Source organism: Mugil cephalus, chromosome 2, assembly GCF_022458985.1.
Source record: "Mugil cephalus isolate CIBA_MC_2020 chromosome 2, CIBA_Mcephalus_1.1, whole genome shotgun sequence".
Classification (NCBI taxonomy): domain Eukaryota; kingdom Metazoa; phylum Chordata; class Actinopteri; order Mugiliformes; family Mugilidae; genus Mugil; species Mugil cephalus.
The window spans coordinates 6,230,704-6,343,545 of NC_061771.1; the positions used below are offsets into that span (position 1 = coordinate 6,230,704).

Here is a 112,842-nt window from a genome sequence, read left to right on the forward strand (position 1 = left end):
ATGCAGGTACATATATAACACACCCACACTTTGAAGAACAGATGCTTTCTTTTCTCCCACTCCTTCTAATCTTTCATGATTTTCTCACTCACCCACACCTCCATCACACTAATTCACCACTAACTCCTCCGTACACACCCACTGGCTCGAATGCATCACTCGGGTGAGGACAAGTAATTGCAGCACACGGAGACAATTTCTCTTGAAACACTTGACAGCTGTTCTGATCTGATGACAGCCTTGCGGTGTGAGCCTAGGCCATCAAGCCGGATTTTATCTGAGGTTCTTGGTATTGATTGATGATTTGAATAGTTCCGATCAGGGGGAACTCATACGGATCCACACCTACTACAGACCACACGCCCCGCCTTTCAACACACACTCAAAATTCTGCATCTGTGCCCTGTTTAGCACTTAGTCTGTCAGAGAGCGAGTTATGACCAGACACATATTCCTCAGAGTGGTAATGTAATGTGTGTGTCCAAGGGGGAAGTTTATAACGTCAGGGTTGGCAGAGGCATCAGTCTTATTGGGTGATAGAAATATTGACTCAGCTAAAGATTTCAGATGATGTTCGTTCTAACAAAAACGCTGTCTCAAAAGGACGAAGGGCCCACACAGAATTGGGACATGTGATCACAATAACAAATCTCATCACAATCAGGAGTACTTGTAGACATGTGCATTGGTGTTACAGTTTGGTACAAGCTATTTCCTGGAGGCACACAGATGAGACATAACTTTATGACCACTTTCCTAATATTGTGCAGGTCTTCCCTGTGCCTTCAAAACAACTTTGACTCAGTAGTGAATGGACATGGGTCTTCTGATGGTGTCCTGTGGTCTCTGCCAACACAGTGTTGTTAGTGGGGGCCTTTGGGATCATCCCACAGATACCTGATCAGTTTGAGATCTAGTGGATTTGGAGGCCAGGTCAACACCTTGTGCTGTATTTCATGTTTTTTTTTTAGTTGTTCCTAAGGAGTGTTATTGCTATGGGGTGGGGGTGTCTGCTCTGGTCTAGTTGGGTGCTACATACAGTAACATCAACATGAATGCCAGCTATAACAGTTTCCCAACAGAACATTGACTTGTCACAAGAAGTTTAATGTTAATTAGTGTCAGGAGTTTTAATGTTGTGGCCGATCGGTCTTCACTACAAAGCAGTGTCCTAATAAAATCATAATTACATTGAATTCATATTCAGTTTGAAACAGTAACTGAGTTCTGAAATGTGCTTTGTTTTTAACCATGAGATGCTACTGCCTAATTGTTGAATGACCCAGTTGCCTTCAACTGGCTGCTCAATATTACCAGGTGATTGATGTTGTCAGAACTGCTCATCTGACCAGTTTGTGAAAAGCTTTCATTCTGCTGTGAAAAGAAGTCTGTTATTTCACAACACCTCTTCACACAATGCATTAATTAAAACATTACATTCAGCAAAAAGGAAAGTTAAAAAGATAAAGACTGAAATAGATCCTCGCTGTGTGTAGTACTCAGTCATCAGGGCTGTGTTTGTGAAGATGCTCAAAATAAACATTGACTCATTTCTTAATGGAATTTTGATAAACAATCCTCTGAGGTCCATTGTATCTACTACTGAGCACATGAGACAAAATGAAAGCTGATGCTGAGGGGACTCTTTCAAGCCGACACCTGGTGGTCACTGGCTGTGACGGAGGAAATTCTTCATACTCTATAAGTTCATAAATAATCAAGCGGGCACCAGGGGTGCATGAATTTCTTGCTTATTTGATGAATTATTGTGATGGAAATTAAAGTCATCGGAAGGTAACTGTGGAAAGAGGCTCAGTGTTTGAGGGAAAGAAGAGGAAAGTTTGCAGTGAAGCTTCGATAATCAAGCTCGGTCCCCTCGTGATCTGTTCCCCTCCAGTGAACCTCCTGCTGCTCTGTGTCCTTATCTCTTCCATTTCCCCACACTGTCAAAATCAGTCTTCTATTACTATGTCACTATGTCACTACTCTCATCCAATTAACCATTTGTCCGCCCTCTCCCAGCCAGTCATTGTCTCGACCCTATGCTTTTATCATTCTGTCACTCCATCTGCAGGTTGTGTCCCTCCATGGATGAGGAGGAGAGTTGCGGTCTTCATGAGAGGTCTCCTTCAGCCACCTGACAACTTCCTCTTCTCCATCACCAGCATCTAGACTTTGCAGGTCCTCTCCTCATCTACCTTCAACACTTTGACTTTAACCTATCTTGCTTTTGTTCATTGTTACCTGGTAGCTTCCATACGTCTTCTCCCTGTCCTCTCTTTCCCCGCAGTACATTAATCACTGGAGATCCCACAACCGCGGACATCCTCTTCATAAAAGCCATCATATATTGTTTCGACCATGCTGCAATCCCTGCTATTTTCCTGGACCTACTGCCATCACTCCTGACCTCTATTAACAGAATGGTCCTCCACATGGAGGTGAGGGGGCTCAACCATCCCACGTGCAAATGTTCACATTCATCCATTTCATTGTTTAAAAGAACTGCTGAAAGTCTGTTTTTCATTCACTTTTCATTCAGTGGTGTATCTACTGTCAACCAACAGAGCTATGGGGTCAGCCTCTGACAGTGTTATGTCACCTAACAAAATAAATTCAAGACTTTGAACACTATTGTCTCTCCTACCATTCCACAAGTGTGTGCCTAGTCAAATACTGATTGAATGATCTTCTTAAATGCTTTGTGAATAAAGTCAACGTTATCAGAGCAAGTAATCCCCCCTCATCAAACCATCATGTATTTAGTGTGCCCTGCACAATCCTGAGCCTCTTTTACCCCCTGTCCTTAGAGGGCATGGCTAAAATGTTGGTCCAAATTAAGCCTTCATCTGGCCCCTAGACGTTCTCTTTGTTTTGAAATGTACTTCTGCTCTGCTTTTGATACAACTCATCGTTTTATAGACTAAACCCCTGGGGGGGTATTTCTGGGTCTGCCTTGCCCTGATTGGTACTCATGTTATGTGACTGACTGGAGGTTTTCAGAATCTGCGGGTCAGTTCATGTCGGACACACTGACTCGGTGTCCCACAGAACCATGTGGAGTCCCACAAGGTTCTTCTCTAGATCCTGTGTTGTTTCCCTATATACTCTCATTAAATATGCTACTTCTTGGATAACTCAGGTGCTTGGCTCAGCCCACTGTACCAAAAATGGTCAAAAAGGTGCAGTTTAAATTGAGCTGAAACAGACGAGTGGCGCCTGTGACGTCACCCATTAGTCACCCAAAGCGACTCTGCTTAGTTATGTATAACGTTTAGCTTTGAATTCGTTTCAGCTGATTATCGTTATCAAAATTATAGTGCCTTGTAAAGTGAAATTAACTGTTTGTTGTACATGACTGTTTATTTGCTGCTGTAAATATGTAACATTGTGGTTTTGGGCATCGCTGTGTTGGTTTAATTTTTATTTATTTATTTAATTCATTACTATGTGTTCCATTATTTAGAATCCCTTAAACATTGGACACTGGTGTTATTGTTAAAGGTGTGGTATCTCACACAGAGGTCTTTCTGTATTTATTTCATCCTACTCAATTTAAAGTTGAGACTGCAACTGAATCCGGCATCGTTATGTTTAAAAAGTGTTACTGCCAGAATACTTAGGGTCAGGAAAGTATGTTCCCAGACTAGTTGCATGTGCCGAAATGCACAAAATAAAAACTTTTCTCAACTCTGTGTCACTGTCTCGGTAGTTTCACAGTGACCTTTGAGTTAATTTAAATTCCTTGTTTTTCCATTCAAATTCAGCTCAAAGCCCACAAAACTTCTTTTCTCTCAGTACAGATTCAGATTAACCATAGCTTTAGTTGTTCTTTAGAAGAACATATTAGTCAGTGAGGTGGTGAACTACTCTATCATCCTGACATATAGTCCTTTATCAGTGGTCTTTATAGGCAAACGGACCGCTCAGTGAAATCAGATCAACCAGAAAATAAACAGAGCTGAGTGAATGAAGATCAAGGTATTATTTATTTCACAGTTGAATTCAAAGCCGTGCTAGCTGTGCTCCGCTGTGTTCGGAGAATAGTCAGGGACAGCCTACTGTCAGGTGCAGGTTGAGTGCACAGGCTTTGCTGGAAACCGCTGTACAACAAATGTGTGTAAGACCCTGTAAATCTTACAGGGCTGCAGACTTGCAAAGGTTATAACTCAGTGTGGGTTTGTCAACTCCAACAACCCCATTCACATTATTATGAATGATCTGGATTGCTGTTAATGGGAAAATATTGATTTGTGGAGCAAGGTGGCAAACCACATCCCCTCCAGTTCCCACAGAATACATACAGTAGATTTTCTTATCCTGTGAAAAGTACCTTGGTACCTAAATTGTATTGATTCCAGTACTGATGTAGTTACTGACACGGCTAATTGATTCTGGTCCCGTGTTCATTTTACTTTACACTAACAGCAGGGATTAGTTAGCTTCAAAACACAGAGCAGCACTTTACTCCCACTCTCATGACACACAATAGTTAAAACCTTGATTTCCCTCGTCATCATTCAGTGCCACTCCTTGACAAGAAACATAACGTACAAATTTCTCTTCTAGTAGCAAGGTCCATTATTGTAAGATCCACTTAGCATATGTTGTTGTCTGAAAAGGCACACAAATTAAAACATTAAGAGATGTGACCAGAAGCTAAATAATTAGTAATAATAAAGCATTTTAATTTATTTTTTTAAAACACTTTCAAAAGTAATAAAGAGGAGAGCAGAGTAATTTTCAGGTACTTGTTAACTTCAGAATACCAATGCAGTTAAAACTTAGCCCTGACCTGAAGGCAGAGGAAACTTTATAGTGAAGTACTTGGTTTAGTTGTTTCATTTGCGTGTACTTCATATTAATCTTTTACATAAAAAAATAAATACATTTACTGCCATATGTGTTATGACCCTAACGCTGCATTTTATCTTATTCTGGCTGGGAATATATACCTATACCTAAGTGCAGTATCTGTGCATATTGTGCAAGTCATGTCACAACACAATATGAAAGTGTGGATTATTCCAAAAATGAATGTAATAAAACCATTTTTTTTTCCTGGGTTAAAAATGACTGCTGTCTTTGTTTCATCCACAGAGAAGGAAGTTAAGAAGAAGTTAATGTATCACACAAGCTGGACCCTGAATCTCCCACTATCACTGTCAAGCTTGAATGAATCACCCCTCTCCACTCGATGTATATCGTGTAGTCATGTTTATATGCGTACACTGCATGCATAAAATGCTTTATCCTGGTCCATGTATGATAAGCTCTCATTTCCTCTTCTTTTCTGTCCCACCAACATTTTTTCTTGTGTTGTTTTATGAGCTGGGTTCTGTTAAATGGGAGAATCGTCCTTGTCACCTTGGGGGCTTAGAGCCTCTGGATTCTACACAGAATCTTGAAACAGTTCTGATTATTGTGGAAATAAAACAAAAACAAACTCAAAAAACCCTTATCACTGTAGAGGCAGGAGGTGACGTATCACAGCTGTGCAAAAATAGCACCTCTGATTAAATGAGAAAGGTGCATGCAGAGGCATGTAATTGTAGAGGTTGAGAGGTCACAGCCACTAATGTGATGGATAGTATTAATAAAGGAATAGGCAGCAGTGTTCATATAGGCAAAGGAACGCTCGCTGCCATTCATCACTGTGGTTGCACAGCACCACTATAGTGCACAGTTCAAGCTAGGAGGCCGTAATTCTACCAAATACGTACTGATTTGAAGTCTGTAGGCTAGCATGAAGCGGGGGAAAATGGTTAAACTACCCTTGCTCTGGTGAATCACATCCTGCATTATGGTCCTGTGTGAGGCAGACAGAGCAGACACACAAAGACCGCCCCGTTTGTTTAATGGCCTGGGTTTCACATAGCCTTATAACAACTATGAGAAAATGTGCCATGGCTTCAACAGAGTGATTTATTCCAAAATGAAGTCTGCCATACTGTAATGATAACGCACAAAAACAAACACACTTTTTTGAATTAGTATTTTAATTCCAAAATCATTGGTTAATGATCTACAAAATGCAAATTCGCAAACTCACAACTGTCCCTCCGGCTCCATTGTGTATGTATGTGCAAGGTACAGTACCATGTCTCACCCATGAACAGATGCAGGCAAATAGTTATGATCTCAGGGCTTATTAGGATGCATGGAAACAAACACTTCACACGTTATGAGACCGCCCCCTGCTGGACAGACACCATAAGGCAACATAAAGGTCTCCCTTAACAGAGCAGGCACAGCACAGAGAAGGCCTAATTTCACTGAGTCAGTCTCATCGTAACACAATAACTGTCAATGGAGCCACAAATCACGCTTAACCGGCACATCTATGAAATCTAAACATGTGAAAACGATTTTAGGACATGTTTTAACACACAGCACGTGTTCCTCTGCAGCAGGTTAGTCCCTACGAGTATTATTTTACTTTATAAAGTGCCTTTTAAAACAGAGCAGCATCCTGAGTCATAAAGTCTGACATGCATTCAGCTAGATTAAGCAGTAACATTAACAGTGGAAATGCTACACATGTACTGTGCAGAGATTCTGTAGGAAACAAATCGAGAACTTAAGTGGTCTAACAGAATTTCACTAGGAAACCGAAACAGTCCCGGTTTTCACCGGGCTGTTAACATCCTGCGCTTTCAGTTTCACAGTGTCCCCATCTAACTTCCTCTTTGCTTAAAATCACAAGACACACAAACTTGGTCCCCTTCCCTTCTTGGATCGAAGTGAAATGATGTCAGCGGAATAAAATAAAAGGAGCATCAGGTAAAGGATAACACCGTGGGAACCTGTGAGTGGCTGATTTCCAGTTCTAAAATATGAATCGACAAAATCGCAAATAAATAAATCAACACTGAACGCGTTTGGTCAAAACTGGAGGGAATGATTACTGTGTGATTACATAACAGCATCTTCAGTCTTGCTTCAGCAATGACTCTCATTAAATATTGTAACTGAACCAGGATGGCACTGATGAAAAGGTGTTTTCGTTGTTTTCGACTTTATAAGTTGGACTTTCGCTAAACCCTAATCTCTGCCTTGGCCTAATATGACAAGTGTTATAAAGGACTGTAGAAAAAACACGTATGTTAAGATCTTCAACTGTTACTGAATTTAGCTTCAAGCGAGATTAAAACATTAAATCACACAATCTGATTTGGAATTAGTACAAATTAACAAGCAGCCTATCATCAACATGGCAGAAGAGTTCCAGGATTTTACTTAACTCAAAATGAACACTTGATCACACTACATGTCATCCTATCATGAAATGATAAAGGACCTTTCTCTCTTGGTAGGTGTAATAATCCCATAATAGACCCTTTTCATTTAGTCATTTCTGTCTTAGTATTGTAGTGAAAGTCTTTATTGATAGAGGGGAGAAGTTTAGTTCATAAAAACCATTAACTTGTGGATGTGAATTAGAGGTAGAACCAAAGGAGAAAAGAAATCATGCGCCAGACTTTAATAAAATGCACATGATTTCCTTTCTTCCCTTCTTTTCTTGGAAGTGATATGGAGCAGAGTGTTCAGCCATGACAGCGCTGGAAGTATAGAAGGGGTCGGTCTTGGAGCGCGCTCAGGAGATGATGCGAATGCCGAAGTATTTCTTGAGCTGCTCGAGGAAGATGAAGGTGAGAACTGTGTGGGGAATCAAGCGGATTCCTGCAGGAACAAGACCCTGGGAAAAAAATGAAAAATGTAGCGTCTGACTACTATTTGTACTCTATTTAAAACTAACTGAAGTTCACTGTAACTGATTAGACATTTTTTATATTTTTTATACATATATATATATATATATTTTTTTTTTTTATTTCCCACACAAATAAATAAAGTAAATTTATTTAAATAGACATTAACATGAATCCGAAGGGATAACTTAATATTAAATGCAAAATGATAATAATATGATAATATAGGTAATATAGGTTAATATACAGCACATATAGTAGGTAGGGGGTCCCTACTTAACCAAGTTGTTCGGGGTCCCAGCTAATTCATCTTTTTTTTTTTTTTGGTAAAATGAAAAACCTAACAAATGTTCCCACAATGGCCCAAATACAGGCGCGTTTCATTTAAATAACTAACGGGGACTACACTGTGTGTCTTGGGGGACTATTTTCTAGGTGACCTGAGGTGCGTTTGAGGTACGATTTACACTGTTACAGCACCCACTGCGATGCAGGACCGAATGTCCTTTTTTGTTTTGTGCAGCGGCCTTTTCTTCGACCTGTCCTCTGCAGCCAGGGAACAAATCTATCTGGTTCAGACTGAACCAAAGCACCAAAGGCTAACCCTGACACCAAGTCAAATATATTGTTTTTTTACCTTGTAAAATGCCAACGGACCCAGCCTGGCAGTCTCTCGTAAGCAATGTGTCACCCCCTGAAGAGAGACACATGCTGCTTTAAAATGAAATTGAAGACTGAGAGCCAGTGGCAGACAGTAATAAAAGGATTAGACGGGACAATGAAAAGGGATGAGGAGGGATCCACTCACCGTGTACTCTCCTTTGGAGTTCATCAGCCTCGTCTTCAGCACATCCAGCGGTTGACACAGGAATGTAGCGCAGCCTCCCTGCAGACGACCACAAGCTGAGATCAGTGGACGGAGGAGCTTTGTGAACGCCACACCCGCTGAATCAGGTCAGCGGCGCTCGCAAATAAAACCAGGTACTTACAGCGATGAAGCTGGACAGAAAGTGTGTGAGTATGTTGTCTCCCATCAGGCCTGTTCCCAGCACCAGCTGCTTGGCCTGGTCGTAGCACGCCAACTACAGGTCCAAATAAATAGTTGGAGACATTTTAGTGGGAAAAGGAAACACGTAAGAAAACACAAGTCAGCATCCTTCACTGCTTTCTTGCTTTGGACCTCACTTTGGATCCAAAAAAAAAAAAAAAAAAAATCCAAACACTTTAACAAGTATGAAAATATAGTCATTTCTGTTTTTGCCTCCAGCTGCGTGTTGAATGGATGGACCATTATATTAAAAACCCTGAATTTATACTTACATATAAAAACTGCATGACCCATCGGCACATTATCTATACTGAACTGCCGACTTTTGGCAAAGACATTCTCAGATTTTGTCTCATAAAAATCTATTAAGGAGTACTATAAATGACATCAATGTTTGCTTTATTATGCTCATTAATAAAAAGCTGTCATTCACTATCCTTATTACACTTATCAATAAAGAATATTGAGGCACATGAATGTCTTCTTAGACCGTTTTGTTACTCGCGGCCCTCGATAATTTGTCATTTCTAGAGTGCAGTGTTGTCTACACCGTACGTCACTGAGTTACCTTCAGTCAGCCCACATACACAGTGACATCACTGGACTAGCTAGACATAAAGACTTGCACTTTCTTAGCAACGCAGCTCTCAACAAGTGAAATGAAGCAGAACACAATGTTTAAATGGAACCTTTCTAACAAACAGCTTATTCATCTTTAAAATAAATTTGGCAATGGTGAATGCCTGTGCCTGTACACTTAATGTAAAATACGGAAAAAAAAATCTGTATGAATGTGTCTGTCTCTTTGAGGCCTCCAGTTGTTGAGCAAAACTTTTATTTCAGACTGTCAGCCGAGTTAAGTCGACTTACCTGTCCCACGGTGACCATCGCGCCTCTGCTGGAGGCCATGGAGGCTCCTGAAAACAGTCTTCTTACCCCCTCTAGAGACAGGAAAGAGGGTGTGAGGTTAGACAACATGCCTGAGTGAGCTTAACATCAAGTTGTGTAGCAGTTACCTTCTCTGAAGACTCTATACAGCCCATCTATGGCATGTTTATAGCTGGGGAGAAGCACACATTCAATGTTAAATTACTAAGGAATGTAGAACATGTAAACAATATATATATATATATATATTTTTAAATGAAATAAAAAACACTCACTTCCTCCTCTGTTCTGCTGGGAGCTTCATGTCATTCTGCATCCTAGGAGCAAAACCATTTCACATTTTACACATATGACGGAATGAAAGTTTGGCCTTTTCCATGAAATGCTATCATACGGTGTTACCTGACGTTCACCATGTCTGCCGGCGTGCCAACAAACCCACCGGTGAAACCTGTTGGCAGAGAAACCCAGTTGGCACGTGGTGCTGCGTGGCTGACACTGCATGTGTACAAACTGGACGTACGAGAAAGAGAGAGGAAGAATATGTGTGTTCCCACCTCCGAAAGCGCCCAGCAGGACCTTCTGGTAAAAAGGCATGGGGCCACTGCTAGTGCTGCCCATCATGTCTCTCACTGTCTCATAGATGGCAAATCTAGTGAGGGAATATGACATCTGGAGAGGAGAGGGGACAGTTATGAAGCATTTCATTCTCCCTGCGTCCTTTGCAACAAACCAACATGTAACGATATGAATTTCATTAATATATAATACAAATGTCACGATTTGGCTGCTGTTCTCCTGTTACTGATTGTTTGCCTCAAAACATGTTCTACGCTTTCTGGAACAAAACTCGACTGATCGTGACCTGTCCAGCTAAAATAAATCTGTAACGCAAGTAATTCGATCTGCATTTGATCAGAAGACTGCAAACGAGCAGCGCAACGAGGTCCGAGAGCAGACGTGGCAGTGCGCACAGACACACGTACCTGTCTACAAAGGGAGGCAGAGAGGCCGCTGTAGAGAGCCAGCACGCCGTCGCTCTTCACCACATGAAGGGCCATCCCCATCATCCTCTTCTGCACCTCCTGCTGCGTCTGCAGGTGCACCTGGGGAGACGGTCACGTGTTAGGATCTATGTTCATTTCAGAACCACGGGGACAACAGACACAGAGTTAAAGAGCTAAATGTGACACCTCTTGAAAAGCTTTCAGTGGGCCGTATTATTCTGCGATTCCACTCGTCACTCTTTGAAACCTATCTCTTGAGCCGCTGCCAAGACGAACCCGTCGTTCTACTCTTACACACAGATTTCCACACAAAGTCGGTTAAACCTAAACCTTAAGGTAAACAGTGCAGCTCTCAATGATTGCCAGGTTCCAAAGCTTCATCTTTATCTTCACGTGTCAAGGTGACGTGGATGAACCTCCACGGACATTTAGGCTTTCATGTGTGTTCTGCTGAATTTTATTCTCCAGTATTGGCCCATCTCCAAAATTCATTTTGCATAATGCAGTTCTGCAGGTTCCTTATAGAGCCTGAAGAAAGGGAGGGAAGACAGCAATGCCAGATAGCAACCTGGCAGCATGAGCAGCTCAGAGCACACAGTGTGTGTGTGTGTGTGTGCGCATGTGCTGTCCTTGTCTGACGAGGTCAGTAGCTCTACTACATTGTCTGTTCTCATTTCTGTTTAGAACACAATATCTTTCCTGTTACATCATCCTTTTTTTTTTAATTCTTAATAATCCCTCACGGGAAAATTCTGCATCAGGGATTAATTAGTGGGTCCCACAACTCTGGGACACTCTTTGAAACATTTTTCCTGAGTCACTGTCAAGAGGAACCAGCTGTTCTACTCTTACATACAGGTTTCCACACAAAGTCAGTTAAACGGAAAACATAACATTTTGACCCCAGCCCTCAGTGATAACCAAGTTCCAAAGCTTCATCTTTTCTTCACATTTCCAAGTTACCGGCAGTGACTCAGAATCACTTCTCAGAGAAGTGACTCAGAGAAATAACCATAATTTTGTACTCTATGTCAGAACTTTTGATTAAAACTATTCACCTATTTTACTTTTAAAAGAAGAAATGGGCCTGGGAGGTTTCAGCCGTGCCCAGCAGTTTTGTGAGGCCATGTGGTGCTTTGAGCTGAGTGTCATGCTAAAAATTAACGCTAAATTTATTGCTGTCGAGTTGCTGTTGAGTGTTTTTTTGTCATATATATGTATGTACTTCCATAGTATTTCTATGCCATCTTCTTTTGTCAGCTCCAGAACGTCCCGTTTGCCTAGATTTTCCTGCAGCAGCATTCTGACAGTACATACTGTATGTGTCGGTGTCCCACTTTTCATTCATTCCATTCGTTTTCCTTATCGCAAATTCAATATGCGACACACATGGCAAAAAGTTGTTGTAAAAGAATCTAACTTGACAGCAAAAACCCACAGAGTGTGTTGCCGGGATTCCACCAGATTCAGGGATCTCTTCACGCCTGAACGCTCGCAGAACAACCTAACCGTTTCTTTGCAAACCCTGCATCTCACCAATCCCCCAATCACTTTTCAGGTACATCAAGTACAGCGCGTACGTGATAGGAGTGCATCCAAGGAAAGCTGCCAGATCAAGTACTCAAACCTCTGCAGACCAGTTTTCAGGGGTCCTTATCAGGATATTCAACTTGTCTCTGTCACAAGCCACCATTCCATCTAGTATGAAGTCAGCTCCCATCATCCCTGTCCCCAAGCAGCAGTCAGTCTGCAGCCTGATGGGGAGCGACGGTTTCTGTTAAGATGCAAATCTTTTATATATCAGTTGTTTTTTTATTTCATTCTAAAGTGGCAGCAAAGTCTTATTTCAACTCTAAGACGACGTTAGGAATTCCAATATGACGAAACAAACATTTGAGGTTGCTGCGCTCACACCATTCAAATATTACACCCAAATGAGCTTGTGTGCGCGTGAATATTGCTGTTGCAGGTGAGGTCAGACAAATCTTGATTAGCATTATTAGCAACATAATGTTAGTAAGACAACAGAGTGCTGCTTATCATATGTGTGTTTGAGTTAACACAAAAGAGGAAATCAATAAATCATGACTTGGCCCTATTTTCTTTGTGATGTGTGTTGGGTCAGTAACTACTTCCTTGATGAAACAACGCTACCGTCCTTCTAAATTTAAACGCCCTTCCATCGGCTTTTATGTGAATGTGTTAAATATAACAGCGTTTAAAAGTTTTTCACTGTGAGGTAAAGAACAAAGCAAAGAGCGGGACGTACTTTGAGTTCTTTTGTCTTTTTCTTTATGCGTTTGGTTGTTTTAGTTATCTAAAGATAACAGTGACATTCTTCTGTTGATGGGTCACTTTGAGTCATGTAACAAATGAGCTGAACGATAGCCGTTTAAGCTGCGGCGGACTGCAATTCCTTTATTTGAATGTCAGTTTGGTTATTATTGTGATTATTCACAAAACAGGCTTATAAAACAAGGAAATGAGCGCATGGACCTTTGACACAGGCACGTCATGTGAACACGAATGAAAGTCACCATGACGGTGCTACTTTTGCTTCCATCACACATCCTTTTCTATTTCTGCCTAATCCCTCCAGCTGTCCTTAATGGAACTCACCTCTGTTGTTGGCACAACACCTGAATGTTGAAAGCTTTTACAATTCCCTGAAATGCAGCTTCACTGCAGTCTCCCATACCAATAATATTTTTTGCAGGATTCCTTTCAATACAATATACCTCACATGCATCATGGGGCACGTTTGAAGTGTAGGACTTTGACGCTCACACACAGACTGCTCTCTCATACAATTAAGAGATGCAAAGACATCGTCACTGTTAGCGAACGTATCCAGATTAATCCCAATCAATCAGTCCCTGGATGACAAGTACAACACAGTCCTAAGGTTGTGGTCGAGGGACAGAGATCACTACAATGTGGCAAAGGTGAACCTGAGGAGAGGTATCAAAAGCTTCTCAGGAGGACCTGAAGAAAAAGGTGGAGGACAATTTGATACACAGCAACCCACAGAGTGTGTGGTTGGGATTACACCAGATCCGGGGATCTCTACTTTTTGCAATAACGGATGCCTCACTTGCAGAACAACTCATTTCTTTGCCTGCTCCAAGGCAAAAGGCTCCCAATTCATTTTTAAAGTACATCAGGTCAGGCAGGTACCGATGAGAGGGGTTCCAAAGAAGGCAGAGAGGCTTTGAGGAGTACTCAAAGCCTGTGCAAACCAGCTTTCAGGGGTCCTCATCAGGATATTCAACCCGTCTTTGTCACAAGCCACCATTCTAGTCTGAAGTCAGCTACCATCATCCCTGACCCCAAATAGCAGTCGGTCTGTAGCCTCAGTGACTACAGGCCAGTAGCATTACCATCAGTAGTCATGAAGCGTTTTGAAAGACTGATTGCTGACCATGTCACAACCAGTCTGTCTCCTACCTTTGATCCTCATCAGTTTACTTATACAAAGAGCAAACCTGGACTCCACTGAGGACACCAGTCAATATTCAATACCATCATCCCAGACACATTAGTAGTTGTAGCCACCATCGCATGTGCCTGGATCATGGAGATCCTGAAGCTGTCTGCATGGTGTGCTGCACATAACCCGTCCCTCGACACAAACGAATTTAAGGAACTAATCACTTCAGAAGACACAGAGCAGAGCCTGACCCCATCACATCAATGGAGAGTGTTTCCACTTTTTAGTCCATAGGGGTGCATAGCTCAACAGACCTCTGCTGGGGGGGGGCGAACATCTCTGCAGACACAAAGAAGGCCGAGCAGCGACTACACTTTTCGAGAGTGCTCCATAAATACGAGCCAAAGCTCGCGGCGTCTTTCTTTCCTCCCCCAATAAAGAGCGTGCTCTCATATTGCATCTCGTGAGGGCTGCTGGCTGTTGACAACAAGAAGCAACAGAACAAAAGGAAGAACATTTGGCTTCTCTCTGCCAGGTTCAGATAACTTTGTGGCGCAAAAAGTGTGTTGAACTACAGCTTCCTCTAGGACAGGGCTATCCAACTAACGGCCTGTGGGCCAGAACCGGCTGAAACCGGTTATTTTTCTCTTTCACAAAAAGTCAGCAGGTGAATGACTTCGTGAATGTGGCTTTTTTTTATTAAACCTGGAAGCTGATGTTTTCTTTTTTTTTTTATTATTACTTAAACAAAAAGCCAGCCGGTGCCGTTTATAGAATTTCAATAAAATCATTCAAAATATGTGGCGCTTTGTGTCAGTTCAGTCCAAGGGCAATAGTGCAGGGATTGTCCAGCCCACAAACCACAGCCTTCCTACAATATGGGTCACAGCAAGATGTGGTTGCACAGCCCTGCTGAAGGACATGAACTGTTCTCTGCCCTGCCCTCTGGCAGAAGACACACAAGCTTGAAGGTGTGCACAAACATGCATAAAAAAACTGTTTCTAGCCTAAGGATGCTGAAAAAAACAAGACTGTAGTCTATGTGAAATATTTCACTTGCTTAATATGTTTTCACACTATTTTATTCACTATTTTTGTTGATGTCTTTCATTACTTACTCACATCACTGTATGTGGTCTGTCTTTTTTCAATTTTACTGGCTATTTGACACATTTAATCGCTCTTGTAATGTTTTTGCATTCAGTTCTATAAAGGCTTATCGGTCTATCTATCCATCCATCTACAGAGTATCAGGTTTTATGGATGAATGAAGTCTGGCAAACTAACGTCACGCATGTTTAACACCTTGCAGATCACGAGTGTTTCAAAAGACTCACACTTACTGATCCAGATCACATGCATCTAGTGCATGTCGGTTCCTCCTCATGCTGCTCAGCACTAAACTAATGAGTACACTTTGGACTACAATTTAGGCAACCTTGAAGAAGAAAATGATGTGTGAACCACTAAAAATATATATATAAAATAATAAAATATGGACACTGTCCAGACAGAGGCCTCTCTTCTTATCTGGACAGATGAAAACAATTTTAATCATTGTACAGTTGGTAAGCTTTGTTGTTTTCTTCTTTGGTGAGAGCATAATGTGCAGTAATGAGGCCACACTCAAAATAGAAATGCAGAACTGCTAAATACTACCACGCTTTTATGGCTAAAAGCAAGTTAGGGCAGACATAAACTCCACTGGGCACCCTCTCACTGCACCACATAATTACACAGCACATGACTTCCTGTGCACCAGTTAGTGTTATCAGGGTCATGTGCTGCTCTTCAGTGCAACCAAAAGCGAGAAAAGATTTGGCATTTGGAGTAGGTGTGCAAGTTTAATCTTCTGTGGAGCAGCGTGGGGCCGAATCAACAAGAATGAACAAGCAAGATCACAAACTCTCTCACACACACACACACCTGCTTTCAGGCGATGACACGTAGTAACACAGTCTGCGATCTCAAATGACACTGAATCCAACAACAACCACCTATTATTTTCCTCAGATTACGCACACATGTGTTCTGGCCTGACCTGCGCCCTATATTTCCTCCGCTCCATACATTACCGTGAGCACACAGTGAGACACTTAAAACCAAAAGCGGGCTCACGTCGGTGTCTGGGCGCTCCGCGAACAGCTGTGTGCTGGTGTTCAGGCCTGCACTCCTCTGCACAGCCCGGCGGAGGGTTACAGACAGAGCCTCACTCCCTCACCTTCAGCAGATCCAGAGGATGTGTGCAGCAGGCGGCTCCGCAGGACGCGATGCCACCGAAGTACCACCGCGACATCCGTTTCTCCGTCATGGTGTAGGGGTCCTCCCGTCGTCCGATGTCCTTACAGTTGCAGTCGCCGTCTCCTTCTGGTCGAGCCTCTGGTCTGTCGCCCCCACGGCCGTCCTTTTCTTCTTTAGAGCCCTCCTCGGCACGCCGGTCTTGTTGGCTGTCGGCCCTGTGGCCTGCAGGGGTTACAGCTGTCAGTGGCCTGTGGTTGGTCTACGGATCGCGGCTAACCTCGTTAATATTCACACATTCCGATAAGGCACTGCGCCACGGACAGGGGACTTTGGGCTCCAGCAGCATCACGCACGCTCACGCCACTGAGTGCGTGTGTAATTGACCGCGTGTGTGTGTGAGAGAGATGTGTCGTGTCTTTTCTATGAGTGAAGCGCAATAACAAGCGGGAGTGCGGAAAAAAGAGGAGCGCAGCCAATTGCTGCCGTGGATGGCGGAGCTGCCTACCCGCCCTGAGGCACGGGATCCAAAGGTCCACAGCGGGTACAGGAATTCTAAAACAACGCAAAACGCTCACACTCGCATACCCCACTTTCACCGCGACTGGCCGTCACGCGGGGTTAAAGCGATACACGCCGTCTGTGCATGTGCAGGAAGTATAAAGTGTCGGCCTGTCTCTTTAAGAGGGCAGCAGTCGACGGTTCTCTAGTCAACTGAATGACAGTAAGCATGACACAAAAAAAAAAAAAAAATGTCTGCTGGATGTTGCCAGATCTGGTGGTTTCACGTCCGATTGGGCGGTTTTTATAATATATTTTTGGGGTAAAGGAAAAATGAAAAATAAATAAATAGTGTTGGAAAGGTCGGTGAACGAAATTTAGTTTCAAATGCCATCTGAAATACCTTTGTGATCCCCTGACTTCAATCTGTTACTAGAGATTGCTGCCAAACAAAATTTCCGTTGTAACTTCTGTGCTATGACAATTAAAGTTCTTAATCTTACTAATTTTGGTGCTTTTTTCGAATACTTTTTAATTCTGGGTTGATACGAAACCAGCTCTTCCCAACACGCAGGCCTATTAGTGGACAACATGACCCCAACATATGGCTTTCTAGTAGCCAGATGTGTGTAGTCATGTAGATACCAGAGGATTTTTTTCTTTTTTTTTTATGATAGGCTGCACTAATGTGCTGTGTCGAGTGTCTGAGTGGCTAAAATATCATGATATGATCAGTACTTCAGTTATATATTGGCTGGTTTGTGTGCGTTTTGGCAGTTTTTGAAGCGCTTTTGCCCTGAAAACAATCCGCTGTGTCTGGCTGGACAGTCTACTGAAGTCTATGGTTAAAGCTGGGTTTAGACTACTCCTGTAGACCTACCTTCTACATACAGTCACTGTAGTAATCAGGTCCACTGTCATGTCAAAGTAGCTATGGGGCCAGGGATGGATACCTATTTTGGCACATGATTATGCCAGTGTCTGCATCGCAGGCACAAAATGTGTCCCTGATCATGATCGTACATAACTGAACAGGAGTTCCTTGTCCTGATTAATATCAAACATCTGTCAGATCAACTCTGTCTTTATAAGTCTATTTGTTTTTCACAATAGCTAATGAGAAAGAGACGTAAGAGTGTTTGTCCACCAATGGCAAACGTTCTAATCCTCTAGGCTAATGTTAGCGAGCATATTACTGAATGAATGCAGAAAGACAGAATTGACAGAAAGTAAAACTCAGGATCTCACCTCCAACATGACCTCCATTTGTCCCTACAGAAACGATATCTTTCTTTAGCCCAACCATCTTCTCATCTGCACTTGCCTAGCCTTCACCTTTCTTTTAAATTGTCCTCACTGCAGATCAGTCTGAGGTTGCAGCAGGTTTTACTTGTTCTACTAATGTCTCTTCTTCTTTTCTGTCACGATTGTCAGTTGGCAAACCAGGCTGCACGTGTATTATTGCAATCTGTCGGATTAGAGTGTGAATTTAGTATAACTAAACCATCAGCTGAGTGGGGACAGGGAGTACATTTGATTTCATTTACAACTTCGCATTATCAGAAAATTATTGCTGTCGGCTGAATAAATTCTTTTCTGTCTACAAGGTATTGGAACCTTTCTTCTTAATTTAGTCTTTGCACTAAACGAGATTATATTCGTGCGGGTTTAAAGAAAAAAGAAAAATGATTTATTGTCTGTTTGTTGTCCACTGTGACACCTGGTCAGCACGGCCCCACTTTGAAGAGGCAGACAGGAGCTGCAGAAGCAATGAACTGTTGTGTACAGGGTCAGCAGTCAAACGTGTTTCAGCCACCTAAAACAAGGCTCTCCTAAAAAGTCAATATTAGTTAAAGTGTACGCTGTATTTACGGACTAATAAGAAACTGAAGAAAAACAATCATTTTACTTTGCAGGTCTAGTGCTGCCTCTGTTCAATTGTCGTTTATTGTGGGACTTTGGTGTTTGGTGAAAGCTATAAGTGGATTTTTTGTGATTTCTGCCAACTTTCATTACCATGACAGTACCTTCTGCTGTATAGTCACATGATTTTCAAAACCACTTACTACTTAATGGAGTATTTTGGTTTCTTTGATGTGGAATTGCATACGGTGCTTAGTCAGTGTCCCCACGACCCTAGTTAGGATACACGGTAGTAGAAGATGAGATGAGATTAGACTTAATGTATTCACTTACCTACTGTAGACGATGATCTGAAAGAGTTTGGAGAACAGACAGAAGTGCTATCACAGAAGCCAATCAATGAACTCTCCCTTTATCTCCTTATCTGTTGTCTGTTCAGTGGATGTGATAGTTTATCATAAATTTTATTGTATGCAGAATGAACAGGATGCCTTTTAGTGTGACTCATATCTTCTGAAAAGTGTGTATCAGTCCTGTATTTACTAGGGATGGTTATCTTTAAGGTGCTTAAAGATAACTTTTGAAATGGTGCCAAACGGTGACCAACCGGTGCTTAAAGAATGGAAATCATACAAACTTTGTCTAAAAACAATTAACCAATATAAATATAAAATTCATAACCAACATAATTATCATAATAAAAACAGTGACGTGGCATCAGGCTACCAAAGACGCTACATTTCTAAGCTTTAAAAAAGAAAAAAAAGTGCTATGCCTCCTCAGATGTTATGTTGATGTTAGTGTTATCGCTGTTTAACCTTACCTCGGATTTACACCGGATGTGTTGGGCATCTAGGGACTTTTTAATGCTTCAGTGGAGTCCATGCAGGTGAAAATGTGACGTAACGTCACGTGTAGAGTCAGTACAGCAACAGACATTAGGTGGCAGTAATTAAAAATTCAGTGGCACCGTAATGAAATCTGTGTTGCTTTTCGGTCTGTTGGTTTCTGCCGTTTGCGTCAGCACCGGTGCCATTATGATACTGAGTATCGGTACCCGTCCCTAGTATTTACGTGTCTTTGTTTACTCTTGAAATACTGTCTTAATGCAGATATAGGACCAAACAAGATAAACTTGTCTTGTTCCTTTCTGAGAACGAGAAACTTGAGGCGCAGTGCGAAGAGCAGCAGGTCTTTACATGCCATAGCCTTAAAAACAAATCTGTTGTGCAGAGCTGGCAGGGAGGCATGCTGGGAGAGTTCTGTAAATGGAGACGCTGTCAGGCATCTGTTCTTTTACTTGGCCACAACAAAAGTTATCATTTTACACACATCCCAGCTGCAAACAGGCTGCATTGATTTGTCAAAGAGGACACTCATCAGCGCAGTTTGATAGTTAACACACAACCAAAATGAACACAATGAGCTCTTAAGGGGAACACAAATTTCAGCAAAATGAGAAAGAGTCGCATTAAACAGCACGGGGCTGATGAGAACTGCTCAGTGACTCTCTGTCTGATGACAATCACACTGTTTCTAAAATAGACTGAGTTATGTAGCCCTGTTTCATTAAGTGTTTATTATGTCAACTCAGTAGATTTCATATTTAGTCTCTTTAGGCGATTAAATAGTGCAGAAGTTACTTAGTGTTTACTGCCCCCATGTGCTTTAGCTCTGCTGTCACTACTGATGGTTTTAACTCAGACGTTTGGGATCAGATTTCTTTCATTTAAATTGTAGTTTGGAGTTTGTGTGTTTAGCCATTTCTCCCGTCCTGATTTACAACATCCTTACACGCAAAAGCGACTGTCCTTCTCTTGCTGTTGTGTTTTACTCATACCCCTGTACAATTAAGTGTCATTTTGAGGCATCCACTTTTCTAACCTCAAGGAAAAAACATAAAAGCAACCGAAAACACACGTGTGGTGACAAACATGTTTGGTGGAAAAGCTATGCAGCAAACAAAGAGAAAACAGGAACAATTTGACTCTGCTTAATGTTCAACTTGGGACTGTGTGATGAAATGAAGTGAAAGGGAGTCACATTTGTCCAGTGCCAAGGACAAACAGCACCGTAAAATATGAATAGGTGAACTGTCATAATAACTCATGAGTGACAAGTGAGGTTAAAAAAAAAAAAAGGACTGAGATGGTGGCACCTGTCCTGTACATAGGATTACTGCTGCTGTTCTGTGTACACTGAGGTCAATTTCTTCCAGAATCAGCTGGTAGATAATGTTTTATCATTTATATAATTAGAAATTACATTACATTTTTATCTTTATTAGAGACAGGGGGAGAAATAGGTGTCAGAATATGTGTGTCTTGACTGCAAGACAAATCTATTCCTACACACAGTGTTTCCTCATAGGAAGTTTGTATATAATATCTAAAGGACCACCTTTTATAGTGAAAGCAACACATGTTTTTATTGTGCAAGAGCGATTATACTGTACATCATAGAAAACCATTGATAACAAAAGTAAAGGAAAAACTGTCACACTTATGAATAACTCCATAATGACATTATTAGCGAGATGAAACATTATAAAACCTGCTATTATGTACTCCAACCCTGCTCTGCTGCTTCTACTAGTAAAACTGAAAATTTAAATGAGTAATTATTTCACACCTCCAGAGCTCAATACAATACATCACAGAGGCACAGCAAGATACAAAGTTGAATGAATAGTTAAGAATAAAAGCATTAATGACAAAAAAAAAGGGTACAAAAAGCACACAAACAACCAACGCTCCACCTGCCCACGCATGTTTTCAGTGACAACACACAGCGTACACAGATATACGATGTACACTGGCCTTCTGTACACAAACCACCCACACACACACACACAAACACAAGCAGAGGCAGAGTGGAATCTGAGGAATGTAAGTCACATGCATTAGTAAACATCTAAACATCTGAAATCCTCCCACAGCTCATTTCAACTCCTACTCTGACAAACAGCCCTTAAATGAATGGGATTTTAGTGGAAATCTGCAATATAAATTCAAAACACAAACTTGGCTTTCCCATGACATGAAACACACTTCGCCGAGTGACTATCTTCTACAGATTGTGACCGTGCAGTTTCCAAAAGCTTGTCGTGACAAGTTTGTGACCTCTCTGGTCACAGCTCACATGTCCGATACAGTCATCTCATACGAAAGATTTTTCTTGCTGCTTCACCTCTCCTGCAGCTGCCACTGTTTGTGAGCTATCCTTCGCTGGCCTTCCAATAACGGGCAGCGGTCTTGCTCCCGGGGCAGAGGAGCCGATGTGCAACAGAACCCCCCCCACAAGGAGCAGCACGCTGGCTCCCCAGCCCAGGTACAGCGCAGGCCCCAGCTCTCTCTTTAAGGGCGCTGCAATATTTGGATCATAGAAGTCCCTAATAATTGCGTAGGCGGTCCAACAGATGGGTAACAAGTAGGCAAGGCCAGCTATGGCGAAGAGCACCCCCGCTAACCTAGACAGCCGAGCTTTGGAAGTCTGGCTGCCTCCATCCATGCAGTGGGTACACTTGGCCCCCGTCACCCCGAGTGTGAGCGCCAGCAGGCAGAGAAGCAGGGAGAGAACCGTGAGGCACCGCGCCGCTTGCGCAGACGTGGGTAGGGCCAGGGTGGAGTCATAGGTCTTGCACTGGATCTGGCCTGTTGTCTGAGACAAACAGTTCATCCACAGTCCCTCCCACACCATCTGGGCGATCACCAGCTCTCCGCCCACGAAGGCCGACACGCGCCATAGAGGAGCTGCGCACACCAGAGCCCCAAACACCCAGCCCAACACCGCCAACACCAAGCCCATCACCTGAAGACCTGTTGATGCCATGAAGAACTTCAAGGACACACTAAAAAAAAAAAATGGCAGAAATCAGTCCCGTTTTTGTTCTTCTCCTTCTCACTCAGAAGATTGCTGAGAGTCCCGTCATTAGGTACGCTGTCCAGTGATTGTGGGTTGTTGAGATGGGTCCTCTCCTTAGAATCCCTCCTCTTTACTGTAAAGCAATTAGAAGCATGTTTAAATGAACGCACACATCAAATAAGAATAGATATGTCTCTGAAGTTTGACGATCATTCAGGTCATGGTATCCAAATGAAAAAGGCTGAAAGAAGAACAACTGGACTCAGATAGCTTCTTAAAGACATTTCACCGCTCTTCCAAGTAGCTCCAGATGGCAGATTATAACTCTGATGGACTGTAAAAATGGATATTTATTTGGTTTAGACACTTTCTTGCGCTCTATATTTCCAGCAAATCTGTTGTACTTACTTTTCAGTCAGATGTCCACAGATGTCTTGATCCCCCGTGTGTTTCTAGGTGGTGCTGTATGGCCATATGATGTGAGTAGCTGGTGTCTTACGTCTATTATGACTGGCCAGCTTGTCTCGCTAGATCTCATACACAGAGGTGTAGGAGGGCAGCAGTGTAATACTGCATACTAAACACTCTCTCTCACACACACACACAGAGCTAGTTATGCAAAAATGAGATGACAGCACGCGGACACTAGGACACTTTGTTGGATGCTACCATGTTGTCATCTCTCAGAGTTGAAGTGGGCAGAATGAGGCATGATGAAGCCAGGGAGGGGTTGTTGGACAGGGTTTAGAGTTTGATGCATATAGGACGTGTTCTTATAATAAATCTGTGTAAATGATATTATTTCGTTTGGTTTTGACTAGGTTAGACTTAGGTTTTGTAAATACCTATTTAGGCATGTGCAGGGTAAAATCGAAGTACTTCCGTAGTCAGCCATTAGATGGTGGTAGAGACACTAAAGACAATTCCAGATTTGATTTGCCATGGCTGCTTAGAGCATAAGTGAGTTTATTATTTGCATGTTTTTATTGCACAGAACAGTGTACTAAGAGGATACAGAGCATTTGGAATCAAAATGCATTGATTTATTTGATTTGAGCATAGCATCCTTCCTCCTCTATTAGAGGAGCTATTAGCTTTATTTATTTATTTTTTATCAGACTCTTTAGGGTGTTTTAACATACTTGACATGTTTTGATGGTACAGGCTCTTCCGTCTTCTTCAGAAGTGTCACTTGATTTTTTTGTGATGCATATCAGTTGGGTTGATAGTAGAGGCTCTGTGTGTAACAAACCTGCGAGCGTTGGGTAAAAGTAACCCTGAATCAACTAACTTTAAAAGACCCAGTCCATTTACGAAATGTCTCATTTTAGCAATAATTATTGGCTACAGATTTTGACGAGCAACTGGAAACAGCAAAGATAACATAAACTTCAAAACAGAACTAAATGTAAATGTAGTATTTAACATCTGTCAGAGGACTATCAGACACTCAGAAATGAGCCAAGTTGTTGCTGAGTGTGTAAACGGGAAAATGTTTGTGACATGGCAAGGTCAATTGTAAATGATCATGGAAACTTTCATTTTCCCGAATTAGGCCGTGTACACAGAGCTAGGGGAGGGCAACAGGTAATGTAAATGAGTTATAATGCCAAATATCCTTTAAAATGTCTATAAAAGCTGGAATTATACTGTCACCTGCCTCAGCACATGACCTTGTCTGTATTTAAGCCATCGCTGTTTTAAGTATCAGCCCATACCAACATGAAAAACTAGTTTGTTTTCTTTCAAATGTTTGTACAAAGGGAGTAGTGATGGGAATTTAGACTCTTTTTAGTGAGCCGGATCATTTGACTCAACTCACCAAGAAGAGCCGGCTCTTTCGGCCCCCAAACGGCTCTCCATTTTTACCACTTATACCTTTTAGAATTCAGCCAAATTTAGCGCTGTTTTGACCTGTGATTTGTATTGGAACACATATATCACTTAAATTTCAAGAAATTACTGTAGCCAATTGCATTTGTAGTTGTAAAATCTCTCTTGTTGTAAAAACGCTTTCTTGTTGGTTGTGCACCTGATGCATGGGGGGTAGTAGCAGCAGCAGCAGCAGCAGCAGCAGTAGCAGTAGCAGGAGCAACAGGTGGAGTGGTGGCAGAAGCAAGCATGCTAGCCTGCCTTTTTTCTTCCAACTGAACTGCTGAATGTACAGTTCTCAAATGTCTGTGTAAGTTATTTGTGGACCCTGCTCGATATGTGAGCTTCTACACTGTGCTTTCATGTTGTCACAACTGTCAAACTGCATCCATATACTACTTATTTTTCTGTTTTCACTCATCTTTGCACCGCACTTCTCTCTCGTCTTCACTCCCTCTCTCCTTCAGCGCGTCTCTACCTGCCCCAACTCCTGTCACCGTCTCAGCGCTGCTAACCCCGCCCCTCCCTAGCTTTGGATCAATCCTCACTGGTTGCACAGCATGCACGTGACACCCGTAGCCAACGCTCGGAGCGCCCAGGTGTACTTTTCCGAAAGCGAAAATAAAAAATAAATAAAATAAAAAAAATAAAAAACTCGCGGCTCGCGGAAGGACGTGAGCCGGCTCCCATCGGTCACTTAAAAGAGCATGCTCTTTGAACCGTCTCACCCACACATCATTGAGATGGAGGGTTTCATTTCGCGGAAACCACTGTAGTGCAACAGGAAAGTCAGTTTTATTGTTTAGTTCCTTGTTTGTTTACTGTACAGCGAATTTCTGGAGTTCAAAAATCTGGAGTTAAACAAAAGGTGTTTTTGGGAGTTCATACTCTACATTTCACCACAGCTTGTGTTTAGGGTAACACTTTGGCGGTGTAACATTTTTGTATTTATTAACTTGGTGTTGAAGAACACTACACCTGAGTTAACAGCTTTGTCATCGCGCTCCGGCTCAGCTGTCTTGACTTGGACTTCACCGTGACCCATAAGCCAGGTTTTACTTCTCAAACCTACTTCTCAAACCTACGTTATATCAGGCTGCACAGGACTTTAAGATGATAATAAGGCTTCGTTATAATAACGCCACATTTGTATGTTTTGTCACACTGATTTTGCGAGGTTAAACTCGCTAACTAGCTTGTTCGGGGAAAACATTAACTTAACTGTCGACGTCGAACATGTGGGACCATGCTTCATATAACCTTCATGTACACTTTTTCTTGCTCTATCAAGTATACTGAACATGCAACGTTGTTGTTGACTCGGCAAGGCGAGGACCGTAAAGGGCCCGAGAGAGGGACCTGTTATTATTATTATTAGCTTTTTACATAGTTGTTGTATTACTGGTTAAATTATTATTTTTTCCTCAGGTGGTCAAGATGTTGTTGAAGGTACAATACGGAAGGACAAAGAAATATGTGAAACTGGAAGAGGTCAGCTTCTCAGATTTTATCACTGCAGGTAGGTGATGTACATATGTGTTGTCTGACGTCATTAACCCTCATACCTGATTTTAAAATTATGTTGTTACCATTAAGGGTCAAAAGTGTCCTCTACCCTAAAATGGTACATGTTAATATTTTTTCTACTTTTTTTTACATAAATATTTTAATCCACTTCAGTACTGATCATAAATACCAAAAGTTTGAACTATTTTTGACTTTTAACCTTTTATATGCCAGTGTTTGTGATGGCATTGGATTTTTTTTTTTTTTTTCGAAAAACAAAAACAAAAAGTGAAATATTTTTTAATAATCTATGTGCAAAGTGGATTTTTTTTTAGGGGCGGGGGTATTATTAGAGCCTTGGACATGTCATTGATTAGTAGCAACATTGATTTTGATGGGTTTTTATTTTTATTTTTTTCACAAAAAATCACTCCCATTCAAACTCATTGTAAATCCATTGAAACTGCTCTTTGGTGCACTTTGGCTTTTTGATTCTCTCTGACTTTCAAGTAACAGGATAAAAGATATAGTTGGAAAACCCTAAGTCACACATGCACATGCATACAAACACACACACTCACACAGACACCCAGGTCAATGCATAGACCACTATGAACCCACTCGACCTGACAACGCCATTCTTTTTGTCATAACTAAATTGGGAGCTGCAAATCACTGTACGGCAACAGTAACATTTTATTTTTAATAAACAACGTTTCAAAGTGTGTGCACAAACATACACATGCATGCACAGCTCAATACAGAGATCACTATGACATGTAACACTGTGACATCATCTCTGTATCATATCACACTTGGAAGTTTCAAACTAAAGGGCAAAAAGTGAGCACGGCCTGGAACCATCCACTCCTCCCTCTTCTACTACAACCAAGACCCACACAGACATCTCCTAAATATTAACGTGCCATTTTTAGGGTGTTTTTGAAGAGGACACTTTTGTCCTTTAATGGTAACAGCGTAACAATTAAGGTTACACAGTGTAAAAATGGAGCATTATGGGATTTGAGTTTGAAATATCAAAATTTGCTAAAAAACACACACCTTTGCCAAATATGATGGCAAAAAGCAGAACCGCCACGTAGTTATCAAAAAAATAAAATTGCAATTTAATAATGTGTTGAATGTTGTGTTCAGTGCAGCAGAAGTTTCTCATATCGGAGGATAAAGCGCTAACAGTCACAGATGAGCAGGGCATAGAGGTGGATGAGGATATCTTCCCAGAACTTGCAACAGAAGCAATGTGTTTTTTCATCTCCACTGATGATGGTAAGGGGATTGACAATTCCTGGGCTTGCACGGATTTGTGATAATGTTTGTCAAACAATCTCAGCAGCTTGCAGATTGATAATCTGGGCAATCAAAAAATTGTATTTTGACTCTCTTCCATCATGTGCATTTCAGTCATCCCACTTGCAGAGTCATCCGAGAACATAGCTGACTGCTCCAACCTGACAGAACTTGGTAGGTGTGGTAGGTAGGCAGGTTTATAGTGGTATATGGGTGTGATTCACATTTGTATGTTGTGTCAGGGGGTTGTATTATTTAATGTATCAACATTTTTGGCTTGATATAAGCTATATGGAATTCACTCTTATTCTTATTTACATGTTTATGTACTGAAATTACAGGTTTAAAGTCTACCTCATGTTAATACCTTCTTGCGTTACAGAAATCTTGTCAGACATTTGTGCATTGCGTTTATACACTTTCTTATTGGTTTGCTGTAACATGTTTACACAGTTTGTGATTTTTTTTGTAGTTTTGTAGTAATATTTAACATATATTTAAGTTTTGACTGTTAACACTATAAAAGAGTTCACATGGAAATTAACTCCGGGTGAGAGTTGTATTTTACCCCACATGGGATTAGTATTTTAACTCCCAGAAGTGTTAAGGTTTAACTCCAGAAAAGAGTTAAAAAATCAACTCCCGAAAAAGTGTTACTTTAACTTTTCCCTGGAGTACGCTCAATGGTCTCACATGTACACTCAAATGTAGTTGATTTAAACTCCCAGAGAATTTATTCCAAAGGCCAGATGATGGTGGGCATCTTTACTTTGTGCTTTTATCTTTATCAACCCCAGAATTTCAAATAACTGTTTTTCCCAACAGACTCATGCCCTCCAGAGGTTGCTGACCTGAGGATTGTCTTGCTGGGAAAGACTGGATCGGGAAAGAGTGCAACAGGAAATACCATCCTGGGCCAGACCGCTTTTGAAGAAGCAATGTCTCTGTCTTCTTTGACAAAGATCTGTAAGAAAGAAACTGCACACTTTGACAACAGAACTGTGAGTGTTATTGACACCCCTGGGATCTATGACACATCCATCAAGGAAGAGGAGCTGAAAAAGGAAATAGAGAAATGTGTAATGCTGTCTGTCCCGGGGCCTCACATATTTCTGCTAGTGATCAGATTGGACGTCCGTTTCACAAAAGAGGAGAAGAATGCTGTAAAGTGGATTCAGGAAAACTTTGGTGAGGAAGCCTCCAAGTACACAGCAGTGCTTTTCACTAGGGGCGACTTGCTGAAGGAAACCTCCATAGAAAACTACATAGAAAACAGTCCTGACATGAAGGAGCTCATCAGTGACTGTAAAGCTGGGTACATTGTGTTTGACAACAACTGCAAGGAAAATCGCACTCAGGTAGCTGATCTGTTTGAGAAGATAGACCAGGCAGTGCAGTCTAATGGGGGCCACTACACTAGCATCATATACAAAGAGGCCCAGAGACGTATGAATAATGACAAATGGTGGCGCATGTGGAGACAAACTGAACTCTGCAAGTAATTATTTGTTTGTGACGGCAGCAGTTGCAGCTGGTCCTGTAGGGGGTGGTGTTGCAGTTGCATCTATGCGCGCTATGGCGGTGTTAACAGGTGCAGGGCTTGCTAAAGCTGCCGGGTGGTGGGCCAGACCCAAAACAAAAGACAGCTAGGCCATGTGAACCCACGATGCTTTCCTGGCCTTATCCTTACATTTACATTTGAAGTTTCTTTTTTGGCCAAATAATTTGTGCCATTGCATCAGTGTATGATCAGCTGTATTAGTGACACAATGCTTTCAATTTGAACCTGTTATTATATAGTTTGAAAATGGTAATATATGTTTTTGTTGTTGAGATAATTATTGTAAGTTTTTTATTTCTATGAAAAAAAAAAAAATGTTATTTGGTGTTACGCTGAGATCTTTTAGTTTACTAAGTAAGAAAAAAATCACACAAAATCTACCAGTGTTCTGTGCTGGCACTGGCAGAACCACCCAGGTCGATTGTCACCCATGTATAGGGGCGGCTTAGCAGTGCTGCTGCACCATGGCAACAGTAAGGCACAGCAGGCCAGATCTCCCCAGGCGAGTGTACAGACTACACACCGTTGTTCACCTTGTCACCAGCAGAACTCCTCTTTTCCCACATTATTGTCGGTGAATTACAAACGAACTGTCTGTCTGTCTGTTTTTCAAGAAGAGGGTGAGAACTTGTTACCTACAACACAAAAGGTTTGGCTATATAAGCTCATCAAGAAAATAATTTTCCCACACATTTTTCACATGACAGATAAATTGCGAGGCAATCTGGTATTAACATGGCCAAGACGTGAATGTATATTGAACAGTTTAATATATCAAATGAATTCTGTAATGCTGTAATGAAACAAAGTCAAAGGATTGTGATTTAAAATGTCTGAATGTTTACAGCGTGTTGGATTAAAATGCTCAAAGAATCCTACTGTTAAATGAAAAAAATTACAGTTCATTTCAGAATTAATAATCAAATAGATGCTAATAATATAGGAGAGCTGCCTTCTTCCAGTTTATTTATGTTTTGGCAGTGCTTCTAAAATATAGCTGTTGCAGCAAAAGGGTCAAATCTTAAACATTAAATCCATAGATGTGGTAAATGGTCTGTACTCAGATTTGATTAAATTCTGTGAGCTACTGTGATGGTTAAATATGACCAATACCTTTGTGCTGCGTCCCTACGACTTAGGCCTGAGTCTAGTCTCAGTCTCAGTTTACTTATTTTAATTTAGATTTTAAAATCAATTACAATAATATGAGACATACAGATTTTCATTTAATGTTAATTGAGATAAATCGTCAATATCATGTTCGGGCGGATGACAACCCACTTTCTGGATATTCCCGCTGTAAGTGACTGCAAGAATTCCACTGTAAACAATCAGAGCAATGATAAACTAACAGACTCTCTAACAGACAGCTGATGGAAAGCCTTTCATGGTCATTCTGTTTTAGATGGCATGCTGACAGTATCATAGCGGCAGACTAGTGAGGTCCTGCTCCGTTTCCGCAGATGTGACCAGCCAGTGGACCATTGTCTCCCGTTTCCTTCAGGGAAGTGAGCACGTAATGCTGCTAATAATAAAGCAGGAGAAACAGCACGTCATTGTTTAAACAGGGAACGGTGCTTCATCAGTGCTGCACAGATGTTTTATTTCATCAATGGTCACATGAGTTCCGAAAAGTTCTAGCATTATTTATTAGGATTCAGAAAGAATATTTGTTATATAACTCAATTCATATGTTGGCTTCAAGCGATAAATGAGTTAAACGAAAGCAAACAACAACAACAACAAAAAAAAAAAACAAGTTTTGTGTTTCATACCGTTTGTTTACTTCACATACTTCTGCATTTAAGAGTCAAACCTGAATCATTTTAGAAACACAATGCAGAAAAGGCCAAAACACATCATTCACTGTTTAGCACTTCGCAGTATGGTGGTGTGTGCAATATTAATACTGTATTCAGTGTCACAACTTACAGATGGATAGACATGTCCTTGTTACTATTGTCCAGCCAGGTTATACTGGTAAATTAGATTTAGCTTTACATTTTAAGCCCTTCCAAATGGAAATGGCAGCTAAGCCGCATAACACTCCCAGGGCGAGTGCAGGAGCTCCTAGAGCCAGAGCCACTGTGGTGTTTGCCCCCACCGCTATAACCATCCCAGCAAACACCAGCACAACAGCAGCAGCCGACGCCACGCGTATATTCTTTTTCCTCAACTTTTTCTCCCTCTCCCTTTCTTTCTCCTGCTTCTCCCTCTCCGCATCCCACATTTTCTTCTCCTCTTGTTTCTTCTCTTCCTCCTCTTGTTTCTTGCGCTCCTCCTCCTCCCTCAGCTTCCTTTGTGCTTTCTCATACATCTCGTTGGTGTAGTGTTTGCCCCCGTTATCCTGTACCATTTCTTTGATCATGGTGACCAGCTCGGTGACCTGCACGCGGTCTTCCGCGTCGTTGTTGTTGAACGCGTGGTACCTGCGTCCAAATGTGATGGAGAGTCTCCGCAGCTCCTTGCACTCCTTCAGGGCATTGTCAGCTTTAGCTTGATCTTTGCACGTAAACAGCATGATAGTGTACATGGAGGCATCGTCTCCGAAGTTGTCCTGGATCCACTTCACCGCGTTTCTCTCCTCCTCTGTGAACCTCACGCCAAGCCTGATCACGAGTAGGAAGGCGTGAGGGCCGGGCACCGACATCTTGACACACTCCTCTATTCTGGTTTTTAGCTCCTCCTCTGAGATGCCCGTATCGAACAGACCTGGAGTGTCGATCACCTGGACCAGGGTCCCGTCCACCTCCCCGCTCTGCGTCTCACAGTGCTTGGTCACAGACACAGGGCTCGGGTCCTCTTTGAAGGCTGCTCTCCCGAGGATGGTGTTCCCTGTTGCGCTCTTCCCTGAACCCGTCTTGCCCACCAGGACAATCCTCAACCCTCCAGACAAGTCCAGAGCTGTGGTAGAGAGCAGACGCAAAATTAACGCTGTCCACAGAGCAAAAGTCAATATTATCTGTTTTTTTTTTTTTTTTTTTGCCAGGTTAGTTATAGTTTAGCCCATGCATAGCTGTTGCTACATCCATGCGTAGTGCCACAATCACAGTCATCTCTGTTTGGCCAAGTAGTTAAGCGTTACATAAAAGATAACAGTTCATCTATAAAAACATACTATACAGCAGGACTAACCAATATTTTATTTCATGTCCCTCAAGGGGTCATACAAACTACAAACCAAAAAAACAAAATTTACAGCCAGCGGCCACGCAGTATGTGTATTTTGCTTGTGAGGAAACAAATCTTCATCAAAAAGGAAAAATGGGAAAGCTATGACTAACTAGGAGGCCAGGTAGCTACAAGCTGCTACAAACCACTGCACAGAGCTGGCCTCTTCTCAGTGGTGCTGTGTAGTTGGTCTACACCGTATTCATTCCAGATGACTTCGATCATGACTTTGGATGCCTTCCGGTTCTCCCCTAGTGCACGCAGTGACTGACTAAGCTAGCCCTCAGAGTGACCTCTCTCACCAGTGTGCCACACCGGCAACACTGATAAGCTGATGACAGAGGCCTGACTAGTCAAGTGCCAACAGTGCCAGACGCATTGTAAAAACTCAAACCAGCCGCAGTCTGACCATCAGCCTGGAGTGTCACAGAAATGAAAAAAGAGACAAAGATGGGACTCATAATTTACTTTGCGTCCTTCCCATAAGACATCAGCCACGACAACCCGCTCATTCATTCACCTCGGATTACGAGTTACAGGCGTCGATTACCATGTTGCGTATGTTTGCTGACTATGTGACTATGCACAAGAGGATCTGCGACAATTCCTACATGGTAAGAGTGTAGTCTGAACGGACATCGCTTCAGCCTGGACCAAGATGATTTTCATTTTGACACAGAAACAAAATTCTAGTCTCTAACGAGCATTTTTATTTTTAGGCAGCACAGTTAGAATAACTTGGTGATAGTGAGGCTAGGGAGCAATATTTACCATAAGAGGGACTTTTTTCTTGTATTGTGCTGACAAGTACACACTACTATACTATACTTTGCTATACTCTACTACCATACCAAATATACATAGCATATAGAACATACTATACACATTTATACTATAGATATAATACTGTATAACATATTCGAAATATATTAATCGTATCAGTGAGTTATATTTATTACAGACAAAATCTATGTTTATAAATCTATAAATCTTGTATTACCACGATGTGTGTCTGGCAAATGAACGTCAGTTATACTAGAGAAGAACAAATGCCAATTAGAGTTTTTTGTTACTGATTTTAAAGCAATAATAACCTGTATATTAGTAATAGAAATAATGGCAGAAACAGAACTTAGCAGTGCACATCCTTGTCAGTAAATGGTGTAAACACATTTATACATCTAAACACTAAGATTTCATGAGAATGAAGTAGCATACCATCAAAGTTATTCAGACCACACCCATCAGACCGAGGTAGAGTTCTCTGCTTCTTTTCTCGGAGCGGAATAGCTGTGACATAAAAATGACACCATGGAGGCACAAAGGGGAAAAGATTAATAGTCACTGACATCATTTTCAAGATCCACAATTTTCCTCTGTTCACTGTCACAGCAATACAATAAGTGTGATGTCCTCCAAAAATCTATGGATCAGTGCTGATTTCTGTTTTGAGATAAAGTCAGATCAATTTTCTTACCTTCAGCCATTTCTTTGGATTCCACTTTTCCAGGTCCCAGGTGACAAAATGTGTTCTTCCAGACCTGAGTTGTGAACTTAGACAAGCTACACATTCACGTTAGTTGTCTGGGAAGCTTCTGGAAGCCCCTAGCCTGTGCACGGGGGGCTTCCTATTTCCTTGTATTGTTTTTAGTTTACTTCTGAAAAATGTGAATCTGCACAGAGGCTGTTTGCTGCTCTCTGACTGTGCTGAACAGGTTTGCATTTAGTTGGTATACTTTGGAAAGTCAACATGAGAACTACATTAAAGCTCCTTAGTTGAAAATATAGGTTATTCTACATATTGTATGTAATGAGGTAAGTTAAGGAGGAAATCAACAAAGCCTCTGGAGTCCATCATCATATCCTTCCATTGTTGAAGTCTCCTCCCTCCAGCTCAGTAGTTTTACATACAAAAAGAAAAATGACCTAACCTATACAGATAATGAGGGCAGTATGAATGAGATTTCTGGTAAATTGTAGATGTAATAACTAGTAAATAAATAAACAAATATATACACCAATCAGCCACAACATTAATTGGGGTAACACACTCTGGGGTAGTGGTTGATGTCGGACCAAATTCCGGGCAAAACTACCGCTGTTTTTGTTGTGGTAAGACGTGTTGAGATGCTCTCTCGTTACTCTTTAAAATATGCACTTAAACTGTCATGTAAAACGATTGAAACAGGCTTTTAAGAATGTGTTGCCGTATTTTATTGTGTTTTATTGTAAAAGAACGGCTGTAGTTTCGGTTTAAAGTGGCGTCTCCCGCGTGTGTATTTTGCGTCCGTCGTAGGAGACTTATTCGAACGAATCATTCGTGAACAAACTGTATCGAATCACTTTATGAAATGATTGAACTGCATTCTCTGACTCGTGACTCTTCGTGAAACTTCGGCCAATGACGCGGCTAGCCAGCAGATAGCGCAGGGGGAGGGTACGTGTGTCTATGTGTGTGATCACTTTTCGGATCACATTCGTTCGCCAAGTGAACCACCAGTACACGAACGGATCAATCGAATCAATTGAACGAATCATTTTAATGAACTGATTCGAGTGATTCAGTACAGTAAAAAGAACGATGGTTCCCATCACTAGTTCCTACCTGGAACTGTGTTTCCTGACTCTGCCCTGTGCTACCTTTGCAGGTGCATTTTGTCTGAAAGATGTTTGAAATGTGACTTTTGAGATGTGTTTGTGGTAATGTCAGCGTGTTCGTTAATTCCTCTGGAAAAACCACCATACGACTTCTCACTGTCAGCTTAAGCTATTTATTCAAAAATGTATTGGGATATAGAAATTCATGCGCATGGACGTTGTCTGTTCAGTTAGTCTTGGCCAGTGTCCCAGAAAAGGATGATTTTCAATAGTTTTACACCATTGTAACAGTTACAACAAAATTAATATGATTGGTTGGCTACAGATGGGGAGGAATCGTGGTTTAGACTTAACTCTCCCATCGTTGGTGGACGGGTCGGTCCCGACCCTTGGCCACTCAAGTCCTCCAATCCCCTGGGACAGCGCCCTAGAAAGAAGAGAAAGTCCTTCCTACCTGTTCCTCCCTGACATAGATCTCACATGCTCTGTACCACGCTCATCCTGTGACTCCCTCCTTTGCAACTTTTATCACTTCAGAACAGCTCCTCATTGTTCTCTATTTTGTCTCTCAGAACCGTTATATGTTTCAACATGTATCAACCCTACGCAAGTAAACTTAAACGGGGTTGATGCTCTTGACCCTTCCATAATCTAGGACCTCATTCTTTATTTGATTATATGAATGTTAATTATGTTAATATTCACGCTTCTAAATACAACCTAGAAAATCTCAACTGATTATGTCTAGACAAATATCAAAAAATAATAATAAACAGTAAAATAACAGTAATAATAATAATAAACAGTAAATATGAGAAAGTGAGTTGGTCAGAGCTGTAATAACATCAGTAGAGCACACATTATTTCAGTTTTTTATTATTGTCTTTGTCTATAGGAAAAGTATGGACAGTTTTTATTTAATAACATGTGAGTTATAGAGATATTAATTTCATGTGATTCTTTTTGAGTATTTTTTCTTAAAATTATTATTTATTCATTCATTTATTTTTATTTTTTGTTTTGACATATATAATGCAGAGCAGAAGAAAAGTAAGAAAAAAATCTATGGCTGCTTTTGTTGTGGAGGCAGACTGTTCCTACCTGCAGCTGTGTTTCCTGACTCTGCCCTGTGCTACCTTTGCAGAATAAATGAACAAACTCCAGTCCATGGTGTTGTCATCCTTGAGCCTATAAGCATCCATTTCACAACTGCTACAAATGCATAGCACCCAAAGGACCCCACCAACATCATTCTATTACCGGACACCACAGAACACCCTCAGAATGTCCATTCTCTGATGTTTTGGACATACACTATTATCAGTGTCATAATGTAATGCCTGATCAGTGTAACTGAATGAATTTAGTTTTAAATGTCAGGAGAAGAACGCTGAGCATTTAGATTTTATTGAAATATAGTTTTATTCTTTCACACATTTACATTTAGAACTTGGCAGCAGGGTGGTGGATAACCCATCGTGCATTGCCACTCTAGGGGTGCCACCATTAATGGCTGCTGTTAATGAGACACATTTCGAAGTTTCATTTTAGTATATACAGTCAGTGATTGGAGCGGTGCGTCAGTCCATCTTGTTCAGGGGGAGGCAGTGTCCACTGTGTTAGTCTATGGAGGCAGATGTCTATCAACGGTTAAAATCATCACAACTAACTGAATTTTCAACCAATTTTCAAGCTGGTTGGTTTATCCTAAATGTCAGACATATTTATGACACAATATAGATTGTAGACAATGTGCATCCCATTGTCCCCATGACATAATAATCAAAATAAAACAGATACAGTTAAAGGAAGAGTATGTGTGAAATAACATGATGTAATAATAATAATAATAATAATAATGATACCAACGTTCAGTTCTGCTTATGTAGCTACAGTTCAGACACATAAGTTAACTGCAAGATAATAATTGTCACAGTTAGAATGAAATATACACTTTCTTATTTTTTAAATTCAATACGTTTTTTTTGAAACACTTAAAAATTGAAAGTGTAGGCCTATTGTAAAAAATTTTGTGTTGTTATGTGCTGTATTCTGTATTGCTGCTGATTTTGATACTCTGCTGTTTTTGTTATGATAATTATGTTGTGAATTGTTTTTTATTTTGGTTCATTTATTTCTTAGTCTTAGTTGTATTTATATTATTGAACTTAATATTCCTTAAAAATACAAAGTTTGTATGTTTTTCATTCTTTAAGTACTAGCTCGGGTACCTTTTATGCAATGGCAAAAGTACCTTTTTGTAAAAACTTCAGTTTACTACAGTCTGGGCCTTATTTTTGTAGTTAGGGCACTACTATTAACAGCTTTGGAATAGTTTGGGTGGCACGGTAATTCAACATATCATTACTACACCCAGGGAATTTTCAAATACCGTTTTTGCTGCTGTTTAAGATAAACATACATCTTTCACAGATACATACATCTGACTAAAGCATGCATGTATGACACTGGACCCACGTCTTTATATTGGATTTGGCTAGTTTTTCATTTTAATATTAACATTTTTTTATGGGAACATCATAATTATTATTACTTTTTCATGGAAGTTTTTTTTTTTTTTTTTTCACAGAAATCCAGGCTGCTCATTAACTGAACTTAAATCATACACAAAATGACCAGTACAAGGCAAAACAACAGGTTACATATCACAGACTGAAAGCAATCAAGTATGGGGGACCAATTCTGAGACAATAAATAAACAAAAACCTACAGATCGTCTTAGACAGACTTTAATGATTCACGAGAGAAATTGCTTTGTCACCATAGCTTTGTTGCACATAAAAATAAACAGTCATAAATCCCCAAGAAAGATAAAATAAAATTAGATTAAAGTAAAGTAAAATAAACAGTGTGATTAAAAAAATTACAGAATTAGTATTATGAAAATATACAAAGTAGTTGGCAAAATAGTGTCCAAGTTGATTTGGATGTTTGGCCACAGCTGTGTGCATCGTGTCGTCATGGTGTTTCTCGTCAATGGTGTTTCCTTATCGTCTGAGGGAGGGATGTTCATTCAAAAGGAGAGTGTCTGTCTGTAGAGTCCTGCACACTTCTTTTGACTGTACCAAATCACTCGAATCAGTTCATTAAAATGATTCGTTCAATTGATTTGTTCACCGAGTCAGTACGCTTCCCTCCCACCACACGCACCCACTCCGTGATAAAAAGAATTCTGTGTGCCCCCACCCTCTACCACTAAAATCGTATTAAAATCAATTAACAATAATAATTAACAATACAACGCAGGCGATGCAAATTATAAACTTAAAACAATGTGTGTTCCCTTTCCCATTTATGTTAAATGATACAATGGTGTAATTTATTCGTTCATCCATCCTGACTACCCATTCTGACAGCCTGCCCGGCTGCTGTTGGGTGTATGGTGTTCCTGCTAAAGTGAGAAAAAAAGCAGCAGAGTAAATGGTAGGAAAACTTTGAGCAAATATGGTACGCAGGCCTACTGAAATGAAACAAAGGGAATTAGAAATGAAGGCCTTCCTCTAATAAAAGCCTGCCTCCAATAATGGACGGGTGCTCTGGATGGCTCAGTGAATAAAGGCTCCAGCCACTATGAAAATAAATAAAGTATTCTTTCACACATTAACATTTAGACTTTGTTGAAATATGTTTTTGTTATTGCATACAATAACATTGCACCATCCAAATACAAGCTATGCAAGGCTTTTACTTGTCTTATTCTATTTCCCATTCGACCATTTCTTCACGGGTCTGAGGAAGAAGTAAACTTGTTTACGACATAATCATAACCTTGAGAGAAACCAGCTCCCACAGCTGCTCCTACAATAGCAGGTGGTCCAAGCATCCATGCTGCAGCCACACCTGCTGCAGCAGCAGAACCAACCTTTGTGAACCATGTCCATCCCAACTTTTTATTCTCCTTGTCAAGTTTCTCCTGGGCTTTCTCGTACATCTCATTAGTGTAGTGCTCTCCTCCATTGAATTCCACCATCTTCTGTATTTTATCTAGGAGCTCTCTGACCTGCTTTCTGTCACCTCTCTGGTTGTTGATGAGTGAATGGTATCGTCCTCCACACTGGTTTATCAGACGTCGTAGATGTTTGCTCTCCTTCACAAAGTCTTCCACAGATTTACCTTTCAGCAGGTCAGCGTGTGTAAACAGGACGATGGTATACATTGCAGCGTCTGACCCAAAATTGTCGTTGATCCACTTGACAGTGTTCTGCTCCTCTCGTGTGAATCTTGACTTCAGGCTGATCACTAACAGGAAAGCATGGGGTCCTGGAACTGACTGTTGAATACACTCCTCCATGTTTACTTTAACTTGTTCTTCAGTTTTATTTGTGTCATATAGCCCCGGAGTGTCGATCACAATAATGTTCCTGTCACCACCACCATCCTCTTCACGGTGGCAGCCTTTAGTCACAGACTCAGGTGACAAGTCTTCTTGAAAGCCATTTGTTTTTCCCAGGATGGTGTTTCCAGATGCACTTTTTCCAGATCCAGTTTTTCCAACCAGAATAAGTCTCAGTTCTTCTGTGGAAAAGTAATGAAACATACGTTTATGATAAACAGTTTCCATTCTCCACCTGAGCACCAGCACAGTGTTTTACAGTCCTCATGAAATCAAGTTTGATTTTGTCCAGTTTTTGTATATATGCACTATACATCACCATACATTTAGCAGCACCTGATCCAACAATGACATAAAGGATGTTTTTACTTTATTTTATTGTGATTATTGTTTCTTATGGTAATTTAGAGATTACAGCTCTTTATTAGAAAACTAATTCAGTATTATGGACCACAGACTAATTTTACATTCAATGGAACAATTTCTGAAGGTTTCCCATCCCTCCACTGTAGACGAATCAGAGCGTAGCGAGTTTTCTGGAACGGTGGTTGACTACATAGGTCCCTGTTTTTACAGGAAGTAGACGAACATGCAAAAGACAATGGGACCTTTTGTAGGAACTTTAAGTTATGTGAGGTAGCAACAAGGAAACAAACTGTAAAACCAAACATGTGTTGTATCCACTGATTTATGAAGGATTATGGCCTCAGATTGACTAATTTTTACTCGTCTCTCTCGACAACCTTCTCCTGCTGATGTTGGTTTGTATTTTTTATCACATACCTTGGTGTTGACTTTGGCAGTGAGCTGTTCTTCCACATAATGAGACCAGTGTAACCATGATGCAGCCTAACATCCAAGCCATTCTCTTTGACAACTCTGTAATTGTTATCTCTATCAAAACATCAAAACAAAATACCTTTTCAAGGGAGACAGCAATTAAAGGTTTTAATTAAGACTGAAGTTATATATCAATTATATATCAATTCAGTTTGTCCAAGACATTCTTCTTTCATTAAACATATAAAGGATTTAAATATGAACATACCTGTGCTCCTAGGACAGCAAACACAACACAGCACAACGCAAAGGATCGTGTTGCTCAACTGTAAAATTCTCTTAAATGGAATACTTTTCGCCTCCCTTGCAAACAATACATCAACCTACTATAGAAAACGCCTACTAAGGAAATGAAAAGACTTGGAAGGCTGCCACTGGAATGAGGTGTGTAGACTTGTTGTTCTGGTTTTGTGATCACATTGCAGGAAACTGCCTTCTTGTTTGTTATTTGAAGACAAGAAAACAACCACCATGTTATGAAATATAAATGAAATGTAGTAGTAGCTCTAGGTTATGTTTGTGGTGAGGGTTGGGGTTAAGCACAGTTATGATGGTTAAAGTTAGTGTAAAGGTCACTGCGTTATATCAATGAATGGGATTTGGGTAAGATAGCTATATGAGCATGTCTGTCTTGTCATATGACTGACATATACAGGTTTGCACAGTTTAACAGTGAAGCATTAAACTGCCACCACAAACAGATAAACCGCTCGGCCACACAACAAGTAAATAACATTGACCATCTTGTTACAATTCAGTGTTCCCACCTAGACCAGACCAGACACCAGCAATGACACTCCTTGATGGCAGCAGCCATCCTTCAACCTGACACACACACACACACACACACACACACACACACACACACACACACACACACACACACACATACACAAAATAACTGTTTAGGAAAAAAACATGAAGAACAGCACAAGGTGTTGACCTTCACTAGATCCCAAACTAATCTAACTAACTAAGGATTGTGTTCCTCAACTGTAAAACTCTCTTAACTGGAATACTTTAGACTGGACTTCACTCATTATGTGGATTGCCACACCCATGACAACACATGGTCACTGCATTATATCAGTGATTGGGATTCGGGTAAGAGAGCCATATAAGCATGTGTGTCTTGTGTCTGGTCATATTGCTAGCACCTGACTGACACCTAATGACACTCCTTGATGGCAGCAGCCATCCCCAGCAGGATGCAGCCTGACACAGACACACACAAAAACACTTGAGGAACAACTTGAAAAACGTGAAGAACAGCACAAGATGTTGACTTTCACTAGATCCCAAACTAATCAAGTATCTGTGGGATGATCTACAGAGGCCCCTCCCCTCAACACATAGGACCCAAAGACCCCCCACCAACATCATTCTGTTTCCAGACACCACAGGACACCCTCAGAAGACCCATGTCCATTTTGTGATGAGTCTCAACTGTTTTGGAGGCACAAGAGAGACCTACACAATATTAGGAAGGTGGTCATGATATTATTCCTGATCGGTGTAAACGAATGAATATAGAAATAAAAGTCAGGAGAAAAACACTGATCATTTAGATTTTATTGAAATATGTTTTTATTCTTTCACACAATAACATTGCACTTAGTTTATTTCTAATTCTAATCTAATTTCTGATCTAGGAAAGAACACATAATTGAGCTAATACCATCTAAATACAAGCTATTCAAAGCTTTTACTTGTCTTGCTGATTTTATTTCTCCTTCCACCATTTCCTCACAGGTCTGACAGAGGAGTCTATGCCTATGACACAATCATAACCTTGAGTGAGAGCCCTGAAGCCTCCCAGCGAGAAGGTTGGGTTCGAGTCCAGCTCGGGCCTTTCTGGATGGAGTTTGCATGTTCTCCCTGCGTCTGCATGGGTTCTCATCGGGTACTCCGGTTTCCTCCCGCCTCCAAAGACATGATTGTTAAAAATTGACCCTAGGTGTGTGTGTGAGTATGATTGGTTGTATGTCTCAGTGTTATGGTTGTATGTCTCAGTGTTAGCCCTGCGATAGGCTGGAGACTTGTCCAAGCTGTACCCCGCGTCTCACCAGATTCCAGCTGGGATAGACTCCTAGTGACCCTAGTGAGGATTAAGCGGTATAGGAGAATGCTGAGCATTTAGATTTTATATAGTTTTATTCTTTCAAACATTCTCTGATGAGTCACAACTGTTTTGGAGGCACAATGAAGACCTACACAATATTAGGAAGGTGGTCATGGTGTTATTCCTGATTGGTGTGTTGAATATTGATGTGCTGAAAAAAGAAGTGATCACCGCTGACAAGTCTTATCTTGCATTTGAAGAGGTTTATTTATAAGAAAGAACAGTGTCAAAAACTCTTGCCGAATCTGAGAGCTTCCAACCAATTGTCAAATCCCCTCTCTCATACAGTCCCCACAGTCACCTTATATATGGTTCTCATCCCCAAGAACCCCCATTCACAAACAAAGAAAACTTATCTCCTTACATCTAATTAGTATTACAAGCTAGCATCCGGTTAAATAACCTCTTGATCTTTAAACTTTGTAAACATTCGCAAACCCCAAAAACAGGAAAAGGGACAGAAGAGAAAAACAAGAAGATAATATACTACAGGTGTAAATGAATGAATATAGAAATAAAAGTCAGTAGAAGGACGCTGATCATTTAGCATTGATTATAATAATATTATAGTATGTTTTTATTCTTTCACACATTAACATTGGACTTAGTTTGTTTCTAATTTCCAGTAACAAGAAATGAACACACGATTAAGCTAATGCCATCTAAATACCTGCTATTCAAAGCTTTTACTTGTCTTGTTCTATTTCTCCTTCCACCATTTCCTCACAGGTCTGATCAACCAGTAAACATGTTTATGACACAATCATAACCTTGAGAGAGACCAGTTACTGCAGCTGCTCCTGCAAGACAGGTGATCCATAATATAGAGCTGAAGCTATACCTGCTACAGTAGCATAACTAACCAGCATACACCTTGATGACTTTTCCTCCTCCTTTCTGATCCTCTCTTCCTGTCTTTTTCTTCTTTGCTCCTCTTCTTTCTCCTTTTTAAGTTTCTCCTGGGCTTTCTTGTACATCTCATTAGTGTAGTGCTCTCCTCCATTGAATTCCACCATTTCCTGTATTTTATCTAGGAGCTCTCTGACCTGCTCTCTGTCACCTCTCTGGTTGTTGATGAGTGAATGGTATCGTCCTCCACACCGTGTTATCAGACTTCGTAGATGTTTGCTCTCCTTCACGTAGTCTTCCACAGATTTACCTTTCAGCAGGTCGGCGTGTGTAAACAGGACCATGGTATACATTGAAGCCTCTGACCCAAAATTGTCCTCGATCCACTTGACAGCGTCTTTCTCCTCTTGTGTGAATCTTGACTTCAGGCTGATCACTAACAGGAAAGCATGGGGTCCTGGAACTGACTGTTGAATGCACTCCTCAATGTTTACTTTAACTTGTTCTTGTGTTTTGCTTGTGTCATATAGCCCCGGAGTGTCGATCACAACAATGTTCCTGTCACCAACTTTATCCTCTTCACGGTGGCAGCCTTTAGTCACAGACTCAGGTGACAAGTCATCTTGAAAGACATTTGTTTTTCCCAGGATGGTGTTTCCAGATGCACTTTTTCCAGATCCAGTTTTTCCAACCAGAATAAGTCTCAGTTCTTCTGTGGAAAAGTAATGAAACATAAGTTTATGGTAAACAGTTTCCATTCTCCACCTGAGCATTTTCACCAAACAGTTTTTAGTATTAAACCACACCAGCATTTTGCCAGTAGTTTTTAACAGTCATGACAACAAGTTTGATTTTGTTCATTTTTTGTATATATGCACTATATATCACCTGTGTATTTTATTGTTATTATTGTTTCTTATGTTAATTTAATTTAGAGCTTGCAGCCCTTTCTTAGAAAACTAATCCAGTATTATGGACCACAGACTAATTTTCCATTCAGTGCAACAAGTTTTACAAACTCATCTCATCTTCTGTACCGCTGGGATAGGGTACCGCTCATTAGGGACGCGGGGGTTGCTGGAGCCTATCCCAGCTTTCACCGAGGGAGAGGCAGGGTACACCTTGGACTGGCCGCCAGCCTATCACAGGGCCAACACAGGTCAATTAGCCTAACAAGCATGTCTACCTGCTGCAGTCACATAACTAACCATCTTATACCATGATATCTTTTGCTCCTCCTTTCTGATCCTCTCTTCCTCTACTTTTTTTCTTTGCTCCTCTTCTTTCTGCCCTCTTCTTTCTCCTTTTCAAGTTTCTCCTGTCTTCTTCCAGTTTTTCCAACCAGAAAAAGTCTCAGTTCTTCTGTGGAAAAGTAATGAAACATAAGTTTATGGTAAACAGTTTCCATTCTCCACCTGAGCATTTTCACCAAACAGTTTTTAGTATTAAACCACACCAGCATTTTGCCAGTAGATTTTTATAGTCTTCATGACATCAAGTTTGATTTTGTCGATTTTTTTGTATATATGCACTATATATCACATATTTAACAGCATCTGATCAGGCAGTAGCACAAAGGATATTTCATTGTTATTATTACTTTAATGTAGAGCTTACAGCCCTTTCTTACAAAACTAATCCAGCATTATGGACCACACCAGAAGATCTTTCAAGGGAGACAGCAAGTAAAGATTTTAATTAAAGCTGAAATTATAAAGAAATGGGTCTCTTAATTCTTTAGTTATACAGTGTGTCCAAGACATTCTTCTTATTTTAAATATATACAAACCTGTGCTCCTTGCGGCAGTCAGACACTCAAAACAGACATTCAGAACACAGAAAGGATCATAACCCTGTACAGACTGTAAAGCTACACATGCTGTAAAACTCTCTTATCTGTCACTGGAAAAACTTTTGTTGCCCTGCAATAATACACCAACCTAAAATAGAAAATGATTACTGAGAAAATAAAAAAATGAGGGAGGCTACCAGGCATTGCGGGCGGCGGGGGGCGGGCATCCTGTGACCATCCCGAGACAATTTAATGTACTACTGAATGTGGAACTCAATCAATTAATGGAATAAAAAACATAAAATAAAAGAGGCACCTGGACTAGACTCCATTTCTAAACATATTATGAACATCATATCAATACACTCTTGATGGATTATTTTAAAATATTCCTTTATTAATGATTTGTTCACATATATGACTGGCTCACCTTACACCAGTAGCTTCCATAACTGCATACATGATAAATTTTGTTAATGATAGGGACCTTAGTGTTTAACTGTGTTTCTTCTGTGTTCATCAGAGACAAGTATACTGAGGACGTTTCAGTCTGACTCCGTCAGCACAGTCTGCCCTCTAGTGTGCACTAGAAAGCATTACAGTATGCAAGAGCTATCTTCTTTCTCTCTTCTACTTTTCTTTTTTCTTTCTTTTTTCTTTCTTTTACTTTGTCTGGTTCTTTATTTATTTATTTATTTATTTATTTATTTATCTGGTTAAGATAAGAGCACAGTGAAAACAAAATCCATTTATGGGCTACATGATTTGTGTATAATGTTCCACATCCTCGTCTTGGTTTTGGATGTGAGCAGAAATAAGATTAACCAATGTAGAACATTGGACTCCAGCCTGAACAAGTGCTTCCTTGGTTTTATATGTTATGTTGACGGGTGGATTTAGCTCTGTGGTGCAACAAAGTAAAACTTTCTAAGAAGGACGATGAGCTGTTTCATTTCAGCATCTTTAAATTTAATTTTCTCGCACTGGACCTTAGACTTAAAGATCAATTACAACAAACGCCCTCTGAACAAAGATTAACCGATGAGAAGGGGGAGCCGTCCACTGGTGGCAGGTGCTTTGCGTGTGTGTTTGCTCTCTCATCGCTCTGCCATTCAATTGCGTGACAAGCTGCTGGCCCTCTTCCGTCCTTATCTCTAGGGCACGATCTTGCCCTAGCTACTGTGAACTGGTGACTGATTGGACTGTTGACAAGCGCGGCTCGCGTTACACTAGGTGAAGACATGCTGACATTTCCACCCAGCATATGAAGTCACTGAAAGGGACAAGAATGATATGATTACAGGATATCTTATAGAGCATTCAAGAGATCTGAAATCACGTTAGAGGAGGAGGTCAAATCAAAACATGCTTGTATTTTCCAATTTAAATGTGGTCTCACCAGAACAAGAAAAGACCCTTGATACCACTTTATAACTTCATTAAAATGGTTATTTTGCTATTTACATTTGTTTCCTCTGGACAAACAAACTGCACTTTTAGATCACCTTCAATCGTTTGAATGCCAGTAAAATATCTACTCTATGTTGATTTGGATGGGGAAACATGGAAACTGTGAGCATAATGCAAGCAAATGCATCAGGTTTATAAAACTGAGGCAAATGGTCTGCGGCTGTACAAAAGCAATTCTTCCAGTGAAGGACAAGGCTCTGTAGAAAAACAGCATCACGTTTCAGGAGTCCATGCTTGGAACTGTGTGTATGTGGCTGTAATGTGTGTGTCAGAGAAACAGAGAGAACAACAGGAACATATGTGAATCCTCCTCACGTGCAAACAGGGACAGGTCATCTGTCCAAGTGTTAGGTCATGCATGTGTGTATGTGTCTGCGTACGTCTTTGTTCGAGCTGTGATTGCTGTAATAAAGAAATGAGTTATTGCACGTGCTGTGAAGTGCTCAGAGGTCACACAAGAGCGAAAATGACCGCCGCTTCCTGCAATGTGAACTTGCCGGCACATGACAGCATTCAGAAAAGGAAAGATCTAACGGTTTTATGGCAGGGATTGTATAAACATATTGCCATTAGGTACAATCGGTCAGAAGATGCAAATTACTGTTGAATAAAGTAAACATTTCTTTCACTGACAGTCTGCATTTTTTATATTATATTTTGTCCTTCTTTAGCCAAAAACACAAAAGCAGTAAAATGATCAATTTAATCTGCAGTAAATAGTATGTTCAACAAACTCTCTATCTAGGCCCATTCTCCAAACACCTCGATTGGTCTTGACTCTAACGTCTAAAGTGAAAAATATGTAATTAGAAAAGAAAAACATCTGATCATCAATTTTTCCTTATAGCCATATGGCTAACTTGTTGACTGAAATGGCCCTGCAAATTCAGGTTGACTTATTGAGCACAATATTATGCATGGAGCTAGTGTATTTTTGAATTCTTTTTAAAATCAGGAACCTGGAAAAATTAAAGAGTTAGTATTTTCAACCAATTTGTGGAGTTCTATTTTGGCTCCTCTGGAAAGATGATGGCGACAAGTCTGTTTGCTGACCACTGTCTGAAATCAGGTGTGACAGAAATAGAAGGGACGGTCACGATTGTTTTCCTTTCTGTTCTTTTTTGATAAATATAAAAAAAACATAATGCATGCTACTGAGCTAATCTTGGAGCCTTATTCACACTGTATTGTTAGGGCCACCAGAGCTTGTGTATGGAACAGCAGGCATAGAGAATAACATTCACTGGTCAGCCCTCATATGCTAAGAGAGTGTTTTATTAGTTTAATAATGACTAAATTTAAATGTTTAATAACTACACGTTTACCTTAGCGCAGTGGTTTTCAACCTTTTTGGGGTCCTGGACCCCCTACATATTTTTAATCTACCCGGAGGACCCCCATGATAATAATCTTTTTGATCATTATTTGTGTTTTCCTCCTCATTGACGCTCGGGTGCTCAGATTCATAGATGCTGTATTTGTCACTGTAGAGTCATAACTATGACCAGAGAGAACATTTAACGTCATTACCCAGATTACATTGCTACGTAAACAACAGTAGCGGCCTACGCGTGAAATTATATTTAAAAAGTTTTAGAAGAATTGATTGACTGAAAAATCATTGACACCAACATTAATCTCATGAAGACTACATGTAATTTTAGCTCCCTTTGATTAGTGCTAACCTGAACATGCAAGTTAACACCTTCCCGCAGATAAGAGCATTATTAACAATTGAGTGGTGCATGCCCACTGAAACAGTAGGAGCCTCAAAATATAAAATGGATGCAGCTCGTGTTAAGTTTGTATTAACTGTGTCATGCAGTAACTTTGAACAATACAACCGGGATTGAAATCTCTTAATAAAACACAGTAAACTTCTCTTGTGAAACAGTTGTAATTAGAGTAAAGTTGTTCTCTGTGGTGTAGCTAGATAAAGCTCTCAATGACATTCAAGTAAAATAATCCTATTTCTATGAATGTCATATGATCTTTTTAAAGGATATTTTATTTTCATGAACCCCCTGTAATTGCACAGCTGACCACTAGGTGTGCCACTGGGTATGGCCGCACTTAACCAGTGCTGTAAAAACAAAACAAAACATGTTTCTTATTTGCATTGTGATTGGTTTTCTTTTGATATTACAGCGACGAGAGAGCAGATTCAGTGTTTTCCCCGGCAGTCTGAGTGCACGTCATGCTGATCTAAGGTTTCACAATGATCATCTCAGGGCTTATTCAGAACGAGCGAGGCTACGCTGTGGTCGCACCTGCCAAGAGCTTCAGTAATACAGCAGCTCAGCAGGTTTAACACAGATTATTGCTGGTATCCTGCTGAAAGAGTCTTTTCTTTATTTTTCCTTGTTCTCTCCTTACAAGAAGTGACAGTTGGCACGTTCTGATACATGTAAAACAAGTTTTAGATTCCCGCAGCAGAACCCAAAAGAATAAAAACACAGCAGGGAAAACAAGTTGAAGTCATTTTTTTTTTCTCATTTAAAATTTAACTTTTGCAAAGACGATTGTGAGGAACACTGATGTGATTTAAATTGACTGAGGATGGAGTGGCTCCTTCAGGAGAATGATGATCAGAGCAGCAGCATGTGTAAAGTCCATGCTCTTTGCCAGCACTCACCTGAAGCCATACGCGCAGTGCAGCACCACATTCCTCACTCTGGTTGAGAAAATGGTTGATCGTGCCATTAAAATGCTGTGCCGTGAAAAGAAGAGACTGTTGTACAAATATCAACATCTCCACCTGAACCTCAGCCTGGTCACTTCCACACCAAGACTCCCCGAAGAAGAACAAGAAGATGTGGAGTCAAGAAGATCTGGAGACTACAACAAGTACGACAAAGTTTTTCATTTTGGACATTTTATATTGTTTGCAGATGACACAAATATTTTCTATCCTGGGGATAATTTACAATCGTTAAAATTAAATCCGAGGAAGACAAAAGCAGTTTTAGTTGATAAACTGAATACACAGGTAATAATAAAAGATAGATGGGGTTGAAATAGAAAGAGATGACAAAAGATGACAATATTCAGTTCAATGTGTGAAACAAATTCTATTTATCAGGCAAGTATCAGGCATAATGTCTAGACATATTTGGACTATAAGGAGTGGGAGTTTATACTTCGTTCCACTCCTTGTCAAATATGTATTATATATCTTATGCTTAAATGTTTTGTCTTATTTTGTGTTATATATTTTTTGTCTTCATATTTGAAATAAACTTCATACTTCATACTTCTTCTTCTTCTTCTTCTTCTCTAAAGTGACATCCCAAAGACTTTTCGAAGTGACACCTGAGCCAGACCTGAGGTAGACGCCCGACGTTCCAGACATCCTCCCTGGGGATGTCCCCGTGGGGATGTGCCTCTGAGGACAAACCTGCACACGATCTGAGAGCAAAGGAAAAAACCTTTGTGAGCTGTGTGGCAGAGAAGTTTGTTTCACGGGCCCTTCAGAAGTCCAAGATGACCTCCTCCGCTACAGATCCTCTACAAGCCGTCCACTAGCGGCTGTTCATCAAGATCTGGGATGAAGTGGAGAGTGAAGGTCTTCACATGAACCCAGACAACTTGAAGAACCTGGACAAGGCCATTTTTAAGGACACTTGCAAAGCACTGCACTGCTCCAAACCATACCTGTGGAATTGTCTGGTCTCAGGATATCCACCAACCGACGACATCATCGTGTCTTCATTTAAAAAGCATGTAAAGAAGAAACAAACAGAGGAACCTGGAACCATCAGAAAGTTCCTCACATTAATAAACAGAGCGTTCTCCAGACCTGCAGCCAGCCCCACAGTACTGATGTCTTAAAGCTTGACATCTACATCATCATCTTTAAATATTTTTTGTACATATTTACTCTTATATATTTAATTTATGCAAGTATCTATCTATCGTTTCTATTGTTTTACCTTGTTCTGTTTTTTGCACCATAATTAAATCTTATCTCATCTTTCTAGACGAATCCACCACTGATCCCAGTCAGGAGGTTACCCACTTCCCCTCCACTGTTTGCTGTCAGTCAGAGAGCAGTGGAGGGGTTGGTCACCTAAATGTGGGGACACGTCCTGTTCCTGAATGTTTGTGGGTTTAACTCTGCCGGAATCCGCTGGATGGAGACCAGTGGAGCAGGAGGACGTCTACAAACAGGTCAGGATTTAAACTTGTATCAATGGACACCAGTACCACCGGACACCTAGGGGGCCAGGGATCGATTCCCTGCATCACCATGCTGCTGCAGCTGATGTCTCTTCATCTGCTACCTAATAGCAAATTAAAAGAAAACTCCCATTATGTCAACAAGTTAAATAAAACTCCAAACTAAAATAATATAATAAATATTTAAAATTTTTAAATAATATATACAGTACATACACTATGAAGCATATAACACTATTACCTGTACATTAAAAAAATGAATGTTTCATGTTATTTTAAAACTATATATATATTAAAATATTTAAATGGATGGGTCAAACCACAATATACATTGCATACATACAATATCAATTATATATTTTACATTTATTCATTTATTTTAAAGCTCCATGCTGTTAGCTGCTTATCCATGGGTGCAGTCTAATAATGCTGTGATGACTGTCCAGTCGGAGGTTGGCCCAGAATGCCAAGAGATTATGGGGCTCGTGTGAAAGTCAATAATATTTTATTAAACTTTATTAAAAACTCTACAGGGTAAAAAGAAAAAAACAGACGAAGCTGGAAACTCCAGCTCCAAACACAAAAGTGGCTCTCTCAGAGGGACTACTAAGGATACAAGACACAGGAGACGAGTCTTTGGTCGCTTGGTGGTGAAATTTGTAGGGTGAGTTAACAAATGCACAAGATCGATTAAATAGTCACCATAACAGCAAGGAAACATCACCTACAATACACACAGTAACATCAATGACAGGTACACTAAACTTTTTTAGTGATCTACATCAGTAGTTCTCAGCTGGTCTGGATCCACCATTAATGTTCCTCAATGACGAGACTCAAATGTAAGAAACTTTTCAATTTTATTGAGGGCAATAAGTGAATTAACTTTCAGTTGGTATATTCATGTAAAATACATTAAATAAAAAATGTGCAACTACTGAGAAATATATAAATATAAAAAATATATAAAATATATAAAAAAGTCAAATTATGCAGGTTTAGCTGAGAATTCTCACTTAGAGTACGTAAGACAACCAACAGTGCAACACTATAGAAAATAAATCATGTTCTGTTCTGAACGGGACTTGAACCTTCACCGCCTGTGTCCCATACAATTGAATACAAATGTTTCAAATCCACAATTCTTTGCTGGGTCCATGCTGTATCTCCTTCAAAAAGCAGTCACGGAAAACAGAAAAGTGATTTCTTGGCTACATTTGCCATTAGTCAGTCTTTTCTTTCAAACCTAGAAGCAGAAAACCTAGGATTTTGACGTTTGTCCCTTTTGAGTTTTTTGAACATTGCTTGGACGATGTGATCCCAGTCTCTTAACTTCCAGCTTTTCCTCCAAAGACATTGAGGAAATTGGATTAGAAAGCAAGTAATCCACCTAGTTCATGCTAACGCCCACAGCTGAACTTCTCCCTCCTCCCACTCTGGTACCAGCAGCACTTGAATGACGGGGGGCGTGGCGTGACACCTGTCAGTCACTTACAAGCATTAAACAAATCTAAACGGACCAAGGGCTCTGGGAGGTCCTAGCCCTGTTAGTCCATTTATATCAGCCGTCCCTGCATCTACCTGTACAGTTCAGATGGAATCTCTAATTATGAATTCTTTTTAATAGGTTTGAAAAGGTTTCGAGAGAAATGCTACATGCAAAATGGCATAATGGGTCTTTGAAAATGTTAAATGTTTTAAAACTCTACTTCAGGAAATTTTCTAGATGACACATAAAAGACAAGTTTAGGTTACTAGACATACAGTATAAGCTTGTAATCATCAAACCAAGGTGTACATGGGCCTCAGTTATGGATCCCTCATGCTAGTGTTAGTTTAGCGCAATATTAGGAGTAAATCTTTCTGACCCTCATCTTGTCCTCTGTTCAGATATTGTTTTGGGCCTTTTAGGCTGTTAGAGTCACACCACACATCCTCACAACGTTGCCCAATTTTCCATTCCGAGAAAATTAAACAGGGACCATAGTAGCAACACAGTGGGGTTATCATTAAATGAGCTCACTCTTTTGTCATTATGTTTAAGTGACGACGTGGAAAGGGTGTCATTATTTCACTGACTCATGAAATGCAGTCTCATTTTATTTCGCTCGGTTTGGGGGGCTTGGGTGTAAAAAGTACACGGTCTGAGGTCCGTTGTATGCCATTAAATGTAAAGCCTGAGTGGTCTAACAGAAATCAAAAGCAGTGGCCATGGAAACTTTCCCACAGTATGTGAACACTGACTACACTGAGTGGAGCTCACATAGCGAAACAAATAGCTTCTTCAGAAGTATGTGCAAGGATTCTTTTATATTAACACCAAGCTAGTGAAATGTAGTAACAATGGCTTTTTGCAATTATAGTTACATCCTGGTTGGTGTTGGTGTTACCCTGTCTCTCATTCTTCCTTCCTCCTATCAGAGAACCTTCTTCATCATCTGTGGAGGAGTGGAAGATGAAGAAGGTGTATGTCAGCTGGAAACTTTGACTTTAATGTGGTTGTTTGGAACGTGTGGGATTCTGGCTACCATGAGTATCCAGTATTACACACACATAAACACACCCGCACACAGAGATATATCCGGAAAAAAAACGGGAGTGGGCGAGGAAAAGGAGATGGGATCTTATTTGCAAATATAGGATATGCTATACTAATGCAGTTATGAAAGAATCAAGTTACTGACTCAACATCAATCATAGATAGATAGATAGATAGATAGATAGATAGATAGATAGATAGATAGATAGATAGATAGATAGATAGATAGATAGATAGATAGTCTATCTAAAGGCATTAATAGGCAACTAACAACTTGTGAAAAAGATTTTATTTGAAAATCATCTAAAATATATGTACAATAACACCTTCTTTAACAATGTCGTGCGTTGTTTTATTCGCTCTGTAACATGATCTCTCATAGGGTGTCTGTCCCTCACTGAATATGACATTTCTCCAGTCCTTTGCCGGGCTTCCCTGCCTTGTGTGGCCCAGTGACTTGACGCAGATCAGTGGTAAAACTCGGCCGACGGGCAAGTGGGTACAAGGTGCCATAAGGATCATCTCGCCCCGGCATCTGACTCTCCCTTCCCGCCGCACGGCCAGTCCGCATCGCCTGGTACGAGCGGAGGGAGACTTTGCGGTGTTGAGACGGCCCGGTTTCCGTTGGAAGCCCACCCCGCCTCGCCAATGTCTCAAATACTTTTTCAAGGTTAGTGCTGTCTTTTGCAGACGTTTCGAAATAGGCGCAGTCGTCGCCGAGGGCTCGGAGCACCTCTTCCCGAGAGATGTCTCTCTCTGATTCGAGGAGATCCACCTTGTTTGCGCAGACGACCAGGGGAACGCGTGGCTGTGCGCCATGCTGTGTCACAGAGGATCTGGTGAGCTTGGATTTAGCAGCCAGGATCTCCGTCCGCAGGGCGCACACCTCTTCGAATGAGCTCCGGTTATCCAGGCTGAATACAAGAAGAAAAATGTCTCCTGCAGAAAAGAAAAACAAACACATTTTTTATTCTAAACGTTATTCACGCATTATGCCTCATGGCTCTCAGCACAGACAAACATTTTTTACTTGAACATGACTTATGACTGTAAGCAGTACGCACCAGTGAGGATAGACAGACGCCGTTTTGCCGGGAAGTCCCTTTCCCTCGACGCATCCAGGATGTCAATTTGGTAGGTCTCCCCGCGAATGCGAAACAGCTTCCTGAGGAAATCCTCAGAGGTGGGGTTGTACTCATCCACAAATCCGTCCAGAAGGTATCTTCTTAAGATGGAGGTCTTGCCAACCCGTGGCGCGCCAAGAACCACAACTCGCTTACAGTTCTGAGGCTTTGTGGAGTAAACGGGGTCTTGCCGGTGCCCTTGTCCATTGTCGCGCTGCCGGGTTTGGCCGTGGAGTACCAGAGCGGCCAGCTGATCCAGTGGGGTTCTCTTGCAAGGATGACTGCTGTTGGAAGTGGACAGTTGCCTTACAGCTGCCCCTGAACGCGTCTTCTTTTCCTGTTTCCACTGAGATGTGGCCGCTTTAAGTATCCCCAATCCCGCTTTAATTCCCGACGAATTCAGGTGCTGCGAGGCGTTTTTGTAAGCCAGTAGAACTTTGGAGGAACCGGCGCACTGTCCATCCGCGTTACCGTGAAACTGGGGACCGTCTGTGCCGGCACATTTGAGCTGGTGCGTAACAGGGATGGAGGTGGTCGGTGCGCCGCTGGATATGGCACCCATGTCCATGTTGTATTCCGCTCAGTTGCTGAGTGGGCTGAATCGGCAATCTGGCGTTTTATAGGCCTGCGAAAGCTTGTGTTTGGCGAGGGGGCTGATGTCAGTCGTCTTTATATAGGCTCGATCATCCTCAGCCCAGTGGTTCGTCCGCGTCATGCTGATTGACAGAAGAGCTTGTTGTGTTCCTCGGGAGAACACCGTGTTTTGATGAAACATAATGTGGGATAGACTCGACAACTGAGCAGGAGACCCGCTTGATTTTCTTTTGACATGTTTCCGAAGCCCTGTGTCGCGGATTATTACTACTATTACTACTATTACTACTACTACAACTACATATCGTTAGCCTAATAGCATATTTACCAAAGTCATTTTTGAACGTTTTCGGAAAACAAGAAAAAACACATTTTTTATCAAGCACATTGGTATGCTATTTTTTTTATTGATGTTATGACAGTAAGGCAATATTAGTCTAACCGTAATAATTAAATAATAATAATATAAAGTTTAGGAAGGCCTCGCTGGACAAGACAAATAGACATGAAAATGTTTCTAATACCCTTGTCTCATGCGCAGTATGATGTAGAACCTGCTATTATTTTGCTTTTTAATGATTAGTTATGTGTGTGTATGAGTGTTATCATATTTGTCTTTTTGTCGTATAGTATAGTATATGATGATTTTTTATTATTTCCATTACAGAATATATTGTAGTTATTTTAAATAGCCTATATAAGTCATTAATTCTGACTAAGGAAGAAAGAAAGAAACTTTTGTTGTGTCCGTTGCCATGGTTACGATTGGAGAAGCCGCTCCAGCTGAAGTACAGGGCTAGCTTGGCTTGGTTAACGATGCTAGCGGTTGTCCGGTACTATTTTTGACAGTATTTAGAAGAAACGAACCGTGTCGAGTGACCGAAGAAACGGTTACGGCGCTATTCAGGTCAGCTACAACTTCCTGTCTCCATTTTTCCTGCTCCTGACCCCTTCACTACTGTTTTCTCAGGCTAACTGTCTCAGTGGTGATTATCTGTAGCGACCAGGAAATGTATTTATGTATGCTTCAGTAAAAATATTCTCTATTATATAGTATTCAGGTATTCCTGAAATATTCAGTCAGTATAGTCCTGTATATACAACTACCAAAAACAATTAAACAGAAATGATAATAGTCCGCTTATTACGGGATAGTATTATTAGACTAGGCCTCGGGCGTTTCCCTGTAGCCCTAATTATAATTACTGATGTACGTGTACCGCTGTACAGCTGCACATGAAAAGGTTTGAGCTTTTTACTCCACCAGCAGCTCGCAAATTACACTTGGATGAAGTTTATCAGCTCTAAACTTATCAAAAAATGTGTATTTCTTCAGTATTTGTTGTGTATAGTACTCTGGATATATGCATAATAACTGCTAAAAAGTGAAGTACCAGTACTTCAGGATTGATTTTTTTTCATTATTATTATTATGAATCACTGTTTTGTCACAGAGTCTGAGTGGGAAGCACTACACACGAAACCTCAGTCAGTATGTTGATGTATTAATTTTTTAAACATGTGTAAAATTCACTCCACAAATGCTTTTCCCTCAATGCACAAGGGCACCTCTTGCCTTCGGTGGGTCCTGTCTGAAAAGGTATAAGAGAAGAAAGGCGCTGACAAAATCCAAGGATTTATTATTGTTATTGCAGCTGTGGAAATTATTACAGGGCATTGCTGGATGAAGACACATTCACTGACTTACTGCATACTTTGTGCACAGCATACTTTGTGCACAGCATACTTTGTAGCATCAAGATTTTCATTTTCTGTTCCCCAGAGACAGAGAAGCTAAAAACCTTAGAGGAGTTGTCCATCTTGAGTGATTTTTCCTCCAAAAACTACACCCCTTGTTTATTATTTGTTAGAAAAATGCTTTGATTCCCATTATATGTCCCATATATGAAGGACCACCAAAAACCAGTGCTCATGGACTGTATGAGTAAGACTTCACCAGCTGACTCCCACTTTCTGGACTACACAGGTTAGTTGTATTTTTACCTACAACTGCGTAGAGATATGACATACTATGTATTCTTGGACCTAAAGTGTAGCTCTCTTTTTTTGTCCCCAGGTCCAGAGGGGTTTCGATTTGATGACCAAGGGATGATTCTTCCACACAGCATCTTAGGTAGCCCAGAAGATTTCAAAAGGTATCTGGAAGCCAAAGGGGAGACAGAGGTACAGTATATTCAGATCCATGTGTGAAATAAAAAATCGAAATGTAGCAATTCTGTTGCGTTAATTTGTGCTTTCTTCTGTTCTCCATTCTTGACCAGTTGGTACAGAGAATCCAGACGGCATCGAGGGATCCCCCATGTGAGGCTACGGGAAGACATCACCATGAAGCTGTGGAGAAGGATGGTTCAGGCCGCAGCAGCATCCAGAGTCATGCCCTTCAGCACTGGGATAAACATATGAGACATCGTAAACAACAACAGAACTTCTTATCTGGTGAGTTGTTAATAGAGCACAGCACTGTACTCCAGAACTTTGCATCATCATTGTACAGTAGATTTCACTTGTATACAAATGCAAGTTTCGTATTTGAATCTCTGACAGTCTCTGTCTTTTTCATGTGAAGGGACTCTCAAAAGGCCAGTCGAAAACTTGCTGATGAACCAATCTAACCATTTCAGAGAAACTCAGGAGCAGAGGGAGTTTCTAAACCAAGTCATGCCACTCGTTAACTCTGGATACGTAAGACACACATTTGGTTTCTCTGATCTACTCAGATCTTTAGTTCTCAGGCAGAGCATCTCATTGTTCTTCAGTTTACAAAATGTTAGAAGCAGGTTTTCATTACCGTTTCCCTTTCCTTCTCTAGGGTTATCGCGTGGGCAGTGAGTTTTGGAGTCTCCCGCAGCGTTATGGAGATGAAATGAGTGGTATAACAGCCACTCTGAGTCAGACTGAGCAGGGCAGACGGGGACCTGTAACACATGTAGGACAACCGAATAGCATACGCCAAGAATCCGGTACACACAGACACTAACGCCGTGTCCCAGTTTTCCACCTCCGCCTCGTTCATGATCCCGTTTCTTCTTGATTTGGCAACAAATTGCCTGAAACGCAGTGGTGTTTCTGATGAACTGATGAATAACAACAATAATAATTCTGAGATACAGTTGCAATTAAATAAAAGAAAAAGCTTTAGAAGTAAGATTAAATAATGATAATGATATGTGTATATATATAATCACTATATTGACTTTCTGCATGTCCACTCTAAACAAGGTTACTTGGGAGAAATAGAAGCCTTAAAGACACACTCCCGTACAAATTCTTTTTCTGCGACTAACTCAGTTATCTCCGTCCTCTAGGAATCACTTGTGCTGAGACTCTGCGCCCAGCTTCTCGGATTTGGAACCAGAGCGCTTATCTACAGCAACAGTTGCAGATGCTTGGAGAGGTTTTACAAGACATGGACACAAAAAAGCCAGTAAAAGTTTCCTTTCTCTTAATTTTACTGTAAAAATAAGTAAAGAAATGAATTATTGGCAGATGATATTTCTTTATCACTGAACTGATCTAGTAGATCTAGGAGTTACGATCACATTACGACTGACTGACTAAATTGTTGGTGCCCACCCATTAAAGGGAGAAAAAAAGCATGGTCGTCTCTGAAATAATGTGAGATGGACAAAACTAACAATAAGTAAAAAATATACTGAAAATTAACTAATAAACATCAGACATTGATTATGATTTGACAGTGGCCTGGACAAAAATGATGGTACTCTATTTTCTGCATGTTTGTCACACTTGTAAGCGCTTTGAGCATGATAAATAAAAATAATAATATTAATAACGATACAGTTCACTCACTTGCTACAACAGCTACTTCTGAATTCTGACCTGAAAGATGTAAAACCAAATTCCGAGCCACATTATTCCTCTTCCTTTTCACAATGTACATTTGAAACCATAAATTTAACACCCTCAGATTTAAAATTAACACTCACACGCTCTGTATATAGAAACCATGATCAAGTTATTTAAAAAGAAAGAGTTAAAAAAAATTAACAGTATAATATAGTTAAATATCAAACTCTTGCAGTGCAAAATAAGTAACACCAGAATGGATGACAATAACACAAAGTTGGTGTTCACTGTTGAAGAGGTGATCAGTTAACACTTATTGGTGTCTTTAAATTACATTCTAAAGGGAGTTAAGATATGTAATAAAGGTCTCATCATGTTCAATAATCACACCAAAAAGTACTTCAATAAAAAAAGCATTTATTGTCCCATATCAACAGCTTCACATTGCTTTATACAGACCCTAGACAAGGCCTTATACAACAACACATACAAATACAAAACTTGAGAATAGTCATTCCTTCTCATGCTCGAAGCGAGTGAAAGGTAATGACTATCGTCCGAATCCGCTGTTTGAAGTACGTTAAATATGGTTAGCAGTGAAGACTTCACTCCTCCAATGGGATTTAAAATGAGCACGGAGCTTATTTTGTTAGAATCCACTCCAGAACGCCAACACTTCACTCTAGATTGGCCTAACATTGCAATTTTAACACTTAATACTGTGCGCGAGAATCAAAAATACCCTGCAAGGCTCTGGATAACGAACATTTTGCTTTAACACAGACAACTTCATTACCAGACCAGTCTGCGCACCGATGCTGCTCACACCCCTCGGGACACCCTGTCTCAAGCTGCTGGAGCTGCTAGCTGCTCGTAATCAGTCTGTATCGGGACAAACAGCCTGTGATCATCTGGCCTTGGGCACACTGTTCTGGATTTTCTGTGCAAGGAACAAACCACTGAACATGAGCAAAACGGACAAATACACATATACGTGCACGGTTATCCAAAGCAGCCCCACACCCTGTTGTTACCTGTAAAATCTACAGTCAGTGTAGATTTGCATGATTAGATGGAGCTGTGCCACCCTCCCATAATCACTAATGGTTGTTCACCAACATGCAGACGCAGAAAAGGTACAGTTATGAAATCTAGAGCGTGTCCAGCCATAGAGTAGCACTGTTGAGATCTGTTTGCTTAGAGAGTCCAAGAAAAGGGACAGAGACTGTCTTAATTCCCCCTCTGCATTACAATAACTCTATCAGCAGGGGCAGGAGGTTCTGGGGTAAACACTTCATGTACTCATATGCACGGCCAGTTCCTATTTAATCCTATTAAAACCCAAAGTAACAGGTGCTGATTATGGATGGGATGGTTTATTCAAATTACTTTTGTGTGTGTGTGTGTGTGTGGTTGGGTCAGCTGCTACCATCTCCCCCAGGTACTGTTTCTTGCACTTGTCTTTTACACACTCCCACACACACACAGACGCACACATTTGAGCTGGTGAAAGAAGAGAAAATGGTGGTGTTCTGTCGTGCTGGTGAAGTACTTTCCAACAAACAGAGACAGATTGTCCTGTCAGTAGCTGACTTGTCCGTGGATTTGTGGCATACGTGCAAAGGCGGTGATGATGGGGACAGGGAGGGGCTGATAAGAGAGGAAAAAGGATGTTAAGTTTCAAGGTAAGGACGCAAGGAGAGACGGAAAGAAACTCAAACCTTCTGGATTACTTAAAAATGCCAAGATTCAGGATGAGGGGGAAAACAATAGATTGGATTTGCGTTGTTTCACTGACCACTCACATGGAGTGGAGACCAATACAGCATAGAACACTATTAATGTAAATATTTCACTCAAGCATATTTCAGTTAGACCTGATTGAAGCATATCTTTTGTACAGATTAATAAGCTTCAATTTGGCCACTGATAACTGTACAGCGTGTCCTACAACACCCTGTACTTTCATATTGAAGGTTTTGTGCCGCCTATTTTTGTGCTCTGTGGTTCACAGGACCTAGCTGTCCATTGATGTTGGACTGAAAGGAACCTTGGACATTACTTTTCAATAACAAGAACCAGGGTGTTCAGCGCGCAAATAAATAAACCACCACTCTGGGTCACTTTGATTGCAGGACATCAGTGGGCTGGAGGTGATTGGCTCGGGGAAGGCGTTCACGTTTGTCACAATGTGTCGTAGTCCCTCGTTAGAGATAGAAGAAGAGGAAAAGGAGCGCAAGGAGATGAAAATGGAAAACATGTAAGAAACAGTTATTTTCTTTTCTTTAAGGACTTGCAAAAACAACTTTATCTGCATAAAATACAGTGTGTTAAAATCTAGTTAACAATTCTGTCTCTAATGCAAAGGCAGAGAAAGAGACATGCAGCACATCTGAATCACTAAGTCACCAAGTGCTGAATTATGACAATATCTGATCACATTCTGTTTGGTCAAGGTGATCTTTGATGATTGTAACCTTTTCAAATGCTACAATTTGATGCAGATATATTCTGAGTGCTATTGATGTGTCAATGTGCCCTGCAGTGACCCACTGGGACAGTATGAGGATGCTCAGTCAGATGTTCTGCACGTTCCTGCTTTGAGGTTCTGCGGTCAGCTTGCTAGATGGACTGGAAACTCCAACACTAACGAGGTACACCAAAGCTTTCACACAGTAGTTGGGCAGCAAGAATATACTGCTTACCTCAGTGTCAGAGAGAGAGGCAAGCCTTTACTTTGGACGTGCCTTATTTCCACAGGTGATGCCAATAATCCATCTGCTGTCTCGGAGCCTACATAATGCCTACTTTCACAGGACAAACTCAAAAGGCCATAGGAGGGATTCCTCTTTGCATGTTATCCCTGAATTATTTTTCCATGAATCTTTTTAAAGACAAACCAAGAGTATTTTTGACAGTAGATTAACATTAAGCAGGAGGACAACTAAGAAGCAGCTAGAATTAGCAAGAAAAAAGTGTTTTTTCATGCTGAGATTAGCAGAATAATGCTCAATTGTTGATGTTAGGTCTTATTTGAGACTCAATCATGTTATTAATGGCATCTATGATAGTTCATACAACAATAATTATATTGTTATATGTGTATCTAATCATTTGAATAACAGCATATATGAAATAGAATTAATAGTATGCATCGGGACAAAACAACAATCTGTGTCTTAAAGGAGACATTTGTCTTCCTGATCTTAATCACATGTAACATACTATATTATTTTCTTTGCTGCCTTTGATACTTAACAATTATGTCTCTAACATACATTGACTAGGGAGAAGTAGGAATTAGTGCCACAATAGTCTTTGAGGCCCCGACTGGAGGAATAGCCTCTTCCCACCTGGAGCTGGGCAATGAGGGCAGTACAGCCATCTTCTACAGCTGGCAGCAGCTTCCCGTGCCACACAGCTTCCCCAGCCTGCGTTCACAAACAAAGACTCCACACTTCTACTTCAGTTCTTCCTCTGGTACACACACAAACATAATCCAACACCTGTTGCCAACTTGTGTACGTCACACGCTGTTTGCCCATGTGTCAATCTGTCATTTCATTCAGCTGGCATCCTAACTAACCTCTCTTTTGCTTTCTGATTTGCTTCACCTCCCATCAAGGCGTCATCCGTCCAGGCGACACCCAGCGGGTGGAGTTTATATTTAAGTCAGAGGAGCCAGGTATAACAACTGAACACTGGCAGCTGAACACCCATCCTGTTATGTTGCAAGGAGCGTTAATGCAGGTCAGACTGAGAGGACTGGCTCTGTACCAGGACAAAACTGCAGACCAGAGGGATTTCATAGAGGTAGTAAGCTCTGTGTCACAGGAAGACTAAGAAAAAAGTGGCACTGAGGTGTTCATTAACAGAACTCACTATATTTTTTTCTGTGTTTCTGAGCAGACAAAGCTAGAAAAGAAAGTGTTGGTTAAAGAGTGTCGATCGATGGTGTATGAGTTGCTCTGGGGGTTGCACACCCCAGAAAGACCCAGCTCTCCTGCAGATCTCTACGTGACTGCAGACCAACAGTTTCTGAGCGAAAACCCCAAGGTAAATACTACTGGAAGCAGTATCCTTAAAGAAGATTGTTTGTTCAAATTTTTTAAGGTGTCAGCTTTGCCCACTAAGAAAAAATGTACTAAAACTCTACCTTACTTTGTCTGGTAGGTCTTTTGAAACACATTGCTCACCTTGTATCAATGCAGCCCAACTTCATGTAGCAATCACACACTTTTATTTCCTGGTGTTAATTTCAACCTTAACATTAATCACACCACTCTATCACTGTGAGGTGATGGACTCATGTATTGTGTTTGCCTTATTGACATTTCACTGGCTGAAATGAGAGCTTGATCAGTCCATTATGGCTGCACTTACCCAACCTGAATTTTATAAAAGTCCACATTCATTTAACATAAGATAATTGTATTATTACCATTATAATTCATGGTAGCCCTTTAACTGCTGCTTTCTAAAACTACTTAGTTGCCTCTACAATGGAGCTTATGTTGCCATGGTAGTACTATAGGAACCTGGCTTTAACTGGGTTAAATGGGAGGTTGATTAGATTACTTTCTAGTGAATATAGAGCGCGACTGTCTAAAAAGACTTTTGATTTAATTCCCAGTAGATGTGAGTGGCTGTGACTGAAAAACAGCATCGGATAGTGTAACCAAACAATAGGTTCAAAATTAATATCTCTTATTGTGGTAAGTCACATTTGTCATTACCAGATATTATGATAATTATAGCACCCTTGGCCCCTCACATGGTCATGTTTTGTCACTACAATGGGCCGCACACTCCCCTTGAGATGATAAAGACGATGACATTCATCATGCTGAGGATAGCTTATAAAGGATGATTATCATCCTAGACCGTGCCTGCAATTTCTCTTCTTGAGAATCTTTCATGTATATGTTCATATACCTCAGCTGCTGCTCCACTTTTAACTCCTTCTTGGTCTTAGTTGCAGTACATTGATCAGTCGGTGGAGGACTTAAAGAGGCTGTGGCAGGAAGCGAATCATGAACACACCTGGGACCTCTCTGTTGATACACTCAGACAGGTAGAGCAATAGATGTTATAAACCTTACAGTGCTGAAGACTAAAAACTGTCTAAACATGTATTCTTTTACACCAGCAATAGGAACCCTGAAGCTTGATAAACCTGGAACTTATCCATCTTACTATTTCTGTGTTCTTTCTTTTGGTTACATTTAGGAACTGTTGCATTGCTAATGCTTTACCAGGGTTTTATCAAGCATTTTTGATAAATGGTGTATGCTTAAAAGTGTTGTGCTAGGGAAAGTGCCCAAGTAAGTAAAGCAGACACTAAAAATGGAGCTCTAAAAACTACAATCATTCTCAATTCTTGCAGTGTAGACACAAAAATAGTTGCTGTACTATCGGTTATTGGTTGTAGCAATGTGGTGACTAGGAACACACATTTGTCAGTACAACGAAAGAACACATAGCAGAGGATTTCAGCCGGTTGAGTCAAAGCTGTAGTTTCAAGGATCTACATGCACAATCTCACTGTACTGGTCTTCTAATTTCCCCCCATAAATGAGGCTGTGCTGTCTCTGCCTGATGAAGACTCAGCTCAGGACTCCCTCGGCAGAGAAGGGGGCCTGACTCAACTCAACGCTGTGTTTCTACAACTCTGTGAACCTTCTGAAGTGAAACATCACCCCTTAACCGCTGCTACCATAGGGTGAAACATGAACACTCGGTCATGTAGCTGACAGAACATCACACCTATGTTCTCACACCTCCAGCGTAATAAGCTTATGGTTTTATGGTGGTGTCTGGTGCCCCCTGCAGGCAGCAGCTGTGGAGGAAACTGCTGGACTCGATGGCCGCTGAGGCCGTGTTCCTCAGAAACCTGCTTGGCCTCCCAGAGAGAGCAATGTGGATCGAGCAAAAAGACGAACCGACAGTCTGCGACGCTGGTGAGATTCCCACACATCAGCACACATGCAGATGGATGGAGGTGGTGGATTTGTGCTGCCTGCTACTATATGTTTACATCACAGATTTGGCTGATGATATAAAGACAGATGAGAAGAGTGAGAAAAAGGCAGGCACGGCTGCCAAAGTGGAGAGGAGTGGTTCGAGATCAAGAGTAAAAGACGACAACAAAGAGGAGTCCAAGTCACCAGCAAATGAAAAATCAGTAGAGGTGAGTGGGAGTTGGGGAACTAACAGAAACTGTGCGTGTGTTGCTGACTAACACTCATCAACACACAGAAGGAGGATTGTAATATGTTTTGCCGCAGAGTGGCAGCGCTCTAGAAGATATTTTAAATATAAGTGTGAAGAAATGACACATAGCATTCAGCTGACACTCCGGTGAACCAACCATGAGTCACTATTTCAGACAATCTCATTCATTTTCCTGCCATTCAACCAGCTCCTGTTGTTTTGTTACTCCCGACCGCCTCCACAAAACTTGTTCACCTTGTGTCCCATGCTTATTAATGCATACAACTGCCACATTATATGCATTCACTGTCACTGTGGATGTTCGTGTTTTGGTAAAAGGTTAATGGTTGGGTGAGTAAAATTTGTCACATAGTAATTATTGATTTGAATACACATCTACAGACCGCCCATCCTCAGTTCCCAGATCTATTCACAAATCTGACTTTGAGGAACATTAATGAGGGTGCTGTGCAAAGATGACGATCTGCTGTGTCACCGTGGCATTCATGATGTGAATATGGCCTTCAACCTATAGATCTCTCCCTATCTATGGTTCACCACATCATCAGAACCATTTGGACTTAGACTAGAGGCGCAGTTTTGTGTGTATCACAACATATTTTGCTGAATGATTTTCTCCTCTGTGTGGCAGCTGAGTCAGAGGTAAGGTACAGCCTATTACTCACGGGGTGCCATGGTAACAGAACACTGTGTGAAAATGTGCACCTGCTCTCGGACTGTGTGCGAATTAATAGCACCTGGACTGATCCAAGCCATCTATGGCGGACGCACACACAGCCATACATCAGGCAGCCAGCAGAGGATTTATTGCATGCCTTCAAATATGTGTCATAAGATGTCCAAGCCACTTAGCAACCATCTCAACATCCTACATGCTCACTAAATGATATCTCTGTCTTACCAATTATACCTTGTCTGTCTTTTCATCCCATGTACAAAGGAGACCAAAAAAAGGGGGAAAAGAAGGGATGAAGTACTGAAGCAATCAAAGGAAAAACAAGGAAAGGAGTCTCTCTCAGTGATTGATAACCATCCAGAGATCATCAGCCAACAGTCTATGGATGACCCAAATCTAGAGCTAGAGATAATTTGTGGAAGGCTCCTGCACAGAAAGGCAAGTCATTTAAATATGTTTCAGCACTGATGGAAAATTCAGTTGGTGTGTGGACTCTCTGGAGGACTTTCCCAAAATGTCAGTGGGTGGTCTCAGAGTTGAGCTGGAGACAGACTAACTTTTAACAATGACCTTCAAGGAACATGGGCACTTATGACATACTGACATACACACAGGAAAATGTAGAATTCATTTTTTTCACTTTTTTGGCTCTTTCCAAAGTGTCTGTGAAGATTAACAGACAGCCACTTCCTTAGCTCATCCTAAGGACAAAACACCTGGACAACACCTGAGGAGACAGTTAATGCAGTTCAGTTCAGTGAAGAACGCACAGACGTGTGTGTTGTGAAAACAAGACCTCACAAGAAGATCTCAACAAACAACAAATGCATGACTCAGCACAGGAGAGTCAGCTCTTTATGTCAGGACTCAGCAGTCCACCTCCACCTGAAACACCCCCTCTGAAAAGGGGAGGTGGATAGATCCGTCAGTCGCATACAACACAGTCTTAACACCTGTCCCAAAACCTTTCATCCAAATTCACACCTTTGAGAGAACCACTTATCGTGGAATCATTTATAGCTCAGCAGTGGCATAGTGAGTATTGGGTCTTTAGGAGGCCTTTGCTATGTGAGTTTCAGGTGGGCTCACTCACAGATGTTGTGGAATAAAAACCTAACCTCAAAACCAGTTTACTACATGTGAAGAAATAGAGTTGTGAAATGTGATTTAATGTAATCTTTCGACATACTAATGAATTAAAATCAGGACATCTGCTGCCACTTCAATCTCAACCATTGTTTTCATGTAAATTGATGTGTGCATGTGTCTGGCAGGTTTATGCTCTGATGGAGGACCTAGTGGATGACCTCTGTCACCTGATGGACGAGCTTAATGAACGTGATTCCAAGTATTAACTCTGGAGGCTATGGAATATATAGCCTAATAAAACTTTCTCATGAAGACCTTATTTTGTTCTGGCATTTTTTTTTCCTATATATATATTCTATATTCCGTCATCGTATGATAGTAGAAGGTTGCCTGTGGCGCTGACTTCGCAAACGACTCGCAAACGACGCGCACCCGTGCGTCCCCGCCTCTCTGTTTTACGCGGCCCGTTGTGATTGCTGTGTGTGCTGTGCGTGCTCGGCCTGCCTCCCGGCGCCGCATGCGTGTGTGGACGGGGCTGCTGCTGAGAGAGAGGAGGGGTGAGTGTGCCGTGTGCTGTGGCTTATCCTCGTCCTATGCGGATTTCACTGCTCGCTGTCTCACCATCCGGGGGTAGGCCGGGATTTTAGGTGCTGACATCCCCTTTTAAAAAGATCCCTTCAGCCACGCTGGTTGTATATAGGCTGAGTGGATAGTTGCTGTTGCACTGCTTGGTGGGTAGCTGTTATCGACGCTGAGGACCTGGACAGGAGAGGAGCAGAGAGACGAGGATGCTCCGAGGACAACGCGAGAGATGAGCGGTGGACATGGTAAGCGGCGTGCGGCAGGACTGTAGTTACTGGGCTTTTAGGTAAATGCTTTCATGGACTTATATTGATGTTACTGACTCTGTGTTGCCAGTGTGCGACAACTCCAGTAGTAGTTGGCCTGTTTGCTCTGGAATCCGCGCTACACATGGCAACCTGCTCAGGGAAACCACCGCAAGAGGGGGCGTGAGTGAGTGAGTGCCATTTGGGGGAGGGATGGAGGGAGGGGGTGCGAATTATGCAGACCCACCTAGGGCGCACTCTCTCCTCCCATCAACAGCTGGAAGATACAGTGACAGGAGCAGGCTCGATAGGAGGCACAAATAATCAGACTTTAGCTAAATCTGAACCTCCAACCTCATCCCTAATCCCGATCAGTGATGCTTAATCTGACTGTAACGCTAAACAGCTACGGAGCCGACTCGAGAAACTTGTAATCAAATATCTATTCCCTGACAAATACAGAGGCTTACACACCTGCTTTCACAGCACGCATGCGCACCGGCAGGCGTGGACAGCGGCGTGACGTAAAATCTGTGAGCAATTTGACGCATCAACTCGTCGAAGTTCACGTTTCTTTAGTCAGTGTGACAAACGTGCAGCGTTTCAACGTAATATGAAAGGATTCGTATCACTGAACAGATATCAGTTTCCCTGGAGATCAGAGCACAGTTTGGAAGATTTCATCAGCAGATTCTACCCAGAATGGATCTTGATTTTAATGACTGTGGCCCAGAGAGATTTAGTTTGAGTTAATACGCCCGGATGAGTCATTTAAATGTAAGCTGTGAGTCAGAAAATAAGCCCATACCCCAGTAAAACCTCTACGGGGCTGCACGAGTCCTTCTGTTCACAGTCTGTCCCTGTGCTGTTCCAACTTGAACAAATACACACATTAAAAGTGAGCTGATGTGCAATGAATGTGAGCTGATGTGAGCTGATGTGCTCAGAATTATCCTACCCGTGTTGTTTTACACTTGAGCTACAGTTTGAAGAACACATACTGTCTCTGAGTGCAGATATCATTGTGCACATTTTTCATCGGATTGTTTCCTCTGTCTGGTGGGACAGGCCCCGGACAGGTTTGATTTCTGAGAACAGCCACAGACAGCAACGCTTGGTTCTGGCCTCACCATTTTGCAGAAACGGGGGAATTCCTTTAATATGCATCTGGGATTTTAGAACCACGCATTTTCCTCTCACAACACACTCACCAGAGTGGCGTTATGCACACAGTGAGATGTTACTCCCACAATGTGAAATATCAGTTGTGGTGTGAAGCTCATATAAGGTGATGGAGAGATCAGTAGTTTCAGACTCCTCGTCACAGGGGCTTTTAATAGCCCTTGTGTTTTAGGGCTGGAGATGATTGTGCAGAAAGGTGATACTCGTTTGAAGCTGCTGAGCCTTACTTTCTTCTTGGTGCCCTTTGCTCTCCCTGGCCGCCTCACTGTCTGTCCTGCACAGACGCTCTGAGACCTTTTCGTCCTTTTCAGAGGCTTCTGTCTGTGTTCATCTCAGGTCCTCTCTGCTTCTGCTGATGTTTGCTTTTCAGGGGGACCAGGCATCCTGTGACTCAGTGAGATGAATTTACCAGCTAGACAGATACTAAAAAGACCAGATCAGAGCAGTCTGTTAATAATGTTGTCATAATCAGCGTCAAACGCATGGATTGCACCAGGCATGTCTGGGCATGTCTTTTACGGCTCTTATCTGCTCGTGCTAAGTCAAACCTACTAGGTTCTTCACTTTTTATGTATAATTATACTTTAGTTATATGCTCCACACATAATTATCCTAATGTAATTAGTCAGGTTTCAAATTACAATTTCCTACAATGTTATGTGCTTTTTACAGCCCTGTTATATATTTTCGCTGAAAAGAACAGCGTAGATGTGCTGTGGCAGGAAGCTGCATAAAGTTTTTTTTTCCAGTGTGTAGTAGTTTTATATCATAGTTGAGCTGCAAAATGTTGTTGAAAAAGACACCTTTAGAAACATTTCACACGGGTGGAAGGAGGGCGTTTTCGTACGTCTTTGCCCGGGAGACCTTTTGTCTCATATATCCAAATGTGACATCATAAAATACAGTAGAGTTAAACTGATATTTGTTATTGCATTAGTATTACTTTAAAATTAGATTTTGTTTTCATGATTCACTATTATAGTGTGAATGCGACCCTAGTGCAGGATTAAGCGGTAGAAGAAGATGAGATGAGATGAGATTCACTATTATCGTAACATGAAATACATACAGAAAATGTTAGATCTAACAACGCTCTGTGTCGTTATATTGTCCATCAATAAACCGTAGGCCTCATTCTCTTTCATGGGTGTTCCCTGCTATGTGATAAGCAGGCCCTGAGGGTGGACCTGACTGTGTCCTGTGGTGTCTGGCAACAGAATGTTGTTAATGGGGGTCTTCAGGTCCTATGGGATGAGGTGAGGGGCCTCTGTGGATCATCCCACAGATACTTGATCAGTTTGGGATCTAGTAAATTTGGAGACCAGGTCAACACCTTGTGCTGAGTTGCTCCTAAATTGATTCTGTTAACTACAACATTAAAAAAAAAAATCTTAGTTTCAGTTTTACTTGTCTTTTGAACTGTTGTTACTAAGGGCAAGGATGTGATCAGAGAGATAGCGGGTGTTTAATTTTCTTTCTTCTTAATCTTCTGACAGTTTAATGAGCCAGGCGACTGACGAGAAGTGGTGTAGTTTCGTGGGGTCACTCTAGTTCAGCTTTGGTTTAGTGGGTTAATTACTTTCTGTGTCAGTGACGGCATCGCAGGAACCCTTAATGATCAATCCCCCTGAGTTCTCCTCTGAAATATGAATTTGGAAAAATGGGTTGCGAGTGTGCGGCTGTGACTGTGTGTGCGTGCTGGCCTGAATACAACGAGCCACCAAGAAGCTCCATCAAACACCTGAGTGTCGCAGCTTTTGTTTGACCCACTTTCTGTGGGTCACCAATTGTGTAGCCGCTCGTCATCACTCATTGTTTATGACGCTCCGTTTTTTATTCTACTGAGGAGGATAGTGGAGAAATAAATCAAAGGGTGCAGCCTGTACTTTAGTTTATTGTTTGTAGCCATGCTTGCAGTGTAAGTGTGAAATATTTCTACAGCTATTAGATGAACTGACACAAAGGTTTTTTTCATACACAGTCACGGTCCCTAGAGCATTCATCATAATAACTTGCATGGCTTCCAGGGATTATTTTCTAGGTGATTGCATGAACCAAAGACAAAGACATAAAGTCACTTCTAGAGTCTGCTCATAATTATTTTATATGTCCGTATGTCATCTTGATCTCTTTTTTACAGGGGTGTCCTATGACTCCTGACAGAGAAGAGGAGCCTTCACTGGCATAACTACCTCTCCTCTCCTCTCCTCTCCTCTCCTCTCTCCATCCACTTTCCCATTTTCACCCCCTATAACCTGTTGAGTATTTGTTTTTCCACCTTCTCTCCCTGTACCCATCCACCCATCACCATGACAACCTCAGCCCTGCGCCGGCAGGTGAAGAATATTGTGCACAACTATTCAGAAGCCGAGATCAAGGTATTGTCAATAAATTCTCTTCAAGTGTTGTTAACGCTGACCTGGAGTCACACCAGGTCAAAGCAAGCAATAGTCAATGCTGTTAATCCTTTTATAATATTAATAAAAAAAATACATGAATGAAATGTAAACGGACACGTGGGTTTGTCTGCCGGTGGTGTGTAGGTCCGCGAGGCCACCTCCAACGATCCATGGGGCCCGTCCTCGTCTCTCATGTCAGAGATCGCCGACCTGACCTTCAACGTGGTGGCGTTTGCCGAGGTCATGGGCATGGTGTGGAAACGGCTCAACGACAGCGGCAAGAACTGGAGGCACGTCTACAAGGTGACACAAGCTCATTCCTTATGTGTGCTTTCCCTCCGCTCTGCTGGCGGAGGTCGAAGTGGCAGCTGCGATGTGTTGAAGCGAGACGTGACGCAGTGCTAATGGCTTTGACTGCAGGCGCTGACTCTGTTGGATTACCTGCTGAAGACAGGGTCGGAGAGAGTAGGCCAGCAGTGCCGTGAAAACGCGTTCACAATTCAGGTAATGCACAAGAGAGCCTCAGCAATCTGAAGCCCACAGCAGCAGAGGGTCGTCATTAGGTGTTACATTACACACAGGAGAAAAAATACCCAAATTAGCCCAAAGCTTTAAAAATCACATTTCAAACACTGAATAAAAAAGAAACCTCTTTTTTTTTTTTTACTTAAAATGATTTGTTTTTATGGAAGCCCTTCGACATTGTCCAGGTAAAACCATTATTTGGATGGCTGAAAAAAATCAATCTGACGAACACGCTTTCGTATGTGCTCTGGATTTCTGTTGGAACATCAGATTATGGAGGCTTCCCCGCACCTTCTTCGCCACAGTTTTACATTCTCTAAGAGACAAAGTGTGCGTTTCTTCCGTGTGTGGGTCAGACACTGCGTGACTTCCAGTACGTGGACCGCGATGGCAGAGACCAGGGGGCGAACGTGCGGGAGAAAGCCCGCCAGCTGGTGTGCCTCCTCCGGGACGAGGAGCGGCTCCGGCAGGAGAGGAGTCAGGCCCTGAAGACCAAGGAGCGGATGGCTGGGGGAGGCAGCGGAGGAGGCGGGGGCGTGTACGGAGGCATACCCCCGTCTTATCACCCAGGCAGACGCACTAGTCAGCCCAGCATGGCTGTGCTGTACGGAGAGGAGTTCAGCCGCTCCAGAGGCTCTCCGTCCTCCTTCAACTGTGAGTATTAAACTCATTCAGCTACACTGTATGTTGGCAATTTGTGAATAAAAGGAACAAGAGTTAAAGACACATTCTTATACAGGCTTATTGCCACCTCCCTAATGAAATGCTTTTTGTGCTGTAGACCAGCATTTTGGACAGTCCACCACATAGATTACCAATACTGCAGCGTAGGCCTGAAAATATTCAAATCACACCCACACTCCCTGCGCTCCACGTCTCTGTGCATCTGCTCGTGCATCCTAACCTCGAAAGGACGGCTACTTCTCACGCTCTCTTAAGCCTCCCTGCATAAACCTCGCTCTCCTGCTCCCTTGGCAGCCTCGTCCTCGTCCCCTCGCGCCGCCTCAGACCTGGAGCAGGCGCGACCTCAGACCAGTGGGGAGGAGGAGCTGCAACTGCAGCTCGCCCTAGCCATGAGCAGGGAGGAGAGTCAGAAGGTACAACAACACACACACACACACACACACGTAGTATAATAATGAGTAATTTCCTTGAGCTCCTCCTGGGTGGTAGCAAACAAACAGTTCCAGTAATGAAAATGAAAATGTTACAAACGCTTTGAACATTCGCCCACCTTCATTTAGCTAGCCCTTCTTTCCCCTGTTACCATAGAGATGGACGAAGACACACAGCTACGAATTGATTACCATGAGTAGGTATACACACAGACACACACACACACAGACCTACACCGGTGTCAACCTTTATTAACCTTTTATCAACCTCTGTGTGTCTTTTTGTGTGTTTGATGATTCGGCTCATAGAAAAGGCTTCTTTCCGATGTGGACTAATGACTCTTCCAAACCCTCTCCTTCCTTTGGTGCCTCTTTAGGCGCCTTTCTCCTTGTCAGCACCTCTGCAGAGCAGATTTTTCTCTTCTCATGTATCTTCCTTTAAAAGAGCACCAGCATTAATGTTCCCTCTTTTCTCACACTAGTTATATCAAAACATATACATACAATTTTGGAAAACCTCCTCTTTGCTCCGCTCTCATTCAGCTGCTGCTTTTCATATATTAACATTCAAAAAGCTGCCGCATCCGTTTTTTTCCGGAACAAACCAAAGAAAAGTGTGTTTCGCCAATGCATGCGAGTATGTCTGTGTGTGTCCGTGCTCATTGCACGTGCTCAATGTTGATGATGTCACAATCCCGCCCCCTGCAGGAGCAGCGCTGTCGCCAAGGAGACGAGTCACTGTTACAGAAGGCCCTGGATGAGAGCCGGAGAGAGAGCCAGTCAGGGCCATGCGAGGTTAGTTTAAAAACCTGTGCGTATCTGCTGGGGGGAGTGTGTGTGTGTTTGCATGGAAAGGTGGGTGGGCGCGTTTGTAGGCGGCTGCTGGCAGGCTTTTACAGAATGAAGCTGAGTATACAGTGTGAGAGAGGGGGAGAGAATGAGACGAAAACACATAGATCAGCATAATGAGGCAGGCTTCACAGGGAAATAGTAGAGAGCTTAGAGGGGAGGAATAGGTGCCTGATGAATGATAACCACTCTGCCTCCTCTAACCTTGAGCTCAGCGTGATATTTTCCTGAAAACATGCTCCTTATCTTGTAGCACATTAGCTCCCTCATTCATTGGCCCGTCAACACACCAGTCACAATCACCAGCTGTTACGCAAAGATCCCAGCTGCTTGTGATTGGCTTCATTATACTCATTGTTATTGTTGAAAGGCAGGTCCATCCACACACCTCTATGGAAAGTATAAGGAAAATAAAAAAGGGAAAGTGAAAAAATATATCATAGATCATCATGACTTCATCAGAAAAGTAACATTTTATTTTTGTCCAGCCTAGTGCAACTTACCATGGCTTCAGTAAGTTCTTGAAAACTGACATAAAGAAATAAATGACACAAAAGAAGGGACTCAGCATTCTACTGTAACTATAGGAACATGCATCTAATGGTATTAGAAGTTTAACTGTGGGACATAAGGTGTTTTCTACCTCATTGAAAAGTAAATTGTCAGTTTATTTGCACTTTGCACATGTGTGACGCAAACTTTTTAGTACAGTGCAACTCATATGAAGTGGCTCTGGACCCTATAATCGCCATAATCCACCGTGCACCTCCCCACAAATTTAACTACCCATCACAACGACGTAGACTGTAACAGCTGTGATTAGTTCACAGTGCGTGTTCTTGTTCACGTGGGGCCGGTCACCACAGAAAACTAAACAACATTGATCGACATTTATTGACTTTATTAACAACTGCAGCATGGGCCATTCAGGTTCACTCACCATTGTGTGAAGTGCAGAGTGAGTGAAACTCAACACAGCCGGTCAGTCTCTGCCTAGTGTTTCAAATGTGTAATTACACCAGCACACAGCTGCAATTCTTCCGACGGCAGGTCCCCCTATACGCACTTAATGTACCCCAGTACTGTAAATTAAGCTTCATGATGTTACCAATCCAGCCCTGTTGTGTCAAACATCCAGGAGAATGTGGCGGACCAGTGGCACTGTAATGCGTCTGGTTCCCTCGTAGTTAGAGAATCAGCTTTGGAACTGAAGGGTCACTTGTCCAGGACCAGGCACCTTTGATCACATTGCTCGCAGATTATTATACAAGTGGCAGCCCACTGCACCAAGTGTACACAATACTGTTTGAACCAATGGATGGAGAAAAGGAATCTGCCCATGGGGGATCAATGAGGGAACAATAAGAATGATTACATGGTTACATTATAGACTAGTGGGTCTTTAAATAGTAACTCATTTACCACAAATTATGCAGGCTTATAAGCAACCATTTGAACTGTCTTAGTTGATGTATTTTGGTGACATGGATTCAGAGAACTGACCAAAGGTTAGAATAGGTCCTTAAAAGTGATCCGAGGAAGAACCAGACTCTCCTACCAGGATAACACTGTTAAATTACTGTAATCATTGTAATGATCATGATGCTGCTGCTTAAATCACTTGATTATATAATATAAACGCACTCTTTTTTAATAGTATTACTTTCCTAAATGTATCTTATAGTCTGAGTACAGTGAGCATCACATCTTTATATGAGAACATTGAAAAGAATCCATACATACGTAATAACCTCACATGATAGTGTAAAAAAAAAAAGGATCCTTGTGTGTGTTTTTACAAAGATCGCATACATGCAGGATTATATAGCAACATTAAATAAAACTCTTGTGAGGAGTCTGCATTCCTGTCTCCTCTGCTGTAAGATGCTGCAGGTGCTTCAGCATAATCTCTGAACAGTGGCGTCCAGATGCCGCTTGAAAATCTGATTGTGAATTGCCTCAAGCGCTGCTCACAACATTACGTAATGTAATCTCTCAGTGCCAGTACACGCACCATACAGAACAGAAGGCACAAGATGCACAGCACTGAACAATCTCTATGTGGAAATAGCTCCTGACAGAGTCTTACAGATGTGTGTTTCAGTAGATGGGTGGAAACTGGTTTTACTTTTTAGCAGTTAAGTCAAGTCTGCTTTTGACTCTTTGACCCTGAACATCTGGTGGATATTCTTCACTTAATCTTTCAGTGTGCTTTTTTTAGACATTTACACCACGCAACCAACATAGCTACTTCATTCAGCTACAGTGTACCAGGGTAAACAGTATTTATCTCGTGCATTGTAAGGAAACTGTGACAGTTTTCTTGCTCTCTGAAGATCTAAACATTTTTGGATGCTTTTTGTCTAGCTTTCTTATTGAGTCGCGCAAACCTGGAACCTTTTTTTTCTCCTCTTTGTAGTCGGCCATGTTGGACCTGGTGGACATTTTTGGATCCTCGTCCGAGCCGCCGGCTCCCCCTGGTGACCCTTGGAACTCTGCTCAGCCCAACTCAAACACCACCTCCGACCCCTGGGACTCTGTAGGTGGGTGACTCGTTACTCACTCGTCCACAGGCCAGCGCGATGCCAGAACTGCGGCTGCTGGGTCCTGCATCACACTCACTCGACAATCCGTGTCTGTGTGTCACAGCAGTCCAGTCCAGCACTCCTGTGATTGGTAGCCCTTGGGCGGCCCCTCCCTCCTCCTCCAGCAAGTCCAACCCTTGGGCTCCATGTGCAAACTCACCCACGGACCCCTGGGAGGCTGCACCTGCGTCCTCGAGTCCTGTCAATCAAGAGTGGGACAGCCCAACAGATGGAGGTGCACTGACTTCTAGAAACTCAAGTACTCATCAGAATGAATAGTTATAGGAACGCACTGTCCTTTTTTCTGTTTTCATTGTTTTATTACTCTTCTACACAGATCATGATGGAACACATCCATTCACTGCACAGGAAGAGGAGAAGCCTAAACAGGAGGCTCCCCAAGTGTCCTCCCCTCAACCTGCCAGTCCCACAGGTAGACATGTACAAGACAGCCTGTTCCGTGGCTGTTCCTGTAGCTGTATGTACAGAGGCAATAAGAAAAGCAGTGTCAGTGTGTTGCTATGGTCGTTTGTATGAGTTCCAGTGGTTCTTAAAACTGTGTTCCACACCAGCAGACTAAAGCTGTTTTAACACTCTCCCGTTGATCTTTTCAGTTGCTATCCATGCGGCAGATAACCTCATATCGCATCATTTTTTCCTCGGTCTATTTTTTTTTTTCCTGTCCGTTGCAGATTCCGAGTTGTTTGGGCCAAGGTCAGAGTCTGATCCGTTTTCAGACTCTAGGCCAGATCCATTTGGAACAGATCCAGCCGTGAAACCCCAGGTAAACGGAAGAGAGTCGGCCAGCCCGGAGATGTTTGACCTAGCTCGACTAGGCCCCCCCCTCAGCGCCCCGCCCGCACGTTTGTGTCGAACTCCAGAGGCTTTCCTTGGACCTACGGGGGCCTCTCTGGTCAACTTGGACGCTCTGATTCCCCCCACGCCCCCGAGCAAGACGCACAATAACCCCTTCCTCTCAGGTGACCAGCTGCTGCTGACGTTTCACTTACATTTACAGATATTACTGGAATACACTTAAGTTTTCAAATATTCAATTTGTGTCTCCACAGGTCTGAGTGCACCATCTCCCACCAATCCCTTCCACTGCGACCAGCCTCGCCTCACCCTCAACCAAATGCGACCGTCCTCCACTTCCCCGCTGCCCCCTCACATGCTGTCCTACAGTCCATCGCTGCCCCTGCCTCTGCTCCACCGGCCGCCCGTCCTCCCCTCCTCCTTCACGCAGCCTCCTGCTGGACTCCTGGACCTTCCGTCGAACCTCCCACAGCCCCTGCTCCCTCTCTCTCCTCGGCCGGCGCCACGCACACAGTCACAGACACAGACACACAGCCACAACCCGTTCCTCTGAGACTCCTGCTCCTTCTCAAGCTCTGGTCTCAAGAGGGAGACGGCAGAATGGACTCTTTTGGGATCTATGCTAACTACAATAAGCCTAGTTTAAACGAGCCTGTACCGGATCCTGGTCTGATGTCATTGTGCTCACTTGAGGTGGATGAAACTTGGACAGGATGTGTTTGTGTCCGTCTAAAGACACACCAGCTGCTATATAACCTGAACTCTTGAAGAAAAGCTCTCTCATGCACACACTTAGAGTATACACAAAGAAACACGCGCTCAGGTGCACTTCAGGTGCATGAACAGACATGTACCCCACACCAAAATAACAGGGAACATCTCAGCAGTCCCTTCAATGCCTTTCCCATCAGCAGCGACAGCTCCCAGCAGCCTTTGAGAGGCAGAACTACTCTGTAGACGACTCAGACGAAGCCACACACATTGATTGTCCACCAAGAGTCACCAGGATCCTTACCGCTGCTGCTTCACCGACACAAGCATGAATGCCTCCCACCCTCAAGACTCCAAACTATTCTATACCGCCGAGCACCTGGGATGAGTTTGTCAAATAAATCCAGTTTCATGAGCTCCCTCCGTCACTGGAGAAGCTCCAAATGTGAGTTCTTTTGAGGTTTATCAAAGCATCGCAGAGAGCACTGTTCAGAAACTAGTCAGCTCCTTCTTACATGGTATATATTTTGCATTTCCCTGGAAGCACTCTGACTTAGCTAGATTTTCAAGGCAAGTGACCCCACCAGGATCCAAGTGGATTCAAAACTGGACTAAACTAGTCTAACCTACTACTACCTAACTGCTTCAATCTGGACCTAACCTGATCACTGATTGTATCCCCATCGGACCCCCGTGCCTGTCTCTAATGCTTACCCACAATGCATTCCCAGCTAGTTCAGTTTGGCACCATTTAGGAGGACCTCAGGGAGACCACTCTGTCCCTTCTCCAATGAGATTCAACCGTATTTCTGTAAAGGCGTACGTCAACAGAACAAAATGACAGGGAGATCTGTGACTTTATTTCTGACTGAGGTGTGGGCATATGAGAAAAGAGGAAAGGAATAAAAGATAGATAAGTAGAAATAAGAATAAACAAATAAATGACCCTCCCTGACTTACGTGTTAGGTAAAAGACAATCTGAGATGAATTAGTAGATGAGATGGTCGTCAGTGCACTGGCCCTGGACTTGAATGTGAAATGCCTGCCTATAGATACACACAGGCTTAGTACATATGTATTTAGTAGAATGATACTGCTGTATTTAAGTATTATACCAATAAATGGATGGTGTTTGCATTATGATTGCTAATGTGTTCATTGACTGATGAGTTTATTCATTTGTGGAACTGCTGAACGTGACACGGAACAGTCGTGTAATTATGCTCACCTCTGTTCACCATTATTTTTGGCAGACATTGCTAGGAGGTGCAGGGTTTGAAATGTTCCCCCCAAACAACAACAACAACAACAAGCCAGGTAGATTTCCTTTCCCTCTAACCCTGTCACCTGACCTGAATGCCCTCTTCTAATTCACCACTGACGCCTTTGGACACCTTGTTGTTGGAGCTCAAGACAACCAGTTACCAAATTTATGTCTGTGCTTAAAGGAAATGTGAAAATAATATAATAACTGACATAGATTCGCACAATAGGAAGCAGCACTAACAGTGATGATATCTTGTTTGTTAAGTTTGCCAGGAACTTATAAACATGATGTTGTATCTTATAGGCACAAAATTGTCATTGTGCTTCTTCCGCAGAATCATCATTTCAAATGCAGTAGCATGAAGGTTGTGGACTGTGTGCTCCTGCAGCAGAGATGCCTGCAGAAAGATGTTCTGTTGTAAGCCTACAGAATAACACCGATCAAGCATAACATAATGACCACCTTCCTAATATTGTGTAGGTCTCCCTTGTGCCTCCAAAACAGTTGTGCCTCATCAGAGAATGGACATGGGTCTATTCGGATGGTGTCCTGTTGTGTCTGGCAACAGGATGTTGTTAGTGGGGGTCCCTATGGGTTGAGGAGCCTCTGTGGATCATCCCACAGATTCTTGATCAGTTTTGAATCTAGTGAATTTGGAGGCCAGGTCAACACATTGTGCTGTTCCCCATGTTTTTTGTTTGTTTGTTTTTAGTTGTTCCTACAGTGTTTGTGTCTGTGTCAGGCTGCATCTTGCTGGGGATGGCTGCTGCGCGGTGGAGGTACCTGGTCTGGTCTAGATGGGAGGTATGTGTCTAAATAACGTCCACACAAATGCCAGGTCCAGAAGTTTCCCAACAGAACACTGAATTGTCAAAGGGTCAAAGTTATTTAGTCCTCCTGTTAGTGGTCATAATGTTATGGCTCGTGCTGGGTCCATTACATTTTCATCCCTCTAAATCTAACCTCAATTAAAAGTAACTGCTGTATTGTAAATCGGTGCATGCCTCTTTTTTTTATCAAACATTTCTTTTTCTTTGTGTGGCGATATGGATAAAGAAAAACCTTTGCGTTTCCTTTCTGCATTGTCCCATTTCTTTCTCTTTCACCACTAGATGGTAGCATTGACATGGTATAAGATACCCTGCAGGTCATCTACGTATTCTGCTAGCGAAAGCATCCGATTTGGGATGAAAATAAAAATAAAAAAAGATATAATTTTTTGTCTTTTAGACTAGAAAACTAGCACAGAGCCCGCTGTCCACAAAACAGTACAACCATGCCACAGTAATCACTGCGTTGATTGCTGCGCTGTATCACTTAATCTCCAGCCACATACAGGCTTTTAATCCTGCCAAACAGTAATGATGAGTAATCAGTCTTTTTTACGACACTCATAACCTGTATTTATCACGTGCCTTGCTAAAATAATAAACAAATGTTCAAAATAAATGTTCCTTCCCATTGCATGAACTGATATTTGTTAAATCAGCACAACAAATTCATGTTTGCTCTCCCAGGACTAAAGTTTGTGAACTGAAAGAAGAACTGATATTTCCATTTGGCTCTGTTGTCGCTCAAACCAAAAGGCATTTCCTTTCCATTTAGTTTTCATTTGTAATAAGATCAGATGCAACCTCAGCTGTCAACATACTGTGAACCCTAGCAGCTCAAGATGCATTAAAATAACCCTAAACTCTCTTTTACAGACTTCTAAGGGGTCAGATATCTACAGTGCCTGGAGAGAAACTAAACGAATCGAGGAAATCCAATCATGCCCATGCGCTGCAACATGCTCACACACTTCCCCCCTCTTTAATGTCTGACATTTCTATGCAAACAAAATCAAGTGCAGCCTGATCACAGATCTAAACAGCTGCAGCCTCGACCTCCTGATACAGCAAATCAACTGGTGCTCACACTTGATACGCAGCACCGACATATGGTGTTGATTTGGCAAAGGAAGGAGGTAAACAGGCAGCAGTGAATGATTGTGGGAACAGTTGCAAGAGTGAGTGAAAACTATTTTCTACTGCAGAAGTGCCCATGAAGTGATTGGAGCCTGTGTGAACCTGCAGTGCAATGAACTGGATAAACTCGACGTCAGGATAATCATCACAGTCGCTCATGACCCCAATTTGAACCACCAAAGATTGAAACATCTAAATTATATGCCTATTTCATGCATGGCTCTGTGCAACTATCCATCTCTGTTAGCCAGAAAAATAAGATCTGCTTTGCTTCACTGTGCACCCCTCCGGCGAGGCTAAATGGATGGTGTCTGTGGCCACAAATGGAAAAATTCAATAATACTTTAGTTAACGGCTAATTCCACATGTAAAAGATTGATCACACACGCTGGCACGCGTGCAAAAAAAGCTTACAGGCCAGCTCCTTTCTGTTTAACATGTGTTTGTGTGAGTCAATGCATCTGCACAAGGAGCCCGAATTTTCTCTGGATTCCGCTCATTATGCAGTGAAGCATGAATAATTTCAGATCTTGGCCTTCGTCTGTTGGCCCCCTGGAGCTGTTGTTCCTGGCCTGCACTGAGGCAGCCGTACCATTTAAAGAAGCCTTCAGAGTGATAAATAAGCTTAGTCTGATCAAAATGCTGCTGAAATGTGGGAACAATTAGTCGGCAGGAGGAACGAACTCAACAAGTAACACATTCATACATTGTTTGTTCATTCAGAGCAGTTATACACTACATCCTCTATCCTGATAACCTGGGATTACTGCGTGTCTGAAATGTTAGGACTTAGTTATCTCAGGACAATAGCCAGAAAAAAAGATGGCTTATGAGTTTGTAAAGTGAACGAGACACAAGTAGAGCAGCTTATGTTCCTCTGGTCTGTTATCTCTTTCTTGCCTACGATGAGTCTTATCAGTCTGTTATAGAAGTGGATCTACTAGGCCACAGAGTTAGGATATTCCCATAAACCTTATACCGGTCTTATTTGATTGATGACTCAGATCACAACTGCAAAGTCCTAAAGGCTGATAAAAATGCACATAATACCCCCACCAACACACATTACACTCTCATGATTCTGTTACCTTTGAACACGAAAAGTCAAAAGAAAAACATTTCAGCCCATCCTGTTTTTCCGTGCACTCACCAAGACAAACGTCCCACGCACCAGCTGCCAACATTAACATAAAACCACACTGCTCTGGTCCCTATTCAGCATGATAGGAAAGCTAGAGAGAGCTGCACTGCTGCATGCCGTTAGGTCTGTATCACTGCTGCTTTATTTAGTCTGGTAAAATGAAAACAGAAAAAATACAACAAGTGTTACACCAGTGAGACAAACATGAGCTACTGTTGTCCTGATACAAACACTTTGTCTTCTAAACTGTTCTTTAAAAGTTATTTTACCCCTGATTTACATTGATTTAATCCACACACATGTATGTATTTGTTAAACCTGTTTTTAACGGAAAAAATCTTAAATGATTTGCAAGTTTTGAGATGGGAACACTATCCATTGTGCATTAGTTCAAGGTACAGTGACAAGCTAAGGCTCGGGGTTATGAAAAGACCACAATACATGTACATGAAAGGGGATCAGCAAAATCTAAAAATAAAAACATGTTGCAAATTAAATTCATTACCTAAGCCTGGGATTACAAATAGGACATTAACGTTTCTGTTTAGCTGGCACTCACATGGAATAAGTAAAGGTATAATAAAGCATCTTAAATCATATTTGAATGCTTGTCTCTGTGATAGACTGGAGACCTGTCCAGGCTTAGGCTCCAGCCTGGACAGCCTGGACAGCTGGGATAGGCTCCAGCAACCCCCACTATCCTAGTGTAGAAGATGAGATGAGATTGACACTAAAAAAGATTGATACTCCTTCTGAGAGCATTGCAAGGAGGCAAATTCTCAAGTGAATACATCTTATACTGGAATTGGAATGGAATTTAATCAGACTGAACGATTTGAGAATAATTAAAATATTCTGATATTTTTGCATGTAAATGAAAATATCTTCATGCAAGACAAAAATGTTATTCACAGGAGGGTTAATTTCATAATGTTCATTATAAAAACTTCTGGACTTCAAGACTGAACGAGGTGGCCACATTTGCGACATTTGTCTGCTCAGACTGAAAGAGTAAAGAAATAATCCACAGAAATAATGCACTGAATCCCAGATTGAGGAGAGTATAGAGGCGGGACAAAGATGTCTCAATCATAGACGTCACTGTTCCAGATGATTGACAGTAATATTGAGCCAATCAAGTTCCTGTCCGTGTTTTGCCAGAGCCAATGAGCGCTCGGGACTCGTTATTTGCGGAAGTAGTGAAGCTGCAATGCAGTCCGCCCGCTGCGAGTTTGAACTAAATGTTTGGACAGATGCACTGAGCGCCACTGAAATTAACAAAACACATGGGAGGTGACGTTCTTGGTCGGCTTTGGTGCATTTCATATTAAGAACAGTTACAAAATAAGGATTTATACACGTGTTACCCACGTGTTGTTGGCGAAACTCACACCGGCTACCTTTAGAAACATCCGGTTAATGTAGCTTCACCAGTGCAGCCGTTGACTAACATTCATATTTGATATTTAACCAAAAGTCAAACGTCGTAGCGTTTTCATCCGGACACTAATGAGTGCTGAAGAGCCGGAGCAGCGGGACGGAGGGTCGGAGATGGACGCGAACCCACCGAAGCGGCTCCGTACAGAGGAAAACAGCCTGCCTGAAGAAAGAGACCAAGAGGCGGAGAAGAGCTCAGTGGATGTGGTGGGTGGTGACGGGGCTTAGCACAGCACTGACGTACAGGACTGAAAAGGCAGAAGTTCAGTGGCTATTATGTAAAGTGGTTTACACCGCAGAATGAGGGTAAATTATCTTATTAATTTACGTCACAGGTGTCAAACACAAGGCCCTCGGGTCAAAAGCGGCCCGCCGGAGGGTCTAATCTGGCCCATAGCATGAATTTGCGGAATGCGAAAACTGCATAGAAGACGTTAATTGAATAAAAGTAGCTGCTACCTTTCTTGTGTCAGTGCCAATGTTGAAGGGATTCCCTCCTGGTGTTCCTGGTATACCACATCTAATGAATTCCTCCTTTACTAATGTGTTTACACATGTAGTCAGAGAAGTGGACAGAACACAACACTGAGACACAGGACCAAACAGCAGTTTGACCAAATTGCATTTATTTGCCTTAAGAATTTTCACTTTTTTAATGGAAAGTTTATTAAGTGTAAACATTTATGTAATTTACTCGTACTGTTTTGGAAAAATCTGGAGTTGTATTTATCGGTTGTTATGCTGTTGTGTTACTGGTCCAGCCCGCTTGAGATCAAATTGGGCTGTATGTGGCCCCTCAACTAAAATAAGTTTTACAGCCCTGACTAGTGGGCAGCAACATTTAAATCTAATATCACGTCCACCATGCATACACCAATCAGCCATAATATTATGACTACCTGCCTGATGTTGCATTGGCACAAGTCAAGGCATGGACCCCATAGGACCTGTGAAGGTGTGTTGTTGTTAATGGTGCCAAGGTCTTTAGCAGCAGATCATTTCAGTCCTGCGAGCTCCATGATTTGTTCATCCTCCAATCAATTTGATTGGATTGGAATCAGAGGAATTTGGAGGCCAAGTCAAAACCACCGTCCCTGTGCCAAGTCAACAATTGTATGAAAGTCTCTCACACACTAAAAGGCATGAGAGTATTGTAGAACTATCTGATGTAGGTATTCAGATAGTTTAATGAAATCCAGATGTTCTTATCATATTCTGAGAAGAATTGAGTCTGCCTAAAGGGAAATGAAATTGTAGACCAAATGCTCAGTGTGCAAATTGTTGATTTTGACAGCTGTGTGACTTTTTGTGCCCTCTCGGTGCAGCCTGTGCAACTGCCACACGCTCCCAGTTTGACTCATTTTCACTTCCTATCTGAAGATAGAGTTTGTATTTTCTCTTCTGTTTCTGTGTGGTTGTCAAAACAGCAGGTGCCCTCTGTTTAAACTTTCTCTCTCTGGTCTCCAGAGCATTATCATGCCGGTGCACAATGCATCACCTTGGCTGGATGAGTGTCTACGGGGCGTATCACACCAAGACTTCACTGGAGCCGTGGAGCTGTCAGTGTTTGACGACGCAAGCACTGTGCGTTTGTTTGTTTGCTTGTTTGGATATTTACACCTGCCTCAGAATACGAAACCTCAACAGAGTTCTGTGTGTATGTGTCCTTCAGGATGACTCCAGAAAAGTGTTGGAGGGCTGGAGGGACAGGTTGGAGGCAAGAGGAATCTCTGTGGTGATCTCCGGTCACAATTCTGCCCAACCCAGAGGAGGTCAGTTAAACTGTTGATCAGTGATCGATTCCCAGTTCAAATTGGAGTATCATGTGAAACTATGACTTCAATAGTTTGTCACCTGTAAGAAGCCAGAAGCAGGAATAAACAAACAAAAAAATGGATTTCAAGTTCTTTTTTTTAGAGTGTTCAATCTTACGCAATGGTGTCACGAGGCGGCTCATAACTGATTTGGGCATCTACCCAGAAGATTTTACCACCAGCTTTCTTCTGGTCTGATGCTGTGTGTTAGTTTACAGTGTGCTTGATAACTGATATTCAGTTAATAGTAATTTACATATTTAGGTGCATTTTTAAAGTGAAAATCCCCCAAGCATGCTATCATGACAGAATAATTTGATGAAATGTGATTTCCTTGTGACCTTTGATATTTGACCGACAAATTCTAAACATTTCATGTTTGACTAAAAGTTTGTGCCAAATTTGAAGGGGTTCCCTTGAGGTATCTCTGAATTTTTTTTATGGCCAAAAAGACAAAGACCCTGTCATATGAAGGAATTCCATCAAGGCATTCCTGAGATATTACATTCACACCTTGAGGTGTGTCCAGAAACTTACTGTGTGACTTTTTCCATCCTTGTGTGTGCCAGTGTTGAAGGGATTCCCTCCAGGTGTTCCTAATTAATTCATCCTTTACTCCAAGTGAAAGTTTTGTGCCAAATTTGAAGAAATTCCACCAGGGTTTTCCTGAGATATCGCATGCAAGAGTTGAGTTGTGGTCAGTACTTTGTGAAGTCCCAGTGAGTTTTACTTTTGACCTGTAAATTCTAAACAAATCATCCTTGTGTTCAAGTGAACATTTCGACTAAATTTCAGGAGGTTCCTTCAAGTGTACTTGAGATTTTGAGCTATGGCCGAAATTGCACTTTGTCACTGGTGCTTTAACTATTGACCTTTGACCCTGAACTTTAACACATTCATCCATGAGCTGCAATGAAAGTTTTTGCCAGATTTGTTAAGATTCCATCAGATTATGCATTCAGGAGTTGAGCTTGGTCGGAAAATGTTTCACATGAGATCATGGTGAACTTGTCAACCTTGTGTCTAATCGAATGCCAAATACGAAATAAAAAATCCACCCATTAATCAACGCGATCTCAAGTCCGCAAGAGCCAGCAGATAGACACCCGAGAAACACGGTGCCTCGTGTCAGCGCTGTCGCCAGCGCGCAGGCACAAGAAAGTCCCTTTACTCAAATGTTAATGCACTGTTGATATTTTCCATGTTGCCACATTTGATGATTGGATATGATAAATGCTAGCACGCCTACAAATGGAAGCGGTTGGCACACTGAGGCGTACACAAATGTGAGTCATGTAAACAGAAATGCACAATGTTCTTTTGTCTTACAGTGGGCTACGCAAAGAATAAGGCCATATCTCAGAGTCGTGGACAATTCTTGTGCTTTCAGGACGCGGTAAGTGTGTGTGTGTATCAGATACAGCACGTTTCATTTCGCTCTCCAGATGTCTTTTATATGTCATGCACTAGTGAGTCAAAACAAATTCTGTCATATCAGTTTATCCAAATATGCACCCACAATACATACAGGCACATTCACACAGAGACCTCAGCAGCACAGTGACTGTTTGACCAACCTGTCAGAACACAGGACTAATGGTCTGAGAGCAGTGTTATGCAGTAAATTGTACGTGTGTGTTGGTGTAGTTGCCTGTCTGAAGGCATCATTGTCAAAACTGCAATTAAAAGGCCGCAGCATCAGAGTTTCTGACCTCTGATCAGAGCTGTTTACCGTTTAACTCCTTGAGTCATGTCAACAGTTTTCTCTTTTGCATGTTTTTCTGTAAGTGCAACCTTTAAATTTAGCTCTATTTAAATACTGTTTTATTTAACATTCTTCCCTCTAGCTAAATGAGAAGCAATGCCCTCCACAATTCAAACAACATCACACTATTAAATAATTATGATATCACTAAATTATACCAATGTACAATTTGCCTGTTTACTATTGTATAATAGCTAATAAGAAATTTGAAGGGCAAAAAAAAGATGCGTGTAGGTTGTGTCACATGTTGCTGAATGATTAATGTTACCTTTCGATATCATTTTTTTTTTAAACTTCAGGATGACATTATGTTGCCCCAAAGAATTCGCCTGCAGTACGACGCGTGTGTGCTCCACCAGAACTCGGTAGGTTCTTCTTTAATATTTGCTTATTCACTTCCCTCCCTTCTTCTCTCCTCACTTCTCTTCCCTTTCTGTCTGGCACATCTCTCTGAGAATGAGAGGTATTTTTGTTGTTTTTGTGAGTCAGCCGGTGTGTGTGCGTGCTTGCATGCAGTTGGCACGCAGAACAGTGCGAGTATCCGGTGTTGATGCGTTCTGTAGCCTTGCCAGGTCAGAGGTCAAAGGTCGTGTGTGTGAGGGAAGTGAGGGAGGCAGCGTGGAGACAGCAGGCTTGCCGCCCTGCACAAACAACCCGACCCTTTCTGCTATGACCGAATTTTTTATGGTCCTGCATAAAAATAAGTGTTGTTTTGTTGCATTCACATAACCTCACTTTTTGTTTTATAAGAAACGAATTTTGCATTGATTTGAACAACTAGCATTTATTTCAATCATCAGTTATTCTAACAATTATTTTCTTGATAAACTAATTCATTCTTAAACATCAAATGTGAGAAAATATCACAAATGATCAAAGCCCAGGGTTATGTTTTTAAAAATCCCAAATGTGCCTTTAAATATGAATGCTTGCTACCAGGTAAGTGAGATTTATCTGGGCAGTTAAACATTTGTAAAGTTTACATGGACACTAGTATTCAACTAATACTCAGAATAACAGCCCATTCAGAGTAAAAATGCCTAATGTGACCAGGTCGGTCAGAACAGACACTGAGAGCACTGGTGGAAACTTTTCACAATCTGTTCAGTAGGAAAATAAAAGCACCTAATAACATACCACATAAACACTTTGTCTGATCACTTTGCTCTCTGGGTGCAATGAATAAATTTTTCCATGTGGGACAAACATCAGATTACGTGGCAAGTAACCAGGGCAGAAACATAGATGTAGCAAAACAGAACTGGTTTGTGTCTGTGACGATGGATGAAGCAACGAGTTGTTCAAAGATGTTTGAAAAGATAAGCACAGTTGGGACAGATGAGGCCAGTGCATGTGTCTTCTTCTGTTGAATGAATTCAGTGTTCTCAATAACAATTTTATTTCTGGAAGATATGACAGTCCACAGTCTACTTTACCCTGATCAGCCACAACATTAAAACCACTGACAGAATAAGTAAATAACATTGACCATCTTGTGACAATTCAGTGTTCTGCTGGGAAACTTTTGGACCTGGCATTCATGTGGATGTTACTTAGACATGTAGCACCCACCTAGACCAGACCAGACACCACCACCCCATAGCAATGACACTCCTTGATGGCAGCAGACATCCCCAGCAGGATGCAGCCTGACACACACACACAAAAAGTTTAGGAACAACTCATGGAAAACAGCACATGGTGTTGACCTGGTCTCTAAATTCACTAGATCCCAAACTGATCAAGTGTCTGTGGGATGATCCATAGAGGCCCCTCCCCTCAACCCATAGGACCTAAAGTGCCCCCACTTACAACATCCTGTTTCCAGACACCACAGGACACCCTCAGAAGACCCATGTCCATTCTCTGATGAGTCACAAATGTTATGGAGGCACAGGGAGACCTACACAATATTAGGAAGGTGGTCATAATGTTATGCCTGATTGGTGTAGATCTCTCAGTTAAGTAGGAATCTCTAATAAAGATCTCAGATTGAATTTCCATGTCAGTGACCCACTAAAACAGAATGTAGAGAGCTCTAATCCAGAGCCTTTTTCAGTTTCACTTTCAAAGAAAAAAGAAAAATGTTTGTTTTCATGGCAGCTGATTGGCTGCAGAGTCCAGAGGGTGCCAGAGGGGTCTACAGAGCGTTACACTCGCTGGATCAACACACTCACTCAGGAACAGCTCACAACACAGGTAAATACTCACAGCTTGGCACAGTGTGTGTGTTTTGAAGTGGATGAATGCGTGTGTTTGTGTGTATGTGAGAGGTCGCGTGTCAGGCAGCTACAAGGTCAGACAGAAACAGGATACGTACCTGCTGTGCACAGTTTCCACGGAAATGTGGCAGTGGACCGGCGGGAGGACACAGCATCACTCCTGACCTTTCTGTCCATCACAGTCTCAGCAGAGGAAACGGGTCACGCTGCCAGCTGTCTGCTCAGGGTAGTCAATAATACGAAGCTGCGGGCAGTGGAAAAGTTGATTGCAGACAAAAACTGCTGCTTACTGTGGAGCCTGTTTCTCTTCCAACTGGTTTCATGGTGCGTATTGTACTGCACCTGTGTATCAGGGTTGTGATTATTAACATTACTGAAATATATGTAACTGCTGTAAACAGATGAATCCCATTAACGAAATCTAAAAACTTCTACGAGCCACTGCATCACAAATGTCTTTCATTTCATACTAAACTGCTCTATGGCTCTAAACAGAAGCAGATGTTTGTAGAGTTCCTGTGGCAAATGTTGATTTAAATGGAGGCCTGATTGCTGTTATCTAGGGGCTCCTTTTTTTTCTTCTTCAAAGACGCACGCGTTGGAGCAACAGCAAGAAGGGCCAGCAGGAAACAAGTGTGGGTCACCATGACCTAATGTTGCTGAGTCCAACATTCATCAGATATGTAATAGGGAAAAACCTGGTGTTACTAACACATTAAAGAGGAACAATGGATTTACACTTGAAGGATTGCATGTCTCTGGAACTTCATATGTGAAGAAACCATTTTGTTAGATATAAATTAGAAATTAAATAGAGTGAGGTAAGAAAAACTATACTAGGGTAAATATATCAACGATACAAACATTATTTACGGTTGAAAGTCAGAAGTGACTATAAATAATGTAACTAGTTATACTGTGGGAGTAAGGGCAATACGTTGGAACCAGAAGGTTTTGGGTTCTCTTTGTAGTGTGAATATTATTGACCAGTTACCACTGACACTGTGTGTCAAATTAAACGCACCGCAAAGACAACAGGCTACAGACAAGTAGCAGTATGTTCCGTCTGTGTGAGAGGAAATAACTGTGTTTACCAGCAGGTGGCAGCACTCTGTACACTCATTCAGAAAAGGAAGAGGGAGGCTAGGTACAGCTACACAAGGCTGGTACAAATAGTACAGTCAAAACTAGGGACATAAAAATGAACTGTTAAACTGGCCCCAGATCATCCGTCAGTGGTTGATTTACAGGACTGGATTTGTGGGAAATGTAGTTGCCAGGATTTGACAAGAAGAATGTGTCAAGTAAAAAAGTCAATATCTCTGGTTCATAGCATCTGTACTGTATAGTACACAGCACCAGGAACCAAACACCACACAGCTAGATGGCAGTCAGTCATAAATGGTTTTTAAAATAGAGGTGGTTTAAGATAGAGTTCTCCTTCTGCAGACTGACTACTACTACTGGAATATGATTTAAATTAAAAGATATTTTCTTCTACTTTACTACTATTTCCACTGCAGGTGTGTTATCAGTACCAGCATAACTTCTGAGAAGAAAACTCATTTTTAAAGTCATTGTCAAGAACTCTGTAAGTGCATGAACTCATTCTAAAAAAAGTGGCATTGGAGCATCTCTACTTCTATATTTTAAATGTATCCGTGTGAAAACTAAACTAAAGTTGCAGCTTAGTGCTCACTTCTGTTTATCAGTCAAGTTTTAAAAGAGGTCAAGACACGAGAGGTTATGATGCAGCATGTCATCGACGTCTCTAGGCAAGAATTAATGATTGTGATCTAGCATAAGTCAATCAATTTGATAAGATTTAGACGAGTATTTGTTTGAAATGTTTCATCAACAGTTAAGGGCCTGCTTAAAGGAATGAAAATCTTTACACGTTGCTTAGATTATCTTCATCACCTCAAAAAGTCATGAAATGATAAGAGTGACATCAGTATAATGTCATAGGAAGCATTTCTGTTTACATAGAGATGGAAATCTTAATTCTGGCTTAACAAAACACACCATCACCAAGGAGACTAGACAACCTGCCCTCACGCTCTCCCAAACGCACGCACACACAAACACACACACACACACACACACACACACACACACACACACTCACTCATAGAGTCTGCATAACTCCTTAGCAGACATTCCGGGACATTTATATGATATTAAGTTTCCTGAAGCATGAGCATGAGATCATGCATTGATTCTGCAGGCTTGAAAGCCACTCCTTTTTCCTTCCCCTTCTCTTTCTTCTCTTTATCTGCCCTTACTACTAATTTCTAGACGAAAGAACAGAACCTAACTAAGTTAAGGCAGAGATCTACGCAGTGTGCTGCATGTTTCAGTTGATTGTTCATCTGCAGAACATTAGACATGGTTATCCAAAACCTTCCCTACCCCGCTGACTACACACATCCACCCTGACTCTCTCCTTCTACCCCCTGTTTTCCCAGAACTCGCTCATATTCCTCTTATTCATGCTTTTGGCCACAGATTACATCTGCAGAATGTTGCAACACTTAAACAGAAGGGTGAAGAGATGTACGTAGGTGGACACACACACCCACACACCCACACACACACACACACACACACACACACACACACACACACACACACACACACACACACACACTGACTCACTAGATTCTGTCCAGCTGTTCGATTGGCTGCGTTCATATGTTTTGCACAATTTTCTTCTTTTTCATCTGTGATACATTTCTCTGGTCCAGTAGTTTTCGCATGCGTACACACAGTAAGCAGAAATACAGGGATGTTGTTGGAGGAAGGAGCAGGTCAGCCTGGAATGACCCTCAGATTCAAAACGCCAAAACAGTACTTACGAAACACACACGCACACACACACATGCATAGTGGCATACATAGAGGAAGGGAGGAACCGGGGCAACAAATGGATCAACTTATAAAAAATAAAGAGGCCATAATGTGTTCCTTAAAGCATTAGCAGTCAGAAAGAGGAGGAAACGCCAAACTAAACTCATTAGTCAAAGATGGTGTGGAAGTGTGTATCCTTCCCCCGCACACTTCAGGAAGCACACACTTCTGAAAGGGAGCACTGGGTGTCTGCACAGGCCCTCTTCATTTGAAGCCACATTTGTTCTCCAGACCCACCAGCTAAATGCTAACCTGTTTAGCCTGATCTTGATTGTATGTTCTGTAGCCATGACAACAAGTTCCTTCTTCTAAAATAATGCTGACAGAAAAAGCTGTTTCCTGCACTGTGTGTCTGTGTAAAGGGCAGACTTGTGAACTGTCCTTTCATGCATATCTATTTCTTTGTGATGATGCTCTGTAATGACTGTACTAGTTATTACTCCAGAGAAAGAATTAGTGATAATACTCTTTTCCTACTCTTGACTGACCTGCAGAAAGAACACAGGTATGTAGTTATAGAGGCAATAATTTGGTGCCAGGTACTAGGACAAATGTGAGGAGGACCCAAGTTCTGTAAAAAGTAGAAGTGTGCATTTCTGAATACAGACAGACTGGTCCTGCTGTACATTCCCTTGATTTCTCACTTGCTCTAGAATTACAAATGACTATTACCTCATATTAATTATAGGACTGTATACTTGTCAAGTCAGAATATGTTTTTTTTGTAACTGCCATTTTGAGATGAAATATTAGGTAATTACAGGTGTTACCAGTCTTTGGTGGATGAACCTTAATGCAATAAGAAACACCTGTGTTTAACTATTACTTAATGGCAAAATAATGTCTGTGAAAACTGTTCTTTATTTATATGCTTCCACCAAGTGTAACTCTTGGGTTTTGGGTAAACATCTTGTTCCTCTCCCTCCTGACTTCCAAAATGAAATTGTGGCTACAAGTAGAAATCGTGATTAAAATAGCCTGAGACATGAACAAACAGAATTCATGCAGACTAAAGAACAGTGTGTCTGAGTTTAAATTGCAGAATGTCTACACTCAGGGTTATGGTAGTATGGCTTATATAACACTATATGTAAACATTTTATTTGATTCTCTTATAGGATTTATCGCAACATATAACACGACATTTGCCATAAATTCATAAATTGCAATGTTTGTTGTTGTTGATCTCCACTAAATGTTATTGTGGTCTGTGACATAATCTGAACTCTCTTTGGTTTTAGGCGTACACATCCCACGGGCCCACAGTCGTCATGCCAACATGGTTCTGCTCAAGAAGATGGTACCTGGAGGTTGGACCATTTGACGAAGGAGGCAAGGTGGATGTTGACACACAGGCATTTCCTTAACATTCCCTACATGAACATGTGCGACAACATCTAAACACATCCAGTGGGAAAAGAGCTTCTGTTTGGTCCAAACGTTCTTAAAACAGTGGCTTCTTCTACGTGGACAATATTTTGTGATTAGAGATTCCATTTTCTCTTTCATGGCCTGTCAACAAAATGATTCATGTGGACATTCCCCAGACTACTCAGAATTCAGTTCTTTTGTTATGCACCAAGCGGTTCTGACACATCTGTGGAAAAATACATTTTCCCACCTTTGAAAACACTGAATTCCTTCGATGGAATAAAAACAACTTTAAGGGACAGAGAGGAATCGCAGTGATTCAGTAACACAATGTGTTTTTTTCCGCCCAGAGAGAAACTATTGAATCAAGAGTTTACACAGTTATTAGGCACTAATATTTTCCTATTCAACAGATTATCGACAGTTTACACTATTCCTCTCAGTGCCTGTTCTGATTGAGGTGAATTACGTTGTTTATTACCCAGATGTCAGTTATCTGACAGAACAGTGTGAGAGTAGGGATTCTGATTGGAGATGACTGACGACCAGGAATCTCTTCCTACTTCCCCTTCTGTCTCCACTGACTGCAGCCAGTTTTGCAACAGTCATATCTTGCTCAACATCTACTTCTTTGTGCCCAGGGAGTGCCAGAGGATCTGCTCTTCTTCTACCAGAGTCTTCGTCTGGGCGGGGGTTTGTCCAGGGTCGACCAGTGCCTGCTGGTTTATCGTTACCACGAGAAGGCCGCCACTCACTCTGTAACAGAGTCAGTCTCACCGTCCACTCTGGTTCCCACTGAGCTGGACTCACACACACACACACACACACACACACACATACTTGGACGCAGTGTTGATCCTCCACCTACTCACAGCTGCCCACTGGCATCCCGCAGTTTCTCAGGGCTCGCCACTCACACACACAAGTATGCACACACACACACACACACACACACACACACACACGCATGTTATCATAATCTTGAGATTTTCCGACTATGTTTTTGGAATTCCAGCCCGTTTTCCCAGCATGTGAACCAGGAATCTGAACCTGTTCTCTTCTCTCTGTGGAATGTTCAGTATCTGTCCGATGCTGTTGGGAGCGAATCGGATCGTGTTGTGAACAGAAGTGTTTGACTTGTTGTGTGTGTGTGTGAAGCTGACATCCCTGCTGTTACACGGAGGTGTGTGCGTGTGTGTGTGTGTCTGCTTCTAAATATGAAACACTCCAAAGGAGAAGGTCTTTCCTGCCCACCTCCCTACCTACCTTTCATCTGTTTCACATCTTTCCTGTTATCCTTCCTTCCTTCCTCCCGCCCTCCCTCCCTCCACTTGCTCCTCTCCACTGCTCGTGTGTTTTCCCGGTGTTGACGCACTTCTTCACCCCTTCATCCTCCTCTCAGTCTTCATCTATCATCTGTCTATTTTTGAAGGTGTATTTCGAGCTTGTCATCTTTTCACTTTACCCCCCACTCCGTGTCACTCCTTCCCGTCCACTGCCTACTTACTTCCTCTCTCTAGTCAGATGAAACCATCGTCTTATTTCCGTCTCTCTGTCTCACACTCTTACCAATATAACTCTGCAGTTCTACACGTGAAGTGAGAAGTTTTGAAAAGGAGAGCAACTGTTCTTAGAGGCTTTCTGACACGAAAAGGCTGTGTTTATAAATGTGAGTGAAGGCTTTAGTGTGTGTATAGTAAATCTCTACCGTGTTGCTGCCATGTCTTGGAATCAAAGCCTGCATAGAGAATGGAAAGGAATCTGGAGACCACCCGGCTCCTCGATGATGGTGGATTTGGGTTTGTTTGCCATATGAGGCCCATTGCTAGACGCAGTAAGAAGCTCACATTAAGAGAAGAGACTGGAGTACTTCCTGTGAATGTGTCCGTGTAATTACTCAACATCAGTGCCTCTTTGTGTTTAAGAATGTGAGGAGGAGGTGTTAAGAGCACGATGAGAGCATGGAAGATATATGTACGTGCAAAGGTGGTTCTGTGTGTGCTGTAAAAAGCTGATCACATAAAGATCAAATAATCAAGCAAGCAACAGGAAGCAAGTTTATTTCAGTATGCACAACAATAAGTCTGTGCTTTAACTTTTATATTTATCTTTATGCCCTGTTAAAGTTGCTGCATCACTGTGTTCATACAAACTCAAAACCGCCCTGTAGCTGTTCCACATAAAAAAAACAAGAAGTGTTTCAGTGGACATAAACGTTTCATTTGTTAATGGAGCTTTTATTGTGGGACTTACGCAGATGTATCATGTTCAACAACAGCCACAATGACTCAAATACCAGTGAACAATAATATTTAACTATGGAAGGTTTGTAACTACTGATGATTATATAGCTGACCTAAAGCAGTGGAAACATATAATCTTCTAGCAAGCACATTATTTGACAGGACCCAGGAGTTTGTCTGCCTTTGTTTTTTCCTTTGTTTGTGTCAGTGAGTCCTGAAGTTTGCGTAATAATCTCTGTACTTGTTATTCTCTCCTTTATAAAAAAGAAAAAAATCACAATTTAGTTGTTAACTGTTAAGTCACCATTGTTATGTCAGACTCCAGGGAGTCACCACTCCCAGCCAAGAAACTATCCTGCACATAACGCCCTGCAAAACAGAAAGTTAACAAGATGTACAGTAGCATTTTGATTTGTGAATTTAGAGGTGATTGCAGTCGTATTTTGTTACCTTCCAACAAAGCCTCGCTCTTTCCCTTATTTCCCCGTCTTAAGCTAATCTGTCAGACATTGATCATTTTCATCTTACCTTTGGCAAAAAAAAGCTGATTACCTGTATGAGTATAATAAATTATAAACTTTTAAACATGCAGCCCTTTTTTCCCATCCTCCACTAGATTCATTCAAGTTTTGCACCATTTCTCTCGTCTTCTCTGCGTCCCCTTTGTTTCCAGGGAGACTATTTGGAAGCTGCGAGTGGAATTCCTACAGGAGAAGGTTCTCAGCCAATGGGAGAACTTCACCATATGGAACGCTGGGAAACAGGGCCGCAAGCTGTACCGATGCCTGAGCCCGACCAGTCAGAAGAAAGTATGTTACCAAATCACACGTGTGTCCGTTTTCTGTCCATGAGGCAGATAGAACTGGTGGAGGAAGTAGTGAAAAGTGTCAGAGTTTAATGCATTTAATGTTGTGTTTATCAGGTCAAAGCTTTTTGTGACGTGGATGAGAATAAGATCCAGAAAGGCTTCTACACATACGAGGAATCCAAGGTGAGATCACTGTGGGTAGCCAGTACAGCTGGTTTTGTTGTGATTAACTCACAGTAAGAAGGAATTTAGCTTTTGACAGTCATCCAACAGCTTTATTCCAGTGAATTAAATTTCTGTATAAATCTGTTATTAATGGTTTGAGTCTCTCTATCTTTTTGTTGAAATTCTTCCAGGAACGACCAAAGCCAAAAATCCCAGTGGTGCACTACAAGGACGCCTCCGCCCCCTTCATCATCTGCGTTAAACTGGTGAGCAGAAAGCGTGTCTGCGTGTTGTATGTTTGCTGTTTCTGACCGTGTGTCCCTCAGGTCTGTAATCTAGGCTAACAACATAATGATAGAGGGCGTGTGCCCTGTACAGCACATAGTGCACACAAATACACAGGAGGCTGTCAGGAAACAGGCAGAGACTGCAGCCTGATCTTTGATCACATGATGCTTGAGCAAACATCTCATATTTTGCCACTGTTCATTCTAAATCTGTGAGTTTCATTTGGTGGTCCACAGTCCTGCCAGTACTCATGGTCATGTCATAGCCCTTTACTCTGGCAATCATTTTATTCATTTATTGAAATATAACACACACACACACACACAGCTGCTCTGGCAGTTGAATCGCTCATTACCTATTTATCACCCAGCCAGATTCAGATTTAAATCTGGAGTGACCCTAGGGCTGGGCGCCTAAGGGCTTGGCTAATTGCTCAATTATGGGAATTCAGAGGAGTAATCAGAGTCGGTGGACAAAGAGATCTGGACTCAATCACACTCTTTCTAGTTTTCTACAACATACACACACACACACACACACACACACACACACACACACATACAAACAGCCGGGCTCAATCACACAGGTCTTTCAGCAAGATGTCCAATAATCTAAACCTACAAATATATCCGTTTGAACTCTTCTCATAAACTTTGCTTTAACCCAATCTGTTGTAGGTGACTGAATATCTTTTATCTTGAGCACACAGCTGAGAGACATTTAGCCCCTACTGCAAGTAACAATGTTTCTTATATAATATGTTCAAGTGATTTATTTGTTTTCTGTTCCTCTCATGCCGCCGTCCCATTGGTAGGACATGACAGGAGGAGTTCTGGAGGAAAACCTCAAGTCTTTGCAGCTGAAGGAAGGAACAGATTACTACCACTTCAACTGACTGCTCAGACTGATGGAGACAGGAGGAGCCCTGTGGGTTTAACAGCCCGGGGAATGCAGAGGAGAGGATTACCTACACACATACACAACCCCAGAGATACTGTAGGCAGGTAATGACAGGAAAGTAGAGGGCTCTTACAGTGAGTGAAGGACCAAAGGATTATAACGCATCTAGGTGGTTTTAAGAAGGTGCTTTTTGTGTGTCTGAAGAGAGTGAAGAATTTCCAGCCCTCATAGTTTTACTTGGCAAATATGACGGAACATCTCAGCTCTGATTTTTGTGCCTTGCTCCTTAACCACAGTACTGGAGCTGTTACGGTTGTTTGTTTTCAGAGACGGGTGTAAGAATAATTCCACATTTTGAGGGAATGTGCTTATTTGCTTGGTAAAAGTTACCAGTCACTTGTTGAAGGTCAAGCTACACCAGGGAGATGATTAGCATCGCTTAGCAAGACGAATGGCAACAACAGAAACCTACGGGCACCTTTAAGTCATTCAGCGTGCTACACCTTGTTTGTTTAATATATTCAAAATCCAGAATGGCAAACATAAGTTATTTACTGGTCAGGAGCAGTAACTCCAGACTTTTGTTCGTTTTTACTCTTGGTTTAACAGAGGCAAGGCTCTTTATTCCACGATAATCCAACGGGGTACTTACCTGTACCTGTATATTAAGTCCAGAGAGTTGTATTCATTTCCATGTCATTATTGTCAAACAAAAAAGAAAACACTGTATTTCTAAAAGCATATTTTCCCAAATGTCTGCACTATTCCTTGAACACAGACAATAGGAGTAACCACAGGCTGATCCAGGGGGGAGTTAAGGCCGTGATTGATGATTTAATAATTGAGTTAGAAAGGAAAGTGTCCTGGGCCCTTATGTTTTACAAAAATGACAGCTATTTATTCTTGCCTAATAAATAGCTGTCATGGCAATTCCCAGTGTTGACCACTGGAGGAATAAAATGTTAAGTTTTCTAATTCTGTGTGGACTGACGTATTTGCCAACGTGTATGTCTGAGCATGCACTGTAAAGACGGTTCAACTTATAAAACATTGGATGTTTTATGATCAGATTTCTTAACAATCCTTCTCTGATGCAACCGTGTCAAATCAGACACACACACACACATCTGCTGCAAGTATACAAACATGGATTCTGCTCATGCTTGCTTTTCTCTCCGTGGGTCTCTTATGAAAGCTAAAGAACAATAACTCCTTTTAGAGGCTGCAGTTCTGTCACATAAACACGTAAGAGAAAGTTTATTTTACCTCACAGAGTGTGGAGTTTTTCTGCCCAGAGGTAAACAGACCTTTCCCCACAATATCCCCCCACCCCCACCCCCCCTTTGTCCGGGTCTGCCTTACTGTAAATGTGGCCACGGCAGCTAGAGAAGAGCAATAGGGTGGGCTTTCACTGCTGCCAGCGTTTTATCTTCACGACCATTGTTTGTTATCATAATCTGAATGCACAGGATCATTCCACCACGTTAGTAGTCAAGACAGGATTCAGAAGACTGATTCAGGTTTGAGGTGACGGCCCCATTCCTCTGCTTCCCACAGTATAGTGCTGTGTAGGGGCTGAGAAAAATATCACATCCACTTAACACATAGCCTCCATCTACTCCTCTCTTGCCTCTCTGTCTGCAAGCAAACACTACAAAATAAGATGTTTTCCTCGGGTGTCTTAGCAGAGGTGCTGATACTAACCAATATTGTGGTTTCATTTTATTTATTTATATATTTTATTATTTTTTTCATGATTGATTCAGTGTTTTGTCTACAGATATGCATAATTGAAGCTCAGCATTTCTCTGCTTCCTAATGCAACCACTTACTTAGAGTGTGCGCCATCTTAAGGTGTTTTGGATGAATGGACACCATATATTTCAGAACGCAACAAACCGAAGCGGCTTGTTTAAGTAAAACCACGTTTTGTCTAAATACATCCCGTCTCCTTTACCCGCTCTGCCCACATGATGAAGCACTTGGTAGATGATCAGAGTGAGCTCTAATGGAGAATATATGAAAGAGACTCAGAAGGAGAGTAAACAGAGCTTTACTCTGTGTTTACACTCTGTCTCTGCGCAGACATCAGACCTGATAATGCACACACGCACACAATGAATGGCCGTGACCCTGGAGCCTGCCTGCCCTCGCTGGTCAAATAAACCTGCGCGTGTTGGAAAAAAAAACACACAAAAAAAAAACCACACACATTCTTATACAGCTGCGTGATCTCTGCCAGCCGATAAGAGAAAGAGATAAGAGTCGGGTGTGTTTGAGTGAGGAGGAGAGGTCGCAGAGGTCAGACACTGAAGGCCTTTTTCATTCACCTGGAAAGTTGCCACATTCCCGTGTTTCGACGGCTAGAATCCACAAACGTGTGTTTGTGTTTGTGTGTGTCGCTGAAAATGAGACTTGTAACCAGTTAACCAGTGTGGTTAACGTGCCTGGACTAGCTGCATCAAAAAAGCCAAAGCGCACAGAGTCTTTGTAAATAGAAGCTAGCTGGTTAACCACTGGACTAAAGGCTAAAACCAAATTATTATTTTAAATTTATGCTCTCTATGTTAACATTTTCATTCATCAACATTTGAACATTTAAACTGTTTTGACTGAAGTTTGTTCTTGATCTCAGTGAACTTAAAAGTATATAAATGCTATACAGAGCAGCTGAGACACTAATGGAGTAAGCTAATGGTGTGTTTTAGCGTCTGGATTTCTAGATCTGAATGATTATAGGTGCAAAAGCTCTTGACCAACCCGACAAAAAGGAGGAATTACAGTCTATCCTCTACGTACAGTCATCTGAAAACCGTTTCTCGTATAGGGAAGTATGAAGTGACATTTCAGTGTTACCAGCCGAATGTTCTCCCCTCTCCTTCAACAACTGCGGTCAAGTTGCCCTTCAGCAAGGCACTCGGCCTCACCTCAGGTCCAGTGCAGTTGCTCTGCGGGCCCCCGAAGGTAAATTAAGATTTCTTAAGAAGAGAGAGGAAATAAAGGTCACGGAGGCTGAAATGAGAGATAGAGGAATGTGTGTGTGTGTGTGTGTGTGTGTGTGTGTGTGTGTGTAGTGGCTCAGCGAGGAGGAGGCAGTGTGTGGACAGACAAAGCGTTCCTCCTGTCAAACCGCTTGAGAAGACCCAGGTGACCGCAGGGGGGTGGGGGGTGGTGAGGGGAGAAGGTCAGAGGCTCTCCTGCTCTGTAAATACTCCACATGGTGAAGGAGCATCTGAGGTCAAACAGCACATCAGCAGCAGCAGTCCTCTGCTCTGGTGACAGGATTAGACTCGGGCTCCTTCTGTAGCTGGAGTCTGTTCGGTTTATGGTAAAACTGCCTCTATTAAGGACCCAAGATGAGTTTTACAGATGTGTTGGGCTTTTTTTCTTTCTTTTTCGTAGAACTGACGTAAAGGCTTTTTTTTTTTCTGAAGAGGGCTTAATAAAAAAACAGTTTCTCTGTAGTAATAATAATAACTTGTTTGCCCATTTACAGAATGTAAGTTTGTCGAGTATGTTAAATAATAAAGTAATGTTTTCACAAGCTGGGTAAAACAAAAGTAGCTTAATAACGTTTTGGGGACTGTGACGTTCAGCAGCTTTGGGAGTTCACTGGCTGATCCCTTCTGTGTCTATGGCTGGAGGTGCCTCCAGAAAGGATCATTTAAAAAATCCTTGCATGTCAGATAAATCTGATCTGATATTGATTTAAAGCATTTAATTCAATATCAGTGTGTAAGTGTGTATATGGATGCCATCAGTATCTATAAATGCAACAAAGCCAATAAAAAGTCCAAATACTTTCACCGGCAGACCATGCCAACGCAGATGCTTCGAATAAAACCAGTTCTCACACGGAGATATTATGAAAGAGATCGTGTGTGTGTGTGTGTGTGTGTGTGTGTGTATGTGTGTGTGTGGGGGGGGGGGGGGGTGGTTACAGTGTTTCTCGAAATGCGTTACATTGCTCTGGCTGTCCGGGGGAATGTGACGAGTCAGTAACATGCTTACCGTTTCCACTGTTTTCTCACGGGAAAACCACCCCAGATCCAAACAGGCGTTTAGAGCACATGTGTGACTTTTTGTTCCATTGGGACTTTTCTTTTCAACAACACTGCAGCCTATGGAAATTACGCAGCAGAGCTGTAATGGTGCGGGAACTGCCAGTAAAATATAGTCTACAAAGGAGAAATACCCGCTCAGATGAAGCAGTCAGGTAACATAGGAGTGAATAAGCCTGAATAAACAGTGTCTAGCAGCAAGACACTGGCTGTTGGAGAGCTTTTTTTTGGAGGGGGTGGGGGGACGGAAGTCATAGGACGCTGCTGTTCCAGACCTGCATGCTGATCTAATTTTCACGGCGATAATGTGATCCGTGTGTTTCTGAATCCTGCGCACAAGAACTCGCACAGGCCGCCATTTTTTAGTGACCTGTTGGACTTAGAGAAGAACAAACATATTCTATATCGCTGTATATCAAATTGGCAAATGTGTCTATGCGCTCATGCGGTGTATTCTGATGCATGTGTGGTCCAAGTTTTTGTCTGTTATTTATTGTTGTCGTCCCCGAGGGTAAGGCTGTTCTTTGCTCAGTGCGCTGATGCAGTTACATGTCTCTAGAAACTGGATGGTATTTTAAAGTAGAACTGAGAGCTCCGTCTACACCAGGGCTGTCACTAATTTTAGTTCAGGGACCACATTTAGCCCAATTTGATCTCAAGGATGGCGGACCGGTAGCAAAACGGTGTATTAACCTAAAATTAAGGACAACTCCAAATGTTTCCCTTTGTTTCAGTGCAAAGATGAACATTATGAAAATAGATTTGATTAGATTAATTTAGATTGATACATTATTTATCCCGAGGGAAAGACAGTATCCAGTAGCTTCATCACATAGAATAGAATAGAATAGAATAGAATAGAATAGAATAGAATAGAATAGAATATATTCCCCTCCTCTTGCCCGATGACATCTGGGATAGGCTCAAGCAACGCGACCCTAGTGAGGATTAAGCGGCATGGAAGATGAGATAATTATTATAGTCCAGTTGGTTTCTCGCTGGAACCAATTACAGGACATTTAGTGAACAACTGGACATCTTTTAAGAAAACAAAAAGTGCAATTTCAGTCGTTGTATATCTCAATGTTGTGCTGACAACTTTTACTAAAACTGTGTGAACCCTTCTTTGATAGGAAAAATTGCAGTTAATGTGTTGAATGTAATTTTTACATCCCGCGGGGCAGATCGGACCCTGGCGGGCCGCTTTTGGCCCGCGGGCCGCATGCTTGACTCCCGTGGTCTACACATATCTTTCCTGTGAGTCTGTGGGCGTGGCTTGGACCGAGCGCTCGCGTGTCACTCAAGCGGAGTCCACCGCTGGCACGCGCCCTCGATGAGGCGAAGCGGTGCGCGCGCAGAGAAAGTTCTTCAAACAGTGTCCGTTTTCCTCCACGCTCCTGCGAGTACCCCCTCGCCTCCGTGCTTTTCTGCCGCCCCACATGAAACCTTTGGCTTAAACCGAACCCGCCATGTAGCCTGCGCGCACTAAGCAAAGCGCTCTGGGATACTTTAACGCGGATAGCTGCGGGTCGCCTGGCTGGCTGCTGTGCTGCGGTGTGCTGTGCGGGATCCGGTGACCGCGGGGCCGGGTAAAGCCACCATGCTCCGGCCGTGGGCTGCGCACTGGGTCGCTGCGGTGCTTCTCTGTCGGGCGGTGGCACAGTACTCCAGCGACCAGTGTAGCTGGAGAGGAAGGTGAGGATGCAACTGAACAAAGGGACTCTGCTCAGCCACGGTTCTCTGGCAGATATTTATGACCTAAGGACGATTTTACACGTTTCATTCAGTGATGCTACTACTTACATTTTACCTACTTCTTGTGTACATATTAAGATGTAATGAAAATGCAATTCCTGGATAATACACATTCATTCGCCAGCTCATTAGGAACCACAGTTGTAATGTTACATTTATCTATGTTAAAAAAAAAAAAAAAAGTAATGCAACTGATGTTAATTTTGGGACTGTAGTTTTTGGCGCTGGATTTAAGTGTTTTTGTTGTTAGCCCACTGAGGAATGGTTGTCAAAAAACTAGGAACATGTTTCGGTACAATTCAGTCCAATAGCACAACAAACCACGACCTCTAAAATGAAAACAGAGTCCTCACGGTTATTTTAAGTAAACTCTAAACCTCCACGGAGATGAGCTTTGAGGATCGGACTTCACTAATAAACTGGAAGGTGGGTGTTTTCTGGTAATGCGGAAAAGTGACTTCAGTCATGTGTTAAAGGGGAGCTCGTGTCTTTGAACTTGCTTTACTGTTGCTTTAATCGGATTTCTGCGGGATCAGATGAGTAATCACGCACTAACATGTTGAATTAAGATCCCCTGGAAGTCACCCGAAGGTCAGGGTGAAACAAAAGAGACGGCAGTGAGGGTAGATGTTTTTGCCAGCTCTGTGACATCTTTTGTGGTTTTCTACTGAGAGCTGACGTCAGATTTCGCTATTAATCCGTAATGTTTTACCGGAATCTTTTCACGCACTCACTCTTCTCAGAAAGGAAGAAGACTCTGGAGTGAAAAAGAGAGGCACCTTCGTGTAGCTTTGGCGAGTCTGATTTAGTTCCAACTTCATTCAGTTCATGTGGACTAAATCTCCCTTTCAGATTCTGGAAATATGCACAGGAATGTCTGTGCTTCAGTTCCTGAGTAAATACAGCCACATGGCGCCTTTGATCACTCCTCCAAGTCCCCAAGTCATAAAAAATGAAAGCCTGTACTTTGCACTCTGCCTTGTAAAGTTTACCCACCTCCAACTTCTAACGACTTAATCAGTTCCATGGTGTCGAGGTCGCTCATGCTCATCAGAAACAAGTGACCAATTTCTTGGCAGCTGCCACAGTTGCTCTAATGATTAAATCCCCTCTGTGTGCGTCTTCAACCTTGTTAGCTGTTAAAGATTTGTCTGCATTCACAGGAATATTTTAAGGGTCGTGGCTATTTAATTCCGGTCCTGTTTCGTATTCTTTGTGCGATGTCTGTAAAATCATTCCCTCTTCTCCCCTGCAGTGGTTTGAGCCACGAGTCTCATCGCAGAGATGTGGAGCAGGTCTACCTTCGCTGCTCTCAGGGGTCTCTAGAGTGGCTCTACCCAACAGGGGCCATCATCGTCAACCTGCGGCCGAACACGGAGTCCTCATCAGGACACATGTCCGGTCTCCATGTGTGCATCAAGCCCCAGACTTACTCCCAGGTAGGGTATGAAAATAATATGAAGAAGTATATATATATATATATATATGTGTGTGTGGCTGAATTTGCCAGGTAGATGTGCCTTTTCTAAATCAATCCATCCTCGTTAGGGTTCTCATGTGTACCTGGAGCAGGCTGGGGATCTAAAGCTGCTGCTTGCAGAGGAGAACCAGGCTGGGGGAGCGGTGCACTGTTTCAGCCTGGCAGAGGGGGCTCTGTTTGTGGAAGCAGTCCCCCAGGCGGACATCAGCCGGAGGATCACAGCTTTCCAATATGAGCTGGTGCCCAGCCGGGGGCCGGGGGCGCACATGTACCCGTTCCTGCACCCTGGTTCAGGTAACATGTTTTTTTTCTTTGCGTGTGTTACCCTGCCTCCCGTTCATTTATTTTGTCTGCATATATGCCTTGTGCTGGGTTTTAGAAGCTGAAACACGCATAATTCAAATGTGCACAAATCCCTAGTCGCAATATGTTTAATATCAAATCAAAGCAGTGTTTATTTGTATAGCGCCTTACAAACAAATGAATTGCAGCACAAGGTGCTTCACATATAAAAACTCCTAATAAACAATAAACACAGGGAAGCCCTACAGACCCCCTTGTGCCAGTTTTGACTGAATTGATTAAATGATCTTATAAACTCTTACTTGACTCGGTTCACTGACATGAAGTGAAGGTGACGGACGAGAACTAGCTTGGGGAAAAAAAGGTGTTTTGAAGCTAAAGGCCACACATTACTGTTTCACCCTTGTTTCTTGATCCGGCCTAAATGCAGCCTCTTTCTGACACCCTCCTCCCACACTTCCTTGCCCCCAACTCTCCCTAGTGTCAGCCAGACGTATGAAAACAAGCAGGCCAATCAAAAGGTCTCATTGGGGTCAAGCACAAGGGTCAGCCAATCGCCTCGCAACTGTCAATCAGAAGAAGACCCCCCCCCTCCCCCCTCTTAAAGCATGGCGTTTTGAGCAGCCCACCCGTATGAGTGGAGACGTGTGGTGGAGGGGAAGGCTGTACTATCTTTAAGTCCTTCCAGTGAAGCTTCCTGTCCGGGTGTTTTATAGCTGTTTTTATAGGTGACAGGGTCAGAGGGTAATTCTCTGATTATGTCTCTTCCCTCACCTGCTATTCCCATTCACACCCGCTCTATATTTCTTTTGATGTCTGATAAACACCCGCCAACACATAGAAGAGAGGATAAAACAAGAAACACGTGTGAATGGACTCGTATAGTAATAAAAAAAAAACTACTGAGGGCAGTAACATATAAGTATTCTTGTGAAAATTATCGTTGTAACCTCTGTTTCTGTTTTGTGTTTTAGTTGCCTGTAAACCGTGCTCAGATGAAGAGGTCCTAATGGCTGTGTGCACCAGTGACTATGGTAAATACATACACACAAACGCACATGTTCTCCTAAAGTCTGTCACTGATGGTTGGCTGCTGGTCAGTGTCAGGTTGTCACTGAACATCCGTAGACTTAAGCACAGTTTATACCTCTGTGGGATATAGATGATGTAACCTACGCACATAGCCTACACCAGTGTGAGCCATTTACACTCTCGGCAGTCTGGCTCGCTCTTTAAAACCACAACCCAGACTCTAGATGGCGCTGTGTCTATTTTGCCATTCATATTAATTTTTGTTTATACTTCCAGCTTCATTTTCAACAACAGTGACTGAAACTTTTACACAAATTTCCCCTTAGACGAGTCATACAAATGTCGGTATTTCCGAACCTCCTCAGTTAACCTTTCCACAATGTGTTCCCTCTTTATTGATCCAAAACAAACAATCAACCCCCCCTAGGTGGTTAGTGGAGGTACTGCAGGAAGGGGTCGCAAAATCTTTGGTTGATTAGACATTTCTTATTCATTTTTAAATTTTTCCCCACAAATTTAAATTTCTTTATAATAATCTAAAGTACATTTATAAATAGCACCAGGCCAAGTTTAATATAGAACCAGTAGGTGGGGGGTCCCTTCTTAATCTCTCCCTCAGTTTGGCGTCCTTGGCCTGAAAAACGTTGAAGACCCCTGAACTAGACAAACGAATCAACATGATTCAGAGACAGCTCGTCCTCGTTTCCTGGCTGACAGTGGCGCCTCCATTTCCTCTTTTGAATGGCAAACACAGACTACTGCCACCTGGTGGTTTGGCGTGTAATTTTGTGTCACGTAGGTGCAGACCTGATGTGCTAGTTGGTCGTTGGCACAGGCCTCTCGACATGAGGTGACAGTAGTTTCTGCTGTTTCTTTGATGTCTGTTTGGTGTATTTGGGCCCTAAAGGAATAGTCGAATATACAGTGTACTTATACACTTTCTCCTGGAGAGTTACACGAGTGGACTGATTTCATGTCTGTACAGTCAGTGAGGTTAGTTTGGCACAGATGTAAGTTCCAAAAAGCCTCCTGCACTTATAAACCTAGAACATACAAGAATCCTTTTGGAAAGGTTAGTTCAGTTGCTTTGTTTAAAATATTTAGATGAACCAAGGTCTGGATGACTGACAATCTTCCCAGAAAAGATTTAACACATATAGTATACTGTGTTTGCTTAGTTCATACAGACAAAGTTATGTACTGGTTATCCTCAGTTAAACTCAGCTACGTATTTACCAGTGGGGTCAGTTTCCATTTATTAAATTCCTGCCAAGAGAGCAAATGTATTTCCCAGTTGTCACGTTTGTGAGCTGCATGATAATCTTGCATTGAATTTCCCTTGATTTAGAACTAATACAATATAGACATAATGTCCTTGGGTTAGTTGCACAAGCAGAGAAAATTGAGCAAAGTGACTCACTGATGTCACTTTTGCAGCAACATTTATCGTAAGTTTGCTAACAATAGCTAACAATACCGGAGCACTAAGGCTACAGCAGCAATGCTCCACATGTACTGGATTGAGTGTGGCTTGGTTTTATTGGTTTCATTGCTTTCAAATGTTATTTTGTGCTGACAAGTTTTTGTGTGAACGATCAGTTTATTTTCTTTCCTTCTCTTTTATCTCGCCTGTTTCCTGTTCCTGTAGCTGGGAGTGGTGTTCTTCGAGATGTGACATCAGTTACCAGCAAGCATTCGCCTGTTCTTGTGACTTTGAGCCGGCTGTTTCATCAGAAGAGCAAGGTGTTTGCTTGGGGCGGGGCCAGAGGACGGGGCTGGAGTGGACGTGTCAATGTTCCCGTACGGTGCAGTGTGCATCCCGGCGACGATGAGTACCTTTTGACTGGCTCTGTCCATTTTGGTGAAGCCTGGCTTGGCTGTGCTCCTCGCTACAAGGACTTCTTGAAGCTGTATGCGAGAGCACAGAAAGCAGGAACAAACCCCTGTCAAATCGACACAAGGAAAGTCAGCGAGGATGACGTGTGAAAAGGAACAGGCTGAGATTTGGATGATGGAGCCATAAGGGATAAGGAGGCTTACAGGTCCCTGGTCCTCATTAAAGGCTCCTTCTCCAGACTCTTCGCCGTGCTGTGCAACTTGTTTTTGCCTCACAGCTGAACAGACATTTGGACAACCTGAACGTTTTGGTGGCCAAGACGCTGCATCAGCTGAAATGTTCTCATTTGACTGAACTTACATACTGCATGTGTAAATGCGTTTGTGGATGAATACATGAGTGACGGTGAATGCGTGGATGTTGTGCTGAAATTTAAAGTTAAAACATTTTTATTCTCATGATGATACTGCTCATTCTTGAAATGAAAGTTTGCTTTGTAAAAAGCTTTCTGTAAAATTTAGGAGTCTTCTGACAGAAGTGTATAGTATGCAGCTCTGTGAGTCTACGTGTGTGTGTGTGTGTGTGTTTTGCTAATGAATTTAAAGGGTCTGTACAGGGAATTAAAAGACATGTGTCTTACTGTTCTTCTAATTCTGTTTTTCAATGTGTTGCTTGTTCATCTGTTGAAGTATGAACAAAACCAAACTGTCCTCGCGTGTCTCAAGCTGCACAGCGCCATAAGGCTTGGTTGGCTTGCAGATAATTTAATAAAACTAGCAAGTGACATTCATAGCAGAAACAAGAAAATGACCAAAAGTTACCAGCCTCTCTGTCTGCCCTCATGGCTGCAAACAAAGACATATTATCCACCTAACTACCCAAAAGAAAAAAACATTATGAGTGCTCAGTGACCATTAGCTGGCAGGAGAGCAGCAGTGCGTCAGTGCTGGCGTCGCTACCCCTGTGGAGCTTTGATGGGCCACTGTTCTGGTTGGCATCCTTTTCTCCTGTGTGTGTGTGTGCGCATTCACTGCCGAGCGAAAGAAGGAGAAGCAATTATATTTTCCACTGTCGTCGACCAGGTCCTGCTCTGAGGCTAATGTTTTCTCTCTCTCAAGCTTCATGAAAGAAACTGAATTATTATCATCACACGCTCTGTCTAAACAGACACTCTAGAGTGCTGAAATCACAGGACATGTATTGTATACTTCATGTTGGAGTGTAGCGGCGCAGCCTGATAGCAGCAGAAACATGGCTGTCAAAATAAATAGCTACTGTCAGAAGGATGGATGGTTGAGGCTATTAGGACTTGATGGGTGGAGAGCTGAAAGAAGAGGCGGATGTGTGAATGACCTTAGAGGGGTGTGTGTGCCTGCTGTCAACAGTTGTGTGTGTGTGTGTGTGTGTGTGATACTTTTTTTTTTCTCTTTCCTCAGGAAGAGCAAGAATGGATGGAATGTCCTCCCTCTCGCTCTCTCTCCACACACGTGTGCCTGTGTGGCTATCACTGCGAGGACACTCATTGACACATGTATTTATCCTGGCTTTAACCAGCACAATTAAGTATCTAAATCTAATTCTAATCCCATTCAACTATAAACTCTCCAACCACTCTTTGAAGATGTGTCCGAAAGTAATGGCGGTCCAAATCGTCCTCACTTTTGACTGGTCTTCGCAAAGATGGCCATTCAAGAATGCACACTCACCGTCATCTACGTCTGCAGACAAATCACATGTCTTTAATGTGCAGGTGTTCCAAAACTGGTTTTCTTTCGTGTAACGTGGGAGTGAAGCATGCAGCATGCCTGCAAACACACTGCTGAGCACTTGCCTAAAGAGCAGTTTATCGCTGCGCATTTATAAAGTTTGCCACGTTTCATAAATTAAGTGAAGCATTATAGACTGCTACACACACTTTAAAGAGAGCATCGTTTAAAAATATTTGGAAAGAGAAGTGGGCCTGATTGTGCCTAGTGTGACCTTTGCATATCCCGGGGCTTTATGCATCTGCTTCAAACAGTAAATGCACAGAAATGAGAGGAAAAGCGCGAGTGGAGGGAAATACCCAGAGTGTAGTTTCTGTTGAGTTCACACAGTTCAACACAAATTAGACACACCAGTAAATAACGGCGTATCGCTAGCTCGATCACGTCTAGCATGCAGGTTTGAACACAAACCAGTGACTCCTACACTTGAACTAATTCGTTTGGACCCTCCTGTTTGTAGCGTTCAGCTCAAGATGCGGAGTTGAATTAATATCATTTTCTTTGTGGTTAGAGCTTGTTAACTTTGCATGAATATAAGTGAGGAGGAGAACATAGAGTAAGACACAGAGGGAGGCATTAACACATAGCATGGGAGTTTAAGATAGATCCTAAGGACCTGAGAGGCTCGCCTATATATAACAACCCCCTATACAAACACACACACTGTGTGTGTGCCGTGCTGGTGTGTGTTTGTCTTGGGCTGTAGTTTGAGAAGACCATAACACACGCGCCTTGCGCACTGCCGACATGCAATCAGGCCACACTGCAGACACCCAACCCGCCACAGCAACACCCAACACCCCCTGGCAACCCACCTTGGCAACAGCCCAGCTCGCCTTGGCATCCTCGCTAATTCGGGACACACTTATCCCTTCGCGCAGCGGTCTTAATGTTAACCTTTTCACTGTGAGAGTGTGTGAGATATGGAAACAGTTTGTGCTGCAGTATGCGAGAGGCACAGCTGAGCAGTCAGCTGGAGTCGAGGGAATGGCTGAGCTCAGGGAAAATACACATGCATGCTTCCACCCACATTCACTGGCATTTTATAATGCCCTGGTCAGGGTGGGGTCAGAAGTTTTACACGGGGGCACAGTATTTTAGGTTGTAAGTGCGTCTGGGTCCTAAAGGGGTTCTGGAGGACATTTTCTGAGTCTTTATAGAGATTGATGCCCTTAACAAAGTACACAAATAGACCTTAAAAAAGGTGATAAATTGTGATTTGCTTTTAATAGCAGCTCTGAAATGAAAAGACTGAAGATAAAGATTAGCATCGACCGAACAAGTGACTAATGGGAAGTTCAGTGTTTAATGCATGTGGAAATCCAGCAACAGTAAATAAAATGACGATAAAATGTGTCTATAGAATATTTTATTCAATTAATCTCCCTCACCAATCTAGAAGATAAATCAAGTTGAACATAGTTTTTTTCTAAACAACTATTTCAAGTTTCAAACGTTAATTTTGTAAACTTGACTAGACTCGATGGACGATGATTGAAGGAACGTCCAAAAGCCATTTTATGAGCTATGCACTCAATCTCAAGGCCGGTCAGCATGTCAGTAGCTCTAACTGTTATGCACAAAGTGAGCATACATAGCTCATTTAGTTTGTGGTAATTACAGTTATCATCTCCCCCGTTGTGTTTTTGTTGCAATCCAAGCTGCAATTTGTGTAGTAGGTTGGAAACGCTATATGTTTAGTTTTCATGCGAACAGACACCCTTATTTTTGCCAATATTTGAACTATTCTAACAATCCAAGGACCCGAAACAGATGCAGAGATTAAGCCTCTTACCTACTATTTGTGTTCTGTAGTAAACTTGCCATCGTGCTTATTATTAGTAACGGGCAATAACTTAACATACACGATATACCGCCAAAAACCATAGATATACACGCACAGATGCCGCATTCAGGAGTGTCAGACGTGTCAACACGGCCGCCATCTTGGGCAGGGGTTCTCACCAGAGGTCAGTGCATCCGACTGATGCTAAAATGACAGACTTCTGCGCTGCTTACAAAAAAAATCTATAGTTTAACTCTTATGAACGTGTTGAATTCGATGTTATTAATTAATCTAGTTTATTACTAGCTTATGTAAGGATAAGAAAATAAAAGTAGACCTTGAAACCGGCAGTATATGTGTGTGGTACTGTTGATAATCTCCGAAAGAGTACTGGGGCTTAATTAATAATTAATATTAAGAATTTAAAATTGTGTTGTGATTATTTTTTTAGTCATAATGATGATATATTATATTGGTCACACACTGTTGCCTCCGCAAACAAGTCGCCGTTTATACAAACCGGCTGTACCATCAACATCTTTTATTTTCTTATCCTTACTAGTAATAAGCTGGTTTAATTAATGTTAGCTTTACATCAAATTCAACTCATCCATGACAGATAAATAATATAAAACGTCTTCTCACTTAGGAAATGGTATTCCCTGTTGCTTGGTTCTGGTGTTTCTTTCACAGGAACATCCGTGAGCAGCACAGAAGTTAAGTATCAGTCAGATGCACTGACAGCAGTCAGAACCCCTGCCCAAGATGGCGGCATCTATGTGTAAATATCTATGGTTTTTGGCGGTATGTCGTTATTGTCAAGTCCTAATAAATAGCACAAAGGCAATTTCAGTGTAGAACACAGATAGTAGGTAAGGGACCCTGCTTAATCTCCCCCTGCTGTAGGGATAAGATAGATAACAGCGCCACAATAATCAAGCTCTGGCATTAGGAAGATGCTTTGGTCCCCAGTCTATCCATTCCACAGGTACTATACAAAACGTGTTTCTGTCTCTAGCTCGTTTCAGAACTTAATGTGAATGTAGGATTAGTTGTCTGGTAATGTTTTGAGATGATTTTGAGACTTGTGTTAAGTGTATTAAGCTTCATTGTATTTAATAATCCCGATGCGTGTCATCGCGCCGAGTTGTTTTCATAAAGTTAAGTTTTACACAATAGTTTTTCAAGTGTATTCTGCAACGTAATAAAATGTGTTGTTAAGATTAAGATTGTTAAGAGTAAATAATAATAAACTGT

General features: G+C 41.9%; 10 protein-coding genes and 1 pseudogene across 16 annotated transcripts; 5 read left to right on the plus strand and 6 right to left on the minus strand.

The window, feature by feature from the left end:
• Window positions 1–7,142: 7,142 nt before the first annotated feature.
• slc25a10b (solute carrier family 25 member 10b) lies at window positions 7,143–17,271 on the minus strand. Its single transcript, XM_047578458.1, has 11 exons — window positions 16,307–17,271; window positions 10,635–10,754; window positions 10,206–10,320; window positions 10,051–10,099; window positions 9,924–9,965; window positions 9,777–9,820; window positions 9,631–9,701; window positions 8,702–8,794; window positions 8,521–8,598; window positions 8,350–8,406; window positions 7,143–7,699 (listed from the first exon to the last, which is right to left on the minus strand). Exons 1-11 carry the CDS (start codon window positions 16,394–16,396, stop codon window positions 7,598–7,600), a joined length of 861 nt encoding a protein of 286 aa, XP_047434414.1. The 5' UTR covers window positions 16,397–17,271; the 3' UTR covers window positions 7,143–7,597.
• A 3,824-nt stretch (window positions 17,272–21,095) lies between these two features.
• Window positions 21,096–23,139, minus strand: LOC125004289 (claudin-9-like). Its single transcript, XM_047578792.1, has 2 exons — window positions 22,960–23,139; window positions 21,096–22,684 (listed from the first exon to the last, which is right to left on the minus strand). The coding sequence occupies exon 2, from the start codon at window positions 22,516–22,518 to the stop codon at window positions 21,847–21,849; it is 672 nt and encodes a 223-aa protein (XP_047434748.1). The 5' UTR covers window positions 22,519–22,684; window positions 22,960–23,139; the 3' UTR covers window positions 21,096–21,846.
• A 1,468-nt stretch (window positions 23,140–24,607) lies between these two features.
• Window positions 24,608–29,462, plus strand: LOC125004780 (annotated as a pseudogene).
• A 967-nt stretch (window positions 29,463–30,429) lies between these two features.
• LOC125004781 (GTPase IMAP family member 7-like) lies at window positions 30,430–34,108 on the minus strand. 2 transcript variants are annotated; one of them, XM_047579676.1, is made up of 3 exons: window positions 33,447–34,107; window positions 33,188–33,259; window positions 30,430–31,702 (listed from the first exon to the last, which is right to left on the minus strand). In XM_047579676.1, the coding sequence occupies exons 1-3, from the start codon at window positions 33,538–33,540 to the stop codon at window positions 30,771–30,773; spliced, it is 1,098 nt and encodes a 365-aa protein (XP_047435632.1). In that variant the 5' UTR covers window positions 33,541–34,107; the 3' UTR covers window positions 30,430–30,770. The 2 variants fall into 2 exon arrangements, with proteins under 2 accessions (XP_047435632.1, XP_047435633.1); XM_047579677.1 differs by lacking the exon at window positions 33,188–33,259 and having other exon boundaries at window positions 33,447–34,108.
• An 801-nt stretch (window positions 34,109–34,909) lies between these two features.
• Window positions 34,910–40,067, minus strand: LOC125000797 (GTPase IMAP family member 9-like). Of its 2 annotated transcripts, none has more exons than XM_047576494.1 (3): window positions 39,970–40,067; window positions 39,705–39,815; window positions 34,910–39,100 (listed from the first exon to the last, which is right to left on the minus strand). In XM_047576494.1, exons 2-3 carry the CDS (start codon window positions 39,784–39,786, stop codon window positions 38,310–38,312), a joined length of 873 nt encoding a protein of 290 aa, XP_047432450.1. In that variant the 5' UTR covers window positions 39,787–39,815; window positions 39,970–40,067; the 3' UTR covers window positions 34,910–38,309. The 2 variants fall into 2 exon arrangements, with proteins under 2 accessions (XP_047432450.1, XP_047432442.1); XM_047576486.1 differs by having other exon boundaries at window positions 34,910–39,103.
• Window positions 40,068–42,072: 2,005 nt separating this feature from the next.
• On the minus strand, window positions 42,073–43,517 carry LOC125000810 (GTPase IMAP family member 7-like). The gene has a single exon (XM_047576504.1). The coding sequence runs from the start codon at window positions 43,503–43,505 to the stop codon at window positions 42,669–42,671; it is 837 nt and encodes a 278-aa protein (XP_047432460.1). The 5' UTR covers window positions 43,506–43,517; the 3' UTR covers window positions 42,073–42,668.
• Window positions 43,518–52,986: 9,469 nt separating this feature from the next.
• Window positions 52,987–54,808, minus strand: si:dkey-27j5.5 (dexamethasone-induced Ras-related protein 1). Its single transcript, XM_047578835.1, has 2 exons — window positions 53,777–54,808; window positions 52,987–53,651 (listed from the first exon to the last, which is right to left on the minus strand). Exons 1-2 carry the CDS (start codon window positions 54,402–54,404, stop codon window positions 53,107–53,109), a joined length of 1,173 nt encoding a protein of 390 aa, XP_047434791.1. The 5' UTR covers window positions 54,405–54,808; the 3' UTR covers window positions 52,987–53,106.
• Window positions 54,809–54,976: 168 nt separating this feature from the next.
• Window positions 54,977–66,576, plus strand: LOC125001133 (mycbp associated protein). Of its 3 annotated transcripts, none has more exons than XM_047577004.1 (18): window positions 55,048–55,337; window positions 56,342–56,417; window positions 56,508–56,614; window positions 56,713–56,887; window positions 57,018–57,133; window positions 57,261–57,411; window positions 57,757–57,875; window positions 60,394–60,518; window positions 60,792–60,912; window positions 61,546–61,738; window positions 61,884–62,071; window positions 62,168–62,314; window positions 63,234–63,332; window positions 63,838–63,980; window positions 64,091–64,218; window positions 64,303–64,448; window positions 65,433–65,606; window positions 66,443–66,576. In XM_047577004.1, the coding sequence occupies exons 2-18, from the start codon at window positions 56,363–56,365 to the stop codon at window positions 66,521–66,523; spliced, it is 2,268 nt and encodes a 755-aa protein (XP_047432960.1). In that variant the 5' UTR covers window positions 55,048–55,337; window positions 56,342–56,362; the 3' UTR covers window positions 66,524–66,576. The 3 variants fall into 3 exon arrangements, with proteins under 3 accessions (XP_047432978.1, XP_047432960.1, XP_047432970.1); XM_047577014.1 differs by having other exon boundaries at window positions 55,049–55,337; window positions 60,804–60,912; XM_047577022.1 differs by lacking the exon at window positions 65,433–65,606 and having other exon boundaries at window positions 54,977–55,337.
• Window positions 66,577–66,781: 205 nt separating this feature from the next.
• Window positions 66,782–78,410, plus strand: epn3b (epsin 3b). 2 transcript variants are annotated; one of them, XM_047575350.1, is made up of 12 exons: window positions 66,782–67,084; window positions 70,407–70,644; window positions 70,810–70,968; window positions 71,086–71,169; window positions 71,547–71,844; window positions 72,169–72,287; window positions 73,014–73,100; window positions 75,574–75,697; window positions 75,804–75,974; window positions 76,077–76,172; window positions 76,432–76,719; window positions 76,810–78,410. In XM_047575350.1, the coding sequence occupies exons 2-12, from the start codon at window positions 70,576–70,578 to the stop codon at window positions 77,106–77,108; spliced, it is 1,794 nt and encodes a 597-aa protein (XP_047431306.1). In that variant the 5' UTR covers window positions 66,782–67,084; window positions 70,407–70,575; the 3' UTR covers window positions 77,109–78,410. The 2 variants fall into 2 exon arrangements, with proteins under 2 accessions (XP_047431306.1, XP_047431297.1); XM_047575341.1 differs by having other exon boundaries at window positions 70,589–70,644.
• Window positions 78,411–82,848: 4,438 nt separating this feature from the next.
• On the plus strand, window positions 82,849–98,540 carry b3gntl1 (UDP-GlcNAc:betaGal beta-1,3-N-acetylglucosaminyltransferase-like 1). Of its 2 annotated transcripts, XM_047579094.1 has the most exons (12): window positions 82,849–83,286; window positions 84,547–84,663; window positions 84,752–84,851; window positions 86,225–86,289; window positions 86,958–87,023; window positions 88,762–88,857; window positions 93,032–93,127; window positions 93,803–93,927; window positions 96,078–96,213; window positions 96,327–96,395; window positions 96,569–96,643; window positions 97,480–98,540. In XM_047579094.1, the coding sequence occupies exons 1-12, from the start codon at window positions 83,152–83,154 to the stop codon at window positions 97,558–97,560; spliced, it is 1,161 nt and encodes a 386-aa protein (XP_047435050.1). In that variant the 5' UTR covers window positions 82,849–83,151; the 3' UTR covers window positions 97,561–98,540. The 2 variants fall into 2 exon arrangements, with proteins under 2 accessions (XP_047435050.1, XP_047435051.1); XM_047579095.1 differs by lacking the exon at window positions 88,762–88,857.
• A 4,416-nt stretch (window positions 98,541–102,956) lies between these two features.
• Window positions 102,957–108,684, plus strand: metrnlb (meteorin like, glial cell differentiation regulator b). Its single transcript, XM_047579096.1, has 5 exons — window positions 102,957–103,321; window positions 104,637–104,820; window positions 104,930–105,155; window positions 106,139–106,198; window positions 107,845–108,684. Exons 1-5 carry the CDS (start codon window positions 103,227–103,229, stop codon window positions 108,180–108,182), a joined length of 903 nt encoding a protein of 300 aa, XP_047435052.1. The 5' UTR covers window positions 102,957–103,226; the 3' UTR covers window positions 108,183–108,684.
• The last annotated feature ends 4,158 nt before the right edge of the window (window positions 108,685–112,842 follow it).

Coding starts and splice junctions, on each gene's coding strand:
- slc25a10b (XM_047578458.1), bottom strand. CDS start 16,396: ATGACGGAGAAACGGATGTCGCGGTGGTACTTCGGTGGCATCGCGTCC. Junction 10,321..10,634: donor CTGCCTCCCTTTGTAGACAG/GTACGTGTGTCT, acceptor TCTCCTCTCCAG/ATGTCATATTCCCTCACTAG. Junction 8,407..8,520: donor ACTCCAAAGGAGAGTACACG/GTGAGTGGATCC, acceptor GTCTCTCTTCAG/GGGGTGACACATTGCTTACG.
- LOC125004289 (XM_047578792.1), bottom strand. CDS start 22,518: ATGGCATCAACAGGTCTTCAGGTGATGGGCTTGGTGTTGGCGGTGTTG.
- LOC125004781 (XM_047579676.1), bottom strand. CDS start 33,540: ATGTGTAGCTTGTCTAAGTTCACAACTCAGGTCTGGAAGAACACATTT. Junction 33,260..33,446: donor ATCCAAAGAAATGGCTGAAG/GTAAGAAAATTG, acceptor TTTATGTCACAG/CTATTCCGCTCCGAGAAAAG. Junction 31,703..33,187: donor TGGTCTGAATAACTTTGATG/GTATGCTACTTC, acceptor TCTCTACCACAG/CTCTGGACTTGTCTGGAGGG.
- LOC125000797 (XM_047576486.1), bottom strand. CDS start 39,786: ATGGCTTGGATGTTAGGCTGCATCATGGTTACACTGGTCTCATTATGT. Junction 39,104..39,704: donor CTGCCAAAGTCAACACCAAG/GTATGTGATAAA, acceptor ACTTTTCCACAG/AAGAACTGAGACTTATTCTG.
- LOC125000810 (XM_047576504.1), bottom strand. CDS start 43,505: ATGCTCAGGTGGAGAATGGAAACTGTTTACCATAAACTTATGTTTCAT.
- si:dkey-27j5.5 (XM_047578835.1), bottom strand. CDS start 54,404: ATGGACATGGGTGCCATATCCAGCGGCGCACCGACCACCTCCATCCCT. Junction 53,652..53,776: donor GCGTCTGTCTATCCTCACTG/GTGCGTACTGCT, acceptor TCTTTTCTGCAG/GAGACATTTTTCTTCTTGTA.
- LOC125001133 (XM_047577004.1), top strand. CDS start 56,363: ATGGACTGTATGAGTAAGACTTCACCAGCTGACTCCCACTTTCTGGAC. Junction 57,876..60,393: donor ACATGGACACAAAAAAGCCA/GTAAAAGTTTCC, acceptor CTTTGATTGCAG/GACATCAGTGGGCTGGAGGT. Junction 64,449..65,432: donor CAAATGAAAAATCAGTAGAG/GTGAGTGGGAGT, acceptor CCATGTACAAAG/GAGACCAAAAAAAGGGGGAA.
- epn3b (XM_047575341.1), top strand. Junction 71,845..72,168: donor CTCTCCGTCCTCCTTCAACT/GTGAGTATTAAA, acceptor CTCCCTTGGCAG/CCTCGTCCTCGTCCCCTCGC. Junction 73,101..75,573: donor GCCAGTCAGGGCCATGCGAG/GTTAGTTTAAAA, acceptor TCCTCTTTGTAG/TCGGCCATGTTGGACCTGGT.
- b3gntl1 (XM_047579094.1), top strand. CDS start 83,152: ATGAGTGCTGAAGAGCCGGAGCAGCGGGACGGAGGGTCGGAGATGGAC. Junction 88,858..93,031: donor AGGAACAGCTCACAACACAG/GTAAATACTCAC, acceptor CTTTGGTTTTAG/GCGTACACATCCCACGGGCC. Junction 93,928..96,077: donor GCCACTCACTCTGTAACAGA/GTCAGTCTCACC, acceptor CTTTGTTTCCAG/GGAGACTATTTGGAAGCTGC.
- metrnlb (XM_047579096.1), top strand. CDS start 103,227: ATGCTCCGGCCGTGGGCTGCGCACTGGGTCGCTGCGGTGCTTCTCTGT. Junction 103,322..104,636: donor CAGTGTAGCTGGAGAGGAAG/GTGAGGATGCAA, acceptor TCTCCCCTGCAG/TGGTTTGAGCCACGAGTCTC. Junction 104,821..104,929: donor AGCCCCAGACTTACTCCCAG/GTAGGGTATGAA, acceptor CATCCTCGTTAG/GGTTCTCATGTGTACCTGGA.